Below are 134,536 nucleotides of genomic sequence, written 5' to 3'. Positions count from 1 at the left end.
CGTACGCAAATGACAACCATTCCACGAGACACATCCGGGTTCACCTCGCCCACCAATCACGGGCAAGCTTGCGATAGCGTGTGGAGCGCTGATTGGTCAGTAAAATGACGTCACGATCACACCTTCTTTAGCTTTTTTCCACTTTCATTTCGCCAGTATCAGCGAAACTCCTTGGAGATGATTGACAGCGCCTCATCTCTGCGCAGTGATTGGTGGAGCGCTATTCAGGACTCCGCCCTCTGACATTCCTATTGGCTGCAGACGCTGAGCGCCTTTGCCACCTGCTCGTTTCATATTGGTCCCAGCTGTTTATGTAAATGAGTTCAATTTCCCGCCCACTTTTTTTTTTTCTCATGGTGAAGCTGTGAGCTCGATTGGTCAGTAGGCCACGTCGCTACCCGAGGGTCACGTGACGGCATCAGTGTGCTCGCACAGCGCCACCCAGAGGACAGTGCGGTAATACATGTACTGATACGTCACCAGCTCGTGGATGAAGAGGGCACTTCGTTATGACGTCATTCCCTGACGTCATGTTATAGGTTCTGTTTTTTGTGGTTTTTTTAACGAGATTAGCTCACATATTGAAAGATACAGTGCATATCTAATAGGGCTACTGGTAACGTAACCGTCCATCTGTAGTGTGTATATAGCAGTGCCACGTGTATGCGGTACTTGTGCTGAGACTATATCTGTTCATAACCAGACCTATCGCTAATAATGGCGGGCCACTTTATCCCCCCCAGCATACCTCGCCATAACCATCCTCCAAACCGCACGTCTAACCCCGGCTTACCGCCTCCTACCACTTCCAACACCAGCAGGGGGTGTGAGGACACGACGTCCACCAACCGATATGATGTAGGGCTTATCCTGAGGGCGTCTGTTCTGTCTTCTTACACGTTCACACAGTGTGCAGTCTGACATTCAGCATAAACCAGTCCTGTCTTCCAAATAAGAGGACTGTTCTTCGTAGTCTAACTTGTTTATTGGTCAACAGGTTGTACTCTCTGCGCGATGCGTGTGAGTGAGAGATTGTACGAGTGTGCGGTAAAACTACAAGAATACAAATAACATGTATAAAGTATAGATAGCATGTACTATAACATTTGCATTAACACTGAAGCACATGGTAAAATGGCTGCCTATACATAGGATTACATGTCTAACAGTAGTAACAACTCCCTGAGTAACAGTTATAACTAGCTGAACAGCTCTACATAACACAATATCCCTGAAACAAAGGTAGATCTCTCACCAGATATGATTTTACAAGGATGGTGAAGTTTGAGAAGGAGATATGCAGAAGGATGTGCCCTGGTGACTGGAGGCTTCTCTTTCCCAGGATGCTTTGCACTCCCACAATGCAGCAGTCTTTGTAACAAGAAAAACAAAGTGTATGACAACTTAACACCGCTAGATGGTGCTATAACCACACTAATCACTACAGAAATACCAAAACGGAGGCAGACGTGATCTGTAATGATTCTGAACTCCGCTGGGCAGAACAGTCCCCGTCTGGCGTCAACTGACGCCACCACTAAGTCCCTCATTCGTAGCTTCTCATTTTGGTCCATGGTGGGATCAAGCGTCATCAAAGCGCTATCCTTGGAGACTGTTTGACCCTCGCTGAGGTAGTCTATTTCCTTAGCATAACATTTGTGTTGTATAGTGTGAATTATTATACTCTTGGACCTTTCCAGATTAGGAGCGGTAAAGGCGTGTTTGCAGTGATGCCAACTTTTGCAGGGCTACTGGCTCACAGGTAATTTGGATTTGTAAGACTGAGCTATATGAACTAGACAGGCTATAGCACAAACGAGCGACCTCCAGGTGGAGAACCTGTTGAAACAATGGGATTTGAGTTGGTGGTTTGAAGTCATTGTACGTAGAACAGATACTTCAGGTCGGATTTCTTCATCGGCATCTGGGTCTACCATGTCAAACGTGTCGGCTCTGGTACTACAAGACGTTGAACGGTACAGGAATGCAGGACCCATAAACCACGTTGTGTCCTTAAGGTGGCTTGGTGCCACGGATCTAGTCACATGGTCCGCAGGATTATGCTGTGTAGGGATGTAATGCCACTGTTTACGACAAGTGGATCTCCTGATCCTCAGCACCCGATTGTTGACAAAGACGTAAAAGCGTCTGGTTTTGTTGCAAATATATTTTAGGACTACCTTGCTGTCCATGTAGAAGTCAACTTCCTCGATTTCCAGGTTTATTCCTGATGTTATAAGTTCAGCCAACTCCACTGCAAGCACAGCAGCGCAGAGCTCCAGTCTGGGAATCGTGAGTTCGCGGAGTGGCGCCAGTTTGGTCCGGCTCATGACAAATCCTATATGGCATTGTTGTTTGACGTCAATGGTCTTTAGGTATAGTGATGGACGAACATCTGCTGGGACGGTTCGCGAACGCGATCAAATGTTCGCGAACCGCAAGTTCGCGGCGGGTCCCATTCATTTTAATGGCAGGCGAACCTGAAAAACCTTCAGCTCATATTTGCAGCCAAGAAATAATTATTAGAAGTGCACAAATAGTCCCACAACATGGACAGTGACACCAGATGTGTTATTAGAATTTGCGATCTCCATAAAAAAAAAATTCAATGCGAAATATCGGCAATATAATTTTCGCATACGCACATGCGCAAATGCACTATACTGTACCCAAATGCACTATAAAGAAAGTATATTGGTATATAACACCCGCTTATGGGTATAAACTGGTAAATCACACCAGTAGAAATTATTTGTTCCAGTAACGCTTGTCCCTCTATATACCTGCAGTATCTCAGCAGAACCGCACACAACTGCCGCACAATATAAAGGCACTATAATATACTGTCTAACATAGAAAGTATATTATAACATTGTACACGGAAGGTAATCCATTAGAATATACATGAAGATAAAACGTAACCTATAATAATGTTACTATGAGGGTCCATTCACACGTCCGTAAGTGTTTTGCGGATCCGCAAAATACGGACACCGGCAATGTGCATTCCGCAATTTGCGGACCGCACAACGCCGGCACTATAATAGAAAATGCCTAATCTTGTCTGCAATTGCGGACAAGAATAGGAAATGGTCTTTTTTTGTGGCCCTATTAGCTAGCGTTTGGTGTCCCTAACAGTCTGTCCCTGCCCCACACAGCAACCTCTCCCTACACTGGCAAAACACTGAATGTAAAATGGCGGCCAGATCAGGTTTATTTATAAGGTAGGGGGTATGTCCATGTGCTGAAACGTCTGTATTGGCTGTCCTGTACCACCTGATGGATGTGTCATAGGTCAAAGTTCTTCACAATGTAAAAGAATATGGCGGGCGCGAATTTCTCCATATGTTCGCAAAGTTCACCGCAAAACGACTGCCGGGCGAACCGCAAGGCCATCTCTATTTAGGTATGCTACAGCTGCAATTGCCTTGACTGAATCATCGCAGAAGATATACACTCACCTAAAGAATTATTAGGAACACCTGTTCTATTTCTTATTAATGCGATTATCTAGTCAACCAATCACATGGCAGTTGCTTCAATGCATGTAGGGTTGTGGTCCTGGTCAAGACAATCTCCTGAACTCCAAACTGAATGTCAGAATGGGAAAGAAAGGTGATTTAAGCAATTTTGAGCGTGGCATGGTTGTTGGTGCCAGACGGGCCGGTTTGAGTATTTCACAATCTGCTCAGTTACTGGGATTTTCATGCACAACCATTTCTAGGGTTTACAAAGAATGGCGTGAAAAGGGAAAAACATCCAGTATGCGGCCGTCCTGTGGGCGAAAATGCCTTGTTGATGCTAGAGGTCAGAGGAGAATGGGCCGACTGATTCAAGCTGATAGAAGAGCAACGTTGACTGAAATAACCACCTCGTTACAACCGAGGTTTGCAGCAAAGCATTTGTGAAGCCACAACACGCACAACCTTGAGGTGAATGGGCTACAACAGCAGAAGACCCCACCGGGTACCACTCATCTCCACTACAAATAGGAAAAAGAGGCTACAATTTGCACAAGCTCACCAAAATTGGACTGTTGAAGACTGGAAAAATGTTGCCTGGTCTGAGGAGTCTCCATTTCTGTTGAGACATTCAAATGGTAGAGTCCGAATTTGGCGTAAACAGAATGAGAACATGTATCCATCATGCCTTGTTACCACTGTGCAGGCTGGTGGTGGTGGTGTATTGGTGTGGGGGATGTTTTCTGGGCACACTTTAGGCCCCTTAGTGCCAATTGGCCATCGTTTAAATGCCACGGGCTACCTGAGCAGTTCTGAAGGCAAAAGGGGGTCCAAAACCCTATTAGTATGGTGTTCCTAATAATTCTTTAGGTGAGTGTATAGTCTTTGCATCTTGACTTTAGTTGATGGCACAGAAGCAAAGTGTCGTGCCACGTGATGGATGGTCAAAGCTTCGAGAGACTTCTTCCAACCTATTCACAGGTCCTTTTTCTCTGTGGGAAGCGGATCATCCCAATCAGACGTCTCTGTGGTGAAGTCTCTTAACATCATTTTACCTTGGATGGTAACAGGCTCTACGAATCCCGGAGGATCATATAAGTTGTTTATGGGGGACAGGACTCCACTGCGTGTGAAGGGCTTTTCTTCCTTGCTGATTTGGAAGGTGAATGTGTCTGCCTTTAAATCTCAGAGCATACCGAGGCTCCGCTGCATGGGAAGGGAGTCAGTAGTAAGATCTAAGTCCTTTAGATCACTTGAATGGTCTTGGGGTGAGAAGGCTTCCATTAACTCACGGCTGTTGGAGGCAATTTTGTACAACCTCAAATTAGATGAAGCAAGCAACTCTTGAGCCCTTTTCAGGAGACTGATTGCAGGGTGTGGACTTCAAGCAGTCGTCAACGTAGAAATCTATTTCCACAAAGGATCTGACATCTGACCCATACTTTGCTTCACCCTCTCGGGCTGTATGTCTGAGACCGTAGATAGCGACTGCAGGGGAAGGACTGTTTCTGAAGACGTGCACTCTCATTCGATACTCTACAATGTCTTCATTGGGGTCGTTATTGCGGTACCAGAAGAACCTCATGTAGTTCCTGTGTTTTTCCTTGATGAGGAAGCAGTGGAACATGTATGTCAGCCATAAATGCTACGGAATCTCTGCGGAAGCGTAGAAGTACCTCCAGAAGTCTGTTGTTGAGGTCTGGACCAGACAGTAAGACATCATTTAGCGAGACGCCTTCGCACCTGGCGCTCGAGTCGAATACTACTCTTATCTGCCCTGTTTTTTTAGGATGATACACTCCGAATATTGGTAAGTACCAACACTCTTTGGAGTCTTGGAGTGCAGGTGCCATTTTTGCATGGTTGTTCTGCAATATTCTTTCATGAAGGTAAAGAAATGTTCTTTTGTCCCCTGAAGTTTGTGCTTGAAGGAGATGAATCGACTGTAGATAAGTTCTTTGTTGTTAGGTAAGCGTTGTCTCTGCGGTTTAAACGGTAAAGGTGTGACCCAGCTTTTTGACTTGTTTTTTTACTATTCCTTGATCCATGATATCCAAGAACAGCCTGTCTTCTATGGACATTGCAACCATGTTGTCTTCTCATGTCCTGTGGAAGACTGTGCACCCTAAGTAATATTGCTCACCATCGCAGGCGTGGTCTTCACAGGAGGGATCTGTGAAAGGACAAGGCACAGGAGCGCTGTGTGGCAATTCTTTTACAAGGAAACTGCTGTGACATGGCTGGAACAGAGAAGGACATCCATTCTCAAGTGTGTTGGTGAGCATACTGTTGACTGAGGTCAGCTTGTGTGCTCCTCCTAGACAGACGTCTCCTATCCTAAGTCAAGTGTCTGGGCGTATGGAGCATTTTGGGGACCGTTAATCTGTCCTCTAGCCTTATGAACTCGTAGTGTGTCTCTTCCAAGGAGTAATACTATCGGGGCTTCTGGGTCCAGCTCTGGTATCAGGTGAGCTATACGCCTCAGGTGGGGGTGGTATGCTGCTACCTCTGGTGTAGGTATCTCAGACCAGTTGTCAGGAATGTGATTGCACTCCAGTGGCAGGGACAAGTAGGTCTGATCATTAACCGACTCTACCTTTTACCCAGTTGCCTTCCTCCCTGTCGTCTCAACGGTACCTGCACATGTCCTTAAGGAGTAGGGAGAACCGGGCCCTGTGATGTTGAAGGTGTTAAAGAGGGTGGATTTAGTTAAAGACCTGTTGCATTGATCATCTAAGATTGCATATACCTTGATCTCCTTATCTTGGTGGCTGACCGGATAAACTCTGACAAGGCAGCTTTTTGAGCAGGACTTCCCTCCTGCAAGTCCTTTACAGATCTCTGTACAGTGAGAAGTGACTACTGCGGTGTCTATCTGCATTTCGTCATTCTCCTCTGCTTGGGGTTATACCTGAGAGGATGGTCCAGGGTATAAAGCCGCGTTGTGTTCTGTGCTAACACATTCTGTGCATGTCACACTGAACTTACTGAATTCTTTGCCGTCCTCTAGAGACTTCTCCCTGAAGGCTCTGAATTTTAGTACAGACTGTGTTTTTTTGTGCAGGGGACATTGTTTGATAAGATCTTTGGGTATGTTCTCTTCTTGAGAAGACTTAAACGGCCTGTAAGGAGAACCTGTGGAGGCAACGTTAGTTTTGTGGACTGCCACTGGTGTTTTATGAGTTTTGACACCAGGGGTAGTGGGACATGACAATGTAAGTAAAGTCAAAACTGGGATCGTTTCTGATCCTTGCCTGTTTAGCGACAAAGTCTACAAACACCATAAATGGGGGGAATGGTACATTATGAACCTGTTTATAATGAGAACCATGTGTGATCCACTTCTCTTGTAGATTATAAGGGAGTTTTTGGACAATCGGATTGACACCTCTGGCGGTGTCCTAGGAATGCTAGCCCTGGCAGATCTCCTTCTGTCTGAGCAACCTGTACCTCTATTACCAAGTCGTTGAGTTCCCTGAGCTTCTGTTGACCCCTACCCACTATTCTGGGAAAATTATCAATTCTCTTATATAAAACATTTTATATAGCTTCTATTGACCCATAACACTCATCAAGTCTTTCCCACACCATCTTTAGGCCTTTGTCCGGATAGTTTATGTTAACGTCTCTGATTCTTTTGGCATGTTCAGCAGACTCTCTTCCAAGCCACTTTACCATAAGATCTAACTCCTCACTACAGGAAAGATCTAAGTCCCTTATGGCGTTCTGGATAGAGCCTCGCCATGCCCTGTAGTTCTCAGGGCAATGGGTGAACTTTATAAGTCCTTTGGTAACCAGCTCCCGTTTAGCAAAGAACTTAGAGAAGTCCATGGCGACCTGGTTAGCGCCAATACTACCCGGTGTGTTGTTATGCTGCATGTGTGGTGTATCATAATACCTTTTAGGGGTTTCTGGCTTAGGGATGTCTGTATAATACTGTTTTGATGCGAAGGTTGTCCATTTAAGTCGAAGAGAAGGTTGTAGCTTCTGTTCTATAGGGTGGTAATTGTGGCTGGCATCGATTTGTCACATACCGTCCTGCTCAAGGTACTGTGGTTAAAGTAGGATCTTTGACACTCTATATAAGCTGGCTGATATTTTGGATCATAGTTGTCACCTGTCGGGATGCTGATGGACATATTCTGAGACGTGTTGTGCTGGATCTTGTTGATCTAGGTCTGGCCCAAGTACTTGGCTGTGTTTCTCGGATTTGAGGAACTTCAAGGCTTCTCGGAACTCTACTTTAGCTACTTCGGCTGCCGCCTCTTTCTCTATGGCAAGTTTTTACAGTGACACTTGCAGGCATGCTGTCTCTTCTTCCAGTGACGCTTGCAGGCATGCTGTCTCTTCTTCCAGTGACTCTTGCAGGCTTGCTCTCTCTTTTTCCTTTGACGCTTGCAGGTGTTCTCTCTCTTTTTCCTTGATGCTCTCTCTTTCTTTAGTTGCATCTTTTGTGCAGCAAAGGAAGACCTTACTTTTGCAGCCTCAGCTTCTGCACAGGCGAGAGCAGCCTTTTCTTTTATTGAGGACTTGCTAGAGCAGCTTGCTCGTGACCTGGTCCTGTATGATGATGCCTGGCTAGCGGACATTGTGTGCCTTTTGCTGCCTGCTTAATGTCTCTATGCAGACTCAGTCTAGGTAGGAACGCACTTCAGCGTAGTCTGGATCATGCTGCACTTGCTGATGGATGCACTCTCACTTCTTGTGACTGTATGGCAGCCGCTGCAACCTTGTACGCAGGACCATGTGTGATGGCGGCTCCATATAGTCAGATCCACTATCGCTGGTAACTAGTATTTGTTTTACTGTTCTGTCTTCTTACACGTTCATACAGTGTACAGTCTGACATTCAGCATAAACCATTCCTGTCTTCCAAATAAGAGGACTGTTCTTCGTAGTTTAACTTGTTTATTGGTCAACAGGTTGTGCTCTTTGCACGATGCGCATTAGCGAGAGATTGAGTGTGATTGATTGGCAAAACAGGATTGTTTGGTAAAACTACAAGAATACAAATAACATGTATAAGTATAAAGTATAGATAGCATATACTATAACATTTGCATTAACACTGAAGCTAATGGTAAAATGGCTGCCTATACATAAGATTACATGTCTATCTAACAGTAGTAACAACTCCCTGAGTAACAGTTATAACTAGCTGAACAGCTCTGCATAACATAATATTCCTGAAACAAATGTAGATTCTCACCAGATATGATTTTACAAGGATGGTGAAGTTTAAGAAGGATATATGCAGAAGGACAGCTCTGCTGATGTGCCCTGGTGACTGGAGACTTCTCTTTCCCAGGATGCTTTGTACTCTGTCGTGGAAATTTTTATTAGCATAGGATGGCTATAGTGGACTTTTTCTTTAGCTTAGGAATGTTATGTAGGTTTATTTTGTATATGCCTCCCTGTGTAATGTCTGACCGGATTACGGTTATAAGAGAGCGTGATCGGGTCAGGACGGTACCTTAGAAATTCTATAGATCAGCACTCGGGTTTCTACTCCCCCATGTGAAAGCCGCCACCGTTGGTTTGAGGGGGATCTAATGGCTGCTGGCTCTGAGAGCAATGTTCTTAGTGAGAGCTGCCAGCAGGTCCTCATCAGCAACGGTGGGCACACTGATGCTGATGCTGGTCTCACTGAGCCATGGGGGCCCCAACATGCTCCTAAACATTGGTTGGTGGGATTGGTGTCCATGTGAATGCTATATCACCTTTCTTGGTCGATCCTGTTTTAAAAGACCTTCCTCAGGGACTGATCCCCCCTTTCGGAACCATGTCTAACAGAGGTTCACTTTGGGTCGATGGGAGACTTGGACTGGACTAAATGGATATTGTCCGATTAGAGGGCAATATCCGTTTAAGGACAGGCTGATTCATTTGGAGGCATTTGCACATGTACTGGGAGTGGTGGTGGATTGTGATGAGCAGGCCACATGAGCATGTTTGAGCTCCACCCACCGGCACTCTCAGGAAGTGTCCAAATATGTCCCTTCCAGTTCTGAAATGTATTCCTATTGGATAACGCATAAGGTGGATTATACCTGCCTATCTGTAATATTATTGGGCGGCCATGTGCCATGGAGGGCGGAGTTAGCCCAGTAAAAGGTCTGAGACACGTTAACAGAGACACAGATTTTTCTCGGGAACTAAGTAGACTGTACTCGAGTCTTCTTTCATCGGTGCTGGTTGCTTACACTTCCAAGTCTCCTTATATCTAAAAGAGCTAATAGTACTTCACAAGAATCAGGATTCGACGGTACCAAGGGACCCGGCCCACTATCCCACAATGCTTTGCACCACCTACAATGCAACAGTCTTTGTAACAAGAAAAACAAAGTGTATTACAACTTAACCACACTAATCACGACAAAAATACCCAAACTGAGTCACACGTGATCTGTAATGATTCTGAACACTGCTGGGCAGAACAGCGTTACCCTGGTGGTTCCCTGGTATGCACCCTTTAACCCCTGTACAGAGATATGGACTTTGCTGCAGGGGAGCCACCAGGCCGTTACCTCATGGAGTAGTCTCTTTGTGATTAACAGCTGATCTACAGGGGTTAAGACACCAAGAGATCAGGCAGAACCGTAGTCAGAAACAGGCTGAAGGTCAGGGCAGGCAAAGTAAGAGCAATCTGAGAAACGGTGCAAGGTCAGGGCTGGCAGTGAAGGGTCCATACGGAGGTCAGGCACAGGTCAGGTCAACCAGCGAACGGTCAATATGGAGGTCAGGGCTTGCATCAAAGGGTCAATAAGGAGGTCAGGTCAGGTCAAGCAGCGAAGGGTCAATATGGTGGTCAGGCACAGGTCAGGTCAACAAGCAGAGAGGGATCAATATCCAGATATCAGTACATGGACACAAGAATGCATAATACCTTTGCAGGAACTAGCAAGTTAGATAACCTCCCCTGTAGTTAACACATTGGTGGCCAGTGCAGCCGGGCCCCCCTCCCTCCCCTGTAGTTAACACATTGGTGGCCAGTGCGACCGGCCCCCCCTCCCTCCCTGTAGTTAACACATTGGTGGCCAGTGTGGCCGGCCCCCCTCCCTCCCCTGTAGTACTATAGATTTATTGGTGGCCACTGCTGCCGGCCCTCCCTCCCCTGTAGTACTGTAGATTCATTGGTGGCCAGTGGGCCCCCCTCCCTCCCCTGTAGTACTGTAGATTTATTGGTGGTCACTGCTGCCGGCCCCCCCTCCCTCCCCTGTAGTACTGTAGATTAATTGGTGGCCAGTGGGCCTCCCCCTCCCTCCCCTGTAGTACTGTAGATTAATTGGTGGCCAGTGGGCCTCCCCCTCCCTCCCCTGTAGTACTGAAGATTCATTGGTGGCCAGTGCCCCCCCCCTCCCTCCCCTGTAGTACTGTAGATTCATTGGTGGCCAGTGGGCCCTCCTCCCTCCCCTGTAGTACTGTAGATTCATTGGTGGCCAGTGGGCCCCCCTCCCTCCCCTGTAGTACTGTAGATTCATTGGTGGCCAGTGGGCCCCCCTCCCTCCCCTGTAGTACTGTAGATTCATTGGTGCCCCCTCCCTCCCCTGTAGTACTGTAGATTTATTGGTGGCCAGTGCTGCCGGCTCCCCCTCCCTCCCCTGTAGTACTGTAGATTCATTGGTGGCCAGTGGGTCCCCCCCTCCCTACAGTACTACAGGGGAGGGAGGGGGGGCCCACTGGCCACCAATTTCATGTCCGTGGATCCTCCAAAAATCAAGGAAGACCCATGGACGAAAAAACGGTCACGGATCACAGACACGGTCGTGTGCATGAGGCCTGAGTTTGTGACTAGACCCACCACCGCCTCTCTGCAGCTGAATACTGCGGCGGGGCACGGGAGCCGATAGTTCCCTGCCCGCCGATCATCCTCATAGGCTTCAGGGTTAGTAGGCCTGAAGCCTATGAACTAGTAAATACCCACATAGGCATGAATGATGTCATTGTGCCCTCATGTGCCACGGGACAGTGACGTTATGACTTTACGTTTGCCTGCCTGCGTCCAACCATCCCAGGCCGTAGACCAGAAGAGTTTGCAGGGGTCTTTCTCTGAAGGGGGGTCACGTCTTGTAACGTGTTTGGAGAGACCTGTGAACTCTCTGTCCTCACTGCCTCCCGTGTGACTACAGCTAAGGCCTCATGCACACGACCGTTGTGTGCATCCGTGGCCGTTGTGCCGTTTTCCATTTTATTTCACGGACTCATTGACTTTCAATGGGTCCCTGGAAAAATCGGAAAACCGTTTGGCAGCCGCATCCGTGATCCGTGTTTCCTGGCCGTGAAAAAAATATGACCTGTCCTATTTTTTTCACGGCCAACGGTTCACGGACCCATTCAAGTCAATGGGTCCGTGAAAAATCACGGATGCACACAAGATTGGCATCCATGTCCGTGATCCGTGTCCGTGATCCGTGTCCGTTTTTTCCTATCATTTCAATGGCAAACTTGACTTAGATTTTTTATATTTTTTTCATGTCCGTGGATCCTCCAAAAATCAAGGAAGACCCACGGACGAAAAAACGGTCACGGATCACGGACCAATGGAACCCCGTTTTGCGGACCGTGAAAAAATACTGTCGTGTGCATGAGGCCTAAGGATTATAGCAACCAATAACTCATTATTAGTGATGAGCGGCAGGGGCAATATTCTAATTTGCGATATTTCGCTAATATTTAGGCGAATATTCGTCATAAATTCCCGAATTTGAGAATTCACCATTATTTTGGGGATTGCGAAAATCGGCAATGTAATATGCGCGTATTATGCGCGCAATACAGGCGTGGGGCACTTTTGCTATATTTTTCAAGCTGGAGAAAATGGTCGGCACGGCAGAACATTACGATAGCTTTATATGCAGATAGAGGGCTCCAATATATTCGCGATTGCGCAAATCGGCAATTAATGATGCGCATATTTTGGAGAAATACGTGCAAATTCACATTTTAGCAGGTCTGACTACTTATTAGTGATTGGTTCACTAAGTATTGTTGTCAATTTGTGACATCACAGCACTAAGTCAGCTCCACTATATCACTATCTAACCTACACTGACATCTCCCACTATCTGTAATATATATATAAGCTAACTATCTATCTAATGTAATTACACAGCAGAGCACAGCAAGGACACTGCTCTCGCTCTCAGACCTGCAAAACACTGCATACACTGGCTGCTGGGGAGGTTCTTATATAGTAAGGGGCAGCTTTCCTATTGGTTGCTAGGGATGTTGCTAAGCTCTGACAAAGATTGCAGCCTTCTCATTGGCCACAAGCAAGAAGCAGGGAGGGATCATGGGTACTGATGAAAATAAATCTGGAATAATCGTGAATACGACTATATAGCACTATATTCTACGCAAATTCTCAAAGTGGCGATATTCGTGATTAAAATTCGCGTTTCGAATATTTACGCTACTCATCATCCTCACAAAAAAGACTACTCATCCACCTGGTAACTGACTTTTGCTCTGTTTAACCCTGTTTGTACCACGTCATCTGTATTTGCACGCCCGACCATTGTATATCTTCTGTGTGTATATTGTGCTATATCTAGTGCGCCCATAAGGCAATTAAATATATAATTTAATCTTGCGCTGTTCTTGTATCTTGATCACGAATCCCCATGTCCGTGTTTCGGCCTAGTTATACGCGGGGTTGGTTTCTGACCCAATATAATCCCGCTAGCGGACCGGGCTTATATCTAACGAGGAACTGGTGGCAGTCTAACCGGCTGGCAGGGCGCTGTTTCACTGGGGCAGTGAAAGGGCTCTCCCAGCTTGTCAGGGTTGTGAGCGAGTGTGGAGTCACATCGGAGGTAGTGCGGACCACCCTCATTTCACTCCTCATGCCTCCCTGTGCCTGTGGACACTGTGCCAACCTGACCTTACATGCTCCCAGGGAGGGCGTAATGTCACATCTTGGTAACCAGTGACAAAGCCATGCCACGTGAGCTTGACGTAGTTGACGTTAGGCAGGGGGCAGTAAGTTGCGGCATTCGTCACTAGGGGCAGTGTGGGGGACATTACTACTGGAGGGGCACTGTGGGGGGGCATTATTACTGCAGGGGCTCTGTTGTGGGGGATTACTATTGGAGGGACACAGTGGGGGGCATTACTACAGGAGGGTCACTGGGGGGAAATTACTATTGAAGGAGCACTGTGAGGGACATTACTACTCTGTACAACATTACTATTAAAGGGGCACTGTGGGAGACATTACTAATGGAGGGGCACTGTGGGGAACATTACTACTGTGGATGACATTACAATTAAAGGGGCACTGTGGGAGACGTTGCTAATGGAGGGGCACTGTGGGGGACATTAATACTTGGGGGGCACTATGGGGAACATAAGAGCCAGAATTATTGAGGCACTCTAGAGGAATTTTAAATACAAGGACCATTACTGGTGGGACTTCAGGTGGCATTACTGGGGCATTTTTTCTTAATATGAGAGCACTATATTGGGCATTACTGGGGGCATTATAATACTGGGGCCACTATAATGTCATTTTTACTGGGGGTAAAATAGTGGATGTTAACGCTGGAGGCAATGTATGGGCATTTCTATTACAGGGGCATATTAAGGGACATTATTTTTTGTGGACACTATAGAGGCATTATTACCTGGAGCACAATGTAGGGTTTTATAATTTTACTGGGGGAATTTTAGCAGACATTATTATTACTGGGGGACACTCTAGGGGGCATTATAATTGCTGGAGGAACTGTAGGGACACTATTTCTACTAGGGTCACTATCTTCTCTGCAGTATAGTATTTGGGCACACAGTGGCCACAGTATTGGGAGTGGCAGAAGGATGACATTGTCGGGACACCAGAATGGGGAGTTTGTGTTGAAAATGTGGGGAGATTGATGGAAAAATTGATAAATCTAACATGTCTGTATAATAAACTCTGCAGAGACAAGACGCGGCTGAAAGAATTTGTCATAGCGGTCTGGGTCAGATGGAGAAGATGAGGAAAGAGAAGGTCTACATGACAGATGTCACTGGATGTAAGAGGTATGTAGTGCTTTATTCTCCTGTATGTGTCCTAGTGCTGACAGGCAGTATGCTGCTCATTACTGTGCCCTGCGTCTCACCTCCTCCTCCAAGTCTTTTTTTATTTTAATTATATCTATATGTAATTATATGTGTTCCTAAATTTTCAGTTTGGAGCCAATGGCTCCTGAGGCTATACACAGAGCACTATTAAATGGCCTCATAATCTTCTGCCTGAACTACTGCAACCTCCTCTGATGCCTCCCATCTCGCTCTTGGGTCCCTCCAATCAATCCTCAACTCTGCTGCCTGGTTAATACACATCTCCCCTCTGCCAGTCCCTTCACTGGCTCCATAATGCCCAGCGAATTCAAAATACTAAAAATGATATACAAGACTGTCCACAACCTGTATGGTCCATACATCGCCGACCTAATCTTCTGATACCTCCCCACATGTGACCTCCAGTCCACAACCTCCTCTCCATACATCTCTGGCCTAATCTCCTGATACCTCCTCACATGTAATCTCCAGTCCACAACCTGTCCTCTCCATACATCTCTGACCTCATCTCCTGATCCCCCCACATGTGACCTCCAGTCCAAAACCTGTCCTCTCCATACATCTGTGACCTAATTTCCTGATGCCTCCCCACATGTAATCTCCAGTCCACAACCTGTCCTCTCCATACATCTCTGACCTGATCTCCTGATACCTCCCCACATGTAATCTGAAGTCAACAACCTGTCCTCTCCATACATCTCTGACCTAATCTCCTGATACCTCCAAACATATAATCTCAAGTCCACAACCTGTCCTCCCCATACATCTCTGACCTAATCTTCTGATTCCTCCCCACATGTAATCTCCAGTCCACAATCTGTCCTCTCCATACATCTCTAACCTAATCTCCTGATAACTCCCCACATGTAATCTCCAGTCCACAACCTGTCCCCTCCATACAACTCTGACCTCATCTCCTGATACCTCCCCATATGTAATCTCCAGTCCACAACCTGTCCTCTCCATACATCTCTGCCCTCATCTCCTGATACCTCCCCACATGTAATCTCCAGTCCACAACCTCTCCTCTCCATACATCTCTGCCCTCATCTCCTGATACCTCCCCACATGTAATCTCCAGTCCACAACCTGTCCTCTCCATACATCTCTGACCTAATTTCCTGATACCTTTTCACATGTAATCTCCAGTCCACAACCTGTCCTCTCCATACATCTCTGACCTAATCTCCTGATAATTCCCCCACATGTAATCTCCAGTCCAAAACCTGTCCTCTCCATACATCTGTGACCTAATTTCCTGATGCCTCCCCACATGTAATCTCCAGTCCACAACCTGTCCTCTCCATACATCTCTGACCTAATCTCCTGATACCTCCCCACATGTAATCTGAAGTCAACAACCTGTCCTCTCCATACATCTCTGACCTAATCTCCTGATACCTCCAAACATATAATCTCAAGTCCACAACCTGTCCTCCCCATACATCTCTGACCTAATCTTCTGATTCCTCCCCACATGTAATCTCCAGTCCACAATCTGTCCTCTCCATACATCTCTAACCTAATCTCCTGATACCTCCCCACATGTAATCTCCAGTCCACAACCTGTCCCCTCCATACAACTCTGACCTCATCTCCTGATACCTCCCCATATGTAATCTCCAGTCCACAACCTGTCCTCTCCATACATCTCTGCCCTCATCTCCTGATACCTCCCCACATGTAATCTCCAGTCCACAACCTCTCCTCTCCATACATCTCTGACCTCATCTCCTGATACCTCCCCACATGTAATCTCCAGTCCACAACCTGTCCTCCCCATACATCTCTGACCTCATCTCCTGATACCTCCTCACATGTCATCTCCAGTCCACAACCTGTCCTCTCCATACATCTCTGACCTAATCTCCTGATAATTCCCCCACATGTAATCTCCAGTCCACAACCTGTCCTCTCCATACATCTCTGACCTAATCTCCTGATACCTCCTCACATGTAATCTCCAGTCCACAACCTGTCCTCTCCATACATCTGTGACCTAATCTCCTGATACCTCCCCACATGTCATCTCCAGTCAACAACCTGTCCTCTCCATACATCTGTGACCTAATCTCCTGATACCTCCCCACATGTAATCTCCAGTCCACAACCTGTCCTCTCCATACATCTCTGACCTCATCTCCTGAAACCTCCTCACATGTCATCTCCAGTCCACAACCTGTCCTCTGTCTCCATACATCTCTGACCTAATCTCCTGATACCTCCCCCACATGTGATCTCCAGTCCACAACCTGTCCTCTCCATACATCTCTGACCTCATCTCCTAATCCCTCCCCACATGCAGGGCCGATGCAAGGATTTTCAACACAAGCGAAGCTCCATTTTGCCCCCCCCCCCCCCCTCGCAGCTCTCCTGGCCCTGGTCCCGTCTGCAGCAGCTGGCTTCTCCTCTGTGTGGTCCTGGTATCTTTTCTCTGCTTCTGACAATCGCTGGTTTGAGGATCGTAGTTTTCACCCTCTAAGACACTCCTAGGTTTTAGAGGAGGATTTTCCATTACACCTCAGGTCAGACCAGCAATCAGACCCCCAATGTTAATCAGACCTCAGCTCACAGCCGCAAGCAGACCCCTAATGTTAATCAGACCTCAGATCAGACCCCCATGTCAGACCCCCATGTCAGAAATCAGCGCCCCATGTCAGACATCATGCCGCCATGTCAGCCATTAGCCCCCCATGTCAGCCATCAGCCCCCCATGTAAGCTATCATGCCCCCATGTCAGCCATCAGCCCCCATGTCACATTTCTCCCCCTCCATGTCAAATCACCCCCCTATGTCACATCAGCTCTCCATGTCACATTTATCCCCCTCCATGTCACATTTTTCCGCCCTCCCTCAGGGTGCGCCCTAAGGCAGCCGCTTGGTCTGCCTTATGGTAGCATCGGCCCTGCCCACATGTAATCTCCAGCCCACAACCTGTCCTCTCCATACATCTCTGACCTAATCTCCTGATACCTCCTCACATGTCATCTCCAGTCCACAACCTGTCCTCTCCATACATCTCTGACCTCATCTCCTGATACCTCCTCACATGTAATATCCAGTCCACAACCTGTCCTCTCCATACATCTCTGACCTCATCTCCTGATACCTCCTCACATGTAATCTCCAGTCCACAACCTGTCCTCCCCATACATCTCTGACCTAATCTCCTGATACCTCCTCACATGTGACCTCCAGCCCACAACCTGTCCTCTCCATACATCTGTGACCTAATCTCCTGATACCTCCTCACATGTCATCTCCAGTCCACAACCTGTCCTCTCCATACATCTCTGACCTAATCTCCTGATACCTCCTCACATGTCATCTCCAGTCCACAACCTTTCCTCTCCATACATCTCTGACCTAATCTCCTGATACCTCCTCACATGTAATCTCCAGTCCACAACCTGTCCTCCCCATACATCTCTGACCTAATCTCCTGATACCTCCTCACATGTCATCTCCAGTCCACAACCTTTCCTCCCCATACATCTCTGACCTAATCTCCTGATACCTCCTCACATGTCATCTCCAGTCCACAACCTTTCCTCTCCATACATCTCTGACCTAATCTCCTGATACCTCCTCACATGTCATCTCCAGTCCACAACCTTTCCTCTCCATACATCTCTGACCTTATCTCCTGATACCTCCTCACATGTAATCTCCAGTCCACAGCCTGTCCTCTCCTTACATCTCTGACCTAATCTCCTGATACCTCCTCACATGTAATCGCCAGTCCACAACCTGTACTCCCCATATATCTCTGACCTAATCTCCTGATACCTCCTCACATGTAATCGCCAGTCCACAACCTGTCCTCTCCATACATCTCTGACCTAATCTCCTGATACCTCCCCACATGTAATCGCCAGTCCACAACCTGTCCTCTCCATACATCTCTGACCTAATCTCCTGATACCTCCTCACATGTAATCGCCAGTCCACAACCTGTACTCCCCATATATCTCTGACCTAATCTCCTGATACCTCCCCACATGTAATCGCCAGTCCACAACTTGTCCTCTCCATACATCTCTGACCTAATCTCCTGATACCTCCTCACATGTAATCGCCAGTCCACAACCTGTACTCCCCATATATCTCTGACCTAATCTCCTGATACCTCTTCACATGTAATCGCCAGTCCACAACCTGTACTCCCCATATATCTCTGAGTCGGCTCCATACGCGGCGGGTGCTGGCTGTATAATACAGCAGACGACCAGCTGCAATGACATGGAACAGCGATTATGCTGAACTACTGAAATCTGAGGCTCCACAGTGAAATCGCGGAGCTCCAATTGGTTATAATGGCAGCCTGGACGCTTCTGAAGCTGCCATGGTAGCCTCCCTGCTGCGCTGTGCACGAGGCGCAGCTCAGCAAGGAGTGCGTCAAAATCCTATTTACACTATTAGATCTCTATTAGGGTGAATAGGACAAGGGATCAAAAGATCCGCGGATCTAGTCCCCTAAGGGGGTTAAAAGTTATTAGTATAAAAGTAAAAAAAAGTTTTAAAAAACCATTAAAATTTTGAATCACCACCCTATTCCTAATTTTACATTTAAAAATATATAAACAGTAATAAAAAACATATCTGGTATCACCGCATCCAAAAATGTCTGAACTGTTAAAATATAAAAAAATATTTCCTGTGTGGCAAACGCCGTAACGGAATATTTTTTTTTTTAAAACAGACGATTCACCAATTTTTAGTCAAAGCCCCCCCCCCCCCAGTTATACATACCCAAAAAAATGGGGGTATTGTTCTAGCACCTCCATTAGCCAATTTTGCTGACACTCTTTTTTATTGATTAGGGCTATGATGCGGTGGCAGCACAGAATAGACAAGTCACGCACCTCTCATACGTAAAAATATTTTATTACAAATTTCATCTAATTAGACAAAAGTTTACATATTTATTTCATAGATTTATTACAAAGGTAAAAAGCCTGAGCCCGGACATCAATATAAAACTACTGGCATAAAGTTAGCTGACTTTTCTACAAAAATTCAATATCATGACCTAGGCCACTCCCCTGACATGCCGTAGCTCCGCCCATAAATGTTAGCGCCCCATCCCCTGTATCCATTTTCTGATGTTATGGTGAGTAATCCACAATTCTGTTGGAGTGTTGTTTTCTGGAATATTTGGGGGTCAGCTGTGATATTTGAAATATATTAACTCTTTGTTTCCAGTTCTCAGTGTGGATATAGTGTCTAAAGAGTAATTCCAGTAACAGCTATGCGGTCACTGTTAAAGCGATACACTCTTCTCTTCAGGCTGTATGACGGCCCCCTATTGGAGCATCACATTTTACTTTTGGGAGTCCTGCATTATCTACTATAATAATGACCCCATAACTACTGTAATACTGCCCCCTGTGAAAAAATACAAAAACGTTATAAGGCTAGTTTCACACCTGAGGCATAGATGTCATATGCCAGAGTTCTCCAGATCCGGCATTGGCAGATACTACCGCCTACCCACCCGACCCCATTGACTATAATGGGTTTCCGCCGGCAAATATACCAGAAGTCGGTCAAGCAAAAAGCGCTTCACGTAGTTCTCTGCAGGTGTAAAACTAGCCTAATAATGTCCTCCATGGAAAGTTCTAAAAATACTGTATCACTGACATGAATATAACCGTCCTTTGTTAACAGGAAATATAACCGGTATAATACGCTGAAGTTTTAATATGACATCACTGAATTCATATACAGAATATTTGACTAAGTCTAACCCTGGGATGTTCAAATATGGACCAAAAGACTTCTCTCGATTGGGTGACAAGGATGGGGCCAAACATGCAATTCAGAAGGTGCTTACCACCTTATTACAATTGCTACCCTGTATAGCGACTTGAATTAGTGAATTATTTTGAAGGACTCATTTTTTAGATGTACTACTGCTTATTGACCAGCAAATACTCAAAGCCTAATTGAATGGATTCTGCTAATCACTGTTTTTGATAAGTACGGTAGTCATTTTAAAACAAAAAATCTTCCAGAATTTGCAGACCTGTTATTGTGACCTGAACAGCCTTAATAATAACCCCCTAATAATAATACTTCTAGACATATCTCTTATTAAAGGGGTTGTCTGGCCAGTGTATATTTTTTTTTTGTTTAAAGGTCCTATTCTGATGTTGCCTTGGTACCTGCTGGTCTAGTTCCTGGTCCCTCGTGACACAAAGTAAATCAACTCTCAGTCAATCATTGATTGAGATGGGTCACCACTGCGACCATTGATTGGTTGAGCAAACATTTCTTGTATGTTTGAGAGGGTCCAGGAAGTAGTGACCAGTGGAGACCCGGAAGGTTCTGAACAGGAGTTGCAGAGGAGCATAAAGTGAGAATGATTTATTTTGACAATTTTTAGGTCTAGCAACACTTTATTGACTTGCCCTTGATCTGGAAGACCCTGCTATGGAGTCCTCAAAATCAAAAGCTTAAGAGAAGTTTTGGAGAAGACAAGTTACTGTATTTACATTGGATTATTGAATTTTCCTTTAATTTCTCCTTCATCGGGTTTGCCCAATTTTCTCCAAATAAAATCTACAGTATGTATGCAATAAATAAAGATGATAAAAATAGAAGGTCAGGTGTTTGATTCATCAGGTAGCATGGTCTGAAATGGTTGTCAGAGGCAGTGGAAGACAAGTTGACCAATGGAGAATTAACGTGATACAGCGCCAACAATGAAGACTAGTAAAGCCAACATTCATCAAGGCAAGCTACCCAAAAGCTCACCATGACCTGTACCAAATGTGTAATCTTCCATCATCCTGGAGACCAAAGTCATCAAGTAGACAAGGACTGGAGATGTACCAACCATCAATGACCATTCACTTTTATGAAAGTAGAAAACTATACTGTAAGGCATGTTACAATATAAGGACATTTCTGGAAGACATATCATCTACTTGGACGGTTGGTTCTAGTATTCATGATGGAAACTATCTACATTTGGGACAGTGCTCAAGTAAGTCTTCTCGGATGTCTTGGTTTCGTCCACCAAAGCTGAATTATCATTCAGCCTATTTTCATGATTGCAGTCTCATTTCTGAGTGTAGAGCCAGGCACATCATCCATTAGTTTACCTTTCCAAGTGGTCGTTCTCAAGCTTTTCAGGCATCCCCGCCGCTTTCCTTCAAAGTGACTCTTAAATCATATATATATATAAATGTCATTCAAATGTTTCCCAGCAGATTCGGGGCTCATGATATTATAGATTTCTTTGGTGGCAAAAATTAACATGTTATGCTGTGTCAGTACACAAAAATCTTTCAAAAAACAGTAAAGAAAATTGAGAGCCTTTACTATATACATTGGAAAATAAGCATCTATGAGGGCTGGTGTTCGTCTCCTTGAGTTGAGCATTGCTAGATGTGATGATGTAGACCTTTACAGAGCCGTGTGCTGATGGGTTAGAATTCACCGTCTCTCACTAACGAGTCACCATGCCCACACCAGGAGTTTTAAGAAAAAGCAGCAATGTGTAATGGTTCGACGACTGAAAATGCAGACGGACCACGGTTGAAGACATTACAGCTCGACGTGGATAACAAATAAATGTCACGTTCTGGAGGAAATATCCAAGGCACTTTGTTCAGTTCATAGTCGTAGACCTATACGTATGCATTCTTCCCATATTTAGAGATACTGTTACTAGATTCATATCGCGGAAGGGCAGCTTGAGGGGCAGCCTTAGCCGAGGACGGGGGATTCGCTGGACGGTAGTTATAGTTGTATGTCCTGCAGGAACATATTATACCAGTTAATGAATACTGTAATAATGTATGCACAGTGAAGACCTAAGTTATGGTGGCATATATACATTTTTGTATTTGGGTTACAGCTTCTTGTGCACAGCTATACAGAAGACCCCATATGCAGGACCAGTAGCTTACATAGAGAAGTAAGGGCCCCATAGCAAGGATCAAACCAGGCCCCACACACAGGACAGAAGGGTTTCCACCTAATCCCTTTTCAATGACCCTTGGGCCATTTCTTCCACTGCCTCATTTGCTAAAAGTTGTTCCTTTATAGAGTAGAGTCCTGACCAAGTTTTCACGCCCAGTAGAAGAGGGGATGATCCCGACTGGGCCCTCTCTTGCCCTGGGCCCTATAGCAGTCGCATAGTCTGCAACTATGGTAGTTACGCCCCCTGCAGGAAGCCCACTGTTACTTTAGCCTATTAAGGACCAAGCCATTTTTGAAAGTGATATTTTTGTTTTTTGATTCCCAACATCCAAGAGCCATAACTTTTATTTTTCCATCGAAATAGCCATATGAGGGCTTGGTCTTTGTAGGACAAGTTGTATTTTTATGACACTATTTAATGTTCCATATAATGTATTGAGAGACTGGAAAAAATAATATTTGTGGCTGGAATGGAAAAATACAATTCTGACATTGTTTTTTGTTTTTTTACGGTGGGGGTTGTTTTAACTCCATGTTGGTGCTCTAAAAATGGCATGTTCGCTCTTTTCTGTCTTTTCCCGATATGCACAGCTCAGCAGACAGTATCACACAGGATGGGATTAGATACACAGCTTAGCAGGGAGTATCACACAGGATAGGATTAGATACACAGCTCAGCAGACAGTATCACACAGGATAGGATTAGATACACAGCTCAGCAGACAGTATCACACAGGATAGGATTAGATACACAGCTCAGCAGGCAGTATCACACAGGACAGGATTAGATACACAGCTCAGCAGACAGTATCACACAGGATAGGATTAGATACACAGCTCAGCAGACAGTATCACACAGGATAGGATTAGATACACAGCTCAGCAGACAGTATCATACAGGATAGGATTAGATACACAGCTCAGCAGGCAGTATCACACAGGATAGGATTAGATACACAGCTCAGCAGGCAGTATCACACAGGATAGGATTAGATACACAGCTCAGCAGGCAGTATCACACAGGATAGGATTAGATACACAGCTCAGCAGAGCAGTATCACACAGGATAGGATTAGATACACAGCTCAGCAGACAGTATCACACAGGATAGGATTAGATACACAGCTCAGCAGACAGTATCACACAGGATAGGATTAGATACACAGCTCAGCAGGCAGTATCACACAGGATAGGATTAGATACACAGCTCAGCAGACAGTATCACACAGGATAGGATTAGATACCACAGCTCAGCAGGCAGTATCACACAGGATAGGATTAGATACAGCTCAGCAGTACAGTATCACACAGTAAGGATTAGATACACAGCTCAGCAGACAGTATCACACAGGATAGGATTAGATACACAGCCTCAGCAGACAGTATCACACAGGATAGGATTAGATACACAGCTCAGCAGACAGTATCACACAGGATAGGATTAGATACACAGCTCAGCAGACAGTATCACACAGGATAGGATTAGATACACAGCTCAGCAGTCAGTATCAAACAGGATAGGATTAGATACACAGCTCAGCAGGCAGTATCACACAGGATAGGATTAGATACACAGCTCAGCAGGCAGTATCACACAGGATAGGATTAGATACACAGCTCAGCAGTCAGTATCACACAGGATAGGATTAGATACACAGCTCAGCAGCAGTATCACACAGGATAGGATTAGATACACAGCTCAGCAGACAGTATCACACAGGAGAGGATTAGATACACAGCTCAGCAGTCAGTATCACACAGGATAGGATTAGATACACGCTCAGCAGACAGTATCACACAGGATAGGATTAGATACACAGCTCAGCAGTCAGTATCACACAGGAGAGGATTAGATACACAGCTCAGCAGTCAGTATCACACAGGATAGGATTAGATACACAGCTCAGCAGGCAGTATCACACAGGATAGGATTAGATACACAGCTCAGCAGTACAGTATCACACAGGAGAGGATTAGATACACAGCTCCGCAGACAGTATCACACAGGATAGGATTAGATACACAGCTCAGCAGACAGTATCACACATGATAGGATTAGATACACAGCTCAGCAGACAGTATCACACAGGATAGGATTAGATACACAGCTCAGCAGACAGTATCACACAGGTATAGGATTAGATACACAGCTCAGCAGGACAGTTATCACACAGGATAGGATTAGATACACAGCTCAGCAGACAGTATCACACAGGATAGGATTAGATACACAGCTCAGCAGACAGTATCACCCAGGATAGGATTAGATACACAGCTCAAGCAGACAGTATCACACAGGATAGAATTAGATACACAGCTCAGCAGACAGTATCACACAGGTAGGATTAGATACACAGCTCAGCAGACAGTATCACACAGGATAGGATTAGATACACAGCTCAGCAGCAGTATCACACAGGATAGGATTAGATACACAGCTCAGCAGGCAGTATCACACAGGATAGGATTAGATACACAGCTCAGCAGACAGTATCACACAGGATAGGATTAGATACACAGCTCAGCAGACAGTATCACACAGGACAGGATTAGATACACAGCTCAGCAGTCAGTATCACACAGGATAGGATTAGATACACAGCTCAGCAGATGTATCACATAGGATTAGATACACAGCTCAGCAGACAGTATCACACAGGACAGGATTAGATACACAGCTCAGCAGACAGTATCACACAGGATAGGATTAGATACACAGCTCAGCAGTACAGTATCACACAGGATAGGATTAGATACACAGCTCAGCAGACAGTATCACACAGGATAGGATTAGATACACAGCTCAGCAGACAGTATCACACAGGATAGGATTAGATACACAGCTCAGCAGACAGTATCACACAGGATAGGATTAGATACACAGCTCAGCAGATCAGTATCACACAGGATAGGATTAGATACACAGCTCAGCAGTCAGTATCACACAGGATAGGATTAGATACACAGCTCAGCAGACAGTATCACACAGGATAGGATTAGATACACAGCTCAGCAGACAGTATCACACAGGATAGGATTAGATACACAGCTCAGCAGACAGTATCACACAGGATAGGATTAGATACACAGCTCAGCAGACAGTATCACACAGGATAGGATTAGATACACAGCTCAGCAGCAGTATCACACAGGATAGGATTAGATACACAGCTCAGCAGACAGTATCACACAGGATAGGATTAGATACACAGCTCAGCAGCAGTATCACACAGGATAGGATTAGATACACAGCTCAGCAGACAGTATCACACAGGATAGGATTAGATACACAGCTCAGCAGACAGTATCACACAGGATAGGATTAGATACACAGCTCAGCAGTACAGTATCACACAGGATAGGATTAGATACACAGCTCAGCAGACAGTATCACACAGGATAGGATTAGATACACAGCTCAGCAGACAGTATCACACAGGATAGGATTAGATACACAGCTCAGCAGACAGTATCACACAGGATAGGATTAGATACACAGCTCAGCAGACAGTATCACACAGGATAGGATTAGATACACAGCTCAGCAGACAGTATCACACAGGACTAGGATTAGATACACAGCTCAGCAGACAGTATCACACAGGATAGGATTAGATACACAGCTCAGCAGACAGTATCACACAGGATAGGATTAGATACACAGCTCAGCAGACAGTATCACACAGGATAGGATTAGATACACAGCTCAGCAGACAGTATCACACAGGATAGGATTAGATACACAGCTCAGCAGTCAGTATCACACAGGATAGGATTAGATACACAGCTCAGCAGACAGTATCACACAGGATAGGATTAGATACACAGCTCAGCAGGCAGTATCACACAGGACAGGATTAGATACACAGCTCAGCAGACAGTATCACACAGGATAGGATTAGATACACAGCTCAGCAGACAGTATCACACAGGATAGGATTAGATACACAGCTCAGCAGACAGTATCACACAGGATAGGATTAGATACACAGCTCAGCAGACAGTATCACACAGGATAGGATTAGATACACAGCTCAGCAGACAGTATCACACAGGATAGGATTAGATACACAGCTCAGCAGACAGTATCACACAGGATAGGATTAGATACACAGCTCAGCAGACAGTATCACACAGGATAGGATTAGATACACAGCTCAGCAGACAGTATCACACAGGATAGGATTAGATACACAGCTCAGCAGGACAGTATCACACAGGATAGGATTAGATACACAGCTCAGCAGACAGTATCACACAGGATAGGATTAGATACACAGCTCAGCAGACAGTATCACACAGGATAGGATTAGATACACAGCTCAGCAGACAGTATCACACAGGATAGGATTAGATACACAGCTCAGCAGACAGTATCACACAGGATAGGATTAGATACACAGCTCAGCAGACAGTATCACACAGGATAGGATTAGATACACAGCTCAGCAGACAGTATCACACAGGATAGGATTAGATACACAGCTCAGCAGACAGTATCACACAGGATAGGATTAGATACACAGCTCAGCAGACAGTATCACACAGGATAGGATTAGATACACAGCTCAGCAGACAGTATCACACAGGATAGGATTAGATACACAGCTCAGCAGACAGTATCACACAGGATAGGATTAGATACACAGCTCAGCAGACAGTATCACACAGGATAGGATTAGATACACAGCTCAGCAGACAGTATCACACAGGATAGGATTAGATACACAGCTCAGCAGACAGTATCACACAGGATAGGATTAGATACACAGCTCAGCAGACAGTATCACACAGGATAGGATTAGATACACAGCTCAGCAGACAGTATCACACAGGATAGGATTAGATACACAGCTCAGCAGACAGTATCACACAGGATAGGATTAGATACACAGCTCAGCAGACAGTATCACACAGGATAGGATTAGATACACAGCTCAGCAGACAGTATCACACAGGATAGGATTAGATACACAGCTCAGCAGACAGTATCACACAGGATAGGATTAGATACACAGCTCAGCAGACAGTATCACACAGGATAGGATTAGATACACAGCTCAGCAGACAGTATCACACAGGATAGGATTAGATACACAGCTCAGCAGACAGTATCACACAGGATAGGATTAGATACACAGCTCAGCAGACAGTATCACACAGGATAGGATTAGATACACAGCTCAGCAGACAGTATCACACAGGATAGGATTAGATACACAGCTCAGCAGACAGTATCACACAGGATAGGATTAGATACACAGCTCAGCAGACAGTATCACACAGGATAGGATTAGATACACAGCTCAGCAGACAGTATCACACAGGATAGGATTAGATACACAGCTCAGCAGACAGTATCACACAGGATAGGATTAGATACACAGCTCAGCAGACAGTATCACACAGGATAGGATTAGATACACAGCTCAGCAGACAGTATCACACAGGATAGGATTAGATACACAGCTCAGCAGACAGTATCACACAGGATAGGATTAGATACACAGCTCAGCAGACAGTATCACACAGGATAGGATTAGATACACAGCTCAGCAGACAGTATCACACAGGATAGGATTAGATACACAGCTCAGCAGACAGTATCACACAGGATAGGATTAGATACACAGCTCAGCAGACAGTATCACACAGGATAGGATTAGATACACAGCTCAGCAGACAGTATCACACAGGATAGGATTAGATACACAGCTCAGCAGACAGTATCACACAGGATAGGATTAGATACACAGCTCAGCAGACAGTATCACACAGGATAGGATTAGATACACAGCTCAGCAGACAGTATCACACAGGATAGGATTAGATACACAGCTCAGCAGTCAGTATCACACAGGACAGGATTAGATACACAGCTCAGCAGTCAGTATCACACAGGATAGGATTAGATACACAGCTCAGCAGTCAGTATCACACAGGATAGGATTAGATACACAGCTCAGCAGGACAGTATCACACAGGACTAGGATTAGATACACAGCTCAGCAGTCAGTATCACACAGGATAGGATTAGATACACGGCTCAGCAGACAGTATCACACAGGATAGGATTAGATACACGGCTCAGCAGACAGTATCACACAGGATAGGATTAGATACACAGCTCAGCAGACAGTATCACACAGGATAGGATTAGATACACAGCTCAGCAGACAGTATCACACAGGATAGGATTAGATACACAGCTCAGCAGACAGTATCACACAGGATAGGATTAGATACACAGCTCAGCAGACAGTATCACACAGGATAGGATTAGATACACAGCTCAGCAGACAGTATCACACAGGATAGGATTAGATACACAGCTCAGCAGACAGTATCACACAGGATAGGATTAGATACACAGCTCAGCAGACAGTATCACACAGGATAGGATTAGATACACAGGCTCAGCAGACAGTATCACACAGGATAGGATTAGATACACAGCTCAGCAGACAGTATCACACAGGATAGGATTAGATACACAGCTCAGCAGACAGTATCACACAGGATAGGATTAGATACACAGCTCAGCAGACAGTATCACACAGGATAGGATTAGATACACAGCTCAGCAGACAGTATCACACAGGATAGGATTAGATACACAGCTCAGCAGACAGTATCACACAGGGTAGGATTAGATACACAGCTCAGCAGACAGTATCACACAGGATAGGATTAGATACACAGCTCAGCAGACAGTATCACACAGGAGAGGATTAGATACACAGCTCAGCAGACAGTATCACACAGGATAGGATTAGATACACAGCTCAGCAGACAGTATCACACAGGATAGGATTAGATACACAGCTCAGCAGACAGTATCACACAGGATAGGATTAGATACACAGCTCAGCAGACTGTATCACACAGGATAGGATTAGATACACAGCTCAGCAGACAGTATCACACGGGATAGGATTAGATACACAGCTCAGCATAAAGTATCACACAGGACAGGATTAGATACACAGCTCAGCAGACAGTATCACACAGGATAGGATTAGATACACAGCTCAGCAGACAGTATCACACATGATAGGATTAGATACACAGCTCAGAAGGCAGTATCACACAGGATGGGGCGGGTTGCTGTAGATGTCACTGTTATGGGGAATACTGTCAATATCTTTTAACGACACACACAAACATTAAATGAAAAATAGGAAATATAACGATTCGAAGCCGGGTCCTTCTGCTAGTCTCGCACATACAGGTGAAACTCCAAAAATAAAAATATCGTGCAAAGTTCATTTATTGCAGTAATGCAACTTAAAAGGTGAAACTAACATATGAGACTCATTACAGGCAAAGCGAGATATTTCAAGCCTTATTTGTTATAATTTGGATGATTATGGCTTACAGTTTATGAAACCCCAAAGTCACCATTTTGAGGTCCCCTTTGCTCAGGGGGTATGGGTTAATTAGCTGACTACAGTCTGACACTTTGAGTCTAGAATATTAAACCTTTTCACAAAATTCAAATTTTAAGCTGCATTAATGCAATTCCTTTTCATTTGCATTACTGAAATAAATGGACTTTTGCACGATATTCACATTTTTCGAGTTTCACCTGTATATAAAAAAGAGTTTCTGTCTGTCCCGACATCTGTCTGTCTGTTCTTTATGCACGACCAAACGACTGGACCGATCTTCACCAACTTTGGCACACAGGTACATCAGGTGTCTGGGAAGGTTTTAGATCGGGTCTCAGCTCTCTAGGACAGTACAGTTCCTGAGATATTCCCCAAAAATGACCTGCATTAGCGAATACAAGCCTGCAAGTCTTTCTCTTCAAATCCCAACTGCCATACACATGGTCACATGTCCCTTATCAGCCAATAGAAACTTGCAGTCTCTGAGTCTCCACATACACACAGTTTTACTCCAGGTTTCCATAACAACCCAGGGCCATACACACGGTCACATGTCCCTTATCAGCCAATAGAAGCTCGCAGTCTCTGAGTCTCCACATAGACACAGTTTTACTCCAGGTTTCCATAACAACCCAGGGCCATACACACAGTCACATGTCCCTTATCAGCCAATATAAGCTCGCAGTCTCTTAGTCTCCACATACACACAGTTTTACTCCAGGCATTTTTCTTCACTGCTGTAGATCAGTTTTAGGCTAGGGCTACACGACAACATGTGTTGCTTGACAATATGTCTCACGACACATAGGGCACAACTACACTGCGACATTGATGTCGCACGACAATTTTTTATAATTATAGTCTATGGTGTCGCACTGCGACTGTGACGCGACTCACAGAAAAATCCATATTGGATGGATTTTTTGCGAGTGTCATGTCACAGTGCCAGGATGTCGCATGTCGCAGTGTGACACCATAGCCTATCATTATAAAAATTGTTGTGCGACATTAGTACGACAAAATGTTACGCGACACATGTCGTCGTGTAGCCCTAGCCTTAAAGGAGCAGGGTGCTGTGGGGGGTCACTGTTAAGGGGGCAGGGGCCAATATTAAAGGGGCAGCTGCTTTGGAGGTCACTGTTAAGTGGCAGGGGCCACTATTTAAAGGGCAGCTGCTGTGGAGGTCACTGTTAAAGGGGCGGGCACTGTGGAGGTCACTGTTAAAGAGGCGCTCACTGTGGATGTTACTGTTAAGGGGGCAGGCCGCTGTGGAGGTCACTGTTAAAGGGGCAGGCACTTTGGAGGTCAATATTAAGGGGGCAGGGGCCACTGTTAAACGGGCAGCTGCTGTGGAGGTCACTGTTAAGTCAGCAGGGTACTTTGAGGTCACTGTTAAGGGAACGGGGTACTGTGGTAGTCACTGTTAAAGGGTCCAGGGTGCTGTTGAGGTCTCTGTTAAGGGGGCAGGGAACAGTGGAGGACACAGATAAGGGGACGGTCCCCTATGGAGGTCAGTGTTAAGGGGCATGGTGCTGTATAGGTCACTGTTAAGGGGGCGGGCCCCTGAGGAGGTCAATGTCAAGGGAGTAGGGTGCTGTGAAACTCACTGTTAAAGGGGTGGGCTGCTGCGAAGGTCAAAGTTAAGAGGATGGGCTGCTGTGGAGGTCCCATTTTAAGGAGTTGGGGCACTGTGGGGGGGGTCAATGTTAAGGGGCGAGGGGCTGTGGAGTTCACTGTTAACGGGGTGGGGTTCTGTAGAGGTCTCTGTTATGGGGGATACTTTCGATATCTTTTAACGACACAGAAACATTAAATGAAATAGATTAAATATACCCGTGCAAAGCCAGGTCCTTCTGCTAGTATATATCTATATATATATATATACATACACACACACATACATACAGTATATATACAGTCCTGATCAAAAGTTTAAGACCACTTGAAAAATGGCAAAAAAATCATATTTAGCATGGCTGGATCTTAACAAGGTTCCAAGTAGAGCTTAACATGCAACAAGAAGAAATGGGAGTGAGACAAAACATTTTCTGAGCATTCAATTTAATAGAAACAATGAATAAACTGAAACAGGCTGTTTTTCAGCTGATCAAAAGTTTAGGACCACACCTCCCAAAAAAACCTAAACCCCCCCAAAACAGAAATCCAACTTCCAAACATGAACTCCGTAATAAATAGCGCCGCCGTTACTGTTTATCACTTCAAAAATGTGTTTCGGCATGCTTGATGCAAACGTTTCCATGAGGTGAGTGGGAACATTTCTCCAAGTGGTGAAGACGGCCGCACGAAGGCCATCTACTGTCTAGAACGGTTGTCCATTTATGTAAACTTCCCTTGCCATCCATCCCCAAAGGTTCTCAATTGGATTTAGATCAGGGGAACACGCAGGATGGGCCAAAAGAGTGATGTTATTCTCCTGGAAGAAGTCCCTTGTCCTGCGGGCATTGTGTACTGTAGCGTTGTCCTGTTGAAAAACCCAGTCGTTACCACACAGACGAGGGCCCTCAGTCATGAGGAATGCTCTCTGCAACATCTGGACATAGCCAGTGACCGTTTGACGCCCCTGCACTTCCTGAAGCTCCATTGTTCCACTGAAGGAAAAAGCACCCCAGATGATTATGGCGCCCCCTCCACTGTGGCGCGTAAAAAATACATCTCAGGTGGGATCTGCTTGTCATGCCAGTAACGTTGCAAACCATCAGGACCATCAAGGTAAAAAAAGTTCTCATCAGAGAATAAAAATTTCTTCCACCTTTGAATGTCCCATGTTTGGTGCTCTCTTGCAAAGTCCAAACGAGCAGTTCTGTGGTGCTCAAGGAGACGAGGTCTTTGAAGATGTTTTTTGTTTTTTTGAAGCCCTTCAATCTCAGATGCCGTCTGATGGTTATGGGGCTGCAGTCAGCACCAGTAAGGGCCTTAATTAGGGTTAGTGTCTTGACGGACAGCCAATTGGATCCTCCGGCTCAGTGCTGAGGACATTTTTTTGAGTCTTCCACTTGACTTGTTCCATAACCCTCAGGATCATTTAAGAAATTCCAAATGACTGTCTTACTGCGTCCCACCTCAGCAGCGATGGCGCGCTGTGAGAGACCCTGCGTAGGGTTCAACAACCCGACCACGTTCAAAAAGGGAGAGTTTTTTTGCCTTTGCCATCACAACGTGTGACTACCTGACAGAAAATGACAATGAATCCACATCTTTGCACAGATTTGGCCTTTTAAAAGGCATGTGGTCCTAAAATTTTGATCAGCTGAAAAACAGCCTGTTTCATTATTCGTTGTTTTCATAAAAATTGAATGCTCAAAAAAGTTTTGTCTCACTCCCATTTCTTCTTGTTGCATGTTGAGGCTCTACTTGGAACCTTGTTAAGATCCAGCCATGCTAAATATGATTTTTTGCCATTTTACAAGTGGTCTTATATATGTAAAGTGTGTATGTATATATATATATATATATATATATATACAGGGTGGGCCATGTATATGGATACACCTTAATAAAGTGGAAATGGTTGGTGATATTAACTTCCTGTTTGTGGCACATTAGTATATGTGAGGAGGGAAACTTTTCAAGATGGGTGGTGACCATGGCGGCCATTTTGAAGTCGGCCATTTTGAATCCAACTTATGTTTTTTCAATAGGAAGAGGGTCATGTGACACATCAAACATATTGGGAATTTCACAAGAAAAACAATGGTGTGCTTGGTTTTAACGTAAATTTATTCTTTCATGAGTTATTTACAAATGTGTTCAATGTGCTGCCCATTGTGTTGGATTGTCAATGCAACCCTCTTCTCCCACTCTTCACACACTGATGATGTGTTTCCCTCTTTATGCACTGAAGCTGGCACGTTCCCTAAGTTTTTCCAGCAAGATGGTGCACCACCACATTATGGGTGTCAGGTCCGAGCATTCCTAGATGAACAGTTTCCTGGAAAGTGGATTGGTAGTCGTGGGCCAGTTGAATGGCCCCCAAGGTCTCCCGATCTGACCCCCTTAGACTTTTATCTTTGGGGTCATCTGAAGGCAATTGTCTATGCTGTGAAGATACGAGATGTGCAGCACCTGAACTACGGATACTGGAAGCCTGTGCTAGCATTTCTCCTGCGGTGTTGCTATCAGTGTGTGAAGAGTGGGAGAAGAGGGTTGCATTGACAATCCAACACAATGGGCAGCACATTGAACACATTTTATAAGTGGTCAGAAACTTGTAAATAGCTCATGAAAGAATAAAGTTACATTAAAACCAAGCACACCATTGTTTGTCTTGTGAAATTCCCATTGAAAAAATTCCTATTGAAAAAAACTAAAGTTGGATTCAAAATGGCCGACTTCAAAATGGCCGCCATGGTCACCACCCATCTTGAAAAGCTTCCCCCCTCACATATACTAATGTGCCACAAACAGGATGTTAATATCACCAACCATTCCCATTTTATTAAGGTGTATCCATATACATGGCCCACCCTGTATATGTTTATATATATATATATATATATATATATATTATTTTTTTATAGTTTTTTAAAGAGAGATAGCCAAAATGTGTTTTTGAAACTTATTTTGCTCTATTACATTTTTGTGATTATTAAATAAATTATATTGTTATCTCAACGTCGTATCTGCAGATACCAGTACATTTTTAAGGTTTTTAGCTAGAGAAATTCTTCCCATAGACGACAGTGGGCTTTGTAGCACAACTGCTTATACTTCTGTCCCTCAAGCAGGAGGTTGTGAGTTTGAACCCTGCTGGTAACATTTTAAAAGTAGAGACAGGAAAAACGTTAAATATTCCAGGGTATGCATCGGCCCACTGCATGTGATAGGCAGTCGGTAATGTACATTGCCAACCCACCCCTGTCTGTGGGTCAGGATGATTTCAGCAATACTAAATTTATATGGTTTTCTTGTTGTATTAAAACCCTTTTTTTAAAAGAAAAAAATTACTTTGTCGGGTCATATTCTGACACCCATAACTATTTATTTTTCCATCAGACGAGCTGTGCGGGGGCTCAGTTTTAGTGGGGGGAGGTGTTTTTATTACCATTTTGTGGTACACACAACTTTTAAGTCATTTTTTATTTCATTTTGTTGGGTTGAGGTGAGATGACCAAAAATTAAACAACAATTCTGTCATTTTTTTGTTGTCGTATTTTTACATTTTAGACATTTTTAGATGTGGCAATACCAATTATGTTTATTTTTAAATATAAATAGGTAAAAGAATGGGTTGAACGTTTATTTTTTATAGATTTAAAAATGTTATTAAAGGGCTTGTTTAAGATTTTGATATTGACGGGCTATCCTCAGGATAGGTCATCAATATCAGATCAGCAGTGGTCTGGTTCCCTGTTTGAAGAGACTCTGGTGTTCTGGTGTGCACTGAGGCCTCTTTCTAGGCCTGTGGTGTCGCGTTCATCAGTCACATGGTGAATGGGCTTGAGCTGCAATACCAAGCACAGCCACTATCCAATAGAAGGCATTCGGACAAGCTATGAGGCCGCGGCGCTCGCTAGGTCATCAATGTTAAAGGGGTTCTCTGAGATTTACATATTGATGATCTATTGATGACCCCTGCCTTGATTGGCAGGGGTTTTGGAAATCTGGTCGAAGATTTTGATATTGTCGGCCTATCCTCTGGATGGCGGTGGTCCAACTCCTGGCACCCCCACCAATCAGCTGTGTTCTAGTGAGCACTGTGGCCTATTCCCAGGCCATGTGACATCCCATTCATTGGTCACATGGCCTAGACGCAGATCTGCAATACCAAGCACAGCCACTCCATAACGTAAGATGCTGTGCTCCGGTGCGACCACTTGTGACTATGATGGAAATGTACATCATAGCCATTAAGGGTTTAATAGAAAATGACAGTGCTTCCATCTGTTTTATTTTCATGAGTCCTGATGGACTGACTGTGCCTCCTCCTTAGATGAGGGATATCTCCTAATATTTACCTTTTAGCTTTGGCCACTTGTTTGTATGAGCAGCACATCAGTCCTCCTCCAACGACATCCAGTAGGGCACCTGACCAACCGAGGTAAAGAGCCGGACCAATCTCATATCTGTAGAGGAAAAGCAGACATCTCAGGCATGGGAGAAATTAGACTGGACATCAATGAATTCATTTTAGAAAAGGAGAGTATAATTTAATAGTCCATTAATTGTCCAGTATGTAGCCTACCTTATGGGACAACTGTTGGTAACATATCAAGAAGCCCCTATCAGTGATGTGGTTGTGACTTACTCTGACTGTGGTGTAGAAGGCTATCCAAAACAATGGCAGATTATCCATATTTCTGGACGCACCACAACTGGGAACATCTAGCAAAGTCCACCATGAAGATCGAACATGTTTAGGTGGGGCTCTTTTAAGTACATTTGGTGTTCTTAGTGTGGAACTGGTAACAGGAAGGTTAAATAGCCTAAATTGGTAATTGGTACATACTTCGTTCCAGGGTACAAAGGGTTGAAGAATTCTGCGGTGATGTTGAAGGCATACCACGAGACAGAGATCCCAGCACAGATACCTGGAGGAAAAAAATGATATGAACTAATCAAATTAAAAAACTATATAGTCAATGTGAACCTATGGGGATGGGAAGCCCCTGTGGAGGAGAAAGACTACCATTATGTCCCTACTGTTGGGATTCTTCATCTGTTAATCAATGAAGTAACTGAATGGGATTTGCCCAATCTTCTGTAGAAGACAAATCCAGTTAAAATGATTGTTTGATGTGTCAAAGATACATATAAGACTATAGGTTGCATTACATACATATCAGATAAATGTTAGCTGAACCTGACAATTTCATATGGACTATGGACTATGTGCCTATGGACTCTCCCCTAATGGAGATAAGCCGTGGCCAGAGCTTTCTCCTCTTTCCCCATTCAGGACATGCGTGCAAGTTGGGCCTGCCTGTGTATGGAGGGGTTGGGAGAGGTAGCTTTCGGCTGAACCAGCATTCACCAGAATATCTAAGTAAAATCTGAGATCCAGGACCACCATTGTGGTGGAAGGGCTTTTCAGAAGGTCTTTTTATCTGGATTCCCTTCCTCCTTTTGACCTTCCACTGGATCTACAGGAATTATTTCAGACAAAAGTGTGAATATCTCACCTGCAAATATCCAGATCGCTCCAGACGCTGTTGCAAGCTTGCCCTTCAGTGCTATGTTACCATCCGCAACCTTAGTGCACTGGAGCCCAATCATCCCCAATAAGCATGCGAAAAAACCAAACACCAATGCAGAGATCATCAGAGCTCTTGAAGCCTGCAAGTATCCTGTGAAGACAAACAGAAGGATCCTTAGTGATCCTACAAGCAAATCTCCATACAGAGGTCATTTATGTGTCTTATCATAGTGATCCTATGTGTAGAGTGGATGGACTTCAGAAGATCATATAAAGATTCCTCATCTCTCGCAATGTGTGGTTTGCAAGTAGCAGGAAAATATATGGATGCTCTACATTACTATATGAAGAATAATGTAACTGGGTGTGGAAGTATGTCAGGATCTGTACACACTGCAGAAAAGCAAATTCTAAGGAAAATGTGGACTTTTCCATTGCCCAGTAGAGGGTGTGAGCTGACTGTACGGAAAATACAATCTGTATTCAGTAATGTCCATACTATAGACTTGGATAGATTTAGCAATGTTCTACACCAGTACTGTAAGCAGCAGCAAAACATTTTTTTCTTGTCTGCCCCAACATTCCTGGGGTTCCTTAACTGTGTCAGCCAGCCATACTCAGATAGTCCCATCAGTACCTCAGATGTCCCCAAAGAGTACCAAAGAGGCTGCTCAGCCACAGAAAGAGCTACCTGAATCTGCTACTGGACAACCAAGGGATTCTAGTTCTCCTTCTCTTCCCTGCCTGTCCATAAACAGAATAAAGACTATGATACACCTCATTCTCTGCTGGTCATTTGAAATTTTTATTCGGGTAGGCATGCATGTTACTATAGGAATGTACGCATAAGGGGAATCCACCTAAAGACAACCTAATGAAACCACCTAAAGACCATAATTCAGAAGAGAAAATGTGTGGTCGGCACTACTCATAGAGTACTATTACTTGCACCATAAGGCACCATAGAAGTTACATAAATCCTAGATGAGGATCAAAGGGGTTCAGGAAGCTCCCAAGACACTTTCATTCCATCCATCCACCAAGCTCTAGAAACCCTTTAAATGTATTGTATGTTGTATCAGAAAAACTTTTAATTCCACTTTAAAACGTTATACACTGACATCCTCATGTTAAGGCCGCAACCATAGAGCAGAATGTGCAGGACCGCAAAATAAATACGGCCATGTCAATGGGGCCATATAGAGCTTCAGCTGAGTAGCATAAGGTGATCCGTCAACCTCTGACCTAACTCCTGGCTGTGAACATTGGCTCCTGAATTGATAAACTCATGATGTTGCTGACGTTCAAACAGTTTGACGCTGTAAAACTTAACCTTCAGCCAAACACCTGCTTCTGCACTTATGCAAGCTGTTGGTATCACCTTAGTTTAGGTATTTAACAATGCTGAAAGATTTCCAAAACGTGACCTGCAGCAATGGTGTACTATCTGCATATACTATAAAGCCAAGAGGTCTAATGATTGGTTGGTTTCCAGCCAAGACAAACATGGAGATGGTTAACCTCAGCTCAGGTCAATCATATTCCATTTCCTAATGGTGAACTGAACCCTTCCACAAGAGATCGTGCCATCTGCAACCAAGTAACAATCCTAATGTGATAGTCAGTTGTCAAGTCTAAGGTTAAGTACCAAGTAGGATCCAGAACTATAATTAGGTGGCAGCTCCATTCTGAATTAAAATAAGTGCCTAAACGGCAAGCAATCTTGCTGAAGACCAGGTCAAACCAAGTGGTGGCGCAATCAATAAATCGCCCAACAAGAATGTAATGGGATGGAAAGAAAGTGGGCCTAACACTGGAAATGTGTCCATAACAATGTAATAGAAGTAAACTGTGTTACTGCTACTAAGCTTTTAGAGATGGTGATTACTGTCTAAGAGGCCCCATTATGATAGATGTCCCCAGGCCAGAGACTCATGGAGAGTGTAGGCCCCAGCTCAGGTCACCTCAGTCCCTTTTTCTAATGGACAAATTAAGAATGACAAACCAACCCTATGGTCACACCATTCGTATTTACTACAACAGATGGGGAGTGGAGTGAACAAATGAGGTTTAGTCAAACCTCTCTGAAAATGAGGATACATGGTGTAATGGGCACCAGGCATTCGGCTCATTTTCATGTTGGCCTTGTTTCCACCTGGAACCTTGTGACAGTCACAGGTGGAGTCAAGGGGTTGTACCAAAAGGGTCCCATCGTTGTGACATACCTTAATACCTGACCAAACTAAGGGGTGGCACTCAATTTGGCACAGTCAGTAAACAAGCAATGTACTAATAACCACCCTAACAGGGAATGCATTGGAGCAGATTGAAAGCACAATTGTTTACCGGCCTAATCATGTCAATGTGTCTGAGGGATGACATCATTAAGTCACTTATTCAACAGTGTCTCCAGACAGGTTCATCATTGTGAGCCCTCATTTATATGGGGTATATGGTCTTCTTTGGGAATGTTCAGTCGCCTAACTGCAGTCTACTGTGCCCATGGTATAGTGTCTGGCCAGTACCTGTGCCTCGGCCTGGGACATGCTGCAGTAAAGCAGCATTGGCACAGTTGCTGCTCACAGAGTACGTGATGTGCTTTAAAAGAAGGATTAGACTGCAATTATTCTGATTAATGGTCTCATTGAAAACCTCTCCACTTTCAGCCTTGGAAACTTCAGATGTAATGAGCTGGAAATGTATATCTCCCTCCCTCTAATGCCCCCCTCCCCATTATATCACATTGCTGCCAATGATCTGTATTAAGATTTACCTCTCGGAAGCACTTCGTGTCAACAGTTCACATGTCACAAACCTACAGCATTAAATCTAGTTCACCCTGTCTATGACCCATAACTCATACCTCCTAAAAAAGTTCCGTAGCTCTGGGCAGATACCTCATGCTCAGGGAACTACAGTACAGAACAAAAGTTTGGACACACCTTTTCATTCCAAGAGTTTTCTTTATTTTCATGACTATGACAATTGTAGATTCACACTGAAGGCATCAAAACTATGAATTAACACATGTGGAATTATATACATAACAAAAAGTGTGAAACAACTGAAAATATGTCATATTCTAGGTTCTTCAAAGTAGCCACCTTTTGCTTTGATTACTGCTTTGCACACTCTTGGCATTCTCTTGATGAGCTTCAAGAGGTAGTCACCTGAAATGGTTTTCACTTCACAGGTGTGCCCTGTCAGGTTTAATAAGTGGGATTTCTTGCCTTATAAATGGGTTTGGGACCATCAGTTGCGTTGTGGAGAAGTCAGGTGGATACACAGCTGATAGTCCTACTGAATAGACTGTTAGAATTTGTATTATGGCAAGAAAAAAGCAGCTAAGTAAAGAAAAACGAGTGGCCATCATTACTTTAAGAAATTAAGGTTAGTCAGTCCGAAAAATTGGGAAAACTTTGAAAGTGTCCCCAAGTGCAGTCACAAAAACCATCAAGCGCTACAAAGAAACTGGCTCACATGCGGACCGCCCCAGGAAAGGAAGACCAAGAGTCACCTCTGCTGCGGAGGATAAGTTCATCCGAGTCACAAGCCTCAGAAATCGCAGGTTAACATCAGCTCAGATTAGAGACCAGGTCAATGCCACACAGAGTTCTAGCAGCAGACACATCTCTAGAACAACTGTTAAGAGGAGACTGTGTGAATCAGGCCTTCATGGTAGAATATCTGCTAGGAAACCACTGCTAAGGACAGGCAACAAGCAGAAGAGACTTGTTTAGGCTAAAGAACACAAGGAATGGACATTAGACCAGTGGAAATCTGTGCTTTGGTCTGATGAGTCCAAATTTGAGCTCTTTGGTTCCAACCACCGTGTCTTTGTGCGACGCAGAAAAGGTGAACGGATGGACTCTACATGCCTGGGTCCCACCGTGAAGCATGGAGGAGGAGGTGTGATGGTGTGGGGGTGCTTTGCTGGTGACACTGTTGGGGATTTATTCAAAATTGAAGGCATACTGAACCAGCATGGCTACCACAGCATCTTGCAGCGGCATGCTATTCCATCCGGTTTGTGTTTAGTTGGACCATCATTTATTTTTCAACAGGACAATGACCCCAAACACACCTCCAGGCTGTGTAAGGGCTATTTGACCATGAAGGAGAGTGATGGGGTGCTGCGCCAGATGACCTGGCCTCCACAGTCACCGGACCTGAACCCAATCAAGATGGTTTGGGGTGAGCTGGACCGCAGAGTGAAGGCAAAAGGGCCAACAAGTGCTAAGAATCTCTGGGAACTCCTTCAAGACTGTTGGAAAACCATTTCAGGTGACTACCTCTTGAAGCTCATCAAGAGAATGCCAAGAGTGTGCAAAGCAGTAATCAAAGCAAAAGGTGGCTACTTTGAAGAACCTAGAATATGACATATTTTCAGTTGTTTCACACTTTTTTGTTATGTATATAATTCCACATGTGTCAATTCATAGTTTTGATGCCTTCAGTGTGAATCTACAATTTTCATAGTCATGAAAATAAAGAAAACTCTTTGAATGGGAAGGTGTGTCCAAACTTTTAGTCTGTACTGTACATATAGCAACCTTGCAGTTGATTTTCTCGTACTGAGTATGCCATACTCTAGTTAGAGCTCAAGTAGCAAGAGATGAGTTTTCTGCGGCATAGTAATTAACAGGAGACCAGTAGAATTGTGAGTGCAGCTTTTGTTGTGTCCGGAGCATAATGTATGATGTAATTAAGATAAAAAGCTGGTTAATATTTCATGTTACGAGATGACAAAAAGTGTCTTAGGTCAGAAGTAATAACAGCGGGTATCTGAGTGATATCACAATTTGTGTTTTTATTGCAGTGGAATATTTGAGTGTGAGTAATATTTTATTAACTATAAGTCTATAAACATTATATTCCAATCAATCAATAAATCAGTATGGTTGATAAGATGAGGGCAACTCAACCTTACGAAGAAAGTGAAAATCCAAGTGTGCAGTGACCGGCTGTAGATGGCCGTTCCTCTGAAACTACACAGGTTCTCACCACTCACCAGCCAAGGGGATGGGATCAACCAGAGCTGGGTCACCTCCGTCCTATAGGACCCTATAGCAAACACGGATGATGCCTCTTTGGTATATATGTATCTGTCAGGAAGATTTAAGGGTGGCACCCTGTGCCATTGCTATGAAGCTTCAAGTATTTTGTAAAATTTGGCGTAACCGGAAGGATCTATTCCGACTCACATTCCCATAGATACGTGGTGGTTACTTTAGCTATCCAGGTGTTAAATGAGTATGGTTTAGGTAGTAGTTAGTTCGTGGCAAGGCTAAGCACAATGTACAGATGGCCCTCTAGCAAAACTGAAGTTTGAGATCCGTTAGTCCTTACTAATGCCAAAACTCTTCTCAAGCCTAAGCGAGGGGAGTCCAACATATGTGTAGTTTAAAGCTCTTGGGCCAACGCTAACTGATTAAATCCCTGTATAGGACCTACATGCAGTTAGTATATTTATATGGTGCGTAGCTCTATACTATGTCACTAAAAAATTAATTATTGTGAATTTATTCTACTTGCATATTGTGAAACAGGAAAAAGTCCAGTGCCAGATTGGATTCCAGATACAATTTTGCATTTATTAGGTCCAGGTTTAAAAGTCCAAAGACAGCACTTGGCGTCAGATTTGCATAATGGATTTTTCCATGGGCAGACTATTGGGAATTAGAGATGAGCAAATTTCATGAAATTCGTTTCAGGGCTGATTCTAATGAGCTAGTCAGAAAATTCAATTCTGGCACAAATAAATTGTACCAGAATTGAAAGTGCTTCAATTGGCCTGAAAATGTGTGTAGGTCTTCTTGGACCACAATATTTTTCTCTCTTGTCTTTCTTTTTTTCTTTTCTTTTTTAGCATTTTCACTCTCCCTTTCAAGCTCTTTAATGCTAAGACAGCAATAGTAAATGATGTCAGAGTCACACTGACATATGTAGCTGTGGGTAAATGCATGGATGACGGTGTTATCAAACAGCCTGTTTAAAAACACACACCGCACCATAGCATTCCAAAAATTGTCCCTTATTAGGGGGGGATGCCTGCTGGTGTTTAATCACACGCGGTAGTATCGGAGACTGGATGACATCTGACCACTGGTCCAGTTTGCCTGCACAGATGTTTTTGGGGTCATTTACAGCGCCTTGAAAAAGTACTCACACCCCTTTTCCAAATGTTTTCACGTTACACCCACAAACTTAAATGTATGTTATTGGTATTTTACTTAATAGACCAACACAAAGTAGCAAGTATGTGTGAAGTGAAAATAAGACATGGTTTTCAAAATTTTTAATAAATAAAAATCTGAAAATTGTGGTGTGCATTTGTATTCAGCCCACTGTATTCTGATACCCCTAAATAAAATCCAGTGTGACCAATTGCCTTCAGAAGTCACCTAATTAGTAAATAAAGTCCACCTGTGTGTAATTCTCAACATACAGTTGTTCTGTGAAGGCCTCAGAGGTTTGTTAGAGAACATTAGTGATCAAACAGCATCATGGAAATCAAGGAGCACACCAGACAGGTCAGGGAAAAAGTTGTGGAGAACTGTAAAGCAGGGTTAGGTTAGAAAAATATATCCCAAGCTCTGAACATCTCACAGAGCCCTGATCAATCCTCCATATGAAAATGGAAGGAGTATGGCACAACTGCAAACCTACCAAGACATGGCCGTCTACCTAAACTGACAGCCCAGGCAAGAAGAGCACTAATTAGAGAAGCAGCCAAAAGGCCCATGGTCACTCTGAAGGAGCTGCAGAGATCCACTGCTCAGGTGGGAGAATCTGTCCACAGGACAACTATTAAGCATGTACTCCACAAATCTGGCCTTTATGGAAGAGTGACAAGAAGAAAGGTACAGTATTTTTGAAGGCAAGCCATAAGAAGTAACATTTATTGTTTGCTACACGCCATGTAGGCCACACAGCATACAACGTGTTTAGATGAGAGCAAAAGTTCAACTTTTTGTCCTAAATGCAAAATGTTATGTATGGCAGAAAATTAACACTGTACATTACCCTGAACACACCATTCCCACTGTGAAACATGGTGGTGGCAGCATCATGCTGTGGGGGTGCTTTCTTCAGCAGGGACAGGGAAGCTGGTCAAAGCCGATGGGAAGATGGATGGAGCTAAATACTGGAGAAAAACCTGGTAGAGGCTGCAAAAGACTCTAGACTGGGGTGGAGGTTCACCTTCCACCAGGAAAATGAAATGACCCTAAACATCCAGCCAGAGCTACAATGGGATGGTTTATAAGAAAGCATATTCATGTGTTAGAATGGCCCAGTCAAAACCTAGACCTGAATCCCATTGAGAATCTGTGGCAAGGCATGAAAATTGCTGTTCATAGACGCTCTCTATCCAATCTGTTGAGCGCAAGCTATTTTACAATTTCAGCCTCTAGATGTCCAAAGCTAGTAGAGACATACCCCAAAAGACTTGTAGCTGTAATTGTAGAGAAAGGTGGTCCTACAAAGTATTGACTCAGGGTGGCTAAATACAAATGAATGCTGCACTTTCCAGATTTTTATTTATAAATTTTTTTAAAAATCATGTATAATTTTCTTTTCACTTCACACATACTTTCTACTTTGTTTTGATCTATCACATAAAATCCTAATAAAATACATTTAAGTTTGTGAGTGTAACGTAAAAAAATATGGAAAAGCTCAAGGGGTATGAATACCTTTTCAAGGCATTGTAACAGGGTATGTGCTGGAGAAAGGGCGCAGACCAGGTAGGACTGAACCTGGTTGTTCTGTCGGTGCATATCCGTTTGCCGATGTTCGTCAGCTTGGTGTAGCACATAAAAAAGCTGCTTCATAAGACTGAATTTGCTGCTGCTTCTACAGCTTCTGCTAGTTGTAGCAGAGACAGTAGTAGGTCAGGGACCCAGCAGTGGCGGAGAGGGGCTTCCTAGTCAGACAGATGGGCGGAAGATATTTACCTGGTGAAAGCTGTGTGCAGAGTGTATCCTGGTAATACAATAATTTTACCTCCCTTTTGGCATCAGGAAAACATTCCTCCATTTTGCTTTGCTAGCAAGGGTCTAAAAGCATGGTTTTACAGTAGTCATCACTTTCCATGATGATAACAATATGCTTGTCAGCACATAAGCGAGCAAGCATTCAGCTTGCCATGCTCTCCAATGTGCCCAAAGATCCAGTTCTTTTAGGCTCCACTCCTCACTGAGATGATTGGTCATGGCCTGTGACATAGTTGTCATCATCATCCTCAGCCTCGTCTTCCTGCACCACCAACTCCTTCTCCAGTGGTAGCTCCTCTTCCTCCCCAAGCAAGCAATATGTGGAAAATGTTCTTCTTCCACTCTCCCTTGTTGGATCATTGTGAGCATTTGCTCTAATATAATATCAATGGGATGACATTGTTGATGCCTCGGTTGTCCCTATTCACAAAGCTGGGACCTCTTCAAATGGCCTGAGTAGGCGACACGCTACCTTGATGAGCTGTCACTGCCTGACCTCAAGGTGGAGTTCCAGCGGATGTAAATCACAAAACAAGCGGTGCAAAGACAGACTGTTCTGTCACCACAAGTCCAGGAATCTGAAATGTACTGACACTATTTTGGACATGGAAAGCACCTTCGGTAGACCACACCTTTAAAAAAAAGTGATGCACCGCTAAATTTATCACATGCGCCATGTAGACATCATGTGTTACTTCCCCAAAGGCAGCATAGCCACTATGTTCCTGCCATTGTCACTGACCATCTTGCCCTGTTATAGTTGAAGAGATCCAGTGGGAAATTTGCTGCTTGATGCACTTTAGCAACTGTACTGTGTGGCTTCTCTTGATCAGGCTTGTCAGAATTAAGACAGCATGGTAATGATCCAGTTTATGCACATAAAAGGAGGGAAGGGGAATGGAAGCAATGATCTGCCCTATTTCTGTTGTGGACGTGAGGATGTCCATTGGAGAGGAAATTGAGAAGGAGGAGGAGGAGGAGGACTGGAGAGCTTGGTGTGGGAACCAGACCAACACAAACCTGGAGGTGTTAATAGAACCAGGCCATGTTGCTGTGGTGCAGTACCGCCGTTAGTGCCCTGTACTTCACATAAAAACTTCTTTATATGTCCACAGTGGCTTGTCCCTTGCTGCACAGTGACAATTCCAAGGAGTGGCCCATATTATTAGGAATCTTAGCCATCTGAGAGTATAAGGCAGGGATGACTTTTTAAGAAATAATGGCGGCTTGGTGTCTTCCAGCAGGGTTGAGCACACACCATCAGCTCTCTAAAGGTAGTGGAATCTACTAAGCAGTACGGCAGCGACTGCAGTACCAGCAACTTGGCCAGGTAAGAGTTTAGTTTGCACACAAACAGATTAGAGGGCACATTTAGTTGTTTCCTGGTTACACGTTCCATTTTGGATGTCTGACTACGGAGAGTAGGACAAGGAAGAGGGGTATTCTGAGTGGGAGACGAAGTAGCTGATGATGATGTATTGTTTCTGGGTGCAGTCTGGCTGCTGCAAAGAAGTCTGAGAGAAGGTGGATAGTGTTGTTTCAATAGTGGGCCGATTCAAATTTCCCACTAGATTTGGTGATGTTACCTCATGTGCTGCAGTAGAGCTGTGGTGCTTATGTTTGTGTTCGATCTTGCAGATCTTGAACATGGAAGTGGATTTGTCTGCATGTTCTGTGAAGAAAAATTGCCATATGTATACCGGTACAGCATCAGTGGCATCACCAGTTCCTAAGCTGATCGCAATAGAAGCAGATTTATTTAATTCACTTATATAGCACTGACATATCCCGCAGCACTTTACAGCCATTACTTTCTGTCACCAGTGCAACTCACAATCTAAGTTCCCTATCAGTATATCCATGGATTGTGGGAGGAAACCAGTGTAACCTGAAGGAAACCCACACAACGATGCTTAAAACAATGAATCTGTATGGATACAGATGAGATGATTGCTGCATGTATATGGTGCTCTTATATCTGCTGATAATCAGGCAATTAGCTGGAACGTTCAGTTTGTTCCTGATTATTGTCTGTGCATTGGCTGATGAAAAGGGACCTTTAGCTCACATTTTATCTTGAATCTAACTTGGTTTATCAGGTATCTGAGAAGCCTTATCTCTGAGTATATCAGTACACAAGTAGAGTTAAGTAGTTATTTAACTTGAACCTTTATGTATCATGAAGGGCTTTTGGGCCCTTAGCAGTAGGGACACAGTTACAACTACCGCCTCTGTAATCCCTAAACACAGTCTGGGCCTTTTCCCGCATAGTAGGTGAGGTGGCACATACTGCCACCATTAGACATTTTGTAAGTGTAGACCATTAGGTCTTCTTTGGAAATGTTCTATGCAGGTACATGTATAGGGAAGAAGTCAAGAGTGTAGTCTGTATAACTACATGGAGAACAGACTGATGATATGTTTCTCTAATCTCTATGAGGTATGAAGTATTTGCATAGAGCTTGAAGGCCATTGAGCATTTTATGGTTTAGCTCCGAGACCTGTCCAGCAGGGTGCTGTTCTTTCCCGTTACAGCGGTGGATGTGGTTCCAGTCACTGGCTGCGTCAGCTTGCCAAGCGATTGGATTAAACACTCCCAACAATGGCTCCTGCTGTTTGTGGTCTTTGCTGTCCTCTGCACTGCTGGCTACATTGAGCTGTTTTGGCAATCATCACTTCCTATTAACGTTGATCCTGGAGGCCGATTTAATGGAGATTCTGCCCTCACGGCTTTTCCTACAGGTTAAGGTAGATTGTTTGTGCGGCTCTTGTTCGGTATTATTCCTGACTCTGATCCTGAACTTGGCTTCATTTCTGGATCCACTTCTGTCTCACTCCTTAAATTTGTGGTCTGGTTGTCTGATTCTGTACCTTTGCCCAACCTCTGACTTCATCTCCATCTTGTGGTTGAGCTTGTCACATCCTGACTAGCAGCCGCATCCTGCTTTAAAAAAAACGCCCCCTCCTCCTGTTGATTGACAGGGCCAGCGAGCGCTCTCGTCCCCTGGCTGGCCCTGTCTGCGTTCTAAATCTCGCGCCTGCGCCGTACCGGTCTTCAGTCGGCACAGGCACACTGAGAAGAGGATGCTCATTCGGCCGCTCCTTCCTCAATGCGCCTGCGCCGATGACGTCACATCTACACCCGGCGCAGGCGCACTGAGGAAGGAGCGGGTCCTCCTCTCAGTGCGCCTGCGCCGACTGAAGACCGGTACGGCGCAGGCGCGAGATTTAGAACGCAGACAGGGCCAGCCAGGGCACGAGAGCGCTTGCTGGCCCTGTCAATCAACATGAGGAGGAGGCATCTTTATGAAAGGAGGATGCGGCTGCTACCAGCAAGTAACTGCCCTACTTGCTGGTAGAGAGGTAATTTACATATTATAAAAGTGCCGTTTTTAAAGAAACTACTGAACGAAAAAGGGTAAGAGCTCTATATAGTGAATAATCGCAGTATAAGGATTTTAAGTAGCCCAAAAACGAAAAATGACTTTTGGGGGGTGACAGAAGTCCTTTAGCATACATTGTGTTTAAAACACACCGAGCCTGCACATGTGTTCTGCTTTTTCAAATTCCAAAACTTCCAAAAATTGTCCCTATAAAAAAAGTGGTTTGCATCCAAAAATGATGCCTTGACAGGGTTGGAATGCTGCCCATATGACTCGCACAAGTGTTTATTCTCAGAAGAAAAAATGTCTCGTTGTGAACGAGCCAAAAAAAGTGGCAGCAGCAGTGCAGTGTGGATGTGGAAGGGGTATGGATATAGTGGCATGCGGCTGCAATAGTGGCAGGAGCAGTATAGCATGGAACATACAAGGCTTTTTTATAGGTAGTGGCAATAGTAGTAGTAGTAGTGATAGTGGCGGCAGATGCTTTGCGTAATGGTGGTGGCGGTAGGTGGATTAACAGTGAGGAGCAGCAGCAGCGATATGGTACTTGTTGGCAGAAAGGCAGAAGCATAATGGAGGCAGCAGCAGCCTTTTGGAAGATGATGGTTGGCAAGTATCAACACTGGCATGATGCCGGCGGTGGCATGATGGAGGGAGCAGCAGCCGTACAGAACAAGATGGCTGGAAAGTGGCATAAGGGGCATGATACAGGCCACAGCAGCAGCAGACAGACAATAACAGTGGCAAGATGGAGCACCACGAGCAAGGCGATGTGTATTCATGAGAAACAGCCTGAGCTGTGAGAAAATGTCTGTATTGATGCAGTAATCACATACATATGTTGCTTAATGAAATTTAACTCTTCCCCCCAATTTAAAATTTCAACCATGTGGAAACTGATGCTTGTGCACTACCCTGTGTATTGGTGTAGTAAGCTGCTTAATTAAATTGAAAACCCCACCCCACCCCACAATAAAATAAAAATAAAATTGCAGCCGTGTGGAGAAATAAAATTAACGGATGATTAAGGGCCAGGTCTCAAACTCAATTTCTCGTTATCACTCACAGGTAGTAATTACATATATATGTAGCTTGATTAAAGTAAACCCCACCCCCAAAAATGTTTTAATTGCGACCATGTGGAAACTGAATATACGTAAACAAACGATTAAGGCTTGACCCTCAATTGCACCTTAATACACACAGGTACATTGCTGCCACACCTTGGGTATTGTGGCGGGTAATCACATATATGTGCAAAAAATAATAATATTAAAATTATGACCATGTTGAAAGTGATTATACGTAAATGGACGATTGAGGCTCGACGCTCAATTTCACCTTAATATACACAGGTAGATTGCTTCCACACCTTTGGTATTGCTGCAGTAATGACGTATATATGCACCTAATTAAATTGACCCCACAAAAAAATTTAAAATTTAATTGCGACTGTGTGGAAACTGGATATACTTAAATGGACCATTGAGGCTTGATGCTCAATTTCACTTTAATACATACAGGTAGATTGCTGCCACACCTTAGGTATTGCTGCAGCTTAACTAAATTGAACTCCACAAAAAAAAAGAGTTTTTGTGAAAAATGATGAAAAAAATGAATGTATTTGCTGGCAGGTAGCTGCTTTTGAGGTCTGCACTGCAACAGCTGCAGTTCTGCTGGGAGGCACAGTGTCACAGCTCCTTACTCCTTCTTCCCTGGCTGACCGCTTCCCTGATAGTTTTTTCAATCTCCCTTAGACCCCTTTCACATGAGCGAGTCCCACACATTGGACTCGCAATGTTTGTCAGAGAGAGCACCCGTCCTGCCCTCCCAGCACTATCGGGGTCGCATAGCATTATATTGATTTATGATGCTATGTAACCCTTACAGTTCTGGAATGTATTGGATAACACTGACATAATGGTGTCAGTGTTATCCAGTACATTCTAGAACTGTAAGGGGGACATAGCATCATAAATTAAGATACTGCTATGTGACCCCGATAGTGCTGGAAGTTCAGGACGGGTGCTCTCTCTGACAAACGTTGCGAGTCCAATGTGTGGGACTCAGTGCTTCAGTGCCCCTACGTCCAATGCCAGGATCCACGTTTTTAGTGGGCAACATAATAAAGGCCTTCTGGTAAACTTGGCTCCTGGCACTTTGTGTTCTTGTACGTTCAATCTGAAGTCTTGAAACACCGATGTAAATGGATATACGGGTTGGGACAATTACTTGAAAAACCTATAACCCATTATTACAGGAATGAAGTCACTGGCCACAGAAGCATTGGCACGTAACAACGTGAAGTCCATAATTATAGCAATAATACGCTTAATGAGATCTATAGGAAAATCCTGTACATGGGTTTCTATAAGGCACATTAAGTCCTTTCTCAGAAAGTAATTTGCTGCCCGCGGCTCTTGCAGATAAGGTGACTTGCCTGAAGTTACATGGAGGAGATTTCGCCATTGTTGCCGTCAGTGTGGTCACCAGGTAAGATACTCTATCTTGCCATTCAGTTAACAAATATCTACTTGAATGGGTTGTCACGCATTAATATGATAATATTTTTGTGGCCTAAACTAGAATGTGCTGGAACATTGCCCTGAGACAAGTCTGTTACTAAATGATAATTTTTAATCTTTTTGTATATATGTGACGTTAATCTCTTCCAGGCCCGTCATACCCTTACATGATATTGACATTGAAAACCCAAAAGAATTTCAAAGATGAAGTTTTGCCAGATATAACATGCTGCCAAACCAACCATTACTAAGGCGGTAGTGATGTAGGCGTAGACTAAGCAATGGATTGATACAAAGACCACCTCTTCTATTCCTTTTAACCAACAGGAACCAATGGGCCAACAAGGACATTTGGGCCCACAGGCAGTTTTCTTGTACATCTCACTTAGATGAGATCACCATGCCTACAGGCATAGCCTTGAGGAGCTCAGAGGTAGCAGTCGCACCTGGGTGCTTTGACCTGAGGGGCTTTCTGCCACATAAGAAGACACCAGTATTATAAATGACATTTGGTAGGTGGGAGCCCTAGGGCTTGATTTTGCATTGGGGCCCAGCAGCATCAAGACAAGTGTCAAGGTTTGTACCAGGCACAAGGCAGTCTCTAGTCCCAAACCAAATGCTTATGGTAGGTATCACTTGTGTGGCTCAGTTTGAGTATGGGTACTGATGAATGGGTACAGATTTGAAGTGCAGGTCCACCTAATTAAATCAGTGCATGACTTTTTAAGAATGAGTAAAATCCAACGTCATACCAAAATTGATGATGTCATGACATATTGAATGTGTCATGACATCATCAATGTAAATGACAACATGTCAATAGTTCTGGGCAACTGTGAGTGGCATACATAGAAGAACGGAGGTTCATATGAAAAATTAAAATTGCCCCCCCCCCCCCCCCATTATGTCCACCTATAACCCTGAGATTATTGGCTTCTAGCCCTTTTTTGCCTACAGCACACCTTCTGGTGACCAGAGTCTGGCATAAGTTTTCGCCATCCATTAACAAACTGGATGGCTGAACCTCTCTCCATGGCAGCTACCTTGGTCCATACACCCTGGACAAGAGTCCACCACTGGGCCATGTTAATTGCAGGAGTGATAAAAAAAAGTCTACAGGTTCTGCCACTTAACAGGCCCCGTGGCACTCTCTGATTACCCAACTGTTAAGATTGCCACCACTGGATGGATTTTGACCATGCAAATAATACTAAATGTGTTTTCTGCTTATATATAACATGTTATATCACACCATAATATAATATTTACCATCACTGCTGTCATGTAAGGTACTACTATGTATGGCTTCCACCAGGTGAATCATCTGTATCTAAGCCTTGCAGGATGACAGGCCGAACTGGATGGACAAATGTCTTTTTTCGGCCTTATGTACTATGTTACTATGTTACTATGTAAGCCAAGGTAGTCTTCAGTCTCCCTTACTTTTGGGCCAAGAGACGGTAGAAGTCACAAGAAGTTATTTCTGCTATACAGTAGACTGCCTCTCCCTGATACACAGGTTTATATGAGAGGATGGAGCTGAATCTGTGCAACTTCAGGTTAAGGGTCCATTCACACGTCTGCAACTATTTTGGATCCGCAAAACACGGACACCGGTCATGTGCGTTCCACATTTTGCAGACCGCACATGGCCGGCAGTATAATAGAAATGCCTTTTCTTGTTCGTGTATGCGGACAAGAATAGGACATGTTCTATTTTTTTACGGGCCGCGGAACAAAAGTGCAGATGCATCTTTTGCGACCCCATTGAAAATGAATGGGTCCTGACTCCTCACTCGTTCCGCAAAATTGCGGAACGGATGCGCACCCATTTTGCAGACGTGTGAATGGACCCTAAACAAGAAGCAGAGAAAGAGTATGATATGATACACATACAGGTCCATCTAAAAAAAATAGCATATTGTGATAAAGTTCATTATTTTCTGTAATGTGCTGATAAACATTAGACTTTCATATATTTTTGATTCATTACACACAACTGAAGTAGTTCAAGCCTTTTATTGTTTTAATATTGATGATTTTGGCATACAGCTCATGAAAACCCAAATTTCCTATCTCAAACAATTAGCATATTTTATCCGACCAATAAAAGAAAAGTGTTTTTAATACAAAAAAAGTCAACCTTCAAATAATTATGTTCAGTTATGCACTCAATACTTGGTCCGGAATCCTTTTGCAGAAATGACTGCTTCAATGCGGCGTGGCATGGAGGCAATCAGCCTGTGGCACTGCTGAGGTGTTATGGAGGCCCAGGATGCTTCAATGCGGCGTGGCATGGAGGCAATCAGCCTGTGGCACTGCTGAGGTGTTATGGAGGCCCAGGATGCTTCGATAGTGGCCTTAAGCTCATCCAGAGTGTTGGGTCTTGCGTCCCTCAACTTTCTCTTCCCAATATCCCACAGATTCTCTATGGGGTTCAGGTCAGGAGAGTTGGCAGGCCAATTGAGCCCAGTAATACCATGGTCAGTAAACCATTTACCAGTGGTTTTGGCACTGTGAGCAGGTGCCAGGTCGTGCTGAAAAATGAAATCTTCATCTCCATAAAGCTTTTCAGCAGATGGAAGCATGAAGTGCTCCAAAATCTCCTGATGGCTAGCTGCATTGCCCCTGCCCTTGATAAAACACAGTGGACCAACACCAGCAGCTGACATGGCACCCCAGACCATCACTGACTGTGGGTACTTGACACTGGACTTCAGGCATTTTGGCATTTCCCTCTCCCCAGTCTTCCTCCAGACTCTGGCACCTTGATTTCCGAATGACATGCAAAATTTGCTTTCATCCGAAAAAAGTACTTTGGACCACTGAGCAACAGTCCAGTGCTGCTTCTCTGTAGCCCAGGTCAGGCGCTTCTGCCGCTGTTTCTGGGGAATGCGGCACCTGTAGCCCATTTCCTGCACACACCTGTACACGGTGGCTCTGGATGTTTCTACTCCAGACTCAGTCCACTGCTTCCGCAGGTCCCCCAAGGTCTGGAATCGGTCCTTCTCCACAATCTTCCTCAGGGTCCGGTCACCTCTTCTCATTGTGCAGCGTTTTCTGCCACACTTTTTCCTTCCCACAGACTTCCCACTGAGGTGCCTTGATACAGCACTCTGGGAACAGTCTATTCGTTCAGAAATTTCTTTGTGTCTTACCCTCTTGCTTGAGGGTGTCAATGATTGGCTTCTGGACAGCAGTCAGGTCGGCAGTCTTACCCATGATTGCGGTTTTGAGTAATGAACCAAGCTGGGAGTTTTTAAAAGCCTCAGGAATCTTTTGCAGGTGTTTAGAGTTACTTAGTTGATTCAGATGATTAGGTTAATAGCTCGTTTAGAGAACCTTTTCATGATATGCTAATTTTTTTAGATAGGAATTTTGGGTTTTCATGAGCTGTATGCCAAAATCATCAATATTAAAACAATAAAAGGCTTGAACTACTACAGTTGGTGTGTAATGAATCTAAAATATATGAAAATCTAATGTTTATCAGTACATTACAGAAAATAATGAACTTTATCACAATATACTAATTTTTTTAGATGGACCTGTATGTCCTACAGATGGTGGCCCACAGAATCATCTCCTCCGAGGGATCCAAGGAACCCTAGTCCGACACTGCACAACATCGGCAATGCAACATTTCTTCCGAGGTTCAGCTAGACACTTTATAACACTGTGTTGCTGTCTGTTCATGAGGTTTTGATTGTTTCAGAGATTTGGGCGTTCTAGGATCCAGGCCAATATTAATGGGCAATGACAGAATGTTTACTTTACAGCAATGGATGTAATCTCCAGTAAGCTATAAAAATATTCCACTAATGTCTGGTAGCTTGGCTTATCACACGTGTTTTCATCCTCTCTTAATTCAATCTCTTTGTATAGGTCACGTTTATGGAGGAGAATTATGAATTTATGTTTATATTTGGCTTACAAAGTCCACGTAGGTCTTATGAAGATCCCGTCTGTCTTCCCTTCTACGTAGTCAAGCTAAAAGATGTTTTCTTCAGAACTCAATCAATATCATTATTGTATTTTCCAGTAAGCCAGAGCTATGTTCATAGTCTGCTTGTTTCCCATTTCTCCTCAAGATATGCGTTTCAGCAGAGAGTGTGGAACCACTGTTAACCAACAGATTTGACTTTGGTCAAATCCTTGCAGTCCCCTGGTATTTATCCTTTAAGCACTGTACAGGGATCAGCACTTCACTGCAGGGGAACCACCAGGCCACCACCTCCTGTAGTAATCTCTTTGTGGTTGACAGCTGACTCAAGGGGCTCAAGAGACACCAGCGCAGAGCACCAAGGGATCAGGAAAAATTGTAGTCAGGGACAAGCTGAGGCAGAGTATAAGCAATACATTAAATGGGAGATCAAGACTTGCAGCAAAGTGTCAATACGGAGGTCAGGAACAAGTCAGCCAGCAGAGGGTCACAATCCAGGAAATGGACAGAAAGTTGGTATATTAGAAGACAATCAATATAGCTCATCTTACAACATCTACAAACCTACTGCTCAGGCACCGTCCCACAGGGGAAGTTGCCATCCATAGGCTGGAGCAGATCCAGGTGCGCATGCTGGCTCCCTATAAGAGCCTGAGGGAACGCGCACACCCTATGGGCAGAGGAAGAGAGGCCTTGCCAGCAACTAGGCCAAAGCCTCTGTGCATGGACAGAGTGACCCCAGGAGCCAGACCCATAATGAAGTGGAAAGCAGGAGGAAGATACACGACAACAGGATACAGAAACCCAGGACTGGTGAGTAGAGCAGTGGCGACCTGTAACAATATGTCTCTACTGCACGCATAACACCACCGTATATGCCCAAAATATGCAGTGTGCAAATCATGGTCCCTTTCATCAAGGCATCCTTCCATCAGAAAGAGGTATTTATGGAATACACTTTATTTTTTTTTTCAGTTCAGCAGTACTGTGAAAATGAAACACAAAGTATTGTCCTTCTGTAACAGTCAGCACAAATGATAAGACCTCCTATATAGATTTCTCAGTTGATTGCTGCTATGAGAGGAAGATGTTGGCTACAAGGTAACCCTCATTATTATAGGTTACCTTCACAATTGTGCTGAAGCAGTCGGGCAGGGTAACAGCCTGCCAGAGTGCTCTGGATCCGGCTTCGCTAGATAAGACCATTCACCACTGTAGGCCATTGACTATAATGGGAAACAACAAGGATCTGGCCACTCCCAGCCATAAATGCCGGGATTCAGACCGACAAAAACTGTTGCATACAGTGATTTTTGTTTGGACGAATCTTGGCATTTATGCAGAGGAACAGCTGGACTCCTGCCAGATTCCATAATAGTCTATGGGGTCTGGTGGGCACCAGGCACTGTCCAGCTATTCCACATCCAGAGAACTCCGGCAGGCTGCTCCTCTGCCAGTACAGCCTGCTGGATTGCTTTAGCACAAGTGTGAAACTAGCCATAGTAGGTGTAGAAATGAAAGCTCTATTATTCTCATGATAGGCCTAGGTAAAGATGACCACAGAAGAGCAATTTGATTACAAAGTTGATTAATGTAACATGTAATGCTCTAAGTGAACAACTGCAGGGTGGCTCTGTCTGACCACAGTGGTGGTCTGACTGAGAGAGTTATGTGAGACAGTTTACAAAAGTCAAAATAAAGAACCAGGACAGGAGGTAGAATGGAGTGACATCAAAGCTTTATATCGAAAAAACTTCCTTTTATCTTTTTATAATTAAAAAAATACGTAGAATAGTCACATACATGTTAACAATTATTGATGTGTGTCCCTTTAAGAATCCCACATAATGCTGCCATATAGTGCTCACATAATACAACTATTAATTTCCCACCATAAAGGACTGGATAATCCTGGGTGGTTTTAGTTTGCTATTGGGTTTCCCGTGCTTATACCACAAGTGGTTTGTAACATCTCCTTCCGCATTGCAATGAGAGGTAAATGAGTTCACTAGAGGAAACACCCATATGGGGCATGACATTCCTGATTACCGCTCATCAGGCTAATAAAAAAATTAGTTTCCATGGCAACCCAAAGTCAGAATACTTAAAAAGATCCTTTAAATGTGATGTGTTGATCCTGTTGTGATCTCTTGGGTGCAGTGTAATTACTTGCAAGATCACCATGATGTATATCTCCATCAAGGAGAACAGATTTACCATCACTCATGACAGATATATACATCTTGGAGCATGAAGAGGTTGAGAAGATTGTCTAGGATTAGAAAAAAATATGGCTGCTTTCTTTCATAAATAGGGCCACACCAGTTTACAGGATATGTTGGTACTGGAGGTCAACCCAATTCCAAAGACATGAGCTGCAATATCAAACACACCTAACAATAAACACCACCTTTAATGGTGAGTTGTATCAGTAACAGTGATGGTGAGGAGAACATATTCCAGTGTTTGGACCCCATCCAAACCACGAGCAGTAAACATCTTATCTTACAGAACTGTGCATTGTTGATAGTTTCAGACCATCAAAAGCACTTCATGTCTCCAACAACTTGTCTGAGTGGTCCCATCAAGGAGTGGGTTGTCTATGATGACATGGGTCTTTAATCTGTATAATAGTCTATTTTTGTAGCCAGAGTTTATATAAGAAGTAATTCTAGCTCCCTTACTGCTTCAACCTGCCAGCCCACCCAGAGCTGTGGTGTCCAGTGACCTATGAAAAGCTGCTTGAGAAATTTCTCACTGGGTTATCAGTACTGGTGATGAATTTCTTGAGAGTTTCCTGATTATTTCCTGTGGATTTCTTGTGGTCAGATGTATGCTGTGGTGTCCAGGGACATTTGAAGAAGAACTTCTCCAGAAGTTCCTCGATGGTTTATCAGCCCCCCTAGTGGTGAGTTTCTTGACACATTCCTAATTATTTCCTGTGGTTAACCATGTTTGCCTGACTCTGTGTTGATCTGATTATCTATGTACTGACTTCATGGCCCTGTCTTCTGCTACTATTTTCTTAATCCCATTCTGTCATGACCACCTTTATGACCCTCTCTGACTGGTTTTCAACCAATAAGGTCTATGTCCCCTTGTGGGGGTTAATGTTGAATAACAGAAGGAAATCTTAGATATCTCTGCACCTCATCACCATCTCAATAACACAGTCTCTTCACATGTTCTCAAGCTTTGCAATCCAATCTTGTGATTCTTCTTCACTGAGTAATTCTACATTCCTGTCTGATTTCCCTTCTGGGCAAGTCATTGCCAGCTTTGTCGACAAGAGGGAGGCAAATTTTAGACACGTACAGTGAACATATTTATGCGATATTTCAGCAGAACACAACATGTTACACATTTGAGCTAAATTACATCTGGCATGGGAAAAAAAGACTAGGCCTGTGATGGCTAACCACCGGCACTCCAGCTGTGGTAAAACTACGACTTCCAAATTGTACATTTGCTTGGCTGTTCTCAGAACTCCATCGAAATACATGGAGCATGCTGGGAGTCGTAGTTTCACCACAGCTGGATTCCCGGAGGTTAGACATCCCTGGACTAGGCTATTGGAGAGTAAGAACAATCTAATAGTTTTTGGATTGGAATATGGGATGTATCACTATGTAACTGGGTATTTTTTTGACACCTAAACGTCTGGAATAAGCAGGTGGCCACCCTGTGGGTAGAGTTGGGGCATAGTTAAAGAGTATGAAAAGGTAGCAGTCTGTCTGGTGACTCGGGAGTCCCAAAGGCCCCTTTGCCTCATAAGATTACACTAGCATTACTTATGTCTCTGGTGAAAGATGGCCATAGTGCTTAAAGGAGTTGTCCAGCCATTAATATTGATGACCTATCTTCAGGATAGGTCATCAATATCTGATTGTCAGGGGTGTGACACCCAGCACCCCCGCCAATCAGCTGTGAGACGAGGAGGCGGTGTACCGCTTCCTCGTAATTAGACTACGTCTCGTCTCCAGTGGAGTGGCAGCGTAGTGTAATTATAGCACTTGCTCCATTCACTTGAATGGATCGGGTACTTGTATTACACTGGACTTCTGAGACAAAGTGCAGTGTAATAAAGAGGAAGCTGCGCTCGCATGGAGCACCTCCTGCTCTTCACATAGCTGATCAGCAGGGGTGCCGGGTGTCGGACCCCTGCCGATTAGATATTGATGACCTATCCTGAAGATAGGTCATCAATACTAACAGCTGCACAACCCCTTTAGTAGAGTATAGGGTTGGACACATGTTTTCTCATTCTATCTGAATTGATAATACAATGTATACAGCAACTCATTTGTCAAATTAAAGAGACCAACCTTGTATGGAGACTCATTGGAAGCTTTCCATGGTATGGACACCTTTTGGTAATACTCCATGTGAAAACATTATGTAAAGAGGTATCTCCCAAGAAAGAGAATCATCTTGCTAGTGCCACCTTGTGGAAGTGGCTCCCTATGATTCAAAATCTAACTTTTTAACAAGGGAAAATAGCCAAGCAAAATAACCATCCATAGACAGTTGTTTCGGGATGCTTGCCTCTCGTCAGTACAGAGTAGGTTTCTGGCTGGCTGAGTGCGATGACTTGGTGATCTTTTCTTGGGAGATACCTCTTTGCCTATTGTATTCCCATGGATCATTGCCAATATGTCTCCATATGATGGAGCAATTCCAGTGAGTCTCCATACAGGGCTGTTCTCTTTAAGGAGAGCCAGTAACCTGCCTAAGCTAAGTCCAAGAAATCACACCCAGCCAGCCAGATTCCTCATCCATACTGACGAGGGGCAAGCACTATCAAACAGCTGTCTACAGATGGATATGTGGCCTGGCTATTTTTCCTTGTCATATCCCAAGGTTTGTTAAAAAGTAGGATTTTGACTCATAGACAGCCAGTTCCACAAGGTGGCGCTAGCAAGACGGTTCTCCTTTCTGGTTCTCCAGAGGAAGAGCAGGTTGCGCGAAACGGCCGCCGCCGCAACATAATGTGTGTGAGATTGCTGTCCGCCCCACAACCTTCTGTTTTTACCGCAAATTTGTTGAAATAAAGGTGAAGACATTTTAGCCCGAATTGGTGAGTGCCGCCTATTTCTTCTACATTTGCACAGTTTTAAGGACTTTGTTGGGCTGAGCACAACCGAAAAATTGGATTGTTTGACTGGGACGGAGGATATCTATATGAGACACATGTATAATAAGTAGGACGGAAGCAGTGCCACCCCGCTACTCACTCTCCCTTGTTTGAATGCACTTTCATTAACTGTCTGGATATGGAGAGTTAGATACAAGTTCTAATATCTAGCTCCCGAAACTAGTGTTGAGAGAATCGAAGCCAAACGAATTGACTTAGATCCGAATTTCTGAAAAATTTCCTCGCATTTCGTGGTAACTAAACTATTTTTCCTGAAATGGTGGCAAAAAACAAAACAAAAAAACATACCTCATCCATTTGCTCACGGCCATGTTGATTGAAGATACCGCAAGTGACATTCGACGTCACCATGCTGGCCGGGCTCAGTGACGTCATCAGTGATGACGTTATCGCACTCGGCCAGAGTGATGACATCTTCAAAATGACTTCTTCAATCAAGATGGCTGCGACAGCCTCTCTGTGAGCAAATGGATAAGGTAAGTACAGTACCCTTTCTTTGGCACAGGTTGTCTGTATTGAAAAACGCAGACAGTTGAAAAAAAGTGTGCCAATGCATGCCACCCAAACAGAGACCAAAAGGACACCCTATAGACCTCAAGTAGGTCAATGGATATGTCTAAAATAGCATTCTGGACCTTATCCTGAGTAAATATGCTAAACGTAGGGTTCTGGCGCATTGCTCACAAATCCTAACGTCTGATGCTAAAGTGCATCTATTAGGTACACCCTCTACTATAGGGTATCTAACACTAGACATGCAGAGCTCTCTATAGACACTTCATGGATATATGTCAGGGTGCATGCTCCACATCTCTGTACCTAACCCCAGATACTCTCCATAAGTTTTAGCGTCATGGGATGTCTGATGAGCAGTGTTAATAGAGATCCTGCTATATACGATTGTTTTGGGTTGGAGCAGAACAAGTTATGGAGACTGTCAGCCTTGAGAATTTCAGGAGTTAATAAATATCAATTACCACTATTAAAGGGTTTTTTGCAGTCCAGTATTGATGGCCTATCCACAGGATAGTTATCAATATAGGATTGGTGGAGGTCTAAATCCCGGCCCATGGAAAAGCTGTTTGGCCCTCTTCCTGAGCCAGTAGCACTAGGCCATATTGCCTATTTGCAGCTTAAACCTATTCAAGTGAATAATCTGGGCAGCAGATATTGGCGAGCCAGTATGCAAATATGAATGTTATATGAGAGCCTCTTGGGGTTAGATGGGCTGTGATGTTGACCTAGTTTTTAAAGGGCTTCTGTCACCCCACTAAACCTTTTTTTTTTTTTTGCTTACTTATAATCCCTACCCTGCGATTTATGGCTACATGATCAAATTAATCATTTTGGTCGTGTAGATTTAGTTTAAAACAAGCTTTTAAAATATGCTAATTACCTTGCTACCAGCAAGTAGGGCGGCTACTTGCTGGTAGCAGCCGCATCCTCCGATCGTAAAGACGCCCCCTCCACATTGTGATTGACAGGGCCAGGGAACGGAATCGTTCTCTGCTGCCCCTGCCTGTTTGCATTTAAAATCTGGCGCCTGCGCCTGCGCTCGCTCGGCCGCTCTATCCTCAATGCGCCTGCGCCGATGACGTCACATCTACACCCGGCGCAGGCGCATTGAGGATGGAGCAGCCGAGCGAGCGGCCGTCTATCTGTGCGCCTGCGCCAATTGAAGACAGGTATGGCCGCGGCGCAGGCGCCAGATTTTAAATGCAAACAGGCAGGGCCAGCAGAGAACGATCCCGTTCCCTGGCCCTGTCAATCACAATGTGGAGGGGGCGTCTTTACGATCGGAGGATGCGGCTGCTACCAGCAAGTAGCCGCCCTACTTGCTGGTAGCAAGGTAATTAGCATATTTTAAAAGCTTGTTTTAAACTAAATCTACAGGACCAAAATGATTAATTTGATCATGTAGCCATAAATCGCAGTGTAGGGATTATAAGTAAGCAAAAAAAAAAGGTTTAGTGGGGTGACAGAAGCCCTTTAAGCTCCACCAGAAGAAGGGATTAGATTACAGTAGACATTATCATTTCCAACCTTCTGCCAAAAAAATGTGCCATACAAACCTCACTCCAGCCTTCTCTAATTCTGGAGAAATGTTTTTGGTCATTTGTCAATATTATGATCTGGTCATAAGTTTTAAAAAAAGACCTTTCACCTGTAAAAACAATGTGAACTAAGTATGCTGACATGTAGAGCGGCGCCCGGGGATCTCCCTGCAGTTACTATTATCCCCGGGCGCCGCTCCGTTCTGCCGTTATGCCCTCCAGTATCTTTGCTCTGTAAGTTATAGGAGGGCGGTGTCTGCCCTTGTCCTGTGGGCGTCTCCTTCTCCTAGGCTGTGAGCTGTGCGCTGCGATTGGCCAGCTCACAGCCTAGGAGAAGGAGACGCCCACAGGACAAGGGCAGACACCGCCCTCCTATAACTTACAGAGCAAAGATACTGGAGGGCATAACGGCAGAACGGAGCGGCGCCCGGGGATAATAGTAACTGCAGGGAGATCCCCGGGCGCCGCTCTACATGTCAGCATACTTAGTTCACATTGTTTTTACAAGTGAAAGGTCCTCTTTAACCTAATCTTAATAAAGCCATTAGTTTGGAACAAGTGATAAGTCTCTGATAACGAGCAGCAAATATTATGATGATGCCAGTAATAGGAGGCTATATCACCAAAAGAGAATGCAGAAGTTCTTGTATCTTCATATAGCTGTTTTCTCCTAGGCTGTCATGTGTCTTTCTGCTTGTTGTAGGAGTAACTATAGAAGGAACATAGATATCCACTTTTTCCACTTGCAGAGGTTGGTTGTCTAAGCAGATAAAGAACGTTGTCCTAGTTGTCACCAGGAATCAGTAACTACTTTATCACTCACCCTTATATCCCACACTCAGGTTGTAGTCACAGGGCTGATCTTCTCAGTTCTTATCAGAAAAAGAGCTTCAAGGGGTTCTCTAATTATACACTTTTACCGGATAACAAGAGGTGTGAATGGTGGGAAGTCCAACAGAGGCGATTCCCACCAATCCTCAGAACGAGGGTGCCCAGTCCAAATTTCTGGCTACTAAGCACCATGTATGCATGATCATTAGACAATACAAATAATAGGGTGTTCCACTATGTACCGCCATTGTTAGAATCAATACAGAGCACTAGTAGGCGTTGTCATTGGTGAATGTCCAATAGATGAGATTCCTAAAGTCTTTTGCGAATGGGGGTATGCTTTCCACATTCCTGTTGGAGAAGTGTCAGTGCATGCATGGTTACTTGTCTAATAAAGATAATTGAGTGTACCACCAAGCATCACCATTCTTTGGATCATTGTGGACCATAGAGGGGGGTCTTGGAGAAGAGAAAATAGAGGGGGACCTGAAGAAGAGAAAGTATAGGGGGTCATGGAGAACAGAAAGTAGAGGGGGTCCTGGAGAAGAGAAAGTAGAGGGTGGAACTGGAGAAGAGAAAGTAGAGGGCAGGCCTGAAGAAGAGAAAGTAGAGGGCGGACCTGGACAAGAGAAAGTAGAGGGTGGGCCTGGACAAGAGAAAGTAGAGGGCGGACCTGGACAAAAGAAGGTAGAGGGGGAACCTGAACAGTATAAAGTAGAGGGGAGACCTGGAGAAGAGAAAGTAGAGGGGAGACCTGGAGAAGAGAAAGTAGAGGGGAGACCTGGAGAAGAGAAAGTAGAGGGGGGACCTGGAGAAGAGAAAGTAGAGGGGGGCCCTGGAGAAGAGAAAGTAGAGGGGGGCCTGGAGAAGAGAAAGTAGTGGGGGACTTGGTGAAAGGAAAGTAGAGGGGGACCAGAAGAAGAGAAAGTAGAGGGGAGACCTGGAGAAGAGAAAGTAGAGGGGGGACCTGGAGAAGAGAAAGTAGAGGTGAGATCTGGAGAAGAGAAAGTAGTGGGGGACCTGGAGAAGAGAAAGTAGAGAGTTACCTGGAGAATAACAAGTAGAGGGGGGACCTAGAGAAGAGAAAATAGAGGGGGGGGGGGCTGGAGAAGAGAAAGTAGAGGGTTAACTGGAGAAGAAATAGTATAGGGGGGACCTGGAAAAAGGAAAGTAGAGGGGGAGACCTGGAGAAGAGAAAGTAGAGGGGAGACCTGGAGAAGAGAAAGTAGAGGGGGGAGATGGAAAAGAGAAAGTAGAGGGGGGGCCTGGAGAAGAGAAGGTAGAGGGGGTATACCACAGGGCAGAAGCACTAGAGGAGGGAACTGGAAGCAGAGTGACTAGAGGGGGTAACTAGGAACAGAGGCATTAGCATGTGAGAATGTGGAGCAGGGTCTATTAGCATAAAAATAGTTATCTGAACCAGTGTGCTGACACCTGAGGAAGGAGCCTGTTTGCTCTTCGGTAAAGGCTATCTCATATGGCAGTGTTCCTTAAATCTTATATTTACATACTGCAATAAATCCCAAGTAAACAGCAGCTGGCAGTGGCAGAAGACCCAGCGAAAAAACAAGGAGTGGTACCTGAGCGACCACGTCGCTGCGGTACTAATATAGCGTAGCACTGCGTCAGCTAATTGTGAGTCTAGGTGCCTGAGTGTGATGACGCAGTATCCTGGTGTCATGCCCAGTAGCACTGATTGCTCAGGAGGTTCTAAAAGGCTTGTGTGCCACCCAGGAGATCGGCCAACTCTTCTGGGAGTCGGGGCAGTCTCTCTCCTTTTGTTGGGAGCCTTTCAGATATTTCTGGAGAGGTGTCAAGTATGAGTGCCCTTGTATATCTAATATATAAAGCTGAGTGGACAGTATGTATGTGCGTATGTCCGCTAAAGGAATCCTGTACCGTCGCATTTACAATTAAGAAATTTGGCACACAGGTACATCAGGTGTCCGGGAATGTTTTAGATTGGGTCTCAGCTCTCTAGCACATGCCATTCCTGAGATATTCCCAGGTCACATGACTCTTATCAGCCAATAGAAGCTCACAGGCCCTTAGTCTCTGCATACACACAGTTTTAAACCAGGTTTCCATAGCAACCCATTTTTCTTCACTGCTGTAGGTCAACTTTAAAGGGGCAGGGAGCTGTGGATGACACTGTTAAGGGAGCGGAGTGCAGTGGAGGTCACAGTTCAGGGGCATGTAGGGTGCCATTCAGGTCATTAAGATGTACTTAAAAACCCCGCCCCTGGTCCCTCTAAGCCACGCCCAATCTGGTTAGGCCACGCCCTTCCCACGCTGCAGCCGACGGGGCTTGAAAAAATGAAGGTAGAAATTACTTCTGACAGGCTGCAGGGGTGGGAGAGAGGGTGACTTTCTCCCTGCAGCTCACACTCAGACAGTACAGTGCTGCTGTCTGAGAGTGAGCTGTTCAAAAGGACATCCTTGTGTCCGTCCAGGCCCCGTGCCGGACGGAGGACAGGGAGACTGAAAACCGGACTGTCCGGCCTAAAACCGCACCTCTGGCCACCCTAGTGGCAGGCTGCTGTGGAGGTCACAGTTAAGGGGACGGTCCGCTATGAAGGTCAGTGTTAAGGGGCAGACTGCTGTAGAGGCCACTATTAAGGGGACGGGGTGTTGTGGAAATCACTGTTAAGGAGACAGGGTATTGTGGAGGTCACTAATAAAGGGGCGGCCGCTGTGGAGGTCACTGTTAAGAGAGGAGGGGATTGTGGAGGCCACTATTAAAGGGGCAGCGGTGTACTGTGAGATCACTGTTAAGGCAGCGGGGTACTGTGAGGTCACTGTTAAGGGAGCGGGATACTGTGGAGATCACTGTTAAAGGGGTGGGCTGCTGTGGAGGTCACTGTTAAGGGGGCAGGATGCTGTGGAGGTCACTGTTAAGGGGGCAGGATGCTGTGGAGGTCACTGTTAAAGGGGTGGGTGCTGTGAAGGTCTCTGCTAAGAGGGCAGGGAACGGTGGAGGTCACAGTTAAGGGGACGATCCGCTATAGGGGTCAGTGTTAAGAAGCGGGGTGCTGTAGAGGTCACTGTTAAGGGTGGTGTTGTGGAGGTCACTATTTAAAGGAACGGAGCTCTGTGGAGGTCACTGTTAAGGGGGCAGGATATTGAGGAAATCACTGTTGAGGAGATGGGGTATTGTTGAGGTCACTAATAAAGGGGCAGCCGCTGTGGAGGTCACTGTTAAAGAGGAGAGCGTTGTGGAGGTCACTGTTAAAGGGGAGAGCGTTGTGGAGGTCACTGTTAAAGGGGAGAGCGTTGTGGAGGTCACTGTTAAAGGGGAGAGCGTTGTGGAGGTCACTGTTAAAGGGGAGAGCGTTGTGGAGGTCACTGTTAAGGGAGGAGGGGACTGTGGAGGCCACTATTAAAGGGGCAGCGGTGTACTGTGAGGTCACTGTTAAGGGGACTATAGCCTATGGTCAGTGTTAAGGGGTGGGTGCTGTAGAGGTCACTGTTAAGGGGGCAGGCCCCTATGGAGGTCACTGTTAAGGGGGCGGGGTACTGTAGATGTCACTGTTATGGGGGCAGGGTTCTGTAGAGGTCTCTGTTATGGGGGATACTGTCGATATCTTTTAACGACACACACAAACATTAGATGAAATCAGCCAGTAAACTATACAGTACCATTACTTACAGGCTGCAGGGATCACAGAGTCATGACCTGGACAATATACACAAATGAAGTAACACACAGGCGCCCATTACCGCCCTCCTATGGTGTCTATTAGATGCCTACAGGGGCAAACAGGGAATTTAAATGGACCCTGGAAAAATTGACTCTATGTTGTAGGCAGGTCCAAATTGACGGAAGGAGGGTCAAAAAAGTAGGCAGGGATAACAGAAGTAGAGGGGGCACCAATACAATAGTGCAGCACAAGATACCGCTCTGCAGAGCCAGATACCACAGTGCAGCACAAGATACCGCTCTGCAGAGCCAGATACCACAGTGCAGCACAAGATACCGCTCTACAGAACCAGATACCACAGTGCAGCACAAGATACCGCTCTACAGAACCAGATACCACAGTGCAGCACAAGATACCGCTCTGCAGAGCCAGATACCACAGTGCAGCACAAGATAACGCTCTGCAGAACCAAATACCACAGTGCAGCACAAGATACCGCTCTGCAGAGCCAGATACCACAGTGCAGCACAAGATACCGCTCTACAGAACCAGATACCACAGTGCAGCACAAGATACCGCTCTACAGAACTAAATACCACAGTGCAGCACAAGATACCGCTCTACAGAGCCAGATACCACAGTGCAGCACAAGATACCGCTCTACAGAGCCAGATACCACAGTGCAGCACAAGATACCGCTCTACAGAGCCAGATACCACAGTGCAGCACAAGATACCGCTCTACAGAACCAGATACCACAGTGCAGCACAAGATACCGCTCTACAGAACCAGATACCACAGTGCAGCACAAGATACCGCTCTACAGAGCCAGATACCACAGTGCAGCACAAGATACCGCTCTACAGAACCAGATACCACAGTGCAGCACAAGATACCGCTCTACAGAGCCAGATACCACAGTGCAGCACAAGATACCGCTCTACAGAGCCAGATACCACAGTGCAGCACAAGATACCGCTCTACAGAGCCAGATACCACAGTGCAGCACAAGATACCGCTCTACAGAGCCAGATACCACAGTGCAGCACAAGATACCGCTCTACAGAGCCAGATACCACAGTGCAGCACAGGATACCGCTCTGCAGAGCCAGATACCACAGTGCAGCACAAGATACCGCTCTGCAGAACCAAATACCACAGTGCAGCACAAGATACCGCTCTACAGAACCAGATACCACAGTGCAGCACAAGATACCGCTCTACAGAACCAAATACCACAGTGCAGCACAAGATACCGCTCTGCAGAGCCAGATACCACAGTGCAGCACAAGATACCGCTCTGCAGAGCCAGATACCACAGTGCAGCACAAGATACCGCTCTACAGAGCCAGATACCACAGTGCAGCACAAGATACCGCTCTACAGAGCCAAATACCACAGTGCAGCACAAGATACCTCTCTACAGAACTAAATACCACAGTGCAGCACAAGATACCGCTCTACAGAACCAGATACCACAGTGCAGCACAATATACCGCTCTACAGAACCAAATACCACAGTGCAGCACAAGATACCGCTCTACAGAGCCAGATACCACAGTGCAGCACAAGATACCGCTCTGCAGAGCCAGATACCACAGTGCAGCACAAGATACCGCTCTACAGAGCCAGATACCACAGTGCAGCACAAGATACCGCTCTACAGAGCCAGATACCACAGTGCAGCACAAGATACCGCTCTACAGAGCCAGATACCACAGTGCAGCACAAGATACCGCTCTACAGAACCAGATACCACAGTGCAGCACAAGATACCGCTCTACAGAGCCAGATACCACAGTGCAGCACAAGATACCGCTCTACAGAGCCAGATACCACAGTGCAGCACAAGATACCGCTCTACAGAGCCAGATACCACAGTGCAGCACAAGATACCGCTCTACAGAGCCAGATACCACAGTGCAGCACAAGATACCGCTCTACAGAGCCAGATACCACAGTGCAGCACAAGATACCGCTCTACAGAGCCAGATACCACAGTGCAGCACAGGATACCGCTCTGCAGAGCCAGATACCACAGTGCAGCACAAGATACCGCTCTACAGAACCAAATACCACAGTGCAGCACAAGATACCGCTGTACAGAACCAGATATCACAGTGCAGCACAAGATACCGCTCTACAGAACCAAATATCACAGTGCAGCACAAGATACCGCTCTACAGAACCAAATATCACAGTGCAGCACAAGATACCGCTCTACAGAACCAGATACCACAGTGCAGCACAAGATGCCGCTCTACAGAACCAGATACCACAGTGCAGCACAAGATACCGCTCTACAGAGCCAGATACCACAGTGCAGCACAAGATACCGCTCTGCAGAACCAGATACCACAGTGCAGCACAAGATACCGCTCTACAGAACCAGATACCACAGTTCAGCATAAGATACCGCTCTGCAGAACCAAATACCACAGTGCAGCGCAAGATACCGCTCTACAGAACCAAATACCAAAGTGCAGCACAGCACAAGATACCGCTCTGCAGAACCAAATACCACAGTGCAGCACAAGATATAGCTCTGCAGAACCAATTACGACTGTGCAGCACAAGATACCGCTCTGCAGAACCAGATACCACAGTGCAGCACAAGATACCGCTCTACAGAACCAGATACCACAGTGCAGCACAAGATACCGCTCTACAGAACCAAATATCACAGTGCAGCACAAGATACCGCTCTACAGAACCAGATACCACAGTGCAGCACAAGATACCGCTCTACAGAACCAGATACCACAGTGCAGCACAAGATACCGCTCTACAGAACCAGATACCACAGTGCAGCACAAGATACCGCTCTACAGAACCAAATATCACAGTGCAGCACAAGATACCACTCTGCAGAACTAAATACCACAGTGCAGCACAAGATACCGCTCTACAGAACCAGATACCACAGTGCAGCACAAGATACCGCTCTACAGAACCAGATACCACAGTTCAGCATAAGATACCGCTCTGCAGAACCAAATACCACAGTGCAGCGCAAGATACCGCTCTACAGAACCAAATACCAAAGTGCAGCACAAGATACCGCTCTGCAGAACCAAATACCACAGTGCAGCACAAGATATAGCTCTGCAGAACCAATTACGACTGTGCAGCACAAGATACCACTGTGCAGAACCAAATATCACAGTGCAGCACAAGATACTACTCTGCAGAACCAAATATCACAGTGCAGCACAAGATACCTCTCTGCAGAACCAGATACCACAGTGCAGCACAAGATACCGCTCTACAGAACCAGATACCACAGTGCAGCACAAGATATAGCTCTGCAGAACCAATTACGACTGTGCAGCACAAGATACCACTCTACAGAACCAAATACCACAGTGCAGCACAAGATATAGCTCTGCAGAACCAATTACGACTGTGCAGCACAAGATACCGCTCTACAGAACCAAATACCACAGTGCAGCACAAGATACCGCTCTGCAGAACCAAATACCACAGTGCAGCACAAGATACCGCTCTGCAGAACCAGATACCACAGTGCAGCACAAGATACCGCTCTACAGAACCAGATACCACAGTGCAGCACAAGATACCGCTCTACAGAACCAGATACCACAGTGCAGCACAAGATACCGCTCTACAGAACCAAATACCACAGTGCAGCACAAGATACCGCTCTGCAGAGCCAGATACCACAGTGCAACACAAGATACCGCTCTACAGAACCAAATACCACAGTGCAGCACAAGATATAGCTCTGCAGAACCTATTACGACTGTGCAGCACAAGATACCACTGTGCAGAACCAAATATCACAGTGCAGCACAAGATACTACTCTGCAGAACCAAATATCACAGTGCAGCACAAGATACCACTCTACAGAACTAAATATCACAGTGCAGCACATAATACTGCTGCCCTCGTCCCAGTATTCGCCTGTATCACTGTCCTGAGGATGGTGGTAGAGTTGAATTCAGGAGGGCACCTGCGACCCTTGGCGAGGTGCATGAGTACCTGATGCTCCTAGCATTAATTAAAAGCATCAGAGTTTTATGCACCATGTTGGTGGTCGTGAGGGGGGCTCATGAGGTCCCCTGGGCAATGGCCCACCCAAAAATTTCCCTGTAGGGTCTATGGCCAGTCGGTGCCTGGAAGCCTAAGGCTATAGTTATCTATGACAAGTTCCCCTTCACCTGAAGCTTGTTCATCCTGTGCGGTTTTCTTGTTGAGTGGGAAGGACCTAAAATAAGTAAGTGCGGCGTAGCATGGCAGTCTCCTGTACAGGGGGTAGAACTTCTTGTGCTTATTCCTACGACGTAAACTGCAACAATCACCGCCCAAAGTAGAAGTCAGGTGTTTGCTGGAATTACAGATGAGCGAACCCGTGGAAGTTCAAGTTTGCCGGGTTCAACCGAACTTCAGGTCAAAGTTCGGGTTCGGCACCCGAACTTGACCCCGTACCCCACTGAAGTCAATGGGGACCCGAACTTCACTTTATTATTCTACGTTAGCGGAAAATAATAGCATTCTTAAGACAGAATGCAAAACAAAATGGCCATTTAGGGGTTAAAAAAAACAACACAAACAACTCACCTCATCCACTTAATCGCGCTGCAGCACCTTCTTCCATCTTCACTGAACAGGACCTGCCAAAGGACCTGCGAAGCGCGTGACGACATCACCACGTGGTGGGAGAGCGCAGTGACGTCCTGTTCAGTCAAGATAGAAGAAGCTGCTGCAGCGCTGCTGCAGTGGAGGAGGTGAGTTATTTTTTTTAACCCCTAAATGGCCAAAGAATTAAAAAAAAATTCTGCTATAAAGATGTTATAACGGAAAATAATAAAATCACCCGAACACCGAACTTCGGGTACCCGAACTTGCAAAATTTGGTATGAATCATCCCTAGTTGAAAATCCATTAGGAGGGCGAAACAAAAGCGATCCTGCTTTATGTGTGGTTACTGACGTGGAACGTGGTTTTAATGACTTTTTAGTTGCTCTTTTGCCCCACGTTCCGTTATTTCTACGTGTGTAAATCTATAAAGTCCTAATATAACAGCTCATAACAAGTTTCACTGTTGTAGTGAGACAAACACTGACACCATAAAAGAGAAGGATTTGTACACACGTCATAAACACAAAGTCATAGCTTCTCGCCAAAGGTGACATTTTTGCGTCACAACATAGTAATCAAAGGAAGTCAATGGCGGTTACACAAAAGTAACATTTTCCCTGTTAAAATTTACAATGTGTGCTCGTGAGATTACGCAGGACGGACAAAATGCTTTCACCCACTGGTCAGTGACATGGCGGAACGATAGTCAACAGAGCAAGAAAAGTAGTACTGTGCACATCACCTAAAAAAGTCTGCACAAAGGACAAACGTACATTACTATATATACAGAATAAGAGCAGATACTGAGGATTACACCCAGTATACAGGACAGGAAAAGTGTCACGAGGGTGTCAAGAACCACGCCTGACTCCGTTATACCCGGGGTCAGGAAGTCGCAGCGGTTGGCTGCGCGCTCTATGTAGAAAGATAGGGCTGTTTCCTTATGGTAGCCTTCTGGGTTTGCGTTGCAACCCTTTTTGGCTCACTCAGGGATCCGTAGCTCCTTCTCCTCAGCTGTTCCTTGTCCAGCACTCCCAACCTCCTTATATTCCCCTCTCACACTACTCTGGTTGCCAGATATAGAGCTTCCTGCCTGGACTTCTATACTGACCCACTGGAGCTGTGTTGCTGCGTTCTCTGGTTGTTGGTCCAGAACGTTTCCCTCCGGATCCCTGTTGGACCTTTGTGGTCTGCTGTTGTCGCCCACCTGGGTTTATGTGTTTGTCTGTATTGTCTGTCCTCTCCCTGGTGTTTTCCTCTTAGTGTCAGTGGTGCGGACTAGCGATCCCACCGGCCCGTTCACTATCTAGGGCTCATTTTAGGGAAAGCCAGGGTTTAGGCACGTGATCGCCGCACGGGTGAGGAACCCGTCTAGGGACGTCAGGGCAGTCAGGTTCCAGCCGCAAGGTGAGTCAGGGGTCACCACCTTTCCCTCTCCCTTGGGCAGGGCTTTCCCTTTTCCCTCCCTGTGCGTGACGCCGGTCATTACAAAAAGTGGTACTGTGCAGTGTCCATATATACAGAATAAGAGCAGATACTGAGGATTACACCCAGTATACAGGACAGGAGAAGTGGTACTGTGCAGTGTCCATATATACAGAATAAGAGCAGACAGGGCCGTCTTTAACAAGGGGCAGCTGCCCCGGGCCCAGTTTCCCCTGGGGGCCCAAGGCAGCTGCCTCTTGAGCCCTGCTGGCCACTGCCCCGGGTGTCAGGCTGTCAGCTACACAGGGGGTGCTGCCATGCCATGCCTGCCTGAGGGCACTCCAGGCATCATACTGGGAGAGCTGTGATTCTCTAGGACCTTAGATGATATCATCACCATGTGACCAGTAAACTAGCAATATTACTGGTCACATGGCTATGAGGTCATCAAAGGTCCTTTCTTTCTACCAGGAGTGTTGCTGCAGGAGAAGTTTGCCTTAATTGTTGAGCTTTTTTGTGAAGATTACATCAGGAAAGGGTGACAGGGGCTGTTAAACTAATATACTGTAAGCTACTGTATACTGTGGGGTGCTGTATACTGTGGGGTGCTATACTGCTCTTCTGTATACTGTGGGGTACTGTATACTGTGTGGTGCTATGCTGTTCTACTGTATACCATGGGGTGCTGTATACTGTGGGGTGCTGTATAATGTGGGGTACTGTATACTGTGGGGTGCTATACTGCTCTACTATATACTGTGGGGTACTGTATACTGTGGGATACTGTATACTGTGTGGTGCTATGCTGTTCTACTGTATACTATGGGGTGCTGTATACTGTGGGGTGCTATACTGTGGGGTGCTGTAAAATTGGGGGGGGGGACTGTATACTGTGGGGTGCTATACTGCTCTACTGTATATTGTTTGGTACTGTATACTGTGGGGTGCTATACTGCTCTACTGTATACTATGGGGTGCTGTATACTGTGGGGTGCTATACTGCTCTACTATATACTGTGGGGTGTTGTATACTGTGGGGAGCTGTATACTGTATATTGTGGGGTGCTTTATACTGTGGGGGCTGTATATTTTGGGGTGCTGTATACTGTGGGGTGCTATACTGCTCTACTATATACTGTGGGGTGTTGTATACTGTGGGGTGCTGTATACTGTATATTGTGGGGTGCTTTATACTGTGGGGGCTGTATATTTTGGGGTACTGTATACTGTGGGGTGCTATACTGCTCTACTGTATACTATGGGGTGCTATATACTGTGCGGTGCTATACTGCTCTACTGTATACTGTGGGGTGCTATACTGCTCTACTGTATACTGTGGGGTGCTGTATACTGTGGTGTACTATACTGCGCTGCTGTATACTGTGGGGTGTTGTACACTGTGGGGTGCTGTATACTGTATTATGTGGGGTGCTTTATACTGTGGGGGGCTGTATATTTTGGGGTGCTCTATACTGTGGGGTGCTATACTGCTCTACTGTATACTGTGAGGTGCTGTATTCTGTATAGTTTGGGGTTCTGTATACTGTATACCGTGAGGTGCTGTATATTGTGGGGTGCTATACTGCACAAAAGTAACATTTTCCCTGTTAAAACTTGCAATGTGTGCTCATGAGATTACGCAGGACGGACAAAATGCTTTCACCCACTGGTCAGTGACATGGCGGAACGATAGTCAACAGAGCAAGAAAAGTAGTACTGTGCACATCACCTAAAAAAGTCTGCACAAAGCACAAACGTACATTACTATATATACAGAATAAGAGCAGATACTGAGGATTACACCCAGTATACAGGACAGGAAAAGTGTCACGAGGGTGTCAAGACCCACGTCTGACTCCGTTATACCCGGGGTCAGGAAGTCGCAGCGGTTGGCTGCGCGCTCTATGTTGTATACTGTGGGGTGCTGTATACTGTATTATGTGGGGTGCTTTATACTGTGGGGGGCTGTATATTTTGGGGTGCTCTATACGGTGGGGTGCTATACTGCTCTACTGTATACTGTGAGGTGCTGTATTCTGTATAGTTTGGGGTTCTGTATACTGTATACCGTGAGGTGCTGTATATTGTGGGGTGCTGTATATTGTGGGGTGCTATACTGCTCTACTATATACTGTGGGGTGCTGTATAATGTGGGGTGCTATACTGCTCTACTATATACTGTGGGGTGCTGTATACTGTGGGGTGCTGTATACTGTATAGTGTGGGGTGCTATACTGCATACTGTGTGGTGCTGTATACTATAGGGTGCTACAGTGGGATGCAAAAGTTTGGGCAACCTTGTTAATCGTCATGATTTTCCTGTATAAATCGTTGGTTGTTACGATACAAAATGTCAGTTAAATATATCATATAGGAGACACACACAGTGATATCTGAGGAGTGAAATGAAGTTTATTGGATTTACAGAAAGTGTCCTATAATTGTTTAAACACTATTAGGCAGGTGCAGACATGTGGTCCCTGTTGTTGTCATTTTATTGATTCCAAAACCTTTAGAACTAATTATTGGAACTAAAATTGGCTTGGTAAGCTCAGTGACCCCTGACCTACATACACAGGTGAACCCAATTATGAGAAAGAGTATTTAAGGGGGTCAATTGTAAGTTTCCCTCCTCTTTTAATTTTCTCTGAAGAGTAGCAACACGGGGGTCTCAAAACAACTCTCAAATGACCTGAAGAAGGAGATTGTCCACCATCATGGTTTAGGGGAAGGATACAGAAAGCTGTCCCAGAGATTTCAGCCGTCTGTTTCCACAGTTAGGAACATATTGAGGAAATGGAAGACCACAGACTCAGTTCAAGTCAAGGCTCGAAGTGGCAGACCAAGAAAAATCTCAGATGGACAGAAGCGACGAATGGTGAGAACAGTCAGAGTCAACCCACAGACCAGCACCAAAGACCTACAACATCATCTTGCTGCAGATGGAGTCACTGTGCATCGTTCAACCATTCGGCGCACTTTACAGAAGGAGATGCTGTATGTGAGAGGGATGCAGAGGAAGCCTTTTCTCCACCCACAGCACAAAAAGTGCCACTTGAGGTGGGCTAAAGCACATTTGGACAAGCCAGCTTCATTTTGGAATAAGGTGCTGTGGACTGATGAAACTAAAATTGAGTTATTTGGCCATAACAAGGGGCGTTATGCATGGAGGAAAAAGAACACAGCATTCCAAGAAAAACACCTGCTACCTACAGTAAAATATGGTGGTGGTCCCATCATGCTGTGGGGCTGTGTGGCCAGTGCAGGGACTGGGAATCTTGTCAAAGTTGAGGGACGCATGGATTCCACTCAGTATCAGCAGATTCTGGAGACCAATGTCTAGGAATCAGTGACAAAGCTGAAGCTACTCCGGGGCTGGATCTTTCAACAAGACAACGACCCTAAACACTGCTCAAAATCCACTAAGGCATTTATGCAGAGGAACGAGTACAACGTTCTGGAATGGCCATCTCAGTCCCCAGACCTGAATATAATGGAAAATCTGTGGTGTGACTTAAAGAGAGCTGTCCATGCTCGGAAGCCATCAAACCTGAATGAACTAAAGATGTTTTGTAAAGAGGAATGGTCCAAAATACCTTCAACCAGAATCCAGACTCTAATTGGAACCTACAGAAAGCGTTTAGAGGCTGTAATTTCTGCGAAAGGAGGATCTACTAAATATTGATTTCATTTCTTTTTTGTGGTGCCCAAATGTATGCACCTGACTAATTTTGTTTAAACAATTATAGCACACTTTCTGTAAATCCAATAAACTTTATTTCACTTCTCAAATATCACTGTGTGCGTCTCCTATATGATGTATTTACCTGACATTTTTTATTGTAACAACCAACGATTTATACAGGAAAAACATGACGATTAACAAGGTTGCCCAAACTTTCGCATCCCACTGTATACTACATACTGTGGGGTGCTGTATACTATAGGGTGCTATACTGCATACTGTGGGGTGCACTGTAACGCTAGGGTGAGTCGAGCCCCAGTCACCTTCCTAAAGAGCGGTGCCCACTTCCAGCATGAGCCCAACTGCCCAGAGCACTGATCCTGAGCCGCTGGAGTCTTCAGAACTGGAAGTATTTACAGTAATTCACTGTACTCTACCAGATGTGTGGATTTTTTTTTGTGTGGTGGAGGGCGTAATTGCATGCTAAGGTGTGGGAAGGCAGGATCCAGGGGGCCCAAGTAAATTTTTGCCCAGGGTCCAATCAATATTAAAGACGGCTCTGAGAGCAGATACTGAGGAATACACCCAGTATACAGGACAGGAAAAGTGGTACTGTGCAGTGTCTGTATATACAGAATAAGAGCAGATACTGAGGATTACACCCAGTATACAGGACAGGAGAAGTGGTACTGTGCAGTGTCTGTATATACAGAATAAGAGCAGATACTGAGGATTACACCCAGTATACAGGACAGGAGAAGTGGTACTGTGCAGTGTCCATATATACAGAATAAGAGCAGATACTGAGGATTACACCCAGCATACAGGACTGTAACTAGACATACAGAAGTGCACGCTATAAAAATGATGCTTCACCTACAGAATAATGGAAGTAGTACTGTTCACTTTATCTAGTATACAAGAAAATTGGTACTGTGCAGTGATCAAACATGTGGATATGTACTTATACCGAGAATACAGCATACCTCCCTACCATCCCGGATCCTGCAGGACAGTCCCAGATTGCAGTGGCTGTCCGGCTGTCCCGGTTCGGGGGAGCTATGTCCCGCTTTCTGGCAGCGGTCTCTGCGTTCATAAGAAGCAGAGACAGTCGCCTGTATTATGATGAAGCAGAGAGCCGGCTTCTCTCCCTGCTTCATCATCTCTAGTGCTGAAAAAGTTTGCCGCGGCGCGCTTAGTGTGCTGCACGATATGTCCCTCTTTGTTCATTTAGAACGTTGGGAGGTATGGCACAGAGAAGAAGTAATGTGCATATGGGCAGGGCGCAGAGGTTCTAGCAGGTTCCATATGGTCCCTAAGGTCTCCTGGCTCCCTGCTGGATTATGACACCAAATAATCTGCTTACAGCCGTCAATAAATGCAATTGTTTTATGGCGGGTTATAACTCCTGCTGTGTGACGGAAAGATTTATTGTGGAGGGGGCGTGGAGTATCCTTGAGGTCCACACAGTCCCAATGTCAAGGTCATCTTCCCGACCACAGCTGTGGAGATAATGCTTTGGGCAGAGGTGGGGGAGCTGCTGATACCCTATGGTGTACATATACTAAGTATATACCAAGCAAATACTCTTATCTGCCATACAATGATATGTAGTATTTACACACCATGTAGTAATACCGAGTATAGAGTGGTTAGTACTTACCTGCCATGTAGTGATACTGTGTAAGTAGTGACAACCTACATATAGTTATACTGGGGATATAGTGTACTGCCATGTAGTGATAATGGGTATATAGTGACAACCTACATATAGTTATACTGGGGATATAGTGTACTGCCATGTAGTGATAACGGGTATATAGTGACAACCTACATATAGATATACTGGGAATATAGTGTACTACCATGTAGTGATAACGGGTATATAGTGACAACCTACATATAGTTATACTGGGGATATAGTGTACTGCCATGTAGTGATAACGGGTATATAGTGACAACCTACATATAGTTATACTGGGGATATAGTGTACTGCCATGTAGTGATAACGGGTATATAGTGACAACCTACATATAGTTATACTGGGGATATAGTGTACTGCCATGTAGTGATAATGGGTATATAGTGACAACCAGCATATAGTTATACTGGGAATATAGTGTACTGCCATGTAGTGATAACGGGTATATAGTGACAACCTACATATAGTTATACTGGGGATATAGTGTACTGCCATGTAGTGATAATGGGTATATAGTGACAACCAGCATATAGTTATACTGGGAATATAGTGTACTGCCATGTAGTGATACTGCGTAAAACCTGCATATAGTTATACTGGGAATATAGTGTACTACCATGTAGTGATAACGGGTATATAGTGACAACCTACATATAGATATACTGGGGATATAGTGTACTGCCATGTAGTGATAACTAGTATATAGTGACAACCTGCATATAGTTATACTGGGGATATAGTGTACTGCCATGTAGTGATAATGGGTATATAGTGACAACCTACATATAGTTATACTGGGAATATAGTGTACTGCCATGTAGTGATAATGGGTATATAGTGACAACCTACATATAGTTATACTGGGGATATAGTGTACTGCCATGTAGTGATAACTAGTATATAGTGACAACCTACATATAGTTATACTGGGAATATAGTGTACTGCCATGTAGTGATAACGGGTATATAGTGACAACCTACATATAGTTATACTGGGGATATAGTGTACTGCCATGTAGTGATAATGGGTATATAGTGACAACCAGCATATAGTTATACTGGGAATATAGTGTACTGCCATGTAGTGATACCTGGTATATAGTGACAACTTACATATAGTTATACTGGGGATATAGTGTACTGCCATGTAGTGATAACGGGTATATAGTGACAACCTACATATAGTTATACTGGGGATATAGTGTACTGCCATGTAGTGATAACTGGTATATAGTGACAACCTACATATAGTTATACTGGGGATATAGTGTACTGCCATGTAGTGATAACGGGTATATAGTGACAACCTACATATAGTTATACTGGGGATATAGTGTACTGCCATGTAGTGATAACGGGTATATAGTGACAACCTACATATAGTTATACTGGGGATATAGTGTACTGCCATGTAGTGATAACTGGTATATAGTGACAACCAGCATATAGTTATACTGGGAATATAGTGTACTGCCATGTAGTGATAACTGGTATATAGTGACAACCTACATATAGATATACTGGGAATATAGTGTACTACCATGTAGTGATAACTAGTATATAGTGACAACCTACATATAGTTATACTGGGGATATAGTGTACTGCCATGTAGTGATAACGGGTATATAGTGACAACCTACATATAGATATACTGGGAATATAGTGTACTGCCATGTAGTGATAACTAGTATATAGTGACAACCTGCATATAGGTATACTGGGAATATAGTGTACTGCCATGTAGTGACAAGGGGTATATAGTGACACCAATAATACCGTGTGACGCGGCTCACAGCTCCGCACATTGTGTAGTGGCCGTTCTCGTGTACTGCAGCTCAGCTCCTATAATGTAGGAAATCCAGTTTTCCGTACATGACTGACACGTGACGGATTATCTTACGTCTAGGCTGGGTTCCCAGGTAATGCCCTCGGACTGAATTAAACCTATTGCAGTGTGATTCCTCTGCACCAATTCATCCGAGCAACTAATTATTTCTGGGTAATTAATTATAACTCATAGGAGTGGAATTATTCTCTCAACAAGTGACATTCTTTCCGACCACAAAACCAACCCCAAGCCAAGACAAATCATTGGTGGAGTTTTCCTTTAGAAAAACTTCACAGCCTCAAGCTGCAGAAATATAAGGGTAAATACTTATGGAGAAGTTGGTGCCTCAAATATCCTAATCTACTATTGGAATAGCCAAGTGGTTCGTCTGGGTCTCTATAAAGTTGGTGCTAAATGTATGGGGCATGGAGTATTTACTATTAACCCAAGCAAGGTGGGACATCTCAGGACCAGTGCAGATCATGTCCATTCTCTATACTAGTCGGTTTCAGCATAGGCACCTGTCTTCTATTTTCATTGTTGCTGAACATTTCAGGTCATTCTCACTTTTTAGTCATGTTTTTAATGTACCATATGAATTACTAAAATGGCTAAGGGACCAAGGTTTACCCATTCTCATTTGTTGGGTTGGTGACTGACATAAAGCTCAGCCAAGCAGAAGTTGGGAACCAGGTATTCCCCATAAATGTTAAAATGGCTTAGGGATTAAGGTTTACCCTTTCTCTTTGACTGGTCTGGAGACTGGCATAAAGTTTAGTCAAATGTTAGGAACCAGCCATTCTCCAGGTCATTCTCACTCTGTGGTCATGTTTATGATATATCATATAAAATGTTAAAATGGCTGGGGGACTAAAGTTTACCCTTTCTGGTTGACTAGTGACTGGCAAATAGCTCAGCCAAAAAGAGGCTGGGAACCAGCCATTCTACAGGTCATTCTCACTCTGTGGTCATGTTTATGATATACCATATAAAAAGTTAAAATGGCTGAGGGATTAAGGTTTATCCTTTCTCGTTGACTGGTCTGGTGACTGGCATAAAGCTTATCCAGAGGTTAGGAACCAGCCATTCTCCAGGTCCTTCTCACTCTGTGGTCATGTTTCCGATATGCCATATAAAATGTTAAAGCGGCTGAGGGATTAAGGTTTACCCTTTCTTGTTGACTGCTGACTGCCATAAAGCTCAGCCAAAGAGAGGCTAGGAATCAGACATTCTTCAGGTCATTCTCACTCTGTAGTCATGTTTCTGATATACCATATAAAAATTTAGCATAAAGTTCAGCCAAACAGAGGCATTTCCCAGGTCATTTTCACTCCGCACTACTTGCTTTCTATAGTAGTCAGTTGGCCACAGTCGGTGAAATATTCGTGCACATTAGAAGGATTGTCCACATATGGAACAGATCCACAACCCTCAGATTAAAGTAAAAGTATTCTAATTCTAGACCCATGACACTAAGATATCAATGGAATTAAAGTTTATTTTTCTGTTATAAGCATGAAAAAGTTGGTTATGTAATACTGTGCAAATTTCACAGCACGTTCCACTCCATCTCAGACCTTGTTCACCCATAACACAAGTGCAGCCTAGCCTCAACTTATAGGAATTGGCCTCATCCAAAATGATGTCTGGTAGGAGCTGCTATCGAATGTCAGGCCGATTCCTGTGAGCTTAGGTTGCTTTTGTCATATGGGTGAACATGGTTTGAAATTGAGTGGAACGTGCTGTGAAATTGTAGAGCATTTCATGGTTAGAGTAAACTCTACTTAGGTCAGTTTGTAATGGTTATGGATATGTTTGATATACTTCACTATTTTTTGTCCTCAAGATGATCTGGAAAATGTGAAATATTAGAAAAACATCACATTTTTATATACACACTTAATGGGAGCTGAGCTGCCAGCATGGCCACGAAACAGTGGATGGAACATTCTGATCCCGGCACAGTCCACTGCTGGTGGCTGATGGTAACAGACATCTCATATTGATGACCTATCCTGAGTTTAATAATTGGGTATATATATATAATAGTGCCTGCGCTGTCGCTATTAGGTTTTCTCTGTGCGCTAAGGCAGACAGAGCCGCTGCTAAGTACCTGGTTGGATGACGGCTGCTCCGATCCAAAGTGGTATGTACAATGAAAAAAAATGAACAAACTAATGTTCGGTACCAGCGCTGGAGATGTAATTAATAGTATTAGTTTGGTAATTTACCTTATTCCGGCAGGGTCAGGGGTTTGGTCAGGTAAGGTATGCACCGACTGTCCGGTGTGGCAACAGGATGAGATGACTTTGCAGTGCTTCTTGTTTGTTTTCTTCCTGCTCAACCTCGAAGCGCGTATGCCGCCCCGGCCGGTGGCTGGCGTGCGCGCGAGGGAGCTGTGATGGTACAGGGTTCCGGAACGTGCGGCGTGACGTCACGACTGTCCTACAGAGTAATCCAGAGACCAAAAACGATGGATTACGCCGTAGGACAGTCGTGACGTCACGCCGCACGTTCCGGAACCCTGTACCATCACAGCTCCCTCGCGCGCACGCCAGCCACCGGCCGGGGCGGCATACGCGCTTCGAGGTTGAGCAGGAAGAAAACAAACAAGAAGCACTGCAAAGTCATCTCATCCTGTTGCCACACCGGACAGTCGGTGCATACCTTACCTGACCAAACCCCTGACCCTGCCGGAATAAGGTAAATTACCAAACTAATACTATCCTGAGTTTACCTCAACCTTGGAAAACGCCTTGAAGTTTTTTTTTGCAACTGGGTTTTTATAGTAGATTCACAGAATGTGCCACAAATGTCCAATCAGTTTGGTTGTCCCACCTTAAGAAAGAACACCTATGTGAAGAATGGGTTCATGGCTGCTGTGAATGGATAGTTTTAATCCGTGCAACGGGGAGATGCAGCGGCGCCCGTGCGGGCTTCAGAAGTGACACCGGTGCCGGGGAGCGAGTTTAGTACATTGTGTATTAAGGGCCTTGGCATTTTAGGGGTTGGATAACCATTTGAACTATGGAAATCGTAGATCTCTATTAGAAAAATAGCTCTGAAGTGCCCATTTCTGTTTACTTAAAGAGGTATTCTGGTAGGAAAAAGTTATTCCCTATCCACAGAATAGGGGATAATTATCAGATCGGTGGGGCCCCACCTCTGAGACCCCCACCGATCATGAGAACGGAGGTCCCGTACCCCCCTGCAGGACCCCCAACAATCCTGTGGACAGGGACTAACTTTTACCTACAGGAATACTACTTTAACTGTGGAGACGCGCTCCACACTGACTGCTGCTGCCCTCACAGCCTCTCCCCTATAAATATATATATAACAATACATACATAGTTCCCTTCCTGCTGCTATTTCTGTATTGTAAGTAAAGCCTGTATGCTGGGAGCAATGTATAAAAAGATGGCGGCTACACGTGAATTAGTGCCAGCAGTGAGTCCTCGGTTATATCCACAGTTCTCCTAGTTCTCCTCTGTACCCAGATCTCCCTGTTCCCTTCTATCCACAGTTCTCCTCTGTACACAGTTCTCCCTGTTCCCTTCTATCCCCAGTTCTCTTATTTCCACAGTTTCCATGGTTCTTCTCCTATATCCACAGTTTTCACGGTTCTTCTCATTCTCTTCTATCCACAGTTCTCCTACTTCTCCTCTGTACCCAGTTGTCCCTGTTCTCTTCTATCCACAGTTTTGCAGTCATTTTTCTTTTTACTGGAGAAGTTATACAAAAATCATAAACAGACAAGGAAAATTTGAAAACTATAATAAATAATAAAGATTTTAAGTAATACGGGTTTATAGCTCAGATGGTTGGCAAACCTGCTCCTAGTTCTCCTCTTTCTCTTATATCCACAGTGCACTTCTATCCCCAGTTCTCCCAGCTCCCTTCCAGTACTGTTCTCTGTATTCTCCATGCACTATTCTCCTAGCTCTCCACTATCCCCAGGTCTCCCAGTTTCCCTCTATCCACAGCTCTCCTCTACCCACAGCTCTCCTCTACCCACAGCTCTCCTCTATCCCCAGCTCTCCTCTATCCCCAGCTCTCCTCCATCTCGGGCTCTCCTCCATCTCGAGCTCTCCTCCATCTCGAGCTCTCCTCCATCTCGAGCTCTCCTCCATCTCGAGCTCTCCTCCATCTCGAGCTCTCCTCCATCTCGAGCTCTCCTCCATCTCGAGCTCTCCTCCATCTCGAGCTCTCCTCCATCTCGAGCTCTCCTCCATCTCGAGCTCTCCTCCATCTCGAGCTCTCCTCCATCTCCCCAGATCTCCTCTATCCCTTGTTCTCCCTGTTCCCTTTCCTCCACAGTTCTCCTCTATCCCTTGTTCTCCCTGTTCCCTTTCCTCCACAGTTCTCCTCTATCCCTTGTTCTCCCTGTTCCCTTTCCTCCACAGTTCTCCTCTATCCCTTGTTCTCCCTGTTCCCTTTCCTCCACAGTTCTCCTCTATCCCTTGTTCTCCCTGTTCCCTTTCCTCCACAGTTCTCCTCTATCCCTTGTTCTCCCTGTTCCCTTTCCTCCACAGTTCTCCTCTATCCCTTGTTCTCCCTGTTCCCTTTCCTCCACAGTTCTCCTCTATCCCTTGTTCTCCCTGTTCCCTTTCCTCCACAGTTCTCCTCTATCCCTTGTTCTCCCTGTTCCCTTTCCTCCACAGTTCTCCTCTATCCCTTGTTCTCCCTGTTCCCTTTCCTCCACAGTTCTCCTCTATCCCTTGTTCTCCCAGTTGCCCTTTTTCCACAGTTCTCCTCTATCCCTTGTTCTCCCAGTTGCCCTTTTTCCACAGTTCTCCTCTATTCACAGTTTTCTTCTATCAACAGTTCTCCCAGTTCTCCTCTGTGCATCATTCTCCAATATTTAAAGGGGTTCACCAGGATTTTGAAGGCCTACTATATACTCAGGATAGGTCATCAATATCACATTGGCAGCGTTCCGACTGCCCAGCACCCCGCTGATCATCTGTATGATGAAGCCATGGCACTCTGAGCGCTTAGGCCTCATCCTAGGCTATGTGACATAACGTTCATCGGTCACAATGCATAGGCACAGCTCAGTCCCATTCAACTGAATAGGGCTGAGCTGCAATACCAGTGCTCAGCATTGTGCTTGGTAACCTGTAAGGAGGCTGCAGTGAGTGCCACAGCTTGCTTAAACAGTTAATGGGTGGGGGTTCCATGAGTTGGACCCCTGCTGATCTCTTATTGATGGCCTATCATAATATTATCATTCACTTACTGCATGTCCATCTGTTATGAAGAATTATATAACTGCTGTCTGGCACAGCAGATAACAGTTAGAGCCAAAATAAATATAATTGGGTGCATTCTGGGATGTCACATCAATAAAACTACTTCATCGTTGAAATTGCAACACCAAGAAGGAAAAGTCATGAAATTATGGAAATCACAGGATGGATACACATGTTAATGACATGCAAATGATAAAAAAATGGAAACAAAATATTCAAAACAATATGGAGTAGGAGCACTACGCCTTGGCATGCTATCAATGAGGTTATACATGGTTGTCTGAGGAATATTCTGCTACGCTGGATGCACTTGAGCACACAAATCATCAAGATTTGCTGTTGGCAGTTCCCTTTGTAATTGCTAACCAATTACCTCCCCAATGTGCTTGATGGGGGACAAGTCCAGAAATGCTACAGGTCATTTAGGCCACCCAGACTGTTAACTGTAGCACAGGTAACACGTGGCCCGGCTTCGTGCTGTTCAAAAACAGATCCTGGGACACTTTGTAGAAATGGCCACACCACTAGTTCCACGACCAAATCAATGTAACGCTGGGCTGGTAGTGTATCTGAAATGATAGCTATAGGGGTCTGGATGCCATACATTATGCCACGGCACACCACAGTCCTGGGAGTAAGACAGGTGTGACGTCCCTTTGTGAAGACCTCTTCATTGCCCATGTGGTCTCCAGACCAATCTCCTGATATTGTTGCATCAGAGACAAATGTGGGACTCATCGCTGAAGAGGAAGGACTTCCATTCCAGCCTCCATCTTGCTGAGCTCCATGAGAGCCCTTCCGAGTGGTGGCATGAGGTCAATGAATCACCTGTAGCTGTATGTCTGGGTTGTAGCCATTGTCATACAGATGCCTTCTAATGGTTTGTGTAGACAATGTGTGCCACCCTAGTTTTAGGATGTGGCATCTGCTGTCACTTGCAGCACAGAATGGATGACTACACGCCGTTCTTCTAATCAGATGATCCGTCTGTGCAGATGTTCTCCTCTGTGCACCACTTGCTACCATTCTTGTTCATCTAGTTCTTACAACCACCAGGACACACAGCATTGAAGATTACTGACACGTCGGCCTAGTCGGCCGGAGTGATAAACTAAGGTCTCTCAGTTCAAGGATTCTGTCCCTCTCAGTTTGGCACTAGTGGAGATAACTGGTACGGCCATGAACAGGAGGCTTGATCCGATTTTTGAGTTTTCATGTGGCTGAAAAACTTAGCTTTTAATCTGGCTTTTATGCCCCTACCAAATGCCACAGATTAGAGCTAGGTGCTTGAAAATGTCATTACATGCAGATCTTAGTGACACCTGCTACTTCCTTGATTTTTATAACCTTACGGTTAGTTCTTCCTGGTGTCGCAATTTCAATGTTGAGGAGAAAATTAAACAAAGTGAAGTCTACAGTATGTGATGTCTACTGTCCAAAAATAAACTGAGAGGTGGCCACCTGACACCTACTGGGCAACCACTAATGGAATGCCAAATTGCAGTGTATATGCAACGTGGAGAGGTGACCTACCTCATGTGTGTCTTATTACACTATATACACAATATGGAGAGGTAACCTACCTCATGAGGGTAATATTCCACTATATACACAATATGGAGAGGTAACCTACCACATGTCTGTCTTATTACACTATATACACAATATGGAGAGGTAACTTACCTCCTGAGTGTAATATTACACTATATACACAATATGGAGAGGTAACCTACCTCATGAGGGTAATATTCCACTATATACACAATATGGAGAGGTAACCTACCTCATGTCTGTCTTATTACACTATATACACAATATGGAGAGGTAACTTACCTCCTGAGTGTAATATTACACTATATACACAATATGGAGAGGTAACCTACCTCCTGAGTGTAATATTACACTATATACACAATATGGAGAGGTAACCTACCTCATGTGTGTAATATTACACTGTATGTACAATATGGAGAGGTAACCTACCTCCTGAGTGTAATATTACACTATATACAATATGGAGAGGTAACCTACCTCCTGAGTGTAATATTACACTATATATACAATATGGAGAGGTAACCTACCTCCTGAGTGTAATATTACACTATATACAATATGGAGAGGTAACCTACCTCCTGAGTGTAATATTACACTATATATACAATATGGAGAGGTAACCTACCTCCTGAGTGTAATATTACACTATATACAATATGGAGAGGTAACCTACCTCATGAGTGTAATATTACACTATATACACAATATGGAGAGGTAACCTACCTCATGTCTGTCTTATTACACTATATACACAATATGGAGAGGTAACTTACCTCCTGAGTGTAATATTACACTATATACACAATATGGAGAGGTAACCTACCTCCTGAGTGTAATATTACACTATATACACAATATGGAGAGGTAACCTACCTCATGTGTGTAATATTACACTGTATGTACAATATGGAGAGGTAACCTACCTCCTGAGTGTAATATTACACTATATACAATATGGAGAGGTAACCTACCTCCTGAGTGTAATATTACACTATATATACAATATGGAGAGGTAACCTACCTCCTGAGTGTAATATTACACTATATACAATATGGAGAGGTAACCTACCTCCTGAGTGTAATATTACACTATATATACAATATGGAGAGGTAACCTACCTCCTGAGTGTAATATTACACTATATACAATATGGAGAGGTAACCTACCTCATGAGTGTAATATTACACTATATACACAATATGGAGAGGTAACCTACCTCCTGAGTGTAATATTACACTATATACACAATATGGAGAGGTAACCTACCTCCTGAGTGTAATATTACACTATATACACAATATGGAGAGGTAACCTACCTCCTGAGTGTAATATTACACTATATACACAATATGGAGAGGTAACCTACCTCCTGAGTGTAATATTACACTATATACACAATATGGAGAGGTAACCTACCTCATGAGTGTAATATTACACTGTATGTACAATATGGAGAGGTAACCTACCTCCTGAGTGTAATATTAAACTATATACAATATGGAGAGGTAACCTACCTCCTGAGTGTAATATTACACTATATATACAATATGGAGAGGTAACCTACCTCCTGAGTGTAATATTACACTATATACAATATGGAGAGGTAACCTACCTCATGAGTGTAATATTACACTATATACACAATATGGAGAGGTAACCTACCTCCTGAGTGTAATATTACTCTATATACACAATATGGAGAGGTAACCTACCTCCTGAGTGTAATATTACACTATATACACAATATGGAGAGGTAACCTACCTCCTGAGTGTAATATTACACTATATACACAATATGGAGAGGTAACCTACCTCCAGAGTGTAATATTACACTATATACACAATATGGAGAGGTGACCTACCTCCTGAGTGTAATATTACACTATATACACAATATGAAGAGGTAACCTACCTCCTGAGTCTAATATTACACTATATACACAATATGGAGAGGTGACCTACCTCCTGAGTGTAATATTCCACTATATACACAATATGGAGAGGTAACCTACCTCCTGAGTGTAATATTACACTATATACACAATATGGAGAGGTAACCTACCTCATGAGTTTAATATTACACTATATACAATATGGAGAGGTAACCTACCTCCTGAGTGTAATATTACACTATATACACAATATGGAGAGGTAACCTACCTCATGTCTGTCTTATTATACTATATATACAATATGGAGAGGTAACTTACCTCCTGAGTGTAATATTACACTATATATACAATATGGAGAGGTAACCTACCTCCTGAGTGTAATATTACACTATATACAATATGGAGAGGTAACCTACCTCATGAGTGTAATATTACACTATATACACAATATGGAGAGGTAACCTACCTCCTGAGTGTAATATTACTCTATATACACAATATGGAGAGGTAACCTACCTCCTGAGTGTAATATTACACTATATACACAATATGGAGAGGTAACCTACCTCCTGAGTGTAATATTACACTATATACACAATATGGAGAGGTAACCTACCTCCAGAGTGTAATATTACACTATATACACAATATGGAGAGGTAACCTACCTCATGAGTTTAATATTACACTATATACAATATGGAGAGGTAACCTACCTCCTGAGTGTAATATTACACTATATACACAATATGGAGAGGTAACCTACCTCCTGAGTGTAATATTCCACTATATACACAATATGGAGAGGTAACCTACCTCCTGAGTGTAATATTCCACTATATACACAATATGGAGAGGTAACCTACCTCATGTCTGTCTTATTACACTATATATACAATATGGAGAGGTAACCTACCTCCTGAGTGTAATATTCCACTATATACACAATATGGAGAGGTAACCTACCTCATGTCTGTCTTATTATACTATATATACAATATGGAGAGGTAACCTACCTCCTGAGCGTAATATTACACTATATATATATATATATATATAATATGGAGAGGTAACCTACCTCCTGAGTGTAATATTACACTATATATATAATATGGAGAGGTAACCTACCTCATGAGTGTAATATTACACTGTATGTACAATATGGAGAGGTAACCTACCTCCTGAGTGTAATATTACACTATATATATAATATGGAGAGATAACCTACCTCCTGAGTGTAATATTACACTATATACAATATGGAGAGGTAACCTACCTCCTGAGTGTAATATTACACTATATATACAATATGGAGAGGTAACCTACCTCCTGAGTGTAATATTACACTATATACACAATATGGAGAGGTAACCTACCTCCTGAGTGTAATATTACACTATATATACAATATGGAGAGGTAACCTACCTCCTGAGTGTAATATTACACTGTATGTACAATATGGAGAGGTAACCTACCTCCTGAGTGTAATATTACACTATATACACAATATGGAGAGGTAACCTACCTCATGAGTGCAATATTACACTATATATACAATATGGAGAGGTAACCTACCTCCTGAGTGTAATATTACACTATATACACAATATGGAGAGGTAACCTACCTCATGTCTGTCTTATTACACTATATACACAATATGGAGAGGTAACCTACCTCCTGAGTGTAATATTACACTATATATAATATGGAGAGGTAACCTACCTCCTGAGTGTAATATTACACTATATACACAATATGGAGAGGTAACCTACCTCCTGAGTGTAATATTACACTATATACAATATGGAGAGGTAACCTACCTTATGAGTGTAATATTACACTATATATACAATATGGAGAGGTAACCTACCTCATGAGTGTAATTTTACACTATATATACAATATGGAGAGGTAACCTACCTCCTGAGTGTAATATTACACTATATACACAATATGGAGAGGTAACCTACCTCATGAGTGTAATATTACACTATATATACAATATGGACAGGTAACCTACCTCCTGAGTGTAATATTACACTATATACACAATATGGAGAGGTAACCTACCTTATGAGTGTAATATTACACTATATATACAATATGGAGAGGTAACCTACCTCCTGAGTGTAATATTACACTATATACACAATATGGAGAGGTAACCTACCTCATGAGTGCAATATTACACTATATATACAATATGGAGAGGTAACCTACCTCCTGAGTGTAATATTACACTATATACACAATATGGAGAGGTAACCTACCTCATGTCTGTCTTATTACACTATATACACAATATGGAGAGGTAACCTACCTCCTGAGTGTAATATTACTCTATATACACAATATGGAGAGGTAACCTACCTCCTGAGTGTAATATTACACTATATATAATATGGAGAGGTAACCTACCTCCTGAGTGTAATATTACACTATATACACAATATGGAGAGGTAACCTACCTCCTGAGTGTAATATTACACTATATACACAATATGGAGAGGTAACCTACCTCCTGAGTGTAATATTACACTATATACAATATGGAGAGGTAACCTACCTTATGACTGTAATATTACACTATATATACAATATGGAGAGGTAACCTACCTTATGAGTGTAATATTACACTATATATACAATATGGAGAGGTAACCTACCTCATGAGTGTAATTTTACACTATATATACAATATGGAGAGGTAACCTACCTCCTGAGTGTAATATTACACTATATACACAATATGGAGAGGTAACCTACCTCATGAGTGTAATATTACACTATATATACAATATGGACAGGTAACCTACCTCCTGAGTGTAATATTACACTATATACACAATATGGAGAGGTAACCTACCTTATGAGTGTAATATTACACTATATATACAATATGGAGAGGTGACCTACCTCCTGAGTGTAATATTACACTAGATATACACAATATGAAGAGGTAACCTACCTCCTGAGTGTAATATTACACTGTATGTACAATATGGAGAGGTAACCTACCTCCTGAGTGTAATATTACACTATATACAATATGGAGAGGTAACCTACCTCCTGAGTGTAATATTACACTATATACACAATATGGAGAGGTAACTTACCTCCTGAGTGTAATATTACACTATATACACAATATGGAGAAGTAACCTACCTCCTGAGTGTAATATTACACTATACACAATATGGAGAAGTAACCTACCTCCTGAGGGTAATATTACACTATATACACAATATGGAGAAGTAACCTACCTCCTGAGTGTAATATTACACTATATACAATATGGAGAGGTAACCTACCTCCTGAGTGTAATATTACACTATATACAATATGGAGAGGTAACCTACCTCATGAGTGTAATATTACACTATATATACAATATGGACAGGTAACCTACCTCCTGAGTGTAATATTACACTATATATACAATATGGAGAGGTAACCTACCTCCTGAGTGTAATATTACACTATATACACAATATGGAGAGGTAACCTACCTCATGAGTGTAATATTACACTATATACACAATATGGAGAGGTAACCTACCTCCTGAGCGTAATATTACACTATATATACAATATGGAGAGGTAACCTACCTCCTGAGTGTAATATTCCACTATATACACAATATGGAGAGGTAACCTACCTCCTGAGTGTAATATTACACTATATACACAATATGGAGAGGTAACCTACCTCCTGAGTGTAATATTCCACTATATACACAATATGGAGAGGTAACCTACCTCATGAGTGTAATATTACACTATATACACAATATGGAGAGGTAACCTACCTCCTGAGTGTAATATTCCACTATATACACAATATGGAGAGGTAACCTACCTCATGTCTGTCTTATTACACTATATACACAATATGGAGAGGTAACCTACCTCCTGAGTGTAATATTACACTATATACACAATATGGAGAGGTAACTTACCTCCTGAGTGTAATATTACACTATATACACAATATGGAGAAGTAACCTACCTCCTGAGTGTAATATTACACTATATACAATATGGAGAGGTAACCTACCTCCAGAGTGTAATATTACACTATACACAATATGGAGAAGTAACCTACCTCCTGAGTGTAATATTACACTATATACACAATATGGAGAGGTAACCTACCTCCTGAGTGTAATATTACACTATACACAATATGGAGAAGTAACCTACCTCCTGAGTGTAATATTACACTATATATACAATATGGAGAGGTAACCTACCTCCTGAGTGTAATATTACACTATATACAATATGGAGAGGTAACCTACCTCATGAGTGTAATATTACACTATATACACAATATGGAGAGGTAACCTACCTCCTGAGTGTAATATTACACTATATACACAATATGGAGAGGTAACCTACCTCCTGAGTGTAATATTACACTATATACACAATATGGAGAGGTAACCTACCTCCTGAGTGTAATATTCCACTATATACACAATATGGAGAGGTAACCTACATCATGAGTATCACGCGGTCATATCTCCCAACTTTTTGGACTGTCAGAGACAGACACTTGTCTGAACATGGAAATTTCTAAAATCCATATTGCATCAAACCATGAAATAATATACAAGGTGGGCTATAATATACAGATAGACTGCACTGCCCCCTGTATTATCGCTGCTCTCCCATTGTTACTGCTGTCATGGCTTTTGACTTTGCTTATAATGTACAAAATCTGTACGTTTTCCATATATTGATCTGCATTTATTATGCTTCTTTCTCTTAAATAAAATCTTTGAAAATAATATACAAATAGGAACCAGATACACAATATGGAGAGGTAACCTACCTCCTGAGGGTAATATTACACTAAATATACAATATGGAGAGGTAACCTACCTCCTGAGGGTGATATTATACTATATATACAATATGGAGAGGTAACCTACCTCCTGAGGGTAATATTACACTATATATACAATATGGAGAGGTAACCTACCTCCTGAGGGTAATATTATACTATATATACAATATGGAGAGGTAACCTACCTTATGACTGTAATATTACATTATAGGTACAATATGGAGAGGTAACCTACCTCATGAATGTAATATTACACTATATATACAATATGGAGAGGTAACCTACCTCATGACTGTAATATTACACTATATATACAATATGGAGAGGTAACCTACCTTATGAGTATAATATTACACTATATATACAATATAGAGAGATAACCTACCTCCTGAGGGTAATATTATACTATATATACAATATGGAGAGGTAACCTACCTTATGACTGTAATATTACATTATAGGTACAATATGGAGAGGTAACCTACCTCATGAGTATAATGTTACACTATATATACAATATGGAGAGGTAACCTACCTCATGACTGTAATATTACACTATATATACAATATGGAGAGGTAACCTACCTTATGACTGTAATATTACACTATATATACAATATGGAGAGGTAACCTACCTTATGACTGTAATATTACACTATATATACAATATGGAGATGTAACCTACCTTATGAGTATAATGTTACACTATATATCTACAATATGGAGAGGTAACCTACCTCATGAGTGCCACTTTGCACTAGATGTACAATATACTCTGCTGTGCCTCCACACTACCCTTTTCTTGATTATAAACGAGAACTTTCAGACGTTCTTGTAGAATTTCATTACCCATATGGTCACCAATTTACTTCAGTGGTGGTGTCCTCTGTGGCCAGTCTCCCACTCCTACTTTATGATTGCAACCTAAAGTTCTTACTTCATGTTTCAAGAAACTTCCTATCATCATTTTTGATGAACGGACACCTATTGTATTTTGCAGAATTTTTAACCAAAAACCTTCACCCCAAGACCCCAACCATGGATGATCCCAAATGCTACATCTTGAATGACTGAAAACATACTACTACCAAAAGCCTCTACCAAGACTATTCCACCAAAGCCTTCAACCATGAACAGCTTCAGTATCTTCAACCTCATAACACCCAGACCACTTATCCCTTATAATAACTCACCTGACAGAGCCAGCAAAGATGGAAAGTCTCGACAGTTGTACACTCCGGTAGAGTCAGTGGCGCAGCTCATCCAGAGGTTTTCAAACAAGGTGGATGTCGTGATGACGTTCCCATCCACAGATGACACTCTCCAGTTGGAATTGAAGAGAGTGATCCCCAACATGGTGGAGCCTGTGACCCCAAAGAAAAACCCTATGGTCTCCAAAACGGCAGACATCTGTGCAAGTGGTTGGAAAGATGAAGCAGAACTGGAATGGGTCTTATTTTTGGTGTCACTTGTTCTGCATTACCATCCACGTCCTCAGATGCTGACTGCCACTGGTCTTGATTTAGGTCTGACCTGCTTTACTGACCTGTATTGATCTGTTATCTATTTCTATTAGCCTTTATCCTTCCTGTCAATAACCTTCTGTAACACTGACTCGTTTACCCGTTACCCTCTTTTTTTGCCTTAACCCCTGGCTCTTATGTCCCTTGATCCTCTATCTAGCTACTAGACTAGTTATTGACTTCCTTCTGGCAAATCAGCTGCTGTCATGCAGAGCGAGTGGAGATGTTCTGTTGTGTATCCCAGCTCTGCTACGTAGAGAGAACAGCTATGTGAAGGTGTATTAAACCCTGAGCTCCTCCTCAGCATTCTCTTACACCACACCTTTAGGAGACAACTGCTGATACAGAGCGCTCTGCACTAGACTGATACACTGTACCTGTGCAGCATACAGGTCTACAGGAACGTACATTATACTGTGTCTTCATGCTACAGGTTTCCTCTTCCCTTAGGCAAACCTTCATTTAGCAATTCTGTCCCAATCATTTCCTAATGCCCTCTGCACCTTCATTTCTATCAGGTTATGAAACAGTGAGCATAGGGAAATAGAGCAATTATTGTAACTTATGGGAATCATGAGTGTCCACTATGACCACCAGTGTAGAATGGTGCTCATTAGAGATGAGCAAATCTGTTCTCTTAGGGTCTCAATAGATTCAATTTGAGTCCAAATATATTGGCACTGAATTGAAAGTGTTTAATTGCCCAGAAAAAAGATTGTATATGACACATTGGAGTCTCCTAGGACTGTGTGCAACTACTTTCAAGCTCTGTAACACCAAGACAGTAATGTAAGAGGGACAGTGACATACATGGCTAACTGCATGGTTTCTGGTGGCATCAAACAGCCAGTTTAAATAACACACTGCCTGTCAGATTGGTTATGCTTTTTAAGATAAAAATGTTCCCTTTTTAGGGGAAGATGAGTAGCAACAGGTTTGTTCTTATTGTAAGTAAAATACTTGTAGGTATTTTATCTCCACCAATTCTACTGGGACAAATATACCGTATGTACCGGCAAAAATTCCTCCCATTTATTGAAGCAGCATCAGCACAGAACAGAACCTGACTGACAAGGCAAAGCCTGTGTAGGGGTTGAGATATGTACCTGTCTAGGGGTAGTAGTAATGGCAGCAGAGGCAGTAGTAGCTGCAGCAGCAGTACAGTATGGGACCTGGCGGACAGGGTAAGAGATATGTACCTGTGTTAGGGGTAGTAGTAATGGCAGCAAAGGCAGTAGTAGTTTCAGCAGCAGTACAGTACGGGACCTGGCGGACAGGGTAAGAGATATGTACCTGTGTTAGGGGTAGTAGTAATGGCAGCAGAGGCAGTAGTAGTTTCAGCAGCAGTACAGTGTGGGACCTGGCGGACAGGGTAAGAGATATGTACCTGTGTTAGGGGTAGTAGTAATGGCAGCAAAGGCAGTAGTAGTTTCAGCAGCAGTACAGTACGGGACCTGGCGGACAGGGTAAGAGATATGTACCTGTGTTAGGGGTAGTAGTAATGGCAGCAGAGGCAGTAGTACCTGCAGCAGCAGTACAGTATGGAACCTGATGGACAGGGTAAGAGATATGTGACTGTTAGTAGTAATGGCAGTAGAGGCAGTAGTAGCTTCAGCAGCAGTACAGTATGGGACCTGATGGACAGGGTAAGAGATATGTGACTGTTAGTAGTAATGGCAGTAGAGGCAGTAGTAGCTTCAGCAGCAGTACAGTATGGGACCTGATGGACAGGGTAAGAGATATGTGACTGTTAGTAGTAATGGCAGTAGAGGCAGTAGTAGCTTCAACAGCAGTACAGTATGGGACCTGATGGACAGGGTAAGAGATATGTGACTGTGTTAGGGTAGTAGTAATGGCAGCAGAGGGAGTAGTAGCTGCAGCAGCAATACAGTACGGGGTCTGATGGACAATGAAAAAGCGATGTGTCTGGGTAGGAGTAGTATTATTGGTAGCAGATGAAGTATGGGACCTGATGGACAAGGCAAGTGAAATTAGTCTGTGTAGGGTTAGTAATGGCAGCAGAGGCAGTAGTAGCTGCAGCAGCAGTACAGTATGGGACCTGATGAACAGGGTAAGAGATATGTGAATTTGTTAGGGGTATTAGTAATGGCAGCAGAGGCAGTAGTAGTTTCAGCAGCAGTACAGTATGGGACCTGATGGACAGGATAAGAGATATGTGCCTGTGTTAGGGGTAGTAGTAATGGCAGCAGAGGCAGTAGTAGTTTCAGCAGCAGTACAGTATGGGACCTGATGGACAGGGTAAGAGATATGTGCCTGTGTTAGGGGTAGTAGTAATGGCAGCAGAGGCAGTAGTAGTTTCAGCAGCAGTACAGTATGGGACCTGATGGACAGGGTAAGAGATATGTGCCTGTGTTAGGGGTAGTAGTAATGGCAGCAGAGGCAGTAGTAGTTTCAGCAGCGGTACAGTATGGGACCTGATGGACAGGATAAGAGATATGTGCCTGTGTTAGGGGTATTAGTAATGGCAGCAGAGGCAGTAGTAACTTCAGCAGCAGTACAGTATGGGACCTGATGGACAGGGTAAGAGATATGTACCTGTCTAGGGGTAGTAGTAATGGCAGCAGAGGGAGTAGTAGCTGCAGCAGCGGTACAGTATGGGACCTGATGGACAGGATAAGAGATATGTGCCTGTGTTAGGGGTATTAGTAATGGCAGCAGAGGCAGTAGTAACTTCAGCAGCAGTACAGTATGGGACCTGATGGACAGGGTAAGAGATATGTACCTGTGTAGGGGTAGTAGTAATGGCAGCAGAGGCAGTAGTAGTTTCAGCAGCAGTACAGTATGGGACCTGATGGACAGGATAAGAGATATGTGCCTGTGTTAGGGGTAGTAATAATGGCAGCAGAGGCAGTAGTAGTTTCAGCAGCAGTACAGTATGGGACCTGATGGACAGGGTAAGAGATATGTACCTGTGTTAGGGGTAGTAGTAATGGCAGCAGAGGCAGTAGTAGTTTCAGCAGCGGTACAGTATGGGACCTGATGGACAGGATAAGAGATATGTGCCTGTGTTAGGGGTATTAGTAATGGCAGCAGAGGCAGTAGTAGTTTCAGCAGCAGTACAGTATGGAACCTGATGGACAGGATAAGAGATATGTGCCTGTGTTAGGGGTATTAGTAATGGCAGCAGAGGCAGTAGTAACTGCAGCAGCAGTACAGTATGGAACCTGATGGACAGGATAAGAGATATGTGCCTGTCTAGGGGTATTAGTAATGGCAGCAGAGGCAGTAGTAGTTTCAGCAGCAGTACAGTATGGGACCTGATGGACAGGATAAGAGATATGTGCCTGTGTTAGGGGTATTAGTAATGGCAGCAGAGGCAGTAGTAGTTTCAGCAGCAGTACAGTATGGAACCTGATGGACAGGATAAGAGATATGTGCCTGTGTTAGGGGTATTAGTAATGGCAGCAGAGGCAGTAGTAACTGCAGCAGCAGTACAGTATGGAACCTGATGGACAGGATAAGAGATATGTGCCTGTCTAGGGGTATTAGTAATGGCAGCAGAGGCAGTAGTAGTTTCAGCAGCAGTACAGTATGGGACCTGATGGACAGGATAAGAGATATGTGCCTGTGTTAGGGGTAGTAGTAATGGCAGCAGAGGCAGTAGTAGTTTCAGCAGCAGTACAGTATGGGACCTGATGGACAGGGTAAGAGATATGTGCCTGTGTTAGGGGTAGTAGTAATGGCAGCAGAGGCAGTAGTAGTTTCAGCAGCGGTACAGTATGGGACCTGATGGACAGGATAAGAGATATGTGCCTGTGTTAGGGGTATTAGTAATGGCAGCAGAGGCAGTAGTAACTTCAGCAGCAGTACAGTATGGGACCTGATGGACAGGATAAGAGATATGTGCCTGTCTAGGGGTATTAGTAATGGCAGCAGAGGCAGTAGTAGCTTCAGCAGCAGTACAGTATGGAACCTGATGGACAGGATAAGAGATATGTGCCTGTGTTAGGGGTAGTGGTAATGGCAGCAGAGGCAGTAGTAACTGCAGCAGTACAGTATGGGACCTGATGGACAGGATAAGAGATATGTGCCTGTGTTAGGGGTATTAGTAATGGCAGCAGAGGCAGTAGTAACTTCAGCAGCAGTACAGTATGGGACCTGATGGACAGGGTAAGAGATATGTACCTGTGTAGGGGTAGTAGTAATGGCAGCAGAGGCAGTAGTAGTTTCAGCAGCGGTACAGTATGGGACCTGATGGACAGGATAAGAGATATGTGCCTGTGTTAGGGGTATTAGTAATGGCAGCAGAGGCAGTAGTAACTGCAGCAGCAGTACAGTATGGGACCTGATGGACAGGATAAGAGATATGTGCCTGTGTTAGGGGTATTAGTAATGGCAGCAGAGGCAGTAGTAGTTTCAGCAGCAGTACAGTATGGAACCTGATGGACAGGATAAGAGATATGTGCCTGTGTTAGGGGTAGTAGTAATGGCAGCAGAGGCAGTAGTAGTTTCAGCAGCAGTACAGTATGGGACCTGATGGACAGGGTAAGAGATATGTGCCTGTGTTAGGGGTAGTAGTAATGGCAGCAGAGGCAGTAGTAGTTTCAGCAGCAGTACAGTATGGGACCTGATGGACAGGGTAAGAGATATGTGCCTGTGTTAGGGGTATTAGTAATGGCAGCAGAGGCAGTAGTAACTTCAGCAGCAGTACAGTATGGGACCTGATGGACAGGATAAGAGATATGTGCCTGTGTTAGGGGTAGTAGTAATGGCAGCAGAGGCAGTAGTAGTTTCAGCAGCGGTACAGTATGGGACCTGATGGACAGGATAAGAGATATGTGCCTGTCTAGGGGTATTAGTAATGGCAGCAGAGGCAGTAGTAGTTTCAGCAGCAGTACAGTATGGGACCTGATGGACAGGATAAGAGATATGTGCCTGTGTTAGGGGTAGTAGTAATGGCAGCAGAGGCAGTAGTAGTTTCAGCAGCGGTACAGTATGGGACCTGATGGACAGGATAAGAGATATGTGCCTGTCTAGGGGTATTAGTAATGGCAGCAGAGGCAGTAGTAGTTTCAGCAGCAGTACAGTATGGGACCTGATGGACAGGATAAGAGATATGTGCCTGTGTTAGGGGTATTAGTAATGGCAGCAGAGGCAGTAGTAGCTTCAGCAGCAGTACAGTATGGGACCTGATGGACAGGATAAGAGATATGTGCCTGTGTTAGGGGTAGTAGTAATGGCAGCAGAGGCAGTAGTAACTTCAGCAGCAGTACAGTATGGGACCTGATGGACAGGATAAGAGATATGTGCCTGTGTTAGGGGTAGTAGTAATGGCAGCAGAGGCAGTAGTAGTTTCAGCAGCAGTACAGTATGGGACCTGATGGACAGGGTAAGAGATATGTGCCTGTGTTAGGGGTATTAGTAATGGCAGCAGAGGCAGTAGTAGTTTCAGCAGCAGTACAGTATGGGACCTGATGGACAGGATAAGAGATATGTGCCTGTGTTAGGGGCAGTAGTAATGGCAGCAGAGGCAGTAGTAGTTTCAGCAGCAGTACAGTATGGGACCTGATGGACAGGATAAGAGATATGTGCCTGTGTTAGGGGTATTAGTAATGGCAGCAGAGGCAGTAGTAGCTTCAGCAGCAGTACAGTATGGAACCTGATGGACAGGATAAGAGATATGTGCCTGTGTTAGGGGTAGTGGTAATGGCAGCAGAGGCAGTAGTAGTTTCAGCAGCAGTACAGTATGGGACCTGATGGACAGGGTAAGAGATATGTGCCTGTGTTAGGGGTATTAGTAATGGCAGCAGAGGCAGTAGTAGCTTCAGCAGCAGTACAGTATGGGACCTGATGGACAGGATAAGAGATATGTGCCTGTGTTAGGGGTATTAGTAATGGCAGCAGAGGCAGTAGTAGCTTCAGCAGCAGTACAGTATGGGACCTGATGGACAGGATAAGAGATATGTGCCTGTGTTAGGGGTATTAGTAATGGCAGCAGAGGCAGTAGTAGCTTCAGCAGCAGTACAGTATGGGACCTGATGGACAGGATAAGAGATATGTGCCTGTGTTAGGGGTATTAGTAATGGCAGCAGAGGCAGTAGTAACTGCAGCAGCAGTACAGTATGGGACCTGATGGACAGGATAAGAGATATGTGCCTGTGTTAGGGGTATTAGTAATGGCAGCAGAGGCAGTAGTAGCTTCAGCAGCAGTACAGTATGGAACCTGATGGACAAGGCAAGGTATACGCACCTGTCTAGCGGTAGTAGTAATGGCAGCAGAGGCAATAGTAGCTTCAGCAGCAGTACAGTATGGGACCTGGCAGACAGGGCAGGATATGAGTGACTTAGTACATTTACAGTGAGTTGGAAATGAAATACCAAAATTATATAAAATTTTGAAAATGTTCCAATATACCGTCCTCTATTACAACAATTTAACAGTGATTCAAAAAAGCAATTATAAAATGTTATAGGATAAAAAATAAATAAATTTGAATATGGAACTCATGACTGGACAGAGTTCAGTACAATTTTACTTTGAGAGACACAGAACAACACGTCATGTATACTAGTTTTTGCTACATGGAATTTTTGGTTTAGGTTTGCAAATGGAAGATTTTTTTTATTTATTTTTTACAAAAATGTGCAATTAAGTCCAGTGCAGTTAGTGCATAAAAATGACAGTCAGTGCATTCATTCATTTTTGGGGTGTAAATTTGGCTGCTAGCTGGCTCCTACACAATAACAGTAACAATTGAGTACTGTAGCTTTAAATATTGCTGTGCAGTGCCGATTCCTCAATGCATGCAAATGGCTGCAGCCCATTAACACACATGAGGTTACTTGCCTAACTGACCCTATCCAGTCCCTAAAACCTATCAGTGAATTCCATCTAACGACCTGTTTGAACCTAAACTAGCTTTATTCAATGTCTTTGTTCTATTTTTGACAAAGACCTCCTGCCTCATGAATAGTGTTGAGCGCGAATATTTGAATTACAAATTTATATCTCGAATATTGCAACTTCGAGAATTCGCGAATATTTCGAATATAGTGCTATATATTCGCTATATCGAATATTCGTAATTTTTTTACATGTGAAAACATGATTCCTCCCTGCTTCTTGCTTGTGGCCCAATGAGTCATTGGCCCACAAGCAACTTAAGCAGGAAGGAATCATGACTTTAGATGGAAAAAAATGACGAATATTCTAAAAAAATAATATATTCGTTTTTTTAATATTTGTAATATTCTAAAACAAGAATATATAGCAATATAGCGAATATTCGAAAAAATAAATGTAGAACAATTTAGCTAATATAGTGCTATAATCAATTTTTTTAATTAAATTAGACAAAGAAGATTATAGCACTATATTAGCTAAATTGCTCTACATTTGTTTTTTCGAATATTCACTATATTGCTATATATTCTTGTTTTAGAATATTACGAATATTCGAAAAACGAATATATTAGTTTTTAGAATATTCGGCTTTTTTTTCCATCTGAAGTCATGATTCCTCCCTGCTTAAGTTACTTAAACAGGGAGGAATCATGACTTCAGATGGAAAAAAAAGACGAATATTCCAAAAAAACTAATATATAGCACTAAATTATATAGTGCTGTATATTCATTTTTGACCCATGCCTGTATTGATCACGTAATATTCGCATGCAGATTTTTCGAGTAAAAAAAAGTAGAGTATATATCGAATATTCGAATTTGAGAATAATCGACAAATATTCTACAAAATATTTGCGAAATATCACAATACATAGTGTTTATCACACATGCACACACATGACGGCTAGTGAGCCATTATGGGCAAGAGTGACGGGCAGAGGCATGCCCAGGGTCATGTGATCTCCCTTCCTTATCTTCCTTACCCCTGTGATCACCCGAATCAAATCAGATAAGATAAAAATTCATTGAGACTGTTAATTTTTGTGAAATTTGAAGATCTATTTGAGTCATTTAGAAAAGATTTGCTCATCTCTAGTGGTGATACTTGGGCAGCTGGGTTCTTCAATCATCTAGACCAACTATAATTTTGAAGAACTATCACTGTTCTTATACTGTTCAAACATTACTAGTTCTCAAAGGGCCAGTGTGGCCATATACATTAGATTAATGAATGTTTGAGGGCTCCCAATTCCCCCCAAAGGCAGATGTTGAAGGGAAAAGAATGAACAGGCATGTTGGATTTCCACATTCCTAACCCTTCTTGCCCACAAGAGATAAGAGGTTACCTGGCAGTGCCTTATACTCCTTTCCCAATTGTAAAATCATGTATGCCCTGATGCCCCGCCAAGTCATTTACGGTGGATTCGGGAAGACTAGCTGTAGAGTGAACAGCTTTCTCAAGTGTACTGTCATCTTTAGAGAAACTTTGCTGCTCTTTTCCCCCCCAAAAAACAGATCTACAACTGGTTGTGTGTGTGGTATTGCACGACAGACCCATTCACTTTATTGGAGCTGAGTTGTCGTAGATGTATCCTTATACAGTATTTTGACTTGTGGGAGTTATCACTGAAAGGTCCACCACAAAACTATGGCCTTCTAGTAGATGCAGCTACTAAGCTGATGTTTCAGGCACTAAATAGATCCAGCACATTTTATCAGGGGCCACTAACTGACTCGCCCCAAAAAAACAGCTGCTGCTTTATCAGTGTATGTGTTTTTACTTCTGGACCTTCAACTTGTCCTTCAGAATGGGAGCAGATAATATCTGTCACATTGGCTGATTAACATGTAGAGTAATCGAAGAACAGATGCAGAGGAAAAACTATAGAGGGTGCTGAGGTAGCAGTCCCACCTGAACGGGACACATTCTCATTGAGTCACTGGCCTACAAAGAGGCTGCGGCACTCACTGGACCTCCATGGCCTCTTCAAACAGCAGAGGAGTCAGACCCGCACCAATCAGACACTGATGACCTATCCTGAGGATAGGTCATCAATCTTTTTACTCCTGGGGAACCCGTTTAAGTCACCTTTCCATGAGCCATTACATGCATGCTCAGCTAGATGGATGTTCCATAGCAGTGAATGGAAAGCAAGCCACGCATTCACACCCACCCCTCCACTCGCTTCTATGGGACTTCCAAAAATAAGCAAGCCAGCGCTCGCCTATTTTTGGAAGCCCCATAGCAGTGAATGGATGAGTGTCACCTTATGCGCAGCTTGCTCTCCATTCACTATCTTGAGATAGGAGCAGGTCCTACAGGTGGGACCTGCATCTATTGGCTATTTATGGAATGCTATGGATATGCCATAAATTTGCAGATGGAAAAACACCTTTGAGTATGAGTATGAATGAGTAGGAACAGTTGGCTTTTGATCAAATGTACATGTCTTGAGCTCTCATAATTTGGATGTGTACAGATCAGATAGATGGTTCTCAAGTAGACTTCTACCTAAACGAGAAGATCGTTTCACACTGACTCTAGTAAAACAGTGGTAACTCTGCTTTAGAAGATTACAACCCCCTTACCCTATGGTATACAGCTGAAGATACACACGGTTCTGCAAATATTGAAAGTGCAGGTGTCCAAAGTCTATAGCTTCACAGCATATACAGCCGGGCCTGATGGAAGGTATCTCTCCTATTAATAGAATTTGAGAGATAGTACAGTTTCGAGCACGTGTACATCTGAATGGATATTGCTTCCCAGTCTCAATAACCACAAAAACAATTTCAAAAACTCTGTAGGCATATAAAACAATCTTTCAAGATAACAGTAAATTTTATAGCATTTTCGTCTTCGATCGTAAGTGAGGGTATATAGTTCAACCCAAGCCTCAAGCAAAACCTCGGCCACCAGATGGTCCCAACTGGAACATACAAACCAAAATGGTACTTTCTACTTACAAACATTCGTGTCCATGTAGGTTTATAACTGTATGGTAACAATCAATTTCAGGATTTCTGCTGGAAAAAAAATCTGTGGCTGAAAACTCATTTACCAGCAAGGTGTGAATTTGAGAAATCTCTGTTCCCCGTTGTTGAATCCATTGATTGCAGTGGCTGATACAGACCGCAGTGTAGACTGCAGTATAAGTACTTTGGTTGTGTTATCGAGGTGGCCGTGATCTGGAGCCCGCCTATACATATACTAGCATCCTAGAAAGGACCCAAGACTGTCTGTATTGCCGCGTCTTAGGGCATACTTGGGTAACTGCCTGTATCGGAATGATTTCATTCTGTCCCATTCATACAAAATAACATGTACATGTGCTCCCATAGAAGAGAAGTGAGACAGCAATAGACTCGAGTTGGTTGGGCCCACCATTGTAAATGTTTGTCAAGGCCCTAGCCCCAAAATCATCTACTGCCTCTGCTGCCATTACTACTAACAGAGTCACATATCTCTTACCCTGTCCATCAGGTCCCATACTTTTTCACACAAAGAAATGGATCATAGTAGCAAGTGACTGTCTCTAAAGGCAGCACCACATTTGTGGCCTACTATGGATTCAGAGACTAGGCCCACCGGAGGATCCTCTGGTGGGCCAGTCCGACCCTGAATGGATCGGTGGTCACGAATGACCACTCTATTCACATAGGAAACTCAATGACCCCTGTTGATCATTGGTGTCCTAGCATTCGGACCCCCAGAGATAATACATTTATCACCTGCCCTGTGCATAGGTGATACCTTTTGTTTATAGGAAAACTAATTTAAAGCTACATGGGTTGTGTGGCTGTATAGTTTTCTTAAAAAAACTGTTCATAAGAAACTGTTCAGATCCCCGCCACTCCTGTTCCAATGCTTTTCAGGTCCTCTGCCAGTCCTGCTCCATCATCAACATTGTGACCAGACATACTGACTGGTAGGGTTGATCCTGCTGATTAAAATGATACCAGTCTTCTGAAATTTATTTGCAGCGTTCCTGTGAGAAAAAAAAAGACTGATTCTTGATGCAAATAAGGGATTCAGTGCGGGGACTAGTCTCTCAGTGCACCTCAGCGACGCAGCTTTTCAGTGCTAGCCACAACTCTAGGTGAACTGAAGCTCTCATTTGCATGAATAAAAGTCAGCTATTATTTTAATTGTCAAGATCAACCTTACTAGGCAGTAGACATGGCTTATTAGGGTTGATCCTGTTGATAGGTGCTCTTTAAAAGGTATTGTCTTACCTTCCACTTTTTCAGCTCCTCACCAGTAGCGATGAGCGGCAGGGGCAATATTCGAATTTGCGTTATTTTGCGAATATTTGGTAGAATATTCGTCATATATTTGCAAATTCAAGATTATTTTCTTTATCGCGAAAAATCAAAATACAGGCGTGGGTCACTATAGCTACATTTTTCGAGCTGCTAGGAGTTTCCTGAGACTGGAGAAAATGGTCGGCACGGCAGAACATTACGATAGCTTTATATGCAGATAGAGCGCTCCAATATATTCGCAATTGCGAAATCGGCAATTAACGATGCGCATATTTTGGCGCTATATGTGCAACTTCACATTTTAACAGCTCTGAGTACTTATTAGTGATTGGTGCAATAAGTATTGTTGTGACATCACTGCACTATGTATGTACGGTATGTGTGGAGAGCAGAACCTATCAGCTACACTATATCAGGATATAACCTACACTGACTATGGCTACAGTACATGCCCCACTGAAAGCAGATGCACCACAAACTGGTGACCAGACAGGGATCCCAGCCATTAGAGTGAGTAGAGAAAATTACCAAATTGTGCATTGGTGACCACCAGTGATGGTCAGCTCGCAGTGTTCGCCAGCGAACACATGCGGGCTGCCATCTTTAGTAAGGTAGACTCACCCGTCCGGCGATGCACAGGTAAGCCCTTACCTGTGCCTGTGTCGGGAGCCGGTCTGAAATCAAATGCAGTCACAGGGAGCAGGCAGTTCCGAGAACAGCCCAATGAAGGCCCCCGGTGGCTGTTCTTGGAACTGCCTGCTCCAGGTGACTACATTTGATTTTTAGACCGGCTCCCGGCACAGGCACAGGTAAGGGCTTACCTGTGCATCGCTGGACGGGTGAGTCTACCTTACTAAAGATGGCAGCCCGCATGTGTTCGCTGGCGTACACTGTGACTTGACCACCATTGGTAAACTACTGAGGAAAAGCAGTAAACAAAGTGGATTATGTGCCTTCCTTTCTGAAGGGCAGTTAATGAGATGGGAATACCCCTTTCAGATTAATCTCAGACCTGTTGCAACTGGTACTTGCACCAGAATCCTCATTAGGAAACACAGCAAGTTTTAGGTGATGTAGACATTAGTCGTGGAGTAAGAGTCACTCATCACCTCTGCATCATCTTATGTTCCGGGCAAAGAACGTATCACCGATGTCAGACGCATCATCACCAAGGACAAAATTAAAGCCTTTTTTTCTGGTGCTGCTCATTCATGCCGAGAAATGATTTCCACATTCTCCTGTTATTCAGTTACAGGAATTTATTTATTAATAAGTCTCACAAGGAGGATGCGTTTCGGTGAAAATCTCCGTCATCAGATCGAAGGGACAATAACATTGCTTACAGGAAGAAACATAAAGTGAAATGGTGGCAAAAATGATTTTCCAAAAGCGAGGAAGAGAGCTCCATAATGTCACACGGCTCGTGACAATGTATAGAATCAACCCATAAATATATATATATAGAAAAACACTAAAAACATGTAGTGCCAGAGTCCATAATACACTCACTGACAAAAAAAATACCACTCCAAGAAGGGGTTGTTGGAAGGGAACCTTCTCTGCGAGGATGTAATGATGATATATGGAAGTGATCAAGTTTATTGGGAAAACTGTAAAACTGAAAGGAGGCGCTAGGACCCTGTTGGGCCACCTGTAGCCTGGACACGAGATGAGATACAGGCAGCGGCGACTCTAGGAACAATATATAGGGGGGCACAGGGGGCACTAATAACCGTAGGCTGACACAGCGCCAGCCCAGAGGCCTAGGGTCCACTTTATAGCACCACTACATTTACCGTACATTTGTTTATTATAAAAAAGAATCATACATAACTTTAAAAAAATAAAAATAAAATTACTGTCCCTTTAAGCAAAAGCCAAAATATAATAAAAGACAAAAACAGATATTAAACTACATTTATAATAAAACAATTGACTTACAAAAGGAGCTATTCAGTCGTCTGCTGTGCCGTCCTCTGCTTGCTTCCGCGGATTCTTTCCCCAACTTTCTGTCTCTCCTCAGTGCGCAGGTGCACTGCTATGGAGGATCAGTGGAGGACAAACTGTTATGGGGGATCTGTTGATGATAGACTGTTATGGGGGATCTGTGGAGGACACACTGTTATGGGGGATCTGTGGAGGACACACTGTTATGGGGGATCTGTGGAGGACACACTGTTCTGGGGAACTGTGGAGAACACACTGTTATGGAGGATCGTGGATTACCCACTGTTTATGAAGATCTGTGGATGCCACATTTTTTATGGGGGATCTGTGAAGGACACACTGTTATATAGGATCTGTGGAGGACACACTGTTATGGGGGATCTGTGGATGACACATTGTTATGGGGGATCTGTGGAGCATTGTTATGGAGGATTGTTATGGAGGATCTGTGTAGGACACATTGTTATGGGGGATCTGTGGATGACATTGTTATGGGGATCTGTGGATGACACACTGTTATGGGGAATATGGTGGATGACACACTGCTTATGGGGGCTCTCGTGGATGACATTGTTATGTGGGATCTGTGGATGGACACACTGTATCGGGGAATATGTGGATGACACACTGTTCATGGAGGATCTGTGGATGACCCTGTTATGGAGGAATCTGTGGATGACACTGTTATGGAGGATCTGTGGATGACCACTGTTATGGAGGATCTGTGGATGACACTGTTATGGAGGATCTGTGGATGACACTGTTATGGAGGATCTGTGGATGACACTGGTATGGGCATCTGTGGATGACACTGTTATGGGGGGGGGGGTAATGGGGGGAGAAAAGAGAAGAACTTGTGGAGGGGCCAGGGGGTGTACTGGAGCCAGCCAGTCCCCCCTTCACAGTAATTATTAACCTCTTTTAGTGATCACCTGAGGGGTTAATAAATACTGTGACTGGGGGACTGCTGAAAGGGGTTAATAACTACTGTGAAGAGCATTTCACAATAGTTATTAACCCCTCAGCAGTCCCCTATAATTTATTAGCCCCTTTCAGCAATTCCCGGTGGCCCACAGCTCAGACCAGTTAGTACCTAATATCCCCCCGAGTTATTACAGTGACAGTCCCCCCATTAACAAACTTCCCCCCTTTCAGTTTCAGCAATCCCTTGGCAATTTCCCACCAACACACCATTATCGTCTTTTCTGTTGATCTGGGAGGATAGAACATGGGATTAATCCATACCAGATGGAAACCAAAGTTACCCTCCGGGTGGGACAATACTGCAACATGATGACATTCAGATAAGGCGGCCACAGAAAAGGAGACTCAGACCAGTAGGAGCACTGGAGCAGCAGCATTGACTACCTCGGCACAGCTGCGCTCCTGAGAGTCTGTTGTTTGTTCCTCCTTCCACTTCCCGCCGGGGCCGACGTGCCTGCAAACCAGAATTGACTGGCACGAATCTGCAGGCAGCGTGTGACGTCGGTGCGCTCTGCGCAGTGACTTCGGATCATGTGAGTATACTTAAAGTGCCCTTTACCTTACAGTCGTATCACCGTTGCCAAGAGTCGCCGTGGCCACCCTAACTACTGTTATTAGTACAGACCGTTACCCGGGCGTCAGCCAGCATCAGTAGGGGGGGGGGGGGCACGCAGGGGGACAAGGAATAACCTAGGGGGGCAATTGTCCCCCCTTGCCCCCCTGTAGCGATGCCTATGGATACAGGTGGCCATGGAGGCATACAGATTCTACGGCACATTTACCCACAGATATTACAGCTGGGCTGGTAGACCCTGGGATAAATGTCCAAATGGCTATAAATCTGGTGACCGGGAAGCCAATGAAGTGTTGAAAACTGGTGGGGACATTCCTAGGAAAACCCTGGCTGTGTGTAGATGATCATTATCCTGCACAAAAATGCCAGGTGGAAGCCCTGCCTTGAGAGGTAACACATGCGGGACAGGACGTTCTGCACATATCGCTGAGCTGTTAGTCTCCTTCATAACAGTACTAGGGATGACCACCTGTTGTATGCATTGGCTTCCCAGTTGTTGGGGCAAAAGGCAGCCATTGTGTGAGCCCAAGCAGAACCTGGATTTTAAAGACCATACGGTTGGCTGTTAATGGCAGGACACATAATGTCACGGATGGTGTAACAGAAAACAAGAAGTTACAAATAAGGATCCGACTGGCTTGATTCGAAACTAAGGAACAAAAGGGTGACCCCTATTTAAGCCTTGAAACTCTCCCTGTCTTCTCAGCCCATGCAAAGATCTCTATGATAGAAAATTGCATGCCCTCGTGCCTCGACTGTATGACACCTGAACACCCTATAATAGTGAGGGGACACGACCACCGGCTCCCTACACTTAATACGGAGGGAGTCAGGGTCACCTAGGATCAAACAAACAGGAAAACACAAATCAATGAACAGACTTATCCTGTAGAAGCATCAGTTTGTAGCATCCAGCATGTACACACTCCAGGAAGTTGTATAAACCGCAAAGTAATGCAGTATGGGAGGGGATTTAAAGGGATGCAATCAGTGCAACTAGATGTCAGCTGAGAGAGGGAAACGAGATGACAAAACGAAAGCAAAACAAAAGAACCTCAAGGAGAAGGTTCTGAAGATTGTCTGTCCGAGCTTCTCAAATGTCTGGCGGTGACAGTACCCCTCCTTCTACGAGTGGACTCCGGACATTCAGAGCCCACCTTCTCAGGATGGGACCTATGGAAAGCCCTGATGAGACGAATGGCCTTAATGTCCGCCACTGGGACCCACATCCTCTCCTCAGGACCATAACCCTCCCAATGAACGAGGTACTGGAGAGAACCGCAGACAACACGAGAATCCACAATTCTAGACACCTGAAATTCAAGATTACCATCAACCACAATCAGAGGAGGAGGCAAAGAGGAGGGTACAATGGGTTGGACATAAGGTTTTAATAGGGACTTATGAAAAACATTATGGATCTTTCAAGTCTGAGGAAGATCAAGACGGTAGGCAACAGGATTGATGACGGACAAGATTTTGTAAGGCCCAATAAACTTAGGATCCAACTTCCAGGAGGGAACCTTCAATTTGATATTCTTAGTAGACAACCACACCAGATCACCAACATTCAGGTCCGGACCAAGCACACGTCTCTTATCAGCCACACGCTTATATCTCTCACTCATGCTCTTTAGATTATCCTGAATCTTTTGCCAAATAGATGACAAAGACGAGGAGAATCTCTCCTCATCAGGTAAACCAGAAGACCCCTCTCCAGAGAATGTCCCAAACTGCGGATGAAACCCATATTCACCAAAAAATTGTCACTTATCAGAGGACTCCTGACGACGGTTATTTAAAGCAAACTCAGCAAGGGACAAAAAAGAACACCAATCCTCCTGATTCTCCGCCACAAAACAGCGCAGATATGTCTCCAGATTCTGATTGACGCGCTCTGTCTGGCCATTCGACTGCGGTTGGAAAGCAGAAGAGAATGACAACCGAACCCCCAATCGAGAACAGAAAGCCTTCCAGAATCTGGAAACAAACTGCGTGCCCCTATAAGAGACTATGTCTGAAGGAATACCATGCAATTTGACAATGTGATCAATAAATGCCTGCGCCAGCGTCTTAGCATTGGGCAACCCAGGAAAAGGAATGAAATGCGCCATTTTACTAAAACGGTCCACCACCACCAGAATCACAGTCTTCCCTGAGGAACGAGGCAGGTCCGTAATGAAGTCCATGGACAGATGTGTCCAAGGACGGGAAGAAATGGGTAACGGAAGAATGGCCGTGAATGAGGGACTTTGGCACGAGCGCAGGTCTCGCAGGCTGCCACAAAACCCTCAACCGACTTACGAAGCGCCGGCCACCAGAATCTCTGAGCGATGAGATCCACTGTGGCTCTACCACCCGGGTGCCCAGCAAGGACAGTATCGTGGTGCTCCTTAAAAACCTTGTGTCTTAAAGCGAGAGGCACAAACAACCTCCCAGGAGGACAAAGATCAGGAGCCTCTGCCTGGGCTGCCTGAACCTCTGCCTCTAATACAGGATAAAGAGCAGAGACCACCACACCTTCAGCCAAAATGGGACCCGGGTCTTCAAAATTCCCACCTCCCGGAAAACAACGTGACAGGGCATCTACCTTCACATTCTTAACCCCAGGGCGGAACGTGACAACAAAATTAAACCTTGAAAAGAACAAAGACCATCTGGCCTGTCTCGGGTTCAGACGCTTGGCTGACTCCAAGTAGGGCAGATTCTTATGGTCGGTAAACACGGTAATAGGGTGTCTGGCTCCCTCTAGCCAATGGCGCCATTCCTCAAAAGCTAACTTGATGGCCAACAACTCCGTATCTCCCACATCGTAATTTCTCTCTGCGGAGGAGAGTTTCTTCGAGAAAAAGGCACACGGTCGCCATTTGGCAGGAGAGGGACCCTGAGACAAGACCGCACCCACACCCACCTCAGAAGCGTCCACCTCAAGTATGAAGGGCAGAGAGATATCAGGTTGTACCAAGATGGGAGCGGAAGCAAAACTCTCCTTGATACTAGAAAAGGCCTTACGCGCCTCTACTGACCAGGAGGAAAAATCTACCCCCTTTCTAGTCATATCAGTGAGTGGTTTAACCACCTCCGGACCGCCTAACGCACGGATGCGTCCGGAAGGTGGTTGATTCATTCCTCCTGGACGCATCCGTGCATCATCTCGCGAGACGCGAGATTTCGGTCACAGCCGGCCCGCGCATCGCGGGCCGGCAAAAGTTAAAGGAGTATTTCGTCAGCAACCTGCCGGCCAATGATCGCGGCTGGCAGGTTGCTGATTTTTTAAAAATCCAATCAGAAGCCACATAGCAGATCATATTAGTAAATATGATCTGTTATATGGCTGCCCTGCTCCTCTGCTGGTCCTTTTCGTCGGTTGGATCCAGCAGAGGAGCAGGCTTCACAGTGAGTACACCAAACACCACACACTAGCCCCAGATCACCCCCCTGCACCCCAATTAACCCTTTGATCACCCCTTTGTTCGCCCCTGTCAATCACTAGTGAAAGGAAAAAAGTGATCAGTGCAAACTGTCACTTTTTTTTTTCACTGGTATTGACTGTTAGGTTTTAGGATAGTTTAGGCCCCTTGGTTAGGTAGTTTAGGGATCAGTTAGCGCCCAGCCCACCGCACCGCAGTCCCTTATTCGCCGATTAGCGTATTGCTAATCAGCATTTGTACTTTTATAGTATCTGGAAATGATCAAAACTGATCACGGTCAGATCTATAATAGTATTAGTGTCACTTTAGTTCGCCCTCCACCCAAAACGCAGTGTTTGCCCGATCAGGCCTGATCGGTCGCCCACACGTGCGTTCACCCACGCCCGCCCCACCGCAGTGACAAAATATATATTTTTTTTGATCACTGCACATTCACTTTACACGCGCTGCGGCAATAAAAAAATCAGTTTTGATATTTTTTATCAACCGCAGAGGCCTCCTGTACTTCGCTAGCCTCCCATTTGTAAGACAGGCTTGCTTTTTTTCTTGGGTAGTCTCAGGGAATACCCCTAAATTTAGTTGCCCACATGTCTAACAGGGGGTATTCTTCTGAAGAGGCCTACAGGCTTCTGACCCAGTCGGATGAGGAATGGGAACCCTCATCTGATGAATCTAGCGGGTCAGAATATGAACCTGTAGAAAGCAGTGGCTCTCTGACCCAAAGTTCGGATGAGGAGGCTGAGGTCCCTGATAGCACCAGGCGTACCCGGCCCCGTGTCGCTAGACCGCAGGTTGCGCAGGATCCGCTTCAAGAGCAGCAGAGTGGGGCTGGTGCTGTCGGATTACGCGGTGAGGCATACACCAGCAGCACAGCCCTTCCTGGACCTAGTACCAGCACTGCCGTAGAACATGGTGAAGTAGCGAGCACCAGAAGGGCAGTTGAAGCTGGTACGGTGGCACGTGCAATAGTTACCCCGTCGCAGCCACCGCAAAGACGGGCCCGTAGAGCCCCTAGAATCCCAGAGGTGCTGGCAAACCCTGATTGGCAGTCGCAAACTTCAGCCGCACCTGTAGTTCCCCCTTTCACCGCCCAGTCTGGAGTTCGGGTTGAGACAGCTCAGATCGGTTCGGCCCTGGGATTTTTTGAGCTGTTCTTGACTGCGGAGCTCTTAGACTTAGTTGTGGCAGAGACAAACCGGTATGCCACACAATTTATAACCGCCAACCCGGGAAGCTTTTATGCCCAGCCTTTCCAGTGGAAACCAGTCCAAGTTTCCGAAATTAAATTTTTTTTGGGCCTTCTCCTCAACATGGGTCTAACTAAAAAGCATGAATTGCGGTCATATTGGTCCACGAACCCAATTCATCACATGCCCATGTTCTCTGCTGCTATGTCCAGGACACGATTTGAGACCACCCTGCGTTTCCTGCACTTTAGCGACAACACCACCTCCAGTCCCAGAGGCCACCCAGCTTTTGACCGGCTCCACAAAATTCGGCCCCTCATAGACCATTTCAACCAGAAATTTGCAGATTTGTATACCCCAGAGCAAAACATCTGCGTAGACGAGTCCCTAATACATTTTACCGGGCGCCTTGGCTTCAAACAATACATCCCAAGCAAGCGCGCCCGGTATGGGGTCAAATTGTATAAGCTCTGTGAAAGGGCCACAGGCTATACCCACAGATTTCGTGTCTATGAGGGAAAAGATCAGACCCTGGAGCCGGTCGGTTGCCCTGACTACCTGGGGAGCAGTGGGAAGACAGTCTGGGACTTGGTGTCACCCTTATTCGGCATTATTATGTGGACAATTTCTACACAAGTGTGGCCCTCTTTAGGCATTTGTTTCTAAAACGGATTGGCGCCTGTGGCACCGCGCGAACTAGTCGCGCGGGCTTCCCCCAACGGCTCGTTAGCACCCATCTTGCAAGGGGGCAGAGGGCTGCCTTGTGTAACGAAGAACTGCTCGCGGTGAAATGGAGAGACAAGCGTGACGTTTACATGCTCTCCTCCATTCGCGCAGACACGACAATACAAATTGAGCGAGCAACCCGTGTCATTGAAAAGCCCCTCTCAGTCCACGACTATAACCTTCACATGGGAGGGGTGGACTTCAATGACCAGATGTTGTCTCTGTATTTAGTTTCCCGCAGAACCAGACGCTGGTATAAGAAGGTGTCTGTATATTTGATTCAATTGGCTCTGTATAATAGTTTTGCTCTCTACAGTAAGGCTGGGAGAACAGGATCCTTCCTCAAATTTCAGGAAGAGATCATCGAGAACCTCCTGTATCCAGGAGGTTCCGTGGCCCCATCCACCAGTGTAGTTAGCCGTCTACACGAGCGACATTTCCCCAATGTCGTTGCCGGTACCTCAACCCACCCGTCACCCCGAAAAAGATGTTGTGTCTGTAGCAGGAGTGGAATAAGGCGTGACACCCGCTATTTCTGTCCTGACTGTCCTGACCACCCTGCCCTATGCTTAGGGGAGTGTTTCCGGAAGTACCACACACAGGTACACCTAGCATAGGGATCACATCTCACCAGGACAGGCACACAGGGCTATTAGGGCCCATTCACTCACACAGCTGCTGCAAATGTCTCCTTTCACCTGGGACAAAGTGCATAACGCACTTCGCCACATCTTTGGGCGATTTGCGCTTTGCACATTGACCCATGGGGAAGGAGAGGTTTGTTCTATAAAGGTAAAAAAACAAAACAAACACCAGTAAGCAAAAAGGTTAATGTTTAGTTCAAAAAGTTAAAGTTTATATGTTCTGTTCCAAAGTTAATAAAATTATTGCGTTGCGGACTGTTTTTTTTTTTTTTTTTACCTTCCAGGTGGACCAACCGATCGACTAGCTGCAGCACTGATGTGCATTCTGACAGAAGCATTGCGCTGCTGTCAGATTACACACAAGTCGGTGTATGCGGTGCTGCAAGACGAGATTTCTCCTCTGCAGTAAAAGATACGTTTGGCAAGGCATACGAGCTGAGGAGGAGGCGGCGTTCCTATGCTTTGGCAAACACTTTGTATATAAAAAATAATAAAAAATTCCCGGCAATGATTTATTCATCCACATCGATTGATGTGAATGGAGAAATCGGGTTTGCCAGGGCATACGAGCTAAGTGGGTATGGATGTTGGGCGGAGCTCCTATGTCCTGGCAGACGCCTTTCCCCTCCTTCTTTTTTTTTGGCAGAGATTTTTTCATCCACATTGATCGATGCGAATGAAGAAATCTGTGCCGTTCATTTTTTTCTTTGAGCCCAGAGGCTGAACGGAAAAAAAATATCTCATTACCTGTATGCTCAATATAAGGAGAATAGCAGAAACTCCTAATGCTGGCCATACATGTAATGATTGCGGAGACCCTCAAATGCCAGGGCAGTACAAACACCCCACAACTGACCCCATTTTGGAAAGAAGACACCCCAAGGTATTCGCTGAGGAGCATATTGAGTCCATGAAAGATTTAAATTTTTGTCCCAAGTTAGCGGAAAGTGAGACTTTGTGAGAAAAAAACAAAAAAAAAATCAATTTCCGCTAACTTATGCCAAAAAAAATAAATGTCGATGAACTCGCCAGGCCCCTCATTGAATACCTTGGGGTGTCTTCTTTCCAAAGTGGTGTCACATGTGGGGTATTTATACTGCCCTGGCTTTTTAGGGGCCCTAAAGCGTGAGAAGAAGTCTGGGATCCAAATGTCTAAAAATGCCCTCCTAAAAGGAATTTGGGCACCTTTGCCCACCTAGGCTGCAAAAAAGTGTCACACATGTGGTACCGCCGTACTCAGGAGAAGTTGGGGAATGTGTTTTGGGGTGTCATTTTACATATACCCATGCTGGGTGAGATAAATATCTTGGTCAAATGCCAACTTTGTATAAAAAAATTGGAAAAGTTGTCTTTGGCCAAGATATTTCTCTCACCCAGCATGGGTATATGTAAAATGACACCACAAAACACATTCCCCAACTTCTCCTGAGTACGGCGATACCAGATGTGTGACACTTTATTGCAGCCTAGGTGGGCAAAGGGGCACATATTCCAAAGTGCACCTTTCGGATTTCGCAGGCCATTTTTTACACATTTTGATTGCAAAGTACTTCTCACACATTTGGGCCCCTAAATTGCCAGGGCAGTATAATTACGCCACAAGTGACCCCATTTTGGAAAGAAGACACCCCAAGGTATTCCGTGAGGGGCATGGCGAGTTCCTAGAATTTTTTATTTTTTGTCGCAAGTTAGTGGAATATGAGACTTTGTAAGAAAAAAAAAAATAATAAAATCATCATTTTCCGCTAACTTGTGACAGAAAATAAAAAATTCTAGGAACTCTCAGTGCCCCTCACGGAATACCTTGGGGTGTCTTCTTTCCAAAATGGGGTCACTTGTGGGGTAGTTATACTGCCCTGGCAATTTAGGGGCCCAAATGTGTGAGAAGAAGTTTGCAATCAAAATGTGTAAAAAATGGCCTGCGAAATCCGAAAGGTGCACTTTGGAATATGTGCCCTTTTGCCCACCTTGGCTGCAAAAAAGTGTCACACATCTGGTATCGCCGTACTCAGGAGAAGTTTGGGAATGTGTTTTGGGGTGTCATTTTACATATAACCATGCTGGGTGAGAGAAATATCTTGGTCAAATGCCAACTTTGTATAAAAAAATTGGAAAAGTTGTCTTTTGCCAAGATATTTCTCTTACCCAGCATGGTTATATGTGAAATGACACCCCAAAACACATTCCCCAACTTCTCCTGAGTACGGCGATACCACATGTGTGACACTTTTTTGCAGCCTAGGTGGGCAAAGGGGCCCACATTCCAAAGAGCACCTTTCGTATTTCACCGGTCATTTTTTACAGATTTTGATTGCAAACTACTTCTCACACATATAGGCCCCTAAATTGCCAGGGCAGTATAACTACGCCACAAGTGACCCCATTTTGGAAAGAAGACACCCCAAGGTATTCCGTGAGGGGCATGGCGAGTTCCTATAATTTTTTCTTTTTTGTTGCAAGTTAGTGGAATATGAGACTTTGTAAGAAAAAAAAAATCATCATTTTCTGCTAACTTGTGACAAAAAATAAAAAGTTCTATGAACTCACTATGCCCATCAGCAAATACCTTAGGGTGTCTACTTTCCGAAATGGGGTCATTTGTGGGGGTTTTCTACTGTCTGGGCATTGTAGAACCTCAGGAAACATGACAGGTGCTCAGAAAGTCAGAGCTGCTTCAAAAAGCGGAAATTCACATTTTTGTACCATAGTTTGTAAACGCTATAACTTTTACCCAAACCATTTTTTTTTGCCCAAACATTTTTTTTTATCAAAGACATGTAGAACAAAAAATTTAGTGAAAAATGTATATATGGATGTAGTTTTTTTTGCAAAATTTTACAGCTGAAAGTGAAAAATGTCATTTTTTTGCAAAAAAAATGGTAAAATTTCGATTAATAACAAAAAAAGAAAAAATGTCAGCAGCAATAAAATACTACCAAATGAAATCTCTATTAGTGAGAAGAAAAGGAGGTAAAATTAATTTGGGTGGTAAGTTGCATGTCTGAGCAATAAACAGTGAAAGTAGTGTAGTGCAGAAGTGTAAAAAGTGGCCTGGTCATTAAGGGGGTTTCAGCTAGCGGGGTTAAAGTGGTTAACAACAGAGGAATAATTCAAAATAAACTTCCTGTAATAATTGGAAAAACCCCAAAACCGCATCAGCACCTTCTGATTCTCAGGAAGCTCCCACTCAAGCACAGCGCGGACCTTCTCGGGGTCCATGCGAAAACCAGAAGCGGAGAGAAGAAACCCCAGAAATTGAATTTCTGGAACCGCAAACACACATTTTTCCAGTTTAGCGTACAATTTATTCTCCCGCAGGATGAGCAAGACCTGACGTAGGTGGTCCTTATGAGTTTTGAAATCAGGAGAAAAAATCTAAATGTCATCTAGATACACTAATACAAATTTCCCCATTAAATGATAAAAAATGCTGTTCACAAAATGCTGAAGGACGGCTGGAGCATTCATCAAACCAAAGGGCATAACCAAATTCTCAAAATGGCCCTCAGGAGTATTGAAGGCCGTCTTCCATTCGTCTCCTTCTCTGACCCTGACCAGGTTGTATGCCCCTCTTAGATCCAACTTGGAAAAAACTTTAGCCTGGTTAAACAGGTCCGGGATCAGAGGAAGCGGATAAGGGTCACGAATTGTGATACTGTTCAGCTCCCTGAAATCCAGACAAGGTCTTAAAGAACCATCTTTTTTCTTAACAAAGAAAAAACCAGCGGCAACAGGTGACTTCGAGGGTCGTATGTGTCCCTTTCTCAGACTCTCAGAGATATAAGTACGCATAGCGATCCTTTCAGGTTGGGAGAGATTGTATAAACGAGATTTAGGCAGTTTGGCGCCTGGGATGAGATTAATAGGGCAATCGTACTCCCTGTGCGGGGGCAACTCCTGAACACCACTCTCAGAAAACACATCCGAAAATTCAGAGAGAAAAGATGGTACAGTCTTAGTAGAAACCTCAGAAACAGATGTCGTGAGGCAATTCTCTCTGCAAAAGTCACTCCAACCATTTATTTGCCTCGCCTGCCAATCTATGGTGGGGTTATGTTTAGTGAGCCAGGGTAGCCCCAACACTAGAGGAGTAGGCAATCCGCTTAGGACGAAACATGACACATCCTCAACATGAGTATCACTCACAATCAAACGGATATTGTGAACTATGCCCTTTAACGATTTCTGAGAAAGTGGAACGGAATCAATAGCAAAAACAGGTATATCCTTTCCCAAAGTGCATACCTGGAAACCATGTGTTATAGCAAATTGATTATCAATGAGATTGACAGCTGCTCCACTATCTACAAAAATCTCACAAAAAATGTTCTTGCTCTCTAGCGCCACCCTGGCATGTAGGACAAAACGGGAACTACAAGCAAACGGAAAACCTTCAATTTCCGCATCAACCTTGCCAATAGTAACAGATGGAACGTTTTTAGAGGATTTTTTTCTTTTTATTTCTTTATTTAAAAACTGCCTGAATCTCCTAGAGGGACAAACATTTGCCAAATGATTTATACCTCCACAACAGAAACAAACTCTCCTCTGAGAGCTGAATCTTCTATTGTCAGAGGCAAGCAAACCCAGCTGCATGGGCTCCTGCTCAGAGGGGATTGAGTGAGACTGAGACCCCTGTGCACTGTATGAGACCGCCGCACTGTCCTTGGACTGAGTATGACAGGAAGGAGTGATCTCTCCTCTCTCTCTAAGACGCCTGTCAATACGAACGGCCCGAGACATGGCAGAGTCCAAGGAGGTAGGTCTCTCATGAAAGGCAAATGCATCTTTCAATTTCTCTGAAAGACCATGGCAAAATTGACTTCGGAGTGCAGCATCATTCCAACCAGTATCAGCTGCCCATCGAAATTCTGAACAGTATATCTCTGCGGACTGTTTACCCTGGCATAAAAGACGTAGTCTAGACTCAGCCAGAGCAATACGATCCGGATCATCATATATCTGACCCAGAGCTAAAAAAAAATTCATCCACTGAACGGAGGGGCCGTGCCCCCACCGGCAGCGAAAAGGCCCAAGACTGAGCGTTATCCCTGAGCAGCGAGATGATGATCCCCACCCTCCGCTCCTCATCACCAGAGGAATGGGGAAGTAGCCGAAAATGGAGTTTGCAAGCCTCTCTAAAACAAACAAAATTCTCACTACCCCCGGAGAACGTATCCGGAAGCGAGATCTTAGGCTCAGAACAAATTCCATGAACGCAAGCAGAAACGGTCACCTCAAACTGAGATACAGTTTTCCGGAGATCTGCTACCTCCAGTGAAAGACCCTGCATGCGGTCAATCAAGGTTGAAACCGGATTCATGCTTAAGACGGTTTTGGCGGTTTATAATGTCACGGATGGTGTAACAGAAAACAAGAAGTAAAAAATTAGGATCCGACTGGCTTGATCCAAAACTAAGGAACAAAAGGGTGACCCCTATTTAAGCCCTGAAACTCTCCCTGTCTTCTCAGCCCATGCAAAGATCTCTATGATAGAAAATTGCATGCCCTCGTGCCTCGACTGTATGACACCTGAACACCCTATAATAGTGAGGGGACACGACCACCGGCTCCCTACACTTAATACGGAGGGAGTCAGGGTCACCTAGGATCAAGCAAACAGGAAAACACAAATCAATGAACAGACTTATCTGTAGAAGCATCAGTTTGTAGCATCCAGCATGTACACACTCCAGGAAGTTGTATAAACCGCAAAGTGATGCAGTAAAGGAGGGGATTTAAAGGGATGCAATCAGTGCAACTAGATGACAGCTGAGAGAGGGAAACGAGATGACAAAACGAAAGCAAAACAAAAGAACCTCAAGCAGGAGGTTCTGAAGAACGTCTGTCAGAGCTTCTCAAATGTCTGGCGGTGACAATTTCCTTCTGCTAACTTCCTGGAAATGGTTCGTTCAGAGACGGCAATGAATGATAAAGGCGCCACCTGTGTCTGGATGGTGGACAACAAAATTGTGGGAGCTGCTCGTGCTTGTCAGCGGATGAAACGAATACTGGTGGTCTGTCTGGGCCATCGGAGCCTGTTCGGTGTGTGCACAAGCCCTCATGTAACCACTGCTCCCAACACTTCCTAACATCTAGGTTACAAAATAGCGCTACCATATTCCGCAGCACTTAACAGACATTAGCATACAACTGTCCCCAATGGGGCTCACAATCTAAGGTCCCTATCAGTATGTCTTTGAAGTGTGGGAGGAAACAGTAGAACCCGGAGGAAACCCACACAAACACGGGGAGAACATACAAACTCCATACAGATGTTGTCCTTGGTCAGATTCGAACCTAGGACCCCAGCGCTGCAAGGCACCAGTGCTAACCACTATCAGTTGACAATTTCTTGCCTTGATGTACACTACCCAAACAAAGCCTCTGAGAGCCTCTTTATAGGGCAGCGGGGGAAGCACTTTTACCCCCTCTTGTGGCAAGACCTAGTGTCTCATCAGACCCCACCTGTAAAAATTTACATATCTACCTGAGACATAACTGCAAGAAAGTGTTTAGCAGAAATTCAACATTTCTATCCAGGTGCGGTCATAGTTTTTTGTCATTGAGTTTACATAGAGAGATCCCTAAGGAATTCAGATAACCAGTGGCAGAATGCAGTGGAGAAATGGGTGCATTAATATTGGACTGATTGTTCTATCTGACTGCAGTATTCGCAAGGAGGCAGCAAAACAGCTTGCCTACCAGTGGCATGGCTGACTTACTGGCAAGCATGCCGTACAGGATGTTGCCGATGTAGGTTGATCTTAATGGACACATTTATTTAAAAAAACTTGAGATTATGGAAGTCATTTATGTGTATGAGTGAATGGCGGCAGAAAAACATATCTACGGGTTTTTATTCTGCATGTCTCTGCGCTCACTCTGCGTCTACTTCTGCCCTCTCCAAGTAAGAAATCGATGCCAGAGAATGGACTGCTGAGAAAGCGGCCTCATTCACGTCTCTAAAAGAGGTCTTCTCCACAGCATCATCCCGATGTTAATAGACAGTTCTTCCTGTAGGAGGATGCTTTCTCTGTGGGAGCTGGATCAGAGCTAACACAAAAAAGAATTCCTGTGGTAAGACCGTCACTTGCATTTTTTTTCTCCAAGTTCTTCGCTGCTGCTGAACGTAACTACACTATTGGAGACCGTGAACTACTTGCCATTAAGTTGGCACTTCAGAAGCGGAAGACAAAAACATGCAATGCGACAATTAACTGCAATATAGAGTACAAAATTGCATAATAATAACAAGTGCTATACTATAAGTGCGAGATACTTGGCAAATCGTTTTGTACAAAATTTTTGGAGCCCGTCTGCCGAGCTTCAAGGCGATCTCTGTTAGACGGGTTCCTACGCTAAATTCTACCTGTTAGGTGCTATGACGGTTACCATACACTTCAGGGAGTGTAGGTTCCACATTCCTACATTGAATTCTACCTGTTAGGTGCCATGACGGCTACCATACACTTCAGGGAGTGCAGGTTACACAGCAGGCCCACTCCACAACACCACCGGCGCCAAACGGCTACCAAGGACTGCAGTGAGAGTTTTGTTTTTGTCTTTCAATGTTGTTCCCTGCCATAGCAATGTGTTCCTGCGGTTTGGTATGTGCTGACTGACCCCCTTTTTTGGTTTTTCTTTGCAGTTTGTACTGGAGGTGTGGCTGCCTCCTCAGTCATGCTCTCCTGACCACCCTGTCTGCCCTATAGGCTGATTTTAATTAGTGTTAGTACATAGTCAGGCCTGCTCCCCGTCACTCACTGAAGCCATGGCACCAGGAGTGAGATAGTTTGTGGACTCTCACTGCAGTCCTTGGTAGCCGTTTGGCGCCGGTGGTATTGTGGAGTGGGCCTGCTGTGTAACCTGCACTCCCTGAAGTGTATGGTAGCCGTCATGGCACCTAACAGGTAGAATTCAATGTAGGAATGTGGAACCTACACTCCCTGAAGTGTATGGCAACCGTCATGGCACCTAACAGGTAGAATTTAGCGTAGGAACCCGTCTAACAGAGATCGCCTTGACGCTCGGCAGACGGGCTCCAATAATTTTGTACAAAACGATTTGCCAAGTATCTCGCACTTATAGTGTAGCACTTGTTATTATTATGCAATTTTGTACTCTATATTGCAGTTAATTGTCGCATTGCATGTTTTTGTCTTTCAATGTTGTTCCCTGCCATAGCAATGTGCTCCTGCGGTTTGGTATGTGCTGACTGACCCCCTTTTTTGGTTTTACTTCAGAAGCGGAGACACATTTCCAGAGGGTGCTAGTTACCCAGTTGTCATTTACGCTGACCATCAAGAATCTGACCTGTCTCCAGACTGCTCAGTGCCTCCATCTATGACAAGCCCAGTGGTCTCTGTTCTTGCTTGCTTTAATTTTACTCTACACATTTGCCCTGTCAGATTGTCAGACCACAACACATCATAAAACTGGTCTGAATAATGCCAGTTGACTCATGGTTAAGCACATTCCATTGGTAAAACGGCTCTATTAACCAAGAAGAAACAGATCCTTGCCTGGGGGCATGTGAGTAAATAGGTTGGGCACTCAGGCCTCTGCGACACAATTGATCATATTTCCCTACATTATTGGTGGCCTACACCCTCAAGATGTCTGTCAATTATGCGGCTGCTTGCACTACTTGGGCACAGAACAAGTCTTCCCTTCAGAGTCCTGCAGGTCTTCTTTTTCCATTACCTGTGCTAGATTCTGTGTCAAAACAACTTTCAATAAACTGTATCACCGATCTACATCATCATCTGTTTGTCCTTGAGGAATATTCATCTAAGACTACTCAGATATTTGCTCCTTGTTTCTTTATGATATTCTGGAGCAGATCAGTCTTTTGTATACCCAACTCCTTCCATGTGTCTTACTTCAAACAGTAGGCGCTCAATTGCTACTCTGGACCTTCTGTCTCTACTCCTACTCCCCGTAGAGGAGTTTGAGGTGGAGAGTATTTTAGATGTTAAGAAGGCTGGAAGAAGAACTTTCTATTTGGTGAACTGGAGGGGTCTTGATCCTGAACACAGATCATGGGGACCTGCCAAGAGGCACTAGCTCTTCTTAAAAAAAAATTCTCCTACAATCTGGACCAAAGAAGAGCAGGCTCATGTTTGAATGCACTGTTATGCCAGTGGTCCATTCCCATCATATTCCTCCTGTGCCGTCCTGGCAGTCACAGCCACCAGAGCACTCATCCCCTGCAGCTCAGGGTTTTGACAGGCCTATGTAGCTTGCTTCTTTGGGTTGCTTCATTTTCTCTTATAGGCACCAAACGCTCATCTCTCTTGGCCTTTTAAAGGGCCAGCATGTGTGATTTCCAAATCTGCTATGCAGTGGCAGCCTTTCACTGGCTATATAAGGCACCCTCCCACTGGAGGGGTGCCTGACCAATAATGTTTTTAGCCTGCTAATTTCCCTGTGAAGGTGTGCTATATTCTGATCACCTGTCACCGACATTTTGACCATTTGCTGCCTGACTTGACCTCTTTCTAACTCTTGTATTGACCCTGTGCTGAACTACCACAGCCTTTAGCCTAATAATCACATTGAATGTACTCTGCTTGTTGTTTGAATATTGTTTTGCCTGATCCCTTGGTGCTCCTCCCCACTGTCTCTTGATCCCCATGGGTCGTCACTTAAACAGAGACTACTCCAACCGCTGGTGACCTGATGGTTCTCCGGCAGTGAAGTTGATCCACATCTGCTTTTGTTGTACTGTTCTAAGTGATCAAGATCATCAGTGGATGTCTGGGTTAAAGATGTCAGGCACAGCAGTCACCCTATTCCCCTACAGAGGTTTAAAGTTGGAAAAAAAAGTAAGTGAACCCTCTGGAATTACCCAGATTTATGTATTGATTACTATGTACTGTGGCCTGATCGTCTGTAATTGTGACTTGATCACAAACACAATCTAACTAAACCAATAACACACAAACAGATCAACCATTCATATATTTTACTGAGTACATTGCGTAAACATCCATAATGCAGGGAGTAAAAGTGAACCCGTAAATGTAATAACCTGTAGATCCACTTTAACAGCATTTACCTTCACAAAGTTTTTCTGTGGCTGCAAATAGGATTTGCACAATGTTGAGGGGGAATTTGGGACCATTCCTCTCTCCCATTGTGTTTCCACAGGATAGGGAATAAGTATTAGTTGGGGTCTGACGACTGGTGTCACTGTGTACATACATTACTTATCCTGTACTGATCCTGAGTTACATCCTGTATTATACTGCAGAGCTGCACTCACTATTCTGCTGGTGCAGTCACTGTGTACATACATTACTTATCCTGTACTGATCCTGAGTTACATCCTGTATTATACTCCAGAGCTGCACTCACTATTCTGCTGGTGCAGTCACTGTGTACATACATTACTTATCCTGTACTGATCCTGAGTTATATCATTCTGCTGGCAGAATCACTGTGTATATACAGTGCTGCCCATAATTATTCATACCCCTGGCAAATTTTGACTTAAAGTTACTTTTATTCAACCAGCAAGTAATTTTTTGATGGGAAATAACATAGGTGTCTCCCAAAAGATAATAAGACGATGTACAAGAGGCATTATTGTGGGGGAAAAAAAAAACATTTCTCAGCTATTATTTACATTTGAGCAAAAAATACAAGATGTTCCGCACTGTGGAAAATCTCAGAGGACGTGGTCTGAAGCCAAAAGTGACACCTGTGCTGGCCAGGAGGATAGTTAGAGAGGTGAAAAAGAATCCAAGGATCACGACCAAGGCCATCAAGGTGAATCTGGGCTCTGCTGGTGGCAATGTCTCAAGGCAGACAATCCAACGGACACTGCACACTGCAGACAAGGAGGACGCCTCTTCTCTAGATAAGGCACACAAAAGTTCGCTTGGACTTTGCAAAAGCTCATCTGGACATAGAAGAAGACTTCTGGTCTTCTGTGTTATGGTCAGATGAAACAAAAATGGAATTATTTGGTCACAATGATGTTTACTTCTTATGGCGTAAAAAAGGAGAAGCCTTCAACCGAAAGAACACCATCCTCACTGTCAAACATGGTGGTGGGAACCTAATGCTTTGGGTGAGTTTTTCAGCCAATGGACCAGGAAACCTAATGACAGTAAACGGCACCATGAAAAAAGAGCAATACATGAGGATTCTCAACAACAACATCAGCCAGTCTGGAGAGAAACTTGGCCTTGGGCACCAGTGGACATTTCAGCATGACAATGACCCAAAACACACAGCAAAAGTGGTGAAGAAATGGTTAGCAGACAACAACATGAACGTTTTGGAGTTGCCCAGCCAGAGTCCAGACTTGAATCCAAGTGAGAATCTGTGGAGGAAGCTAAAGATCAGGGTGATGGCAAGAAGACCCTCCAACCTGAAAAATTTGGAGCTTATTGCTAAAGATAAATGGGCAAAAATACCTGTGGAGACATGCAAAAAGCTGGTCTGCAATTATAGGAAGCGTTTGATTGCTGTAATAGCCAATAAAGGCTTTTCTATTGACTATTGAGAAGGGTATTAATATTTTGGACTGGACACTTTTTGCTCAAATGTAAATAAAAGCTGAGAAATGTTTTTTATCCACAATAATGCCTCTTGTACATCATCTTATTATCTTTTAGGAGACACCTATGTAATTTCCCATCAAAAAATTACTTGCTGGTTGAATAAAAGTAACTTTAAGTCAAAATTTGCCTGGGGTATGAATAATATGGGCAGCACTGTACATAACATTCCTGACCCCAGAGATGCACTCTCTATTTTTCTAGCTGAGTTCTTTCCCAGAATGGAAGGCATCAGAGCAATTTCTATGCAGTCATTGAATGGGCAGAAAATGTTAAATGAGCAGAAATGTTATTTGTGAAGCCTGCAGAACTATGAGTGCAGCTCAGGAGTATAATACAGGCTATAACCTAGTACCAGCCTCAAAGTTTACTGAGATAAGAGAGATTCTTCTGGTGAGTATTCACTGAACCCAAGTGGACTGTGACCTACGTATGGGCTAATGAACCAATGACCTCTCTTGGTATTGAATGTACATCACAAGATAATAAAAAGGACCTTAGATAAAAACCACCACAAGTAAGATGAGATGAGTCTTACTATATGGGATCATAGTTCAAAGTCCCTGTAGTAGTAATCCGATTTCTCAGAGGTTTATCTATGTAGAAGTGGGTCAATGATACTAAAGCCAACCATGCACATTAGATAAATGCTGGCTGAACCAACTGAATTCGTCGGGAATGGTCAACAATCTAATGTGCATGGGGACCTCTCGACTGTTCCTTGATGGCAGATGTTGGGGGAAAGAAGAATCTTGTCCAATTCTTTGGCTTTTAGGAATATAGGACATGCATGTGTATGAGGGTGTGGAGGGACAGTTCATAGCCATGATGGCATGGACCTGCATTTTATTTTATATTGTTTGGAGGTGCTGGTCTAATTTTGTTTCTTGCATTTTCCCTCTGGGAGAGCTGGCTACCGCAGTTTGGACTGTGCACTCTTGCCCATGGCTTAGATCATACACTGTCCTGAATTTTGTAGGCTTTATGCCTATGAGAAGCAATGCTTATAGTTTAAAGGGGTATTCCCATCTCAGACAGATATGCCCCCATTGTCTGATGGGTGCGGGTCCCACTGCTGGGACCCACACCTATAACAAGAAAGGAGCGGGAAGAGCTGTGGCTTGAGGACCCCAGATTTCCCTGGGTCTGTTTACCACCAAGCGCTGCTCCCATAGAAGTGAGTAGGAGCGTACCACGCATGCGCGGCCCAGGCTCCCATTCATTTCTATGGGGCTGATGGAAATAGCCGAGCCAGCGCTCGGCTATTTTCAGGAGGCCCCATAGAGATAAATGGAGGGCGGCTGCGCATGCGAAGTGCGCTCTCCTTCACTTGCGAGGCCTCATTCTCGATATAAGTGCGCGTCTCAGTGGTGGGACCCGCATCTATCAGACAATGAGGGCACATCCTAGTGATATGCCCCCATTGTCTGAGATGGGACAACCCCTTTAAGTCCCGTCCCATCTGTAGAAGCCACCTTGTCGTTGTTGGCTGATCAACAATGTGTACAAATAGCTTACATTTTTTATATATAAGTATAGCAGTAATGTAATTCAGAGATATTCATGTTTGCAGTATTTGCATGTGTCTTTGTGCTTGGGGCTGGGTTCTTCTACATTTACTATGGCTAGTCGAACATTTCAGATACTGGTAGCTGTTGGCTGAATGCATGTTTGTTCGGCAGCTGTCCATCTCGACTCCCTTATATACATGTATTCTTGGCAAGTGCATGTGTTCTGAATGGGGAAAGGGGAGTAAGTTATTGCAAAACATCTCTGGTATTGGTATAATTCCAAGAATAGGAGGATCGGCGTAGTGAAATCCAACTGCCCAAAAGAGGTCCAAACAGCTTAGATGGTTGGCCAGTCCTGCAGAAATAAAAGGGTTTGGAAAACATAGTTTGAATACAGTACGTGTGGCCAACTTAACAGGTAGATAAAAAGGCCCATTATGTCTACCACTGAGGCTTAATTTTTCCAAATACATACAACTACATCCCTTTGTATATTTTTGGTAGCACAACACATCACCTCAAGGTGACCCTGATGAATCTGGACCTGGCTGTTTGGGATTATTTCAGCTTTTTTTACGATGATACTTAATAATTTGATGGGTATATTAATTGATAATGAGATTGTATCTGAATCAAAGCTGCCTAATCATCTCAAAATGTTTGGCCAGCATTGCTAGGACCAACTTTTTTCTTAGTGTTATACTTAAAGCAAATCAGGAGCCAAATCATGCGTTAGACAATGGTACCTTCGGTACATATAGATGTCACTATTAATCTTCTTACCTATTGTTCCAAGAACAGCTGGTAATTTAAGCTATGAATAGAAGTTTAAGAAATATTTGGCTCTTTCACAATGTAAAGAGATTTGTAACTAAATTCTCAAGCAGCTGTTGTTGCAGGTGGAAGGAAGCATTGTGTCTGGTTACTAACCAGCCAAGACCTGGAAGGTTCAAAATCATGACTCACAGTAACTGGCCTCTATTCAACATCAATTAAATCAACGTTTCAGAGAATGTTAATGATACAGAGGGGCAGCACCAAGAACGGGGCAAGGTAGGACATAAGTGGTAGACAAAGCCACCATTAACCTGGGATAGCTAGACCAAATCATGGGGGATAGGAATTCCTTAGTCTAAATTTGATCAAAATGGATGAATTCCACCAAAACAATTGTTAGCCAGATGAGCTTTAACAGTGAACAATTGTTTTAGCCATTTGACCACACACCATTATCATCTGAAGAGAAATCGGCTGCGTTTAAAATTCTCATCTAATAGTTGGACCAAAGATCATTCAAAGAAAGATCACACGTGGATGAAAGATCTTGTGCCCATCGCCCAGTTTCATTGAACGTGTATAGTTAGTTTGAATAACCGTAAGGGTCAATATGTATTTAAATGTGTATGGCCATGTCTGCGAAACAAAGGTTCACCAGATAATTGTTCAACTGTTGTTTAACCATCAACCAACTTCTATCTAATATGTATGGCCCCCTTGAGTTTATGATATGTCTTGTGTGCAAGGACCAGGGAATGGACCCTAAGGTCAAGACCAAGATTTTAAGAGTTCACACTAGAATTTGAACCAGGAAGCAGTAATGGAGCTCATAAAAGGACCATAGGTTGGAACCATGAATGGAAACTGGAAAAGAAACGGAATCATCACAAAGTCCTTCTACATGGAGCAATTTCCACCATGAATGAGCACTAATCGACCATATACAAGTAGATCCATACTTGTTTAAAGGGCCTTTCCACATGGCCAGATGCTAAGTAAATGGGGAATAAATAATCGCTATTGAGATTGTTCATCCCCCTTTGTATATTGCAGGCAGCACATTCCGTTTACACAAGGCGATATGCAGCTGACAAACAATGGTTTTTGCTGGTTTGTCAGGTATTGGGTGCCACATTTACATGGGCCAGTTGTCGGGACCAAGTTTTCATTTGAACGTTCCTTCACATTTATTGGCCTCATCATATAAATGTGTAAGAGGGCCCTTAGAGTGAGTTGAGTTCATAAGCAACATCCAACCTCTGACTTGAAGCCAGAAATCTTATTTCTTATCCTGCTTGTTGATAACCTGTAGATTGTCCACAAATTCATTAGGTCGGTTGCATGTTGAGCCAAAATAGACTCGACTCAATGTGACAAATAAACAAGGGTGAGCAGCCAAGCCAATGGTAAATGCAGGTATCAGAGGGGCTGGTGAATTTCCTTAAAGGGGTTGTCTGCAACCATAAAAAATGGACAAAGGTGGGCAATGTGATAAAATAAAAAGAGAACTAATACTGACCTGCTAGATCCGAAGAAGGTTTTTGTCTGCTTTGCTAAAGTGATGAAGTAGCTATCTCCCCATGTAACCACTGGGGTTACAGGAAGGCGGGAGCAGAGGAGCGATGGTGCTGGATCAGGGGATCTATCAAGTGAAAATTAGTTCTTTCATTTTATCATGTTGCCTGCCTTTTAGAATGTTTTTATTTAATGATCTTGGACAACCCACTTAAAGAGTTATATCAATCTTAGACACTGGTGACATATCGCTAGGATATGCCATCACTGTCAGACAAGTGTGGGTCCTACCTTTTGGACCCGCACCTATCTCTACAATGGGGTCCCTGAAGCGAAGGAGAGCCCACCACCCATGCGCTGAATGCTCTCCATTCACTTCTATGGGAGTTCTCATGCATGGCCACACCTAAATTCACCGCTATGGGACTTCTGGAAATAGTTCAGACTGTCATACCAGTCGAATGGTGGCAACGCATGTACGGAGTAGTATCCTTCTCTTTTAGAGGCCCATTCTAGAGATAGGAGCTAATCCCAGAGGTGGGACCTGCACGTATCTTACATTGATGGCATATCCTGGCGATATGCCACCAAAGTCTGAGATGAGACAACACCTTTAATTCAATTCCTTTCAAACAATCTAGTAGAAAGTAGGACTAATATTTTCCTCTTAAGTTGGCAACGGGCCCCTTTACCCTTAGGGACCCACAAAGGTTATGTTTGTTTTAGGGTAATTATAGCAAGGGATATTAACCAAGTCTTTGGACTGGAGTGGTACTCCTGACTTTTTTATTATCCGCAATCATTTTAATCTTCATTTCTTGAATTACTTGCACAATTGGAAAAAAGAAATTTACTTCATGAGTTAATTAAGACAGAATTCGCAAGCAGGTGGCACGTGCGGCTCTGCCAAATCATGGCAGCGTATGTGCAAACAGTCCTGTGAAAGTAAAACAAACCATCAGCCGGTTCCGTGACCTGGGTCATAGTCTCACGGGACAAATTGTCGGAAAAAACATATTTGTTTAACGATGTAACAGAATTAATACCAACCTTTATGTACCGCCATCAGCTGTACTGTACACACCGGCGGCTACACGGCATTACATTGAATCAAGACAGGGGAAGGAGATAAAGAAATGTGCCAAAAGGAAGTCACAAAACAACCACCAGTATCTGACTGGCTGCAATGGTAATGGTTTTTGGTTTCTATCAATATCATCAATTTATTTACAGAAATTCTGACCTTCGGGGTCTGTTAAAATAAGAAAAGTGCCTCTGAAATGCCATGTACCTGAAGTCTCCTTACCTTCTAGTTCTGGGGTCAGCCACCTCCGGCACTGCAGATGTTGTTAAACTGCAACTACCAGCATGCTCCATTCAACTGTAGGAGGGTATGTGCCCACGGCACAACAGTTTTCAGTTGAGGATTGGAAAATGTTTTAGATGCATTTTCCCAACCGTTTTGTCTAATCCTGCCCCTGGAAGGGAAAATTCCGAAGTGTTGTAAAACGGCTAGCATTTTTTCATGCTTCCCCATTGAAACATGCCGTTTCAGAAGCGGATTACAATTTATCAGTGGTAAAAATCAACACCATGTGTACATATTGGTGTTTTTTCCATTCAAGTCAATGGAAACCTATTGGCGTTTTGATGGCGGTTCTCATGGTGGAAAACAGACGTCCTCAACGGATTTTAATCATGTGAACATAGCCTTCCTCTTCTATTTGCCATGTAATTGGCATCTTAAGATCAATTTACATGGGAAGATTATCAAGAAAATTGTTAAGAAAGAAAATTCATATGAACACTTGTACCCGATAATTATCCCATGTGTTGCCAATCACCTAACAAATACACAAAATGCTTGTTTGTTGGGCAATCTGTCGTTTGTGCGGCACATAAAATCATCACTTGTGGGCAGCCAATCCCCTTGTGTAAATAGGGATATCCTACCGATAAACAATCTGTATGGGGATGAACGATCGCAGTAGAGGTCCTTCATCTCCGTACAGAAGAAATTATTGCTGTGTATAATCACACACACAAACTCTTAACTTAAATTTCTTAACTCATCATGATATTGTCACCGTCCTTCAGGTGACTGATGTCAGGAAATCAAGGAGACTGGCTGAGCGTGGAGGACTCTAACAGCCTCCTTGATTTATCTTCATTCAGTGTTAATAGGGTTAATGACCACTTCCCTTTTCTCAGCTGTTGTTCAGTGGCCATCACTTCTACCCTTTATAGTCTCACCCCACCCTTCTGACTATGCGGTTGATAGCTTAATATGGGTTTGGCTGAGCTGGTGTGAGATCCTCTCTGGTGTTCCTGTTCTTCCATCTCTACAGAAGTTAAGTGTCGCGTTTGTTTGTATTTGTTATATTTCCTGTTGTTGTATCTGGGCCTGAGACAGAGACTTCCATTCGTCCATCTAGGGAGGAATGGGTTGTCTCTGGTCCTATACTTATTCCAGGGCCTTATAGGGAAATCAGGGCCTAGGTATCCTGCTTATGAATATTCCTACCTTCAAGGTCTATTTATATTGATAGGTAGTAAGGGCCCAAATTAGGGTTGTCTAGGAGGTGACCTGTTTCTTCCCTAGTTTCCAGGTCCAGTTACTGTTTCCCTTCCCTCCTCTGTTGAGTGTGGAGTTTCCCCCCCACACTGATCGTAACAGATATCCCAATTGAAGGTGTCGGCTTAACATAACAAGTCTGGTTAAGAAGGTGTGTTAACTCTACTACATCTGTAGGTGTAAAGATTTTCCACATCAGTGACATCCATGCCGAGAATCATTAATTTAATAGGAACTATTGTACATTGTAAAAACCTACAACCACCTCATATTATCCAAGTTGTCCCCAGAAAAACTGCATAAATCCTAACCAAAAGAAAGATCAATGGGACTATAACGATAAAATATGTAATAATCTTTATTAATCAAAATATATAATTTAAATACAATTGTAAGGAGAAAGAGGCACGATGGAAAATGATCTAGAAAAAATACATGGGGTACATAGATGAGATATAGATCTTACCGTATTTTTTGCCCTATACGACGCACAGGCCCATAAGACGCACCTAGGTTTTTGAGGAGGAAAATAAGAAAACAATATTTTTTTAACCATAAGGTGTGCTTTTGGTGGGTTTTGAACTAATGGTGGTCTGTGGATGACGCACTGTTATGGGGGTCTGTGGCTGACACTGTTATGGGGGCATCTGGGGATTGCATGACACTGCTATGGGGGGGATCTGTGGATGACACATATATAGCATCTTATGCTGTGTGTCATCCACAGTTCCCCCCCCCATAACAGTGTCCCTGTGTAGTGAATGACCCCCAATACAGGGGGTGGGGGTCGGCATCTGGTTTTGTATTGGCAGCGAGGCCTTGTGCATTCACTGTTTTCTGTTACACCGGGCCCCGCTCACTATAGTAATCATATCTAACCTGCAGTGTAGGCAATGTTAAACTATAGAAATAATGTGCAATCCAGCCTGTAGTACTTACTACAATCTTCCGTAGCAGGCGGGAGGCAGGGTGTGCGGGGGCTGCCAGCGTAACTCGCATGCATGATGTAGTGAGTTACACTGCCGCCTCCCGCCCGCCTGGCCTCCTGCCTGCTACAGAAGATTGTAGTAAGTACTACAGGCTGGATTGCACATTATTTCTATAGTGC

General features: G+C 44.1%; 2 protein-coding genes across 2 annotated transcripts in view; both read right to left on the bottom strand.

Annotated features, from left to right (window-relative positions):
• The window catches only part of LOC122929237 (dnaJ homolog subfamily C member 3-like), a 23,354-nt gene extending 23,294 nt beyond the window's left edge, over positions 1-60 (bottom strand). The window contains exon 1 of the mRNA XM_044282747.1: positions 1-60. This exon is cut by the window's left edge and continues 84 nt beyond it. The gene's annotated coding sequence lies outside the window, so the exon portion shown is untranslated.
• A 19,333-nt stretch (positions 61-19,393) lies between these two features.
• Positions 19,394-95,184, bottom strand: CLDN15 (claudin 15). Its single transcript, XM_044282746.1, has 5 exons — positions 94,524-95,184; positions 36,988-37,152; positions 36,315-36,396; positions 35,824-35,931; positions 19,394-22,289 (listed from the first exon to the last, which is right to left on the bottom strand). The coding sequence occupies exons 1-5, from the start codon at positions 94,738-94,740 to the stop codon at positions 22,163-22,165; spliced, it is 699 nt and encodes a 232-aa protein (XP_044138681.1). The 5' UTR covers positions 94,741-95,184; the 3' UTR covers positions 19,394-22,162.
• Between the last annotated feature and the right edge of the window lie 39,352 nt (positions 95,185-134,536).

Source organism: Bufo gargarizans, chromosome 2, assembly GCF_014858855.1.
Source record: "Bufo gargarizans isolate SCDJY-AF-19 chromosome 2, ASM1485885v1, whole genome shotgun sequence".
Lineage (NCBI taxonomy): Eukaryota > Metazoa > Chordata > Amphibia > Anura > Bufonidae > Bufo > Bufo gargarizans.
This window is presented reverse-complemented; position numbering and strand designations above follow the sequence as displayed.

What these genes read in the sequence shown, in the direction of transcription:
- CLDN15 (XM_044282746.1), bottom strand. Translation starts at nt 94,740, where the DNA reads ATGTCTGCCGTTTTGGAGACCATAGGGTTTTTCTTTGGGGTCACAGGC. An exon ending in AGCGATCTGGATATTTGCAG is followed by an intron (nt 36,397 to 36,987) that starts GTGAGATATTCA and finishes TTTTTCCTCCAG; the next exon opens with GTATCTGTGCTGGGATCTCT. An exon ending in CAAGTGGCCAAAGCTAAAAG is followed by an intron (nt 22,290 to 35,823) that starts GTAAATATTAGG and finishes ATGTTCCTGCAG; the next exon opens with GACATACAACTATAACTACC.